The following is a 144,179-nucleotide window of genomic DNA, read 5'->3' as shown; positions in this document are numbered from 1 at the left end:
GGCAACTTCCCTTTCGCACCCTTGCGAAACTATCTCAAATTTACGCAGTTTGCACAAAATCCGTGTAACCTCGACTAGTCGAGCCAAGGCTTCGACTGGTCGAGGGACCCCCTCAACCGGTCGAGCCATCCCCTCGATCGATCGAGTGCCCGGACACTCAAATAAGTAGCACGCTAAACTTTGAGTCGAGTGGTGCTCGACGGTCGAGTGGACCCTCGACTAGTCGAGCCAGCCTCTTGACTGGTCGAGCAGCCCCAAACCATTGAAGACTTTAAAAGTCTGACAACAACCTGTACTCCCATCCACTGCCTGAGCACAATTTTGATGGCCAGGATTAAAGTAGATTATGCGATTTTACATTGGTTGTATGCCTGAGTATGATTCACCATACTCCTCCAAAGCATCATATGCTTCATTAGATTTGCAAGTTACTCGTTCATGGTAAGAAGCGGATTGGCTGGTGCACCACACACTCCTCGATATCCGAGCTATACGAATAGTTCAAAGGAGATCAAGGTTACATGGGCCTCACAGTGTTGTATTTATCATATCTACACCGTTCATCTATTTTTAGAGATCAGTTTAGAGCATTATAAAAAAAAAATGAATTATATCCAAATGTCATCTGCATCACACCACAAATAGCAGCAGAGATAATGATTTTCACCGTTAAAAAATTCATAGGGCCCACCATGACGTTTATTTTCCATCCAATCTGTTCATAATGTTACAATGACCTGAATGAAGAGGAAAAACAAATTTCATATTGATCCAAAACTTCTTTGACCCCAAAAAGGTTCTAATGGTAGACGTTCAATCCCCTACTACTTTTTTCAGTGTGGTCCACTTGATAGTTATATCTATCTTATTTTTCATCTTAAGCCCAAAGACTAGCTCGCCAAATGAATGGACGGTTTGGATGTAACACATACCTCATGATCAGACCCACAAAACTTGCTGACGTAAATACAGCAGCTGTATAGCTGGTGTAAGGTACACCAGCCAATCCGCTTCCTTCATAGCATACCTCCAAAAAAAAACCAGAATTCATTCCTTCCAACCGACGTGTGTCGGAAGTGTGAGATATCTGGGCCGTGCAAAAGTTGGGTCCCACCATAAAGATCAGGTATTTTGAAAATCAGGCCGGTTCACTCATGAGGCGGTCACACCTGTCAAGAGTGTCGGATGTCCATTTATTTCGTAGTGACCTGTCTAATCAATTGACTGGACCAACCTGATTTTGGCACCTGGTGATGTCCATGATGGGTCCACTTCTTGTGCGGCTCGAATTGCATATAAAAATGACACATTTGTCGCATGCAACTGGATGCAGGTGATTAGTTTCTGAAAATTGCAACCTCATCAACACAAACCATCCTTAAATCAGCCATGCACTTATGGCTCATGAAGTAGCCTTACGCGGTTTGATTGGTTCCGATGGAATTAAAAAAAAAAAAGGCCCACCGTCAGATGAGAGGATATCATACTCGAGGCCTTTTACGCTACAGAGTGTCATTGCTTTGATAATCCAGACCATTGATCTGTTGCATCCCAAAAATTGATGGACCGCTCAAAAAACTATCCTAAGCTTTCAATTTTGACTTATAAAACAAATGGTCAAAAAGGGAATTACAACGACAGTCTATATTCAACTGAAAAAGTTTAAAGATGGGTGGCTAGGATCTTCCAATCTGGTAGATTTGGGACGCATGTTCTGGATGACCTGTAAATGTCTTTTTCGAAAACCCGTGCACAACCAACAAAGCTTCAGATCTCATGGCTACAATTCCTCCACACTTGGTTGAAGAGATATCAATAGGCCACTACCAGCCCAACACGAGCCCAATCAGTTGAAATCCTCTACTTGAAGCAATCAAATCGTGACCGTCCATTTCACTTCTCAGTTGGGCCACTGTACAAAATAGTGGATAAAAAATGGTTTAACCATCCGTCATGTTTTCACAATGTGGCCGTCGTGGGAAGTGAAATGGCCTGATTTTTCCAAAAGATCTAAGCAGTGTGGCTGATCCGATTGAAAGCACGGATCTCACACACATGCCATATTAGCACGTGTGCATGCGTGCATGTATATGCCATGGGTAAGGCTCCACATGTGTGGGCTTAACAAAAAAAAAACACCTACTTTTAGTAGGGTTTCATGCACGTATCAACAGCTCAAAACAACTCCGAGCCAGCCTTCCAAGTCCATATGTACATACGATCCAGTGGATCAACGGCTCCCACTCATCTATTTATGGTGGGCGGGAATCTCTATGCATATTCAAAGTAGAGATTATTCATTCCTGCCCAACATCGTGTTTTTAGAGTTGATGGTCGCCATAAATGGAAGGCTGAGATTCGAAGGTACACAATCTCCGGTATACCCACGGGAGCACGCACTATTCTCCCTACCGCCGTTCCATCCCTCCACTCATTCCCAAATTCCAACATGAAACATGGAATTTTTATTTCTCAGCTCGTTATTCCATGCAAGAATACCACGTGGGTACCTTATCATAAGCATCTTTACATCGAGGAAAATTTTGATACTCTGGCAGTGAGTGATAGATGATACGCAGGCACTGAGACCTTATGCAAGTGGAATACCAGTAAGTCATTCTGAACTGCCCAAGTTTTGGGTCCCACTTTATATGCATCGCGAACAAATAATTCCACATATTTGATTATATAAACCATTGGATTGGTGGGAATCTACTGGACCACTGTCGCTCAACAGCAAGTTCTACAATTTTAGATGGTTTGAATTAAGTTAATGTGGAACTTGTATAATTTTAAAGTGCCTGCGTATAAAGTATTATAGGCTGCCAGAGTATCAATTAAATACCGTAATTACATTTTTTATTTATTAAAAAGGATTTGAATCGGAAGTGATGAGCTGGGAACGCATATATGTTCTGCCCATTTGGACATAAACCAGAAAAGAAAAAAGCAGAAAATGACAAATCAAATATATTATTTTTTTTCCTTTAAAAAAAAAGAAATGTGAAGGAACACCAACACATCTCCCATGAATGCTGTTGCTCCACAGGGACTCTTTTATTTATTTATTTAGAAATGCTCCAGTCCCTACAAATACCATTAGTTATAGTGCTCTCATTTTTATTTAGAACCTAGACGGTCCAAACCATTGATCAATATGGTTCGTCGGGTCTAATCCATATTTCAAGAGCTACTATGAAAATATCACACTGATTTAGTAAAGTTGACCATTGGGTAAATGAAATTAAAAATGGACAGTCAAGATCATTTATGCAAAAATAGGTCCAATCAACATTTTGATTTATTCATTTGTTAGGATTACTATGGTTTGCTTATAATTCTAAAGAATCACATTTGTTAACTAATAATAACCATCCATCCATGGCTTTAGATATGTATGGCTACAAAAAATAAGACAAAATTAATGATGGATTAGATCACCTTATTAGTGTATTTTATTATTTTGCATTGTGGCCTATGAAATGTGTTATGAACCTAATGGACCGTTTAGATCAATCAATTGGACTGTCCAAGTGTTATAATGCAAGTAGGGACACTATAACTTACTGTGCTCTCAAAGCATTGGAGCATTTCTTTAATTAAATAATTGAATAATTAATTATTGTTATTACATTTCTGATGGTACTATTATTTTAAGCTGTACCTTACACGTACGCCCTCTTTTATCTCTTTTACAGTGTGTCAATTTTTAGATGGTGGTGAACCAATCACCCCACGAGCGGCACACATGTATGTCAATATAGAGGGTCCAAATCTGAGGACCATCTTTGATGGAACATAAACCAAAATGGTACCGATCAGTTGCAATGAAAAGGGATCGTTAAAAATGAAACAAGCTCCAAAGGGAAAGATAAGATGGGCATTTCTCAGATCAACGGTGTGAGTTTTGAGCTATCCTTAATCTAAGATGAGGCATACGATTTGTACGGTTCAGATTTTCCTAAATGTAAGCCATACTTACAGTGAGTCTGACATTAACATTTTGAAAAATGGTGGTGAACAATGAAGGGAAATCTAAGCCTTATTAAAATTAGTATGGTAAAAGGTATTCCGGCTTTGCTTTCTACTTTTCAGTGGTATGATTGGTTCATTGACTAAAACTATGTTTATAAACTCGAGACCTGACTCGGACGGCTATAATAAAACTGGGTCAACTCAGTGAAAAAGCACAAGTTTTTGTGATGCCTTGGATTTTTTCTTTTTCTTTTTCCCAATGCAAAGATGCTTGTTTTGGCGTTTGTGGTCGACGATTGTTGCAAAGAATTAGAAACATTTCGAGCCTGTTTGGCCGTTGGGGACTTCATTTCTTGTATTTATGTTTTCTGAGAAATATTAGAATTAGCCAAACATTTCTTAGGAAATGATTTATTTATTTTTAAAATCTGTTGATAGGTAAAGTCCAAACTTTATTTTAGTTATCCAAGTATTGTATTCCTTGGATAAAAACCCGACAATGTAGAAACCAACTAAAAAGTGCGAATCAATTTTATTTTATTTTATTAAGTCTAGGAAATTGATGATATTATTAAATCTAGAAAATTGCTAAGCAAGCTGGGAAATATGAGAACAACCAAGCAACACCCCCATTAGAACATGTTTGGATAGGGGGGAAAATGATGGATGGCAAGGAAGTGGGCGGATTCCATATAATAATCATTATAATTTTTATTATTATCTATTTTCTGGTACAAGTTTTGATGTGAGTATTTACTCAAGAAAATGAGATATTTATGCACTATTGAAACAAGTTACCCAAAATGGAAATTTAAAAAATTTTGCATAATCATTACACATTTTCTTTACTTTCATTTCTTTACTGACTCTGGGGTTGTTGTTTGAACTATTATTAGTTGCCATCAAATAGAAGAAAAGCTTGTCTTTGATACCAATTGATGTAGAAAATGGCATGAAACAATGTGAATATTATTGTCTTCTGTAAGTAATTAAGGCCTTGACTCCACAAGATAGGTTATTGAATTCAAAAGGAGATATATATATATATATATATATATATATATATATATATATATATATATATATATATATATATATATATATAATAATGATCTTATTTTGCTAAATTATATTACTTATAGGAAAGACCTAAAATCCTAATTCGAAATTACCCAAAATAGCAAACAATCTCTAGAAAAGATTAAATTTGTCAAAAATAAAAAATAAAAAAAATCAAATGGACTTCACTAACACATTCACAGCATTATTAAAAACAACTTTTAAAAAAGAAAAAAAAAATTCTAAAACTTTAAAAATAAAGAGATGCGATAGTTTTTTTTAATATCAAAAGTAGTAAATTTTTCTTAAAATCCCAATATTTTTGATCCTTGAGATGATCATTTTTCGTGAAACGGACATTTGCAACCTGCTTTATAGGTTAGTTTACCTTAGAACTATCGTTGTATGAAGATTGATGGGTCAAGCATTTGTGATAATGCCTAAATCAAAAGTTACGATTGTTTTATAAAATAACACTTTAAATAATGATTTTTCTATATTTGAAATGAATCTCTTCTAACAGAACATGTCTTGAACCTAATTACGTCATGCCTTACATAGGAGTGGGCCTGTTTTAACATGTTATTTTCGCTTTCGTTTGGAGTTCTCTTGATCTAGTCATGTTAAGAATACATATGTAACACATCATGCATTACAATCCAAACACACCCTTATGAAAAATATGATTTAATTGGTTATGAAATTTTTTATTGATTAATCATGAAATATCATCATACTTGTTATAACCAAATGCACTCTCACACAACATACAAATTATCATTTTGAACCATACTTAGAAAGTGGCTAGGGTCGTCAACGGGTGAGCCTGGGGCTGGCTTCAGCTTGAATTTTGAACCATTTGGCCATTACAATTCCAAAATTTTAATTTTGTCCAGCTTGACCCAGCCCGTTGACAACCCTACTTGAAAGTTAGAAAATTGTAATTTGAAGCCTAGGCCACAATCAATATGAATTCTAAGTCAACACATTGCAATTCAATGGGAACTTGCTTCCAAATGCATCCCAAATGTCTTTCCCTTTTCCAGTTTTGTAATTGTAAAAGACAAACGAGTCTGTTTTACATAGTCGGCGCTTGCACTCCTCCAACATGCATCACACTGTACGGCCCAACATAAGGAGATGACGGACGATCTGAGCCGTTATCTTAAACAGCACTATGATGGCTGATGACTCAGATTGCATGACGTATGGATTTAGGTAGGGATATTGTCACTGCCTTTCGTTGATCTACTAAAATCATGTTCAAGGTCATACAATGATCAAACGTCAATTGCATGATAGACATGGCTATACACTGAGTTTCAGTGTATGTTTGATGAGCCTGTTGATCTGAAATGTCCAATTGCTGGACCCCAGTCTGCATCACCTTTGTTCCAGAGACTATATGGATCAGATGGTCACAATCATTCCATCAATCGACATTCTGGCCGTTTGAATGTTCAACGTTGCAGATTGATTCTTTCGTTTCAACGGTGCACATGGAGGCCACCAATTGGATAATCAAGATCATCACCACAAATCCATGATGGGTCATAGGAACTAGACCAATCAACTACCATAGATTCTGTACGTAAATCTTCTACCATCCATTGAAGGAGGACTAATTCAAAATTGGGTTCCCGCCAAAACTTACTTTAAATGGGTCCATGATGTTATAAGATTGTGGTACATGCAAGATCCCAACCATCACAGGTGGGCCCCAATTTTAAGGCCTATGCTATAACGACGGTTCGCCTTAATTTTTCAGGTTGTAGCATCCAATCTACCATACAAGTGGAATACATGCACTTCAATCAAACCGTTCAAATCATGCATGGGTCCCATTGCGATGGAGGTCAATTCACACATACACATTACATTGATGGAATGATATTTATCATCTGATCTTACGCTTGAATTTATACTGCTGACATTTATTTAGAGCCGTTCAATTGATTTCCACCAACTAGTGATCGGTGGTGTATCTTTCCTTAATAGGCCCCATAATTCCAGGGGTCCGGATTGACTTGGATGTTTAACAAGAATGGCGTGGCTGAGATCCCAATAAGTTTTAAAATGATGCCAGCCATCCAACTCCTATATTCTTTTCAACTTTCTTCCGTCTCCCGTGATTCGTGAGTGCTATCTAACCGTTCGTTCTATTTCAGGTCCAAAAGCTAAAATCCAGATGGTCCACCGTAGTGTATATATATATAATCCAACGTAGACAACAGGTGTACCCCACCAGGATGAAGGGTTAAACAGAAACCCACGTCATTTCAAAATTCAGAAGGGTCACAGGCAATGAAAATGAAAAAGATTTTAGGGGTGATTGTGCATTGCTTCCCGTGGGTGTGTCCCACCTGAGTTTTTCACATTACCTGTGAAAATTCAAAATTTAAAATTCTTTTTGAATTCCCACCAAATGGCGGTGGGACGTAAGGGGCGAACCAAAAACTAGTGCATGCTAGGCGCACTGAAGTCGGGGTTTAGAAAACTCAAGTAAAAGACAAAACTTCCTTAATCGATGAAGGATGGTATTATAAAAGAGGGGAGCATGTCCGCTGTGAAATCAATCAATGAACCAATCATGTTAGTGTAAATGCAGAAAGCTGAGAAGCCTTGCTTTTTACCACACCCCAAAGAGCCCCGATCAAATACAGGCAACCGTACCATTACTTACAGTACTTTACTATCATTCTCGCCAACATGCCACTTATTTAGAAAATCACTACCGTTAAAACTTCAAAAATCACGATGAATATCACATTTCTAGAAAATCATACTGATATTCTTGATGAAAATTGTAAACACATATATTTAGTAGAATGTCTGTTGTCTATTTATTCCAAAGTTGGGGCCCACATGATGAAAATAAAAGCTTTTGTTTTTGTTTCAAATGAACTATATGATAGGTACTACCGTTTCAATGGTAATGATTTTATAGAAAAATGGCAAAATAGCAGGAAAGATGGTGTGGTACTACAAGGTGTGGTACGTTTCCTGCATCTGATGAGGATCCCAAATGTCAATGTAAATCAATAGGTTATCATTCTCTTGAGAAATCACACACTCTTTTTTTCTGTTTTTACCCTTTAAGCAGAAGGAGAAAGGTCCTGTCATTAATAAAAGCTTTTGTAATTTCCGACCCCCACTTTTGTTAATTCCGCCCCAAAGAGGGGTAATTTAGTCTTTTTGAAAAATTCGATTGGAGTGAAGCTGACAACTTTAGGGGGTGGAAAATAACATTCGCCCACGTAATGAGAGGAGGAATGCTAACATGCAGGTGGCTTCATCGCAAGTTCTGTGCAGCTATCGCCCACCGTACACGTGGCGAACGTTTCTGTGGATCTGGAGTATTGGTCTTGTGGGTCATGGGTCCAAAATCATAGTGATTGGACAACTTAAACTATTCATTTATTTTGAGTTCTTTTAGAATTGGAGGTGCCCTCGTTTCTCCAACCGTTCCTTTTCAGACCACTGATCGGATGGTTGTCAATCCAGATAGAGCTGATTTATCAGATACATGAGCTGTCTACATGGTGGTACACCATAACAACAGTTCAGATCACTGAAGATGATTTCCACGTATACTTTGAAGAGGGAAGTGCGTGGAGTTTTTGTGCAGCTGCATGTATGTTGGCATTCCTCAAAATAAGAGATACCAATTCGGATATACATCCAAACAGGGCTTCTGGGCCACGGCATCATTTCTTAAATGGTGGTAACTGGTACACCGTCCATGTCCCGTAGAAAGTACGTCAACATAGGCCGTCCAAATTGTGCACCCCATGGTGAATGGTTACACCGATCAAACAATCCGAGCCCTCTATTCGATGGTCATCAAATGAACAAAGATAAAAGGAATGGTTAGCTCTACTTACTCAATGGCCCATATGACATTTTAAAGATCATCTGAGCAGTGTAATTCTCCAGAGTTTATTCCCTGTACAGTAGGCATATAAAGAGAACTCATACATCTACAAAATCAACATTTAAGAAGCAATTGTCATCCACACAACTTAAATCAACATGTAAGGTTCCCTGCATGCTCGCCTCATTGGGGCCCACATGTAGAGATGGTCCAATGATATCAACCATTCATATATATAGTTGAACATGGACCATTGAAAAGGGAACTTCTAATGGATGGTGTCACAATCTCAATCTCATTATTGGATTATATTCCATTATAAACTACACCCAAAAGATGGACGGTTCCAGTCATCAGAACAAGTGAGAAAATGGTGTGAAACGCACAAATTAGCAAGCTGTGAAAAAAAAAATAATAATAACAAAAAAAAGGAGGTAGAAGAGAAAATCTGCGGTGTGGTGCAGGGATGAAAGGAAAAGACAGAAAGTGCTGAGGGTCAGAAGAAAGCTGTTGGGGGCGTGGGCATTGAATGAGTAGAGAGGATTCCTCACCTCCTTCTCCTCTAAAACAAAATTCCTCTCTATACCTCTTTTCTTTTCGCCCTGTCTCTCTCCTCTTTTTTTTTTTTTTTTTTCTGATTCCTGTAAATATATATATCTTCTTCTACTTCTGTTTCTCTTCTATCTCTTGTTTTTTCCAATCTTCTACTTTTTGGGTTTTTGTTTAGATATATATATATATATATTTACTTTTATGTGGTGTTTTAAAATGGAATTTCTTTTGACTTAGATAGCAAAGGAAGAGAATTGTTGAAACATGGTAGGTCTGGTGCACTTCTTTTTAGTAGTAGCTTGAAAAAAGAAAATCTTACTTTTGTTTTTATTTTTTATTTTTTTGGTCTAGCCTTTTTTTTTTTTTTTTGGTTGCATCGGAAGAAAAAAGAGAAAAGGATTCATCATAAGGATTTCTGAAGGGAGAGATGGGTTTCATTGCAGACTGCAAGAGAAATTGCAGGAGGCAGTGACTTTAGTGGGTTTGTTTTTCATCATCATTTCTACTATTTTTTTTCTTTTTCTTTTTCAAGCTCTTGTAGCACTGGGTTTTGTATCAGAGGTGCTTAGGAGAGTGTGAAATGATATTATTATTATTATTTTTTTTTCTGTTGTCTTTTGATCCTTCTATGTCCTGCTATCTGGTGACAAGAACTTATCTGTGAGTTGTAATAATCACAACTTGTGAAGAGGGAAGAAGAAAGAAAGAAAGAAAAGGAAAAAAAATAAAAATCTGAGGCCCACCCCTTCATAGCCATCAATACCCTATCTTGATCTTAAAAATACCCATTTGGGTTCCCACCAAAACCCAAGAGTCTCACTCATCCAACCTCACCACTCCATATCTAATGATGAAAGGCTTGGTAATCCAACAACACCCAGTTGTTGAAGAGAACATGTCCAATTTGACATCTGCATCAGGCGAGGCTAGCGTTTCTTCAGGCAACAGAGCTGAAAATGGCAGCATCTACCCTCAGTCCTTCCCCTCTCCAACTCCACCTCCACCAAAGAAGAAGAGAAACCTTCCAGGAAATCCAGGTCTCCCTCCCTCTCTCTCTCTCTCTCTCTCTCTCTCTCTCTCTATCTATCTATCTATCTAATCAATGTTTCATGACCTGGGTTCATTTCATTTGGGTATGTGATTTTTCTTGGTTTTGGAACAGACCCAGATGCTGAAGTGATTGCTTTATCTCCCAAGACTCTGATGGCTACAAACCGGTTTGTTTGTGAGATCTGCAACAAGGGGTTTCAGAGAGACCAGAACCTTCAGCTACATAGGAGAGGGCACAACCTGCCATGGAAACTGAGGCAGAGAACAAGCAAGGAGGTGAGGAAGAGGGTGTACATATGCCCAGAAACTTCATGTGTGCACCATGACCCATCAAGGGCACTTGGGGACCTCACAGGCATCAAGAAGCACTTCTGTAGGAAGCATGGTGAGAAGAAGTGGAAATGTGACAAGTGCTCCAAGCGTTATGCTGTTCAATCTGATTGGAAGGCTCATTCAAAGACCTGTGGCACCAGGGAGTACAGATGTGACTGTGGAACCCTCTTCTCAAGGTATGCTAGCTTGCCCAAAACCCAAATGACCCACCCCCCCACAAAAAAAAAAAAAAAAAAAAAAAAACACATTTACAAAGAAGATCTTTCCTTTCATTTAATACAGTGGTACCTATTTCCAGCATTAAATTCTTTCCAAAGGATGTTCTATGTATAGTAAACACCTTCACATGTCCCATGTATTTGTCCCATGTAAAGAGCATGAAAAGAGAACGAGAGATGGCAACAAAATAGCAAGACTCCAATTCCATGAAGAGAATATCTTTACAAGTGCAGACCATGAGTTGGAAACATGAGTCTTTTTTTTTTTTCTTTTCTTTTCTTTTGTCTTTTTGGAGTGTTCTGATTTTTATTTCTTTTTAGCTGTAGCTCTTTCTAACATTTGTGTGGTTTTTTGTTACTTTCTTTTGCAGGAGGGATAGTTTCATCACTCACAGAGCTTTCTGTGATGCATTGGCAGAAGAGAGTGCAAGAGCAATCACAGCAAACCCTCTCACAAGCAACCCTCTTCTATCCACTCAAGCTAGCAATTCCACACCACATGGTCCCGCTACACATATAAACCTACAAGCCCAATTCCCCCACATCCTAAGAAGCACAGAAAACAGCAGCAGCAGCAGCAACATCGACCTTCAATCACTGCCATTGAAAAGAGACCAAGAACAGCATTTCAACATGAGGACAGATCTACCACCATGGCTAGCTTGTTCTCCTGTAGTGGGCGCTGGTCCTGGTCCACCTTCACAGCCACCTACTTCGTTAAATCATCTGGACCTTCCATCTTCAATCTTCTCTACAAGGTTAGAACATGAATTCTCACAGTCACAACAAGCTCCAATGGCACATGAAAATCCTCCTTCCTTCCATTCATCTGCCTCTCCACACATGTCTGCAACTGCCTTGCTGCAAAAAGCAGCTCAAATGGGTGCAACCATGAGCAAGCTTTCTTCTTCCACCTCGATGCTCAGACCCCATCAAGGTCACATGACTGCAAATGCCACTGCTAGTGCTGCTACTACACCTGGTTTTGGTCTGGGCCTGTCCTCGCATGAAGAGATGGAAAACAGCTTTGTTCAAGGACTGACTACTTTTGGAAATAAAGCTGCTGATCTTTTGGACCACACAACTACATCAGCTGCTGCAGCAGTAGCAAGTCCTTCCCTACTCCAAAACATGATGACTTCCCTTTCTTCAGCTGCTGGTTTTGAAGGGTCTTTTGAAGAGGCCTTCGGGGGGCTGTTTGGGTCAAAGAGAGAAGGAAATACATCTGAAAATCATGCAAAATCCCATCAAAGAAATGAGGAAGGAGGAAGTAATGGTGGCCAAAATGATGGTTTGACTAGAGACTTCTTGGGTCTTAGAGCCTTCTCTCATAGGGATATTCTCAACATGGCTGGTCTAGACCCTCGCATGAATTCCTCTTCATATGAGCAGGCACAAAATCAAAAGCCATGGCAAGGTTAGCTTGAATAAAACTGGTATGCAAATGGGTTCTCATCTTCCATGGACAACTCATTGATTTTGGTCATCCTTTCACATTTTTTTTGGTCCTTGTGTCTCTTTTCTTTTCTTTTATCTGTTGTGGTAATATATACATATATATATGCATACCAAAGACTAGTGTCCTTGCTTCTCTCTCCTTTTCCCCTCCCAAAGGGAGGGTTGGTAAACTTTCATATCACCATATGTGGTAGGGATCTTACATAAACTTGATATTGGTATGGTTCTTTTGATTTCTTGTTTGAATATCTTTTTCCTTGCGAAGGTATCATTGGAAAAGTGCAATGGGTTTATCCCTTCATGAGAGAATGAAGAAAATGCCAAAAGGTAAAAACCAACATTTCATTCCCTTGCATTGAATATGCTTTGATTTGATTCATCTCGAGTTAGTTTTTTGACGTTTTTTGATGCTCTGAACGAAGACCCATCTGTGTTTTTTTTTTTTTTCCCTTTCCTTGTCGGCACCTTGTCATTGGTACTTTGGACAAATGCAAGTAGAAGCATAACAGCAATAAAGAAAATGAGACATGGAAATGGGTGCATGTGAGGGGAATGGCGGGTAGGCCTTTCTGTGTCTTGTCTTCAATTTGCATATGTCAAAACGACCTCCTGCTGTTTCTTTTGGGATGGGAACTGTTTAGGGATGCCTTTTGTAACATGGCTTTTATCTTTTTCCAGTTCTTTTATGTGTGTGTGTGTGTGTGTGTGTGTATATAGGCGCACACCTGTGGTTTGTGGGTCAATAGTAAAGGTGAAAATAGAATTTGTATTTTGTCTTTTTTACCATTGTTTTTTTTTTTTTTTTTTGTATGTTTGTTTTCGAAATTTGATGAAACAGGCGCTTGGAATGAATTGGGAGTTATAATGATTTTTCTTTCTTTCTTTTTATTATTATTATTTGTATTTCCTTTCTTTATAAATTGTATTGGTGCAGCTTTAGATGGTTAGAAATGTGTTATTCACATGTTAAGGTGTGAGTATGATATGTTAAAGATATTCATAAGGTTGAAGAGTAATTTTTATATGTTTTTCTTCTCTTGCTATTCTAACAATCGTCGAAAACAAAAACTAGTAAAAAACTAAGCTTAGATACTTGTGCTCTTCCAATTTAAAAGTATTTCATTTTAAAATTCTTTTGTTGTATTATTTTTCATTTTCTTCTTTTGTTTTTAGTCCTTCCGTCCCTGGTGCTAAGAGTACAGGCACAACGCACTTTCCATATGAACTTGTTTCACATGTGGACATGAGGAACACTTGTACGGATCGTAGCCACAATCCCCACGTGTACGGTATGGTAGTCACTCATCATGTAATCCTCACCTTTAAGCTTTTAAAGGTGATTCATTAAGCTTTTAAATGACAGATGGGGGTAATTCATTGTTGATCTGAACCCTTCATTCAAATAATTAAGAGCTAGTCATTACATAAGAAATCAAGTTAATCTAGCTCCAATCATCATCCTGAAACATCTGCTATATAGATTCCAATTATTATTGCTTATGATTTCAAAATAGCACTTTAGCAATGTAATTTTTACACCATGATTTGCTCTCATTGATATTATTGAATGAACTGTCCTAAACCAACCCCACACATACCTGGTGACCCACACGTACCTTCTTCTTGAATGTTCCCATTTTATATTAACGGTTCATTCCTTCCGTACGAGTGCGGCCCATCTGATGAACATGTCTCTACCAAATGAGGATCAGCTGCCCGAGCGGCTCTGATCTTGCACTAGCACGCGTGGTCCTCGTTACCACTCCTAATTTCTACTCAACGAGGGTTTTGTAATGAGAAAGGCTGTTATACTCCGATCGAGTGTTCTGGTTTATACTCATGAACTCACAGATCGGACAATGTGGCATACACTTAGCTCAAATTGGACCGTCCAAATCGTTGGATACGTTTTTGGATGGGTAGCTGATATTCTTAGCTGGCCAATTGTGGACACATCTAATGGACGGTTAAAATTTAAAGAATGAACAGTCTGAATTCAATGTTTCAATGTCCATTGATCAGAGGTTGGATTTGCTTGATTAATATGATTTTGATGTTCTGTGTCTCGGGTAATTTGGATGCTTTTGTTTAGTTGTGCTTTATGCCACAGTGGAAAATTTCAAAGTGCATAGAGTAGCAAAAATCATGCTCTGCCAAAGTATCAGATAATTCCTGTCTCCACGGAACAGAAACAGGTGCGAAACGCTTATTATCTCCGTACATATAGCATGCATGATGAAATCTAAACCTTTCATCCACGGACCCTACCCAAGATTCACCATTCCCCAAATCACAACTCAGACTATCCTTAGCCATCTGTTGGAGAATTCTTGGTCGTTGAACCCTTGTCTCTCGTTTTGTAGTTTTCTAACTGTCCATTTATAATCTTGTCGGCGAGGGTCATTTATCCTATGTCATTTTTGGGTGTGACCCGTCAGGATTAAAACCCAGCAGATGAACGGCCGAGATCAAGTAAGGAGAAAGAGTGCTTCGTAACTAAGACCTAACATTCTTATTAATTTCTGTCTGTTGTTTGACCATGTACGTAAGTCGTGATTACATGCAAGTCCGTCTTGGAGGCTAACGTCTCCTTTCCCACCCACCTGCGGTAATTGCACGCAGACGCTACAACACCTGCCCAATACTTATGCCCCGAGGGCTTGATTGGATGTGTGGAAAGCGTTGGAAAGAAAACATAATTTCTTGGAAAGCTGATCTTCAGAAAATTGTGGAACAGGAAGCTATCTTCCATGTTTGTTTAACTTAGATTTTGCTAGAAAATTCAGAGCCTGTTTCAAATTTTATTGTTTGGTCAGATTAAAAATTTTCTTGAAAAAATTCTGGTAATTATTGGCGGATCAATACGTTACACATGGAATGCTCGAAGACGGATGATGGCATATGTGGGTGATTAAGCTTAGCTTAGTGGGGGTGCTTCACATCACATAAAGCACATTAGAGACATGTGGGCACTTGAAGGTAGATGGTGGCACATGTGCAAAGGTACATTACATATGTGGTATACTGTCATATCTATATCACATATAAGGCAATTGAAGAAGGACATTGACATATGTGGGTGCTTTGCACATGTGGGGTACAAGGAAAGGATGGATGGTGGCATATGTAATACATTTGAGGTGCTTTCTACATGTGAGGCCAAGTGAAGATGAATGGTGGGACATGTGTGAAGCAACAAAAGATAGACAACGAAAAGTTAGCATGTGCAGCATATTTGAGGGGCTTTGTACATTTAGGGGTTCAAGTGAAGATGGATGGGAGCACATGCGGGGCATTGACATGCAAGCATAGTGGCACATGTATGACACAATAAAAGATGGATGGTGGAACATTTGCATATATGCCATACGCGCTATATGTGCGGTGATTGGAGATGGATGATGGTATATGTGTTTAGTTATAGAGAAATTTATTTTTCTTCAATTATGGGAAAAATGACTTTCTTAAGTGGAGGTGGGAAAATAAATTTGTTGATTTTCCGACAAAAAGAAAAATAAAATGATGTTTTTCACACCACCATCCCTTCAATACCAACTGATAATCTTCACCTGACACCCTCTTTCAACCCGGCCTCCATTTCCCCACCCAGCCCTTACTTGAAACTCTCCATTTCTAACCCAGCATTCACCTGAAACCTTGTCCATACACCCTCTTTCAACCCCTGTTGATTCGGTTAGTCTCTCTCCCACATTACTTGGCATCAATCTCGCAACTCTTTCTCATCGTTAATCTATGTCATACGTTAATCTACACCACTCATCGGTATCTCCAGCAATGATATCTTCTCCCACATCAGTGTCAGCATTGATACATGGAGTTGTTTGCCACTAGCATCAACATCCACACTGACACACTGAGCCATCTGCCTCTCTCTCTCTCTCTCTCTCTCCTATTGCTGTTCCTAATATCTCTTAATTATTTGTTGTGGTGCAGCCAATTTCTTCCAATTTTACAACAAACACTCTCTTAAAATATGTGGATGGAACTATTTCATGTCTAGACCAACTTCTTTGTGATAAAGATGAGAATGTCACTACCTCAATTAATCTTGCCTATACATATTAGGTCAAGCAGGATACTCTTATCTTAAGCTAGATTTATGCCACCTTGACTGAAGAGGTTCTTGCACATTCTGTGGGTCTCACAACATCCTGAAAAGTCTGGATTTGTCTTTAATGACTTCATGCCATTCAGTCCATTCTTGTATAATGCAACTCAAACAACAACAAAAATGAAAACAATTGCTGATACCCTTTAGGTGGAGACTTATCCTCTTCTGTCATGTAACCTCATTACATCAATCTCTTATTCAAATTCAAACCTTCCCTGTAAATCTTCATCGTCTATATTTCGTTTATCCATTTCTATTTAAAGAGCAATACCAATGTCACCTAGTGTATCAAACGTTGAGGAAAAAAAATCTCAGTTATTTTTAGATTTTATAGATTTTCATTCCACTCAATATGACAAAAACAACAAAATGCAAGATGGGCTCTCTGATTTACACTTTTCGATTGCCCGGCTCACTTTAAAGTTAGTCAATTGATCATGCCATTAGCCATATGGTGTGACTTAATTTAGTTACACCATCCTTCTAATCAGATGCAGTTCTCATTTCGAATCAGTTTTGGAGTCGTTCTCCTGCTCCTGCTCCTGCTCCTGCATCCTATCTGAGTATACTTACTAAAATTTTGAAAGAAACGCTTACCTGCTTCCACACCCAAATCTATTGCTGCTTCACTTCATACTTCATGAAACAAGTGCCACTCATCATTTTTTGCATGACACCATCATTCATCAATAAACTGTTTTGATGAATTAATGGAGCTCTTTAAACTTCTAAAGCACTTCAGACTTTTTTTAAGCATATATATTCAGATGCACGAGTTGAGCAACTTCTATACTTGATGCATCTTTACATGTCTTCTTTCTTTGATATGCAAATCCAACGCTAGATTCTTTCCAATATCTTTTTCCATTACCATTCCCACTTAGGCATATTACTTCCCATCACTGATGTATATATTCATCACCAAACTTAGTCTCTCATTGCCTTCGATTCAGTTCTCATGATTCTAGCGTGATTGGAAGTTTTGGATCTCCTTAGGGCCTGTTTGGGTGCCACTTAAAAAATGAGATTATCTCATTCTAGTTAATCTTAATTATGGACTAGAGATCAGGATTGTTGGTTAGCAATATTTTTTTTATTTTTTATTAAAAAATCTCTACTGGTATGTTTGGTTACACCAAATGCCATGAAATTTCTTGATTAATTAGTCTAATTTGGTGGAAGATATCATGAAGTTTCATGATATTTGGTGCAATCAAATGCATCCTATAGAAAGCAATATATCTCTAATACATAATCATTATTAACAAAAATGAGGTTAACTCATTTTTAAGTGGCACCTATAAACAGACCCTTAGTATCCTCCTCATTACTGTTGTGCTCGGTAAGCTTACATGAATTAATCAACCAGTCTTCTAACTTATCTCAATTTTAGGAGATCCCCCACACGAGTGTTTTCCTCCTGTTACAAATGCAAGCTCCATAGTTCATTTAAGTGTTCTTGCCCAAGTGGTTGCAAATGGTAAGCTTTGAGGTTGTAAAATTACAGGCTGTGATACCACCTGCTAGGTCTTTACGTTAGTGAAAATTTGAAAATCCTTCACAATAAACACACAATACAAGTGAAAATACAAGGAAAAAAAAAAAATCATATAGAAGAAGAGGCTACTCCATTAATAGATGGTCGCATCCCCAAGTCATATTTTATTCACTTTTCACAACCTTCATCTAATCCCGTGAATGGCCAACCTTTCTGAGTCTATTTCAAATCCACCACTTATAATCTATAGATTTACCTAATTAATTACCTCAAAAATCAAACATCTTTTAGCTAATTCTCTACACCAAATCAAATTCTTAAAGTGAAAGCTAATACCTAGCTACTTTGTCATCGCCAATGTCAATCACTTTTGACTCCAAATTTTCTGTTTAAAAATATTTCTAAAGTTTAAATATGTGTAATAGAAGCTTTGCTCTCTTAAAAAAGGTGCATAGCCACAAATGAAGTTGATCCCACATTCCGTAAAACCCCTCGTTAATGTAATGAAAATACAATATAATGAAGGTACGTTTTTGGGTTCCAACCCGGTTTTGAATGATAGACAGTACATTTCAACACTGAGGTCGTGAGCCCGAGTGCCCATGTTAGGCGTGTGCGAAACAAAAAATTTAAAAATATAGAAGGCGCTCCTTTAACAATGCACGAATTGGGTTGAGCTGAAAAACAAACGGAGAGTTATTTGATATTCTGGCAATGTATGACACTTGATACACAGGCACTAAGAAATCGTACACATGGTGTTTATTAACTGAACTTAAACCAATTAAATTAGCTAAGTTGCAGTCCTGAAATCAGTATGGTTGAACAATCCTAACCACCTCTATTACCTTGGCAATTGTTTATTTAAATACGACCACTGGTTATTTTCATTTTTAATGGTCCAATGAATGTCCACCAATCTGACGTACATATAATCAAACAATCTTAATTTTTCATTCATGATGCATCTAAAATGGGAACTATAATTTGGAAATGGTGGTAACCAACTGATTACAAAAGGAAGATGACAAAGGTAACCATCTAATATTCCCCTGAAAATTTGGACGGCTCACTATTATATTTCTAACCATCCGTTTGATAGCCATCAGTTGGATGACTATGAATTGATCAATGATTTTAGAGATATGCTCCCCCACAATGTGGATGGTCTGCATAGCCTTCCATGAGTGCGCATGTGAAGCTTGCGAGGCAGCACAATTTTCAAAATAGACTTGGAGGTGATGATGTCTGTACTGTGTGTGTGCTCTTGGAAAAGCTATGTGAGCTCCACCAGAATGCATGTGTTTTATCCACCCTGTCAGTTCATTTTTCCAACTCATTTTAGGGCATGAGCATGACAATGAGTTGGATCCAAATTTCAGGTGGACTACACCATAGAAAACAGTGGTGATTGAATTCCGACCATTAAAAATGTCCATGGGGCAGAGGGCCTGCTGTAATATTTATTTTCCATCCAACCTCTTGATTAGGCAACATAGACTTGGATTGGATGTTGGTAAAACACGCATATAAGCCTGATTCAAAACTCTTTTAGCCTCCCGAGAAATTATTTATTAGTGGGTGTTCAATCACTTTAGGAGTGTGGTCCACATAACATTTGAATCTTACACAATTTTTAGGCTTATGTCCTAAAATGAACTGACAAAATGGATGAACGGCATGAATAAAAAACATACATCATGATAGGGTCATGAAGCTTTTCCAGCCGCACAAAATACCAAGTCGGTGCTGCGTGCTACACTAGCAATCCGAGTCCTCTCGAAGTAGCAGCGAACGGTCAATTGGGTCTAGCAACTCAAAAGTCACTTTGATTTACAAAGGCAAATATCTGCCTCAAACCATAAATAATAGATGTATTTTGATGAAGTCATATCATTCAAAGAAAACATGGGAGTAACATAGGGTTTAACCACACAAACAGTCCAAACTGAAAAGGACAAAACACACGTACAATTCCCTATTCATCAAGAAAAGAGAGAGAGAGAGAGAGAGAGCATATGACAACATGTGATTTGAAAAATAAAAGAAAAGTAAGATAAATTAATACTAAGAAAATTAAAACAAGATATTCTATGGACATGTCTTTGTTTTTATGTTGTCAGCGTCCCACTCGGTTAGGGCATCGTCATATGCCTTATGGTCCTCCATGCTCATCTACACAGAGAAAGAGAACTCTTTAAAGAGAAGTTCCCAATCCAACCGGTTGTACCACAAGTTACCGTCCACCCACTGATAACTTACAACCTGTCATGTATGTGCCACATCCAAACCGTCCAATACCCCATCCTTATTATCAGGTTCACCTTGTGTAATAATATACAGTCACTAAAAACAAAATTTAACTGTAACTCATCTGATGAATGGATGAGGTAGATCATCATGTGGGGCCAATCTATTAGAAGAGTTGGATGTCAGACACATATCACACTGAGAAGAACAGTAACTTATTATCCAACCAGCTGAACTGTTGTTAACAGGAAAAACCAAATGTTGTTTTTAACAAATGATGTGGTAGCTAAGGAAGAAGGTGTGTTGTGGAGGCAGCTATCCCGAGGTTAGGTAGCCAAATGCACGCCAACCCAGACTCGGTTTCGCTTTCTTTTTTTTCTTAGTTCACGTGCTTTTCATCTCGTGAATTTAAAAGCATAGTAAGGGCATCCCAAAAGCTGCTATGGAGAGGGATGGCTCTTTTCTTTCCTTCTTCTGTTTTTTTTTTTTTTTTTCCAAGTGCCCGTTGACATCTAACACACAAGCAAGAAAGAAAGAGAGAGATTGCTAATAGTCCCTTTATTTTTGACCTGGGGTGATGGGCCTTTTCAAGATTCTCTCTGCTCACACATACACACAACCAGCAAAAGAAAAGAAAAGAAAAACCACATCACCTATCAATATGTCATCCATAGGTTGATAGGTTGGAGGTCCCTTTCGTCATTATGAATATGAAGAAAAGGAGATATGATGAGGAGAATCTATCTCTCCTTCCATCTGAAATTTCCTGCATTTGGGTTCTCTTTCAATCAATTTGCTAATATGGGGACAGTGATTTGATAACCACCTTTTATTATTCATATAATGCTCTATTAAGGCTGTAACTATAGATGTGGATTGCATACTTGCATTGTCACTAATGATGACATCGACACTGAACCATGCTCTATGAGCCCCAAAATGATGTGTTATATTAATGCCGTCCATTCATTTTATCATTATTTAGTACATGAACTCAAAAATGAGGTAGATCTAAATCACAGGTGGAGCACACTCCACATAGAGTGGGTATTGAGCACCCACCATTGAAAACCTCTTAGTACCTACTTTAATATTTATTCGCCATCCAACCTATTGATTAGGTCATACAGATTTGCATGAAATTGGAAAACACAAATTTTATCTTAAACAAAACTTTTGTAGCCCTCACAAAGATTTTAACAATTGGTGTTCATCACCACTGTTTCCTGTGGTGTCGTCAACTTGAGATTTAGATTCCTCATTTTAGGGCATGAGCCTAAAAATGAGCCGGTGATATGAATAAACAACGTGAATAAAACACATACATTATGATGAGGCCCACAAAGAACTGTCCAGTTGGCGGGGTCACTATGCAATCCAACATACAACAATGGTCTGCACTGGACTGAAAATAGCCCTAATACTGGTGGCTGGGATCGACCAATCCAGGAGATTTTTGGAGCATACCCCGTCCGTGGCAGCCTTGAACAAGGGTCCCACATTTGAAATTGAAAATCCATGTGCATCAAGCGAAGATGTGCTGCCATGTATCATATAAGTCCTCCAATCATCTTCTCATAGTCAGAAAAGGGTCACATATATAGTTTGGACACAAAAGGAATCATTGTAATGGGGAGAAGATACTTAGCATGATCTAGACCGCTCGTTCAATAGGCCACTTGCCAAGATGACAAAGTCCAAAACCACACCCTCAGATTAGTGCTTACAAATGAACGGTTAGAAGAAAGAATTTGAGCAATAGTCCGCATTAAAAATCCTACAACCCAATGATTCCAATTTTCTAATGGTTGGACTTTTAGGTTATGCCATTGCCACCCTGTGGCCCACTAGATGAACAGTGTGATTGATGTTGCTATCAGTTGGGTGGGCCTAATTGTGGGGTATCCCTCAAAGAAGATAAAGCGAATCTCCAGATAGAGAATTTCTAGACTTGACATGAGGGAGATGTAAGAGCTACCTCACTCATTTCAGCAATCCAATATCAGCTGTACACGTGGCAAACAGATGGACCATGTCTACCAGATAATCGAAGTGTCCATAGGGCCACCTCAAGTGGAATGTTAAAGAGAAAACTTGGATACTCTAGCAGAGTGTGATGAAGATACTCACACAATTATTAATTACTTGAGAGATTACATGCCAGGCATAAAAGTTAAATTCCAGTTTAGATATTTCATGAACCAAAAAGCAAGTTTTTTTTTTTTTTTTTAAATTTAATTATGTAACTATTTGGTTGGTAGGCATTTCTTGGACGGCTCAAAATGAAAAATATCCAACGGTCCTGTTTCAACCAATCTAAATTTTATACTGTGATATGGTGAAAGTGGATTCCACCGTTTAATCACTTTAATTAATATATGCCCATTGTTTTATTTTTGAGTGTCACGTTGCCGTTGAAAACACTCGAGTTTAATGTAATGTATTATATGCCATCCATATTAGTCATACTGTCATTCCCAGCCCGATGAACTGAAAATAAAAAATTATTAGCATGATCCAGAACTTTTGTGGCCCCATGAATGTTTCAGTGGTAGATGTTCAATCCTTGTTGTTTCCTGTTGTGGCTCACTTGAGTTTTGAATCTGCTTCATTTCTAAGCCCATTACCTATTATGATATGAGAAAATGGATGGATGGTATGGATATATAATATATGCATCAAGGTGGGCCCCACAATAAGTGGGGCACCATCTTGTGTGAGGGCAGGTTCAGACCTATTCACTCCCTCATGGCATACACTCGCAGGAGACCCTACCTTACTACAGTTCCAACCCGCTCTACAGCACTAGTCAACTTTAAAAGGTAAAACCAGAGGTTTAAGACCTTATGAATAGGTTAGCTGACAAATAACATCATTATCCTTCCTATTTTCTATGGTGTGGTCCACTTCAACTTTGGATATGCCTCAATTTTGGGCTCTATGTCCTGAATGATTTAGAAAAATGGATGTACAATGTAGGTAAGACAATTACATCACTATGGCCCCACATAGTTTCCTGATTAGGCAATCTGAGTCCTTTTCGGACTATGACCCATTCATGATGGGCCCACAATTTAGATGAGATTGCAACTTAACATGCAATTTCCTAGATAGTAATAGAGCACATCACTATCATCATTATAGTCCTCTTCTGGCTATTTAGTGTTAGCCAATCATGTTTCAACCCCCAATTTTAGCCCTTATCCATAGCGATCTAAGAGCCTTTGTATCAATCCTTACTCTCATCATCTCAATCAATTACTCATGCGTCCGGCTCTCATCCTCTTTTTATGGGTTTTCAACCCAAGAATCTTTACATAATAAATAAAATTAAAAATTTTCTTTCAAGGAAAAGTGGGTATTATAATAATATCAAGTGGAGATCTTTGATACCTATGGCAGAGTGTGAAGGGTGAATAGGTAGCTAACTAGAAATTACATAGAGCCACCAACCAAATCAATGCAATCGACTCCCAAACAGACAAACCTCACAACCATCTCCCAGCGGAAGGCATCATCGAGTACGTCTCACCCGGTCTTACCCTAAATCTACATTGTATGGTGACACCAAACCACGAATCTCCCACACAAGTTCATTTTTCAAGCTTAGATAGACCATCCGCCACCAAATTACCCTCTCTCAAAGTATGGGCATTGCTGAAATTAAGGGATAATTAATGGCATGTGAAACATGGTCCCCACAAGGTACCAGATGGACCAAGGAATAAGGGTGAGAAGGCTACACAAGGCTTCTGTGCCAATGCACCTTGATCCATAGCTCAAGTGGTAGACCAAGTGAAGATACCTCGTTTCAACACTGTGGCCGTGGTATCAATTCCCTAGTGGGGTGGCAAACACTGAAAGTGTGTACTGATAGTGGGGTGTGTACTAACAAGCTAACCCAAGAAAAAAAAAAGAAGCTTCTGTGCCAATATAAGAGTCAGACTCAATAATAATATTTTGTAAGCCTAACTCACAACAAAACCTAGTCCCATCTAGAATCACATGGGCTTCGGTGACCATGTTAGAGACCCAACCATAAGAATCATTAGAAAAAAAAAAAACAAAAATGACTTTACCCAATTGGTCCCTGCACATGCTGCCCTCATCCCCCTCACCCCATTCTTCCCTCAGATTTATTTATTTAATTATTATTATTATTATTATTATTTCAGTTTAGATGTATGATGAATCAAAAATTAAGCTAATATGATAATCTGACTATTGGATTGGCCGACATTTATTGGATGGTTAAAACAAGAAATATCCAATAATCCTTTTTTTCAAAAAAAAAAAAAAAAAAAGTGTCTATAAATCAGAGGTTAGGATTTGTTCGAACAATCTGATTTTAAGATCGTGACTTAGTGAGTTTCATAGTTTCATTGGTTTAATTTGAGATAATGTATGCCACATGTATAATTTTTGATCGATGTACTGGCTTAGTATAATATAACTCTCCTAATATTAGCATTCTCTTATATTAGCTTGAGGATTGTTTGAGTAGAAGGATAACTGGTTAAGTTATAAAAATTTTAATTATTCAGTAAAAAATTAACGATTTCCAGTAAAATTATAGGAAGTGGAGAAGTTTTTAACTATGTTAAAAAGTTACCCCAAAATAACTATGTTAAAAAGTTACCCCAAAAGACCCTTTTTTGTTTGAAATATAAAACCAAAGAAGTGCTTTAACCTGTTATTCTAATGACCCCTTTCCCTCCTTTTACTGATTAGATGATTAGAATCATTCAATCAAAGTGACTTTTAAGTTGGACAATCAACCAAAGATAAATCCCACATAATTGACTGTCTAGATCAGTGATAGGACATTTTCTCTTATAGATATAGCCTGTTTCTACTAGTAATTGAGAGGATGGTCAAGATCTTCGTATCAAAGTTGTCTTTAAGAGGGATGGTGACTAAAGGTGGGCCCATGTCCACGTCAATGATTGAACCTTCTCTATTATATCTATGGACTGTCTATTCTACTAGTCAATAGTTAGATGGCCGTGACCATCCAATCATATATGGTGATTTTTGGGAGGAATTGACAATCAAAGGTGGAACCACTCATATGATGGGTGATCCAAATCTGACTGAAATTTCTCTATACAATTAATATGAACCATCCTATCTCATTGGTGATTGAATGGTTAGGATGAATGTTTTTTTTAAGAGGGATGGGCAATTAAAGGTGGGACCCGGCCCACATGATGGATGGTCTAAATCATTAATCAAACATTATTTTAATCAATGTGGAGCATTCATTTTCTTGGCCACTAATCAGGTGGTCAAGATTGTTAGACCAAGTTTTCTTTCAAGAAGGATGACAATAAAGTGGAGCCACATGATGGATGGTCTTGATCAATGGCTGGACCTTTTTTTTTAATTATAATTATTAGAAACTGTCCATTTTCCTAACCATCACGGCAATTGTATAACTCGAAACTAAACTTTCCAAATAGTGGGACCCACAATTTGGATGGGTGCAAAACTGACATTGCAGCATAGCTCACGGAAGCTGCAAGTCCTTTCAACAATGGGCTGTTTACAAGGTAGCGCTCTAATAAAAGGGTAGAGCACCATTCAGTGCATGGCAAGCAGCATTTTGATAGCAATTCAAAAAATGAAGTAAAATAAAAAGAATAAATAGAAGTGATTTTAAGGGAACGTTTATCTTGGTTTCTATTTAATTCATTTGACAAGTATATTTGGCAACCAACATACTTACCAACCAAAAAGTATAAAAACATATTTAGTTTCAAACGTCATAAATATCCCTTAAGTTTGTTTGGTCCCCCTCATATTCAACATCCATCATGTGCAGCCAACCTTTAATGTGGACCATTTATTGTGTGGCTCTACCTTTGATGTGTGATGTCCATCATACGGGGCCCACATTAGATGTGGGTCATTCATCATCATGGCCTGACCCGTAATATACACCATTCATTATGTAGGGCCCACCTTTAATGTTGGTCATCCATCAAGTAAAGTCCACCATCAATGTTAATGTCCATCATGCGGGGCCCACCTTCAATACCACCACCCATCATGTGGAGCCCACCTCTGATGTTGGCCGACCATCATGTAGGGCCCACCTTGGATATGGGCCCCTCATCATTAGGGTTGACCTTTGATGTGGACCCTCCATCATGTGGGGCCTACCTTGATGAGGACCTCCATCATGTGAGGCCCATCTTGATGTGGATCATCCATCATGTGCAACCCACCATCATTAATTGCCCATCATGTGGGCCCCACCTTCAATGTGGGTTACCCATCATGTAGGGCTCGCCCTGGATGTAGGCGATTCATCACTAATTAGGGTTGACCTTTGATGTGGACCGTCCATCATGTGAAGCCACTTCAATATGGGTCATCCATCATGTGGGGCCCAACTTCAATGTCCACTGCCCATCATGTGGAGCTCATCTTTGATGTGACCGTCCATCATGTAAGCCCTACCTTTAAGGTGGGTAGTCCATCATACTAGCCCACTTTGTATGTGGGTTTTTTTATCATTGTAGGCTAACCTTTGATGTGACCATCATATGTGAGCCCACATTAATATGGGGTCATCCATCACATGGAGCCCATCTTTTATGTGGACCATCCACGGTGTGAGCTCCACCTTCAATGTGGACAATCCACCACATGGGGCCGAGCCTCCTTTGATATGGACTGAAAGAGTCTTCTTTAACATGGACCGTGAGAGAAAAGTAAAAAAGTCACTTATTAAAATAAATAACTTTGCACGTAAGTAACTTTTATCATAATACTTATCAAACTAACTTAAGTGAAAAAAGTAACTTAATTATTTAACATTAGTTAAAAAGTAACTTATTTGGTGGCATCCAAATGGCGCCTAGATGATAAATACCTTTTCGGATTGGTGCTTTATCTTATTATGATAGTTTGATAGTTCAATTGGCTTTATGTATCAAATTTCAGCTTAGCTTCTCTTTATTGATTTATTTATTCTTAAAGTGCCTAATAATTATCTTTCTATAATTTTATTGGTTATTCAAAGAAAGAAATTAAATAAATACTAACATATGATCGACAGTACCTATCTTGATTATAGTGAAAGATGCATCCAGATTGAAAGTCACATGAGGCACACGTGTATATTGTAGGAAACCTCTTTACTAATTTTAGCATGGATGTGCACTCATGTCACATTGTTCTTTAGCCACATGTTGCACAGGATGCATCTTGTACGAAACCTCCTTACTATTTACTATTATTGGCATGGATGTGAACTCTTCCATGGATAAAGGACTCCGCGAGTCAGATCAATTCATGCAATGATAAGTTGAGTTGGGACTCATCCAATTAACGGCATGGTACAGAGGTCATGAATCCTGTTCCTGACGTGTCCCACTTTGATTGCTGTCCAACCAAGTACTATGATGATTGAATGTACCAATTATCATTTTCTAGGCTTGTGTACGGGACCATTCCCCCAAAGGCAAGAGACGTGTGACTCAGCACGTAATGCTATTTAAAAAATAAATAAAATAAATAATAATAATAATAATAATAACACTTAGACATGCCCATCTCGTCTTAAAAAAAAAAAGAAAAAGAACAAGATAAACGTATCTAGACAATATACCGCGTCAGGGAAAGAGAGTAAGAGAGCTTACATAAAAGGTGTGTTAAAACTATTTTACAATATAATGCAAAAACATTCTTTTCACCTTTTCGTAGTTTAGTCATATCGGACTTGCCTCTCTCTCTCTCTCTCTCTCCAAGAAGCATTTAAGTTTAGATTTTAAAAAGATATGAGAAGAATTTAAAATAAAGTTGAGAACAATTAGTAATTAGGTTCATTTAAAAGCACATGGCCTCTTGGTAATGTTCTGTTAAAATTTTACTTGCAAGAAGTATGAAATGGTTTAGATTTTATGTTCTCAAACTCTCTCTCTATGTATAACATACACATATCACCTTTGTGTGTAATACACACCCTCTCTTTCTTTTTGTGTGTTGCCTTCCTTCCCTCTCTCCAGGCACAACACACACAGGCCATAACCCCGTGTCCATGTAACATGTAAGTTCTCTCTGTGCCTATCTTTTTCCACTTTTGGTTTTATTCTTATGTAAGAGGGATTTCACTTCTCGCAATTGGCAGTGGCGGCACATATTAGGGTCGTGCCTCAAAAAACTAATGTCACCTGACAACAATTTATAGTATGATGCATATTCTTTTTGAGTTGATTCTTATGAAAATTGTTTATGTGGGTTTGAGATGTATAACTTCTAATGTTCTTAGGCACTTGAGATTGGACAAAATGACGTAGTTAAGGAAGAGTTGTTCTCCATGAATCTCATCGTCCCGCTTATAATCATACATGTTTTTAAGTATATTGGTGATATGATTGGAAGATCATCTTATATGAGGGGATTGGCTTGGTATTAGGATGAACAGTTTTCGCTCATTAATATCGTAGGTTTGCCTTTTTTCCTTATACCACGTGAGCACATAAGTTTACTATAGATGCTTCCTTGGATAGGACCTTTGGTCACTTACATTGATATAGTTTGCTTAAAAATATCAAAACTGAGGGACTTATTATGCCCAGACTAGAATAGGCTTACACTAGCTCTATTAAATCCCCATGATCTAAGAATGTGTAGATGAAGAAAATCTGATCGATCATGTTTTGGCTCTCCTCATGAGAATATTGCATTACCATCAAAATGGATATGGTTAGGTGTCCTCACCAAGGTTCCTCAAAATACGTATGATTATATATGGGATTCACTTGGTTTACCCAAGATATAAATAAGTGGTTGATCTTAGAGTTTAAACTGTCCATCAAGTGTCTAGAAGGCCATTTTGCACACATGAGATTTCTAATTGGTTAATTATGATTTTTCAGATGTTAACTTATACTTTTAATTGTTGTTTTGTTTTAATCGTATTTTATCGATGTTCAATTGTTGAGATTAATTTTAACCCATACCCTATGTAGCATAAGAATTACTCAGGGATAGTGATCACGGATGATAGAGGGATTTGAACAGTTGGAATACATGGATTAAGAAAGTTAACAAACATCCTTCAAAATATGATATAAATGTCAATAGGATAGTGGAATATCATATGACATCAGTTTTCCTAAAATCCTAACTTCGTTAGTGTAAGGTTTTATCAAAAAGGAGAGAGGGGAGGGCCTGGATGTCCCATCTTCACTTGTAGCAAAGAGAAACTGAAGAGAGGAAAGGAGAAGTGGGCCACGCCCACACCCTCCATCATGTCCAAGCATCATAAGTCCCATGCGTGTGATCCTTCTTCAGGCGGTTCCAATTAGAGCTGACCCGTACTAGAATTCTGACAGAAGCTCTCTATTCTCTTCATCTAGGATAGATCTAGGAGAAATTTATAATATTTGGATGGCAACTATCAACGGTGATGTACGTCAAATATATTTAAAAATATTTTTATTTTATTTTTATTTTTTGAAGAACATGGGCTGATCTAGATAAAGATCCTACAAAATTAATGAACTTGATTTTATAAAATCGTAAATCACTGTGTTTCATAATCCAAAACCAACAACACATGCTTCATAAAGCAAACCATTGTTCTATTACACCCAACCATCGATGGAACATATCACACCATCTCCCAGTTTGAAAGATCCTGGACACTAGTCTTTAGATCTGTTTTCTTCTTCTTTTTCGTTTTTCCAGTTGAACTGAGTTTGGAATATTGCTGTATCTCTTCTTAAAGACTCTATTTGCATACCACACATCCAACGGTTACAATTTTCCTCTGGGAGAGATGGTTTTGCACATGGTCCATCTACAGTGGAACACTTGTGAGAATTAAGGTAAAAAACCTGTGTAGACCATGCAAAAAACATGCCTTGAAAATACCATCACATGATGAATACTTTCTTTTTGATACTCCTGGGAATCTGATTTATGCATTATCACCTAACTCTTGTTAGGGAATCCATACCAAGACCTCAATGTTGAAACGAGGGTATCTTCGTTCAGTCTACCACTTGAGTCCTCTACTCCTCTACTTGTACAAACTAAGACTGACTCTTTATATTTGGTCAGAGAAAAATTCTGCAATAGCTATTTTCATCTGCCTTCATCTATTGCTATCCTTTCTTTCTTCTTCTTCTTCTTCTTCTTCTTCTTCTTTTTTTCCTAATAAATAATCATGAGAAATGCTCCGGTGTTCTCATTGCTAAGTTTTGGTGCTCCTAGTAGCATTGGGACAGTCCAATCCATTGATCTAGACTGCCCATTCGGTCCAACACACATTTCATGGGCCACCATGCAAACACCACACAAATGTGACAATGTTAGCCATTTGATCAATGGCTGTTAATCTGGACGGTCAAGATTTTGTTATACAAAATACCCCCAATCAACAATTTGACCCATTTAATTGTTAGGGACAGTCAGGGATTGCTTAAGGTTCTAAAAAACCACTTTTGATAGGCAATCATAACTGTCCCCTGCCCATGGCTTGGAAAAGAGATGGCTACAGAAAATACAGCCAAATCAAGGATGGATTAAATCCTCCAATCAGTGAACTGATGCAACTAGGACCACTATAACTTGGACAGCTAAAAAAATATATAGATATTATAGGACTTTTTGTGCAAAATATACTTGGTCTTCATATCTGACAAGTGGGACCCATGGTTAATTCATCTGGACCATTCCTCTGCCTGCAACTATGCATGGTCATGCCCCAAGGCATTTGAAGATTGAATAATCCTACCCTGAGCCTTCTGTTTTCAGGCCTATTTTATGTTCGTTCTAAATCGTCTATTTATAGGCCACAATGAAAAGGTTAAGACTGTCCCAGCAAGGACATTCTCACATATATCATCCGTGGATATGTCACTGGCTCCACTTGTAAGTAATGAAAGGCCCAGTATGATGTGGAAACCTTCCTTTTTATGATACTAGTTTGGATTCATTGTCAATCTTTGATACCATCTCTAATACTCCAGATTTTGTAACTCGAGTTTGGTACTCTGCTCCGAAATCCTCAGTGTTAACTTTAGGAAAAATTTCCATTCCAGGTAATCTCATTAACATTCACGAAGTAGGTATCAAAATAGAAGTAAAATAAACTATGCATTGAGTAAAAGTTTCCAATCCATCATCCCACACAAATCCAAAAGTGTTGCCCAAAGGACTAGCACAAACAAAATAATCTAAGTTAATCAAAATACCGAAGGGAAAACTATAATCTACTGATCCATATACAGCTCCTCCACTTGTTAATCTCTCACTCAAATGTGGAATCGTCCAATCTGGATTATTCCAGAAATTGCTAGTTTAAGAAGTTTGAATGGGATGATCAATCCATGGAAGAGAGATCTTAAAAAGGTCCAGTAGCACAAGGATTTCTACCTACCTCTAGTAGGCATGCAGTCCTTTCCCAAACCACCGACCCTTGCCTACCTTAAACAAGGAATTAAACTAAATATTGAAAAAAAAAAAAAAAAGATACTAAAAAAAGAGAAGAAGGAAACTTTCTTTAGGTCTCAGTTTGTTCAAATGGGTCCATGGTTCCACATGGCTTAACAGTCCATGCCATTGGTCTCATGAGCTGCAACTCCGATGGCCACGGCCCCAAAATTCCCTATCCTAGCATCCAATGTTTGGCCAATTTATAGTAGAATGTGTGCCTATTTTATGTCAATCTCTCACTCAAATAAGTATTCTTTTCTTTTTTTTTTTGAAATGTGATAATATTTCATTCAAATGGCCAAGGCCAGAAAAAACAAAAGAATAGAAACGAAAACAAAGAAAAGAAGAAAAACACTAGTACCAGCCCGATGGAAACTGAAACATAGAATTGAGACGAAAGCCCATTCTATGACAAAAGATTTGGCCCTTCTGAAGACAAACTGCTTTCTCGCTTTTGCTCTTAAAGCACAGGCCATTCCGTTCTAGCCATATGGCCCATAGACCCGCTAAGCAGCTCAACCTTCATAATCTTTTCTCTGATTTCCCAATCCTCCGTGCCATGATAGAAGAAAACTACCAATGGAAGCCGGAAGAACCCAATGTACCCCAAACAGCTTAAAGAAGGAGACCCATATCTCTCTTGCAAAAAGACAATGAATGAACAAGTAGTAAACTGATTCTGTGTTTTGACAACAGAGTAAACATATATTCAGAAGAACCATATTCCTCTTACGAAGATTGTCAATAGTTAGCATCTTGTTCCTTACAGCAGGTCAACCAAAAACTGCTACCTTCAACAGAGCACCATATTGCCAAACGTATGCTGTCGAGAAAATTCCTTCGTTTCCCCCCTCTTCTTCAGTCAAAGCCCAAAACATCGACTTAAAAGAATTTTCTCGATTTATCTTTTAACCATCTTAGCAAATCTGTACTGGACACAACTGTAACAACCTTACCCAACAGAAAAAATAATGAAGAACATTCTTGGAATTCTTCTTCATCCAAACTCCTGCATGGGAGAGTCGATAACTTCCTCACCCTGCCATGAGAAACAGCTACTAACCTTTACATTTGCTTCTGGAGCTAACCTTGCTAACCTGGGTAAAGATACTTGGGTAAAGATACACTCAAAAGTCTCGTCTCCTAACCACCTCTCTTTCCAAAACCGAATATTTTCCCCCTTTTCCCAACTCCAAACCTATTCCATCCCATACTTCACCGACTTCCAAAGGTAAGAAGCATGATACAACAAAGACGGTTTAGTCCACCATCTAGAAGCATTTACCCCGCATTTTTTTCTAGCATTACTCTCCATCTAGCACCTCCCTTTATCCCAAACTTCCACACCCATTTCCCAAGTAATGGTTAATTCATCTCCTCTAGCTTCCTCAAACCTGCTCCTCCTTGGTCTCGCGGTTTACACACCTCTTCCCATTTCATAAGATAATATTTGTGTTTCTCTTCCGAGCCTTTCCACAAGAAATCCCTCCTCCACTTATCCAAGACATTTAGAACTGATTTTGGGCACTTGAATGGCGACATAAAGTAAACAGGAAGGTTTGACATAGATGCTTGAATCGAAATCATTCTCCCACCCAAAGCAAAGATAAATATCTCGATTTCCATTTGGACATCTTCCTCTCACATCTCTCAATGACTTTGTCCCACATATGTTTAGCAAGTTTGCAAATGTATAATGGAAGATCAAGGAAAGAGGTCGGAAAGGACCCCTCATTGCAACTGAAAATAGACGCAAAGTTTTGAACTTCTCCTTTTAAGAGCCTGACCCCAAAAATCTCACTTTTGCTAATGTTTACTTTCAAATTGGAAACCACCTCAAAGCTTACTATATAGACCGAAGATGTTGCAAGTTGAACTTGTCTCCCTTACAGAACAAAAGTGTATCATCCGCATATTGAAGGTGAGAAATATGAAATTTTGAGTTGTCCACCCCAAATCCTTCCTCCAAACCTATCTCTTGTCCTTTCTCTATCATTTTGCTAAGAGCTTCCATCACCGATACAAAAAGATAAGGAAATAACGGATCACCCTGGCGAAGCCCTCGGGGAAAAAAAAAAAAACCATTCGGCGAACCATTAACCAGAATGGAGAATTTAGCAGGCTTCACACATGCTTGAATCCAGGTGCACCACTTTGACCCACACCCCAATCTCCCCAACATGTAATCGAGGGAGACTCAATCCATGTGATCATATGCCTTTTCAATATCAAGTTTACAAACTACACCTTGATCCCCTCTTCTCTTATCAACACATTCGTTTGCTATCAAGGATCCATCAATAATCTGTCTTTCGTCCACAAAAGCTCGTTGAGACGCCGAGATTATGTCCCCCAACATGAAACGGAATCTGGAAGTCAAAACCTTCCCCAATATCTTGTATGGGCTACCAATCAAACTGATAGGATGGAAGTCTTTAAGGCTTTTGGCTCCCCTTTTGGGGACCAAAGAGATGAAAGTTGCCCCTAATTCTCACGCTATGAAACCCTTTTCAAAAGAGTCACTCATAAATGAAGCACATCTTCCCTTACCAATTTCCAAAATCTCTGATAGAACACTAATGGAAAACGATCTAAACTTGGGGCTTTATCTCCACCCAAATCTGCCACAGCTTTCTTGACTTCTTCCTCTAAAAAGGGTTGCTCCAAAGCGGCCGCCACATCGGACAAGATACCTTCGAAAAGTAAGTCATCGAGCGGAGGGCGATGCCAGACATCTTTTGAAAGAAGGTTTTTGTGGTAATCGACTATAGCGCCACAGACTTTTAGACTTCCACACTAGCCGAACTCCCATCTTCTAAAAGGACTTTGATCTACCAAATGAGTCGTTGGGCAATCACGTTAGAGAAATTTCTATGTTTATGGTTGAGATCCTTGAAAATGGGGCCCACTTAGTAAACACTGAAATCTCATCTTAAAGGGGGAGTCATTTGTCACCTGTTTGGAGGCTCATCCATGAACTTAGCAACTTTTATACAAGAGGCTTGTATAGAGTGTACAAACATATCTAGGATAGCACTACATCGGTACAGTTGTGTATAGAACACTGGAATGCTCTGGAGTTATGATGGGACATCATATGCACACGCGCATGCACGCCACCCCTCGTACGCATGTACGTACGAAGGAGGGCCCCACCATCGATTTGGCTCGATGACGACGCCTAGGGAGGGCCTCCTAGTTAGAAGATGAAGTTTTGATTCAAAAGAGTGGGCTCAATAGTCAAGAAAAGCCCATCATAGGATCTTATGATCGTGGCCCATTAGTCGGATTAAGTTCATATTTTAAGTTTTGATTATTTATGTTATTTAGAATATTATGAATGCTTTAGATTTCTTTGATTAGTTTTTGTTTTGGTTTACTTCATCACCAAGTAATAGGTTGCGCACATGACGCGAGTTTTGGGGTATAGGGTTTTCCCTATAAATAAGCACCCCTTATAGTTCTTTTGATTCATCGAGTCCCATTGGTGGAAAACCTTAAAGCCAGCAAGTAAGGCGATTGTGTCCCTTAGATGAAAGACCCTAGAACCCACTGGATCCTTTGGAGTCTCCATTGTGTACAACGTATGAGTACAATTGTGTGATAAATGGAGCAGTAGTCGTATAAATGGGTCCCTAACCACGAGGTATCGGTGCGTGGGCATTAATGCAATGTGGTCATCCACTTGGGTACGGTATTGTAAGAGATGACATATATTATTTATGAGAATTCATGGAAAGTATCACATGCATAACATTTTTACAATTCTATTGCTTAAATTCATGTTCTCTTATTATCCATATTTTATTTTTTTCTCTTGTTTATAAAAATTTGATATAATCTGAACATTTTAAATTTTGAGTAAGAAATGACACTACTGGGCTGTTATGCTCACCCTACTACAAAAATGCACAGGTGCAGAGCTAGAATACTACGAGCAGGTGGGCCTCTACTATTAGTTTTTATTTTTCTAGAAAATTAGGTTTATTTTAAATTTCAATTCAGTTTTTGTTATTTAGATTTAGTTTAAATCCAAATTTCGATGTAGAAAAAGAAAACTATCAAGAGAGTTGAATTTAATAAACATTTCAGCAGTATTTTCCTTTTAGATGACTTTGAATATCTATTAAATTTGATTGAATCATGTGGATTGTAATAAATATCAATATATTAAAACTCACGAACTTGGGATTCGGGTCCCGAATACCCTATTTGGGTACCCGAATGTCAGGGCATGACAAGTCCTCATTGTGATTCGACTCATCCCTGAGTGTAACTTCTTTTCCTTTAGTATGATGCAAGCTTTCCCATTCCACTCTTTTGTGTTCTCTTTATCTTTCTTTTTTCTTTTTCATCCTAACTAGTTCTAAGCATTCAAAACTTAGCAGTGCAAATGAGAGTTGGGTTGACTCGAGTGGCATTTTAGAGTTACATGGGAGAGAATTCGAAGTTAGCAAGTATTTGACACATTAATTTAAATCAGCGCAAAAAAGAGTTGGCAAATGCAACTACCACAAATAAAACTCCAGAATATCCATTCGTTGTGCATTCTATTCAGAGATGATGTTTTATGGTACATAGATTCTATTTGATGTTTGAGAGGTGTATATGTGAATGGCAATAAATGGAAAATCTGAAACCTAAACGACCAAAGTGGACCTGATTGTTCTCATACAAACTTGCAATCCAATGTAAATATATTTCGGAACTGAAATCTCTTTAACCTGCAAAGGAGAGCATCAAAACACCAAAATCAGATAATGTAATTTCTCACAGGAAGACACATTTACTGAAATGAAGAATTCCACGCATGTGGGGCCCATTCAGTGATCCAGACTGTTGATATGACTGGCCACACCATAGATGAGAGATGCTCCAAGGTCAAGCAGAATGACAGGGATCTCATCCAATACCAGATCAACAGTTGGATCTCTAGACCATTTGCCCCACATGTATGGAATCATGGGCCTAAGTTGATGACTCCAAATATCCATTGAAAAGTAAAAACAAAAGGAAACCAGCTCACCATGGAACACATCAAGGAAATGCCAAGGCCAGTTGCCAGCATGCTTTTAAATATTTATACTGCAGTGAGTCTTTGAAAAAACAAAAAGAATATGAATCCTACGAGGTTGTTACAATCCTGCAAGGTGGGTATACAATCTAAAAATTCAGACAAAACGAAGAATAATTCATCTCTCTCACACACACTGAACATAATAAGATCATGAATTGTACCTGGAATGTCGTTAACGGAACTCATCATGATATGAATAATCTTCTTCATCGCTGAAAATTGCGCTATAAAATGTATATGGGTTCTCAATCATTTCTTTCAAGCTAAGGCGCCCATCCTTATCTGTATCAGCCTGTAGTGTATGCAACAATCTTTCAATGAGAACCAAAAATCTGCCCACCAACTCAAATAGAAATGGGAAGTAAACAGTATAAATATGGATTTCAATCCAGTTTTCTACTGTTCTACATTAACCATGAAACTCCTACATTAGCAACCATACTTATTCAGCCTTCTAATGATAGATATCAGTTTCAGACATATTTCATCGAAAAAAAAAAAAAACCTCATTTCCTATTGATACTCGACAAGCTTTTAGCAGAAGTCTCCATAGCTAGTGTTCCAGTGTGTATAGTTTCTCATCACCAATCCAATGGATTGGAAGGAGCACAATGAGATTGCACATAAATCACCATAAACTCCAGACTCTGAAGTCATGACACTTCATAACGTCATAGTCCTCTCCCTCTCCCTCCCCCTCTCCCTCTCTCCCTCTCAATTTGGGTGAGGAAGCAAAGGTCAATTATGGTGCCACAATACCACATTAGAAAATCAATTCACAGTAGTTTCATGAATACCATTGTTAGCCTATAATTCTAGCTTCCAAGTTATGGAATTTTCTTTTGGGAGGTGGTGATCTGTGTGCCATTTATCTCATAGACATGAGACACCTACTTGGATAAGGGATAACCCAAATACTCAGATTGCATGATCTCAACCCTCATGGCCAACAATGATGGTTGAGGGAAAAAAATAACTTTCCACATTTAATTGAGAAAGGGCACAAATTGAAGAGGGTTAGTATCTAAATCTGGGAGATTTCAAGAGTATCCACTATGTACAATAGGACCATTATACCAATGGTTCTGATAACTTGATCAGAACCATGGGTCCGCATACATGAAATCCTATATGTCAGCAAACTATGTGTTTGCTGATGGGCAGGATCCTATAGTTCCACGATGTTTAAGACCACCAGTTCATCACATTGAGGAAAGAGAAGAGTAAACAACCAAGCTCTGCCAGCTGGTCACACCAAATGGAGAAAAAGAGATGCGAGAAAAGTAGTTTCGCTTCAGATTCTTCTAACATTGATGTGGGTAGACCACGTTAACATTCACCAGACATAACCAGTGCACGTGCTTGTCCATCGACACCTCCAGGGGTACCTAGAAACCAAAAATCACTGGGCAGATAAAATAAACACCTGATCGATTGCCCATCTTTTTTAGCATCATTAACAGTCCAAAAAAATTTACATAGACTTTGCAAAAAATAGGATCATCAAATACATGTCCTTCATTGGACATCCAAGCGGTAGGACATCAGCTGAATGGACCAGAGTGATGAGCACATGCACAGAATGTGTGCTATTATGCTGTTAGCCTGCTATTCCCCAAAGGGTGGATTTATATCAATTTTGGACCGTGCTATTGATAGTCCAACTCTTGAATAGATCAACTCATTGAATTATTGTAAGTGTTTGATCAATCGCCTAAAGTTGGATGTGCAACATGTGTCCATTGACCATTGGAAGTTTAAGGGCATCTTTTCAATGTCACTTTTGGATTAAGTCTTATGCTGAAATACATATTGGGCAGTCCAGACAGATGAACAAGTCATGTGGTGAACGCTTACATGGTTTATTCATAGTATAATATAAAAAGGAAATGATACAAGAGTTCAGTTCATTAAGTTATCACAATTACCTGTGACATGATGTAATCTGCCTGTTGTTTTGCATAGTAATGCTCTGATGGGTGAAGTTTATCAATTACAGGTAGCAGCTCATCTGCTGACAAATACCTGAAAAGAAAAGGTGAACTTTTTATTGAAACTGTTCTTTCCTCTGAGTCTCTGACACAGACAGCAGTTCCTCTTCTGAATAATACCTGAACAGGTATTTTCATGAAAAGTAAAAGCAAGCTCATGCAGTAACTAACATGAACAGATTTTAAAAAGTCAATAAAAGATGTTTCATTGCCTACCAATCCTTGTCTCGGTCCAGATCGGTAAACAAAAGTGTAGCCGCACCCTCCATCGAATCATTAGATTGATGTGAGGAGTTGTCACTTACTTCATCATAGTCTCGTATAGAATCAAATAGTCCATGGAAAAATTCCTTTAAGTTCAGTTTCCCGTCTTTGTCAGTATCTCTTTCCCTGATGAGCAAAAAAGACAACAGTCAGCAATAGAATGGGCCAAGGTTTATGTGGAATCTACTTTTGTCCCAAGGTAGTGGGAGCCAACTACTAGTTAAAAAAATTCATACCAGAGAAATAGACAAAGGATACACCTTCCTCTTTATCAGCCACATATATTGTACTAATAGAACATCACAAATAAACCAAAAAGGAAAAAATAAAATAAAATAAAATCCACCAGGTAAAAAAGCCTATGTAGAAACACATGCTGTAGCACCTTGTCAGACATGAGATTTGTAATCCCTATGAATTATGCCACTGCATCAAATTGGGGCATAGGTCCTGAACCATGTCAAGGACTTGCCTGCGATGGACAAACATTTCTTCCGCTTGAAGTCAAAAGACTCTATAGATGGCAAAGCCAATCTGTGCATTGTAGAAAGTAAATTTACATTCAAGACAGGCATCTAAAGCATTCTTCCAAAACAAAATAGGAACCTTATTCTTGAATCTTGATATCAGAAATCCATAGTTGATGCAAGAAAGAACCCTTATGCTAAAGAACCCCCTTTGCTAGGAAAACAACTGGTTGTGGAAGAGAAGAAGAGACGAATCCTTGTCTATGGATTCCACAATTCTCCAAATCAATCCCAAGAAACAAAAAGGAAGAACAAGAAATGATAGGCTGTATTTTCAGCTAACATGAAGGTTAAAGAACCAAGATGCCTCCTCTTGTGGTTATTTCATATAAGCCACACATATGAACATGGCACACATGTGATCATGTGGGGCCCACGCTGGCACACCTATGTTTCTATACATGTGGGCATGATGTTCTGCTTCCATAAATAATAAGGTTATGTATCCCATCAGAAGCTTAAATGCTGCACAAAATGATAAGAAACCCTGATGCCAAGTGAATTGTCCAAACTGCCCTTACAGTTATTTCACAGTGAGCCATTAGTAAGGTATTTTAGTCAGCTCTAATTATTAAAAGAAACCAAAAACTAAAACAAAACAATAAGAGTAGATATATCAGCCATGCTATCACAGGGGCCACACGTGTGATTGTATGGGACTCGCTCTGGACCTCTATCAGTAACTCGTGAAGTAGGCCTGCTTTCATCAGCAACTAGTTGTCAAACTTTTGCCAAGCAATAAAGGGAAGGTCTGTTTTGAATCTTGATCAATGGCGGAACAGGAATGGTAAAGCCAACCCCAAATAGTTGGGATAAGGCTATGATGACAATGACAATGATGACCAAGCATTTTCCATCATACACTAAGAAATGGCTGTTCCATTACTTCTAGGTGACAGAGCTAAAGAAAAAATAATAATAATAATAATAAGAGAAAAACTCATTGAACCTTATTTCCTCTGTGCACAACCATTGAAGCAGCCTCTGGTTATCAGTATCAGCTGGGTGTAAGAAGCTAGAAAAACACATGCAGAAGAAATTAGTGAGCAAAACAAACATTGAGAAACATGAAAAGCTAAGAAAATGGAAAACTTACTCATTAAACTCAGTAAGATTTAGAAGACCATCCCCATCCGCATCTGAAGCATTAAAGTGATCCTCTTTCCACCAACCTATATCGTAAGTGTTATTGTCTGCCATAAAAAGTACAAACTACAATCAAATCTTCTAGAACTCACGTCAGTTGTGGCAATTTAAAGGGCATTGCTTTATTCAAACATCAAGATCACTAACATTCTGATTCCTAGAATAATTGGATGCGGATGGGACAATCTGGTTACCCTCAAACAACCTCAATTCAAAATTTAAGAGATATTTTGGCCTTTCTATATGGGAAGAAAGGAGTATGAAATGTCATCAATATCAATAAGATAACAATTAGCAAGAGGAGAGAATGGTAAGGGGTGAAATTGTTCTTATAAAGGAGGTCACCTGGTTCTATGGGGGAAAGAAGGCAACCTTGTACGTAAACAGGCAGTTATTCTATGAATATTAATACAGATACATTCAACATGCAGTCTAATGCATCAATATAAAGACTTCAAAGCCATGATTAAAGATCACATCAACTCAACGTCTTGGACTTGACATGCACCTTTATAAATCATAGTCTATTAGATGTGTTGTCGTCGTCAAAGCCTTATCCCAACTAATTGGGGTCGGATTCATGAATCCTTTTCCACCATCACACTCCATCAAGGGCCATAACTTCAGTTAGACCAGGGGTCATCAAGTATTTTCTTACCACCTCCCACCACGCCCTTTTGGACCTTCCCCTTGCCCTTCTAGAGCCTTCGACTTGCACCCTCTCCTACCAGCGCAGTTCTTGGTCTCCATTGCAGTCAATGGTAGTGCACTGGGCAACACTAGAGAGTCTGGTATTTGGTTGTTGGTGAGAGATGAGAGCAGCCCCATCTTGAGAGTAGCTTATTGTGGAAGGTGGCTCCTCGTTGGCAATCATGTTGGGGTGCAAATGGGTCAGGTTGGGTTGGCCCAAGAGTAGTCCCAGACCTGACCCATTTAGTAATAGAGTTTGTCTTTTGTCCCCAGAACCAACCCTTTAAAACATGGGTAAGTTTTGGATTGGGTCCAAATCAAAATAAGCCAACCAATTTATTTAGTGGGTCGGGTCTGGGTATAGGAGGATCCAAACCTGACCCATGAGATTATGCATCAGATCTAGAGCAGGTCTGTACAGGGTCTGTATTGGGCTATGACATCCCACAGTGATCCCTACTTTATGGATGGCTCAAATTTTACACAAGTATGCATTGGTGGATTTCTCATGAAGTACCTGTTCATACAACTAGCAGACCTAGCAATAACATTCCTCAGAAAGGCTTCCTTTCTTTTCTTTTTCCTTTTTTTTTTTTCTCTTTTTTTTTTTTTTTTTGAATTGCAACCAAATATTATTAGAAAAAGCACAAACAAACAAGAATACAACGATGGAAGGCGATGAGCTATCATCCCCTGAAATATATAGACATAAAGACAACTACGCAGAAAAGTTAAAGGCTACAGGTATACTGTCAGTCAGCCCAAAGCACCTATTGCCACAATTCCTAAAAGCTTCAAGACATGCCAAGCCACTGACCCTTCCAGTTTGCAAAGGACTTTGGCATTGAGATGTCTCTGAAATCTAGAGAAGGGAAGCCCACCCAACAATCACGAACTAGGCCATTCTAGAAATAATGAAATATACTCCTTTGACTCTCTACATTTGAAGATACAAGCATTTGTTTCTTTCCAAATACTTTATAAAATAAATGTCACCATTTCCCGCAGAATTGAACCTTGGAAGGAAAATGGACTTCTCACCCCAGACCACAATCAAATAAAAACATATTCATTATAGGACATATTTTATGCCAAAATGATTGAAAATAATTCCCCAAAAGGCCCTAGTGAATCTGCAATGAATAAAGATGTGATTAACAGATTCTTCGTCCTCCTTATATATGAAGCACATATTAGAATTGTCATATTATTCTTCTTAAGATTATCCTATAAGAATTTTATCAGCCATGGCAACACATACAAAAGCTTCGACTCTGGTCACACAGAAACTTTCCACACCCCTGCGAACGGCAATGGCTTTACAGAATATCTCATCCTAGTTTTCATAAATGTCTTCGACAAAAATCTGCTATCAACCATTTCAAAATTTTCCTATCATCTGCACATAAGTCAATTCGCACATTACATATTTTTTCAATAAGCCTCCCACAAGTGGTAATTTTGTCATTCCTAAGATTTTTGCAAAGCAACACATTTCATACCATTGTCACCCCTTAACATCATAACCATCCACCACCTTTGCTTCCTGATTTGAAGAAAGCCGAAAAAGAGAGAAGAAAGATTCCAGAAGGGGTATCTCGTCAGTCCATAGATTGCCAAAAACACATCTTATCACCTCGACCAATAAAGAACCTAGTTCCCTTGCATAATAAGCATGCCATCACGTGAGGCAAGAGATGGCATTGATCAGAGAATCCTCTTCTGAATGAGCTGATTGCTTTCCAAGCATCCAAAGCTGCTCTTCTCAAGGGTAGACACAAAAACCACTCCACTGTTAGGATCTTACCTCTTCAGGAGAAGAAAGAAGAAGGTAGAATGAACGGGCTTCAAACCATGGCTCCTGTGAAGAGCTCCAACTTCCAAGTTCCTTCATCCCCAATGCCCTGGGTTATCCACACCAGTGATGAACCCTTTCGCATTCTTAAAACCTAGAGAGAGGGGGAAGAGGCAGACATCCACTAGGCCTGGGCGTGGATCCCTTGGGTGTATATATAGAGTTTCCACAGGCTTTAGACCCATGGGCCTCCTCTCTCATACATGTAGGCCATCACCAACCACTTGCATATAAGAGGCTTTCACACAAGAACTTTACCGTTTGGCACTTCATCCATCCATATATCCTTCCATATTATCATCACCCTACCATCATGTTGGCCCAAGACCAAACATGGAACCCACTTGGTGATCTTGAAGAAGATCCACAATTGGAATAGTGACAGGCCATGACAGAAAGAAAACCGATTTACTTAAAACCATTAAATCATGACCATTTTTAATGAAAACATTTTGGACCCAAAAGACTGCATGTGAGCATAATTAACTTGGCCTGTCAATCCAAGTGTTTAATGAAGATCTTTTGGACCCAAAAGATTGCCGCCAATGTATTGCCAATATATTGCGAAGTACCACCAATGTATCGCAATATTTTTGACTATATATATTCAATATGTCGCTTGTATCGCCAATGTATCGATATCACCAAAAATCTATTTATTAAAAAACATTCCATTTCAAATTTTTATAGGTGCATGGTTGTAGGATGAAATGCATGTATGTTTGTATATGTATGCATACATGCAAGGATGGATGGATGATTGGTTGGATGTATGCATGTATGGATAGGTGGATGGATGGATGGATGGATCATGCATGTGTGTATATGCATGTGTTATTGTATGTATGCATGCATGGATGGATGGATGGATGGATCATGCATGTGTGTATATGCATGTGTTATTGTATGTATGCATGCATGGATGGATGGATGGATCATGCATGTGTGATTGTATGTATATATGTGCCTACATGCATGGATGGTTGGATGGATGGGTCTGCCATTTTCCCCATGTTTCCCTAATACTTTCCTGAGTCAGCAACACATGCTTTTTGGCCCCAACTAAAGGGAAACTTATTACGCATGCACCTTTTTTGCTATTAATTGATTCCTAGATATGCAAATGTGTGTATTTTAGCATTTGTTAAAGTATCATTGAGAAACTGCACCATTTTCCCCATGTTTCCTTGAGTCAGCGTTACATGTTTTTAGGCCTCCAATTAAAGAAAAAACAATTATGTATGGGTATTTTTTGCAATTATTAGATTCCCAAGTATGCAAATATGTGTATTTTAGCATATCCTAAATTTTCACTGAGAAATTCCAACATTTTCTTATGTTTCTCCAATCTTTCCTTCAGTCAACAGTACATTTCTGGGTATCAACAATATCAATACATATTTCTATATCCCCATCCAGCGATGCATGTAACAATATTGATACTACAAACACTGGTCCTAAGAGAAGCCAATTATATCACTGATTATCTTACGAAGAAGTCTATAGAGCTAATCCTTACATCGAGAACTTTTATCGATTGCCTTTCTGGACCGTGGCTCCTTTTCTTTTTTGTCTAAAAGAATTTTTAAGTTTTTCATTTATTTAAAAAAATAAAAAAAAAAAAAAAAATTGACAACTTTTGTCATGGTGTAAGACATGTCATATTTGACCATTTAAAAAGCTATTTTGAATGGATAACACATTGATTGCTTCTACATTGACTCGCAGCATAGGTTGGCAAAAAGGGCATATGCAAGTTGGATATTAAGAAAGTTTACGATCATGTGAAGTATGATTTTGTACACTATATGTTGGGGAAGCTGGGTTGTGGGCAAAGATGGAGGCAGTGGATCCAAGCTTGCGTTTGTTCAGGTAAGTTCTCCAAGCTAATTAATAGATCTCTAGAAGGTTTCTTTAAGGCTTTGAGGGACCTTCAACAAGGGGGTTAGACCATAAGCCTCATTAGTGGGTTCAAGGTGGAGAATGTTTGATGAGGACATCACTTTACGTACACCTTTACACACATATCAGAGGAGGAGGCAGGCTGCACTGATTTCTCTATGGCTAAGCGAGTATCCGTGATCATATTGAAGACACCATGTGCATGTAAGAGCATCTAGAAGACCCCACACTAGGAAGATGCACATGAGTTGCTTGAGGGAGTGATTTGGACCGTCAAATTCGAGGGACGTGACGATCAGGTCGTTGAATCACATAGATCACATGATTGGACCATTGATCATTGATCATTTTCATCATTATTGGACACTATTATCATTTAGGATTTAGTTTATGATTGATTTATATTTTGGACACCTTATGAGTGATTTTATTTGATTTTTCATTAGACTACGGTTATTTTAGTCAAAATTCATAAGACAGGGTTTAAATTGTAATTTTGAAAAGTTCTTGAGGCTATAAAAGAGGGGGGCGTGTGACCTCTCATTACTTGGTTTTGAGAAAAAAAAAATGAGAGAGAGAGAGAGAGAGAGAGAGAGAGCTCCTTGTTTTCTTCTTCCATCTTCATGTGATGTAAGGGTGACTTCCATGTGAATTAGAAGGAAGATTGGTGCGAAGCTTATTTTCATCAAGAGAAGTGCAAGGCTTCTTTCTGTCCCCCACACTCTTATCCCTTCATCAACAAGCAAGGTATTCTTCCACATTCTTTGATTTTCGTTCTCCTTCATCCCAAGCCATCAATATCTTCCCGATCTTCATCTCTTTTACATCAAAAGATGATCCAAACCCTAACCTTAAACCTAGAAATTCCAAATCTTCCTATTTCCCCAAATTACCAAACCCTAGTTCTTCACAACCTTCAATTGAACCCAAAACCCTAATTCTTATCATAGTACCTAAACCCCTCAAACCCTTACCCAATTTACCCCATTATCCCTAATTCCAAGTATTTCCCCAATTCTCCTAAACAATAATTTCACCCTAGGTAGTATTAGACATTCCCTTTTGGAAATAGGCTTACACCAACCATGCTATTTGGATATCCCTACATCTATTAGATCCTAGTTTCTCTTATTTAATTGTATTGTAGGATGATGCTTGGTAACCTAGGCTTGAATTATGCATGATCTCCTTTTGGAATTTTGGTATTTGTGATAATGGTAGCAAGTTTTGTGATTTTTATTAATTAATTTAATTTTCCTGGTTTATCTCACACAATATTTAAGTTCATGCATCGGTCCTACATCAATATTGAGCTTCAAATCTCTCACCTCCAGTTTGTTGATGATACCCATCACTTTTTACGAGGCACAAGAAGTCATGGTAGAAAATTTGAGGAAGATCATGAGATGCTTTGGACTAGTGTTTAGATTGAAAGTTTTTTTTTTTTAAGGATAATGATTTTATTCAAAACTATCAGGCAACAACCCAAAACAACAAAAAATACAAAGTAACAAAGATAAAGCAAATATTATAACCCCAAGGATGGATGAGCAGAGGAAACATCACAATGAAGAATAGAAGTTTTCCAATCAATTACATCCCTTTTAGACTTCCAATATACTTCTTCCCAAGGCCCCAATCTATTCCGAAAACACCGAGCATTGCATTTCCCCCAAGTATTCCAAAGGACCACAGGTAAGATCAAACGACATGAAACTCGACACTCCTTGGCCAACTACGCCTCGTGCCAAACCCAGAATAGAAGATCAACTGAAGGAGGCATCACCCAAGCATAATTAAAAGCCTCAAGGACCCGGTTCCACACTTGACCAATGAACGGACAATAGATAAATAAATGATCAATTGATTCTGCATTAACCATGCGTAGGAGGCAAATGTTGGCAAGAATCATTGCTCTCTTCTGAAGGTTGTCTAGATTGAAAGTTTATATATTAAAAAGCAAACTATAGGGGATCAGTTTGTCTAAGGAGGAGGTGGTAAAGCTAGCAGAGGTTTTCAAACACCCTATCGGGTATTTTCTATTGTCATATCTTGGTCTTCTGTTATATGTGGGTAAACAGACGAAGCACTTGTGGGAAGGTCATCGAAAGAGTAGAAGGAAAACCGTCGAGGTAGAAGAGTAGACATCTCTCTTTGGGTGGTAGGATTACGTCCATGAAAGCAACATTGTCGAGCTTGCCCCTTTACTTCATGTCCTTTTTTAGATGCTCGAAGTCTGTGCTGGTTTGGTTGAAGAAATTGTGGAGTGATTTCTTTTAGCAAGAAGCTATAGAAAACCACAAGGAAATGGGGAGAGGAGAAGCGTGCCAGCCTTGCAAGTAAAGAAGAGCAGGCATTAAGAGGCTTGAGGAGTAAACCTTACACTACTAGGTAAATGGATGTGGAGATTTAAAATGGAAGATGGGAATTTATGGAGAATCGTGATTACTTTACAGCAAGCATGGTGTCAAGATGTTTTTTATTTTTTTATTTATTCTATTATTATTATGATTATTTTTTATTTTTTTATTTTTTTATTGTTATTATTATTATTATTTTTTTTTTGGGGGGGGGGGGAGAGTTTCTCCATTGGGGATGGGGAGATGATTCATCTGCCTATGATCCTCAGACAGACGATCAGACTAAGGTCGTCAATAGGAGTTTTGAAATTTTGCTTAAATGCCTTGTGGGTGATCACGTCAGAACTTGGGATATTGTTTTGCCTATAGCCGAGTTAGCGTAAAATAGTTCCATTAATAGACAAACTTAGGAAACCTGTAGATCATATACCTATGTCTATATTCCATAGACCATCTAAGTCAGCACATGAGTTTGCATGTGACATACATGAGTTGTATAGTGAGATCAGGAAGCGAATTAACTTACGTAGTGAAAAATACAAAGCATTTGCTGATTCTCATCATAGATTTCAGGAATTCCAAGTAGGAGATTATGTCATGGTTCGTATAAGGCCTAAGCGATTCCCAAATGGGGCTATTAAAAAGTTGCAAGTGCATAGTGTAGGACCATACAAAAATACTGCAGAAATTAGGTCCTAATGCATACGTAGTAGACCTTCTACCTACCATGGGAAATAGCTTTACTTTTAATGTAGAAGTTCTAGTACGATACAAGGGTCCTGCTACTTTGACTTCTGATCCATTTTCAGACCCTCTCACCGACCCTGATCCAGTCCTTAACCTATGGCCCTTACCTAACCAATCATCCCGGCCTTTGCCACCTTACCTTCCTTGCCTGCTCGAAGTGAACAAGTTGAAGACATATTGGATGCGCAAGTGGTTTCCACTCGCCATTGGGGATTTTAGAAATTCCTCATCAAGTGGAAGCACATGCCGATTTCAAATAGCACCTGGATTACAGAGGCAGGGCTGCAGACTTGGGATCCCGACATCTTGGAGCGCTACAGGAGTTTTAGTCCACCAGAGGTGAACTCTTCTCAGCCAAGGAGAGTTAATGAGGACATCACCTTACGTACACTTTTGCATACGTACCAGAAGAGGAGGCGGGCCGCAATGCCGCACCGATCTCTCTATGGCTAGGCGACTACCCATGATCATGTTAAAGACCCCATGTGCATATGCAAGCATCTGAAAGACCCCTACACTTTGAAGATACACATGAGTTGCTTTAGGGAGTGATAACCCTAATTCCAAGTTTTTCCTAATTTCCCTAAAGCCTCAATCTCACCCTAGGTAGTATTAGACCTTCTTCTTTAAAATGGGCTTCACCCTATGTTATTTGAATGTTTCTACATCCATTAAATCCCAGTTCCCTTATTTAATGGTTTTGTATGATGGTGCTTGGCAACCTAGGCTTGAATTATGCATGATCTCCTTTTGGAATCTTGGTATTTGTAATGATGGTAGCAAGTTTTGTGATTTTCATTAATTAATTTAATTTTGTTGATTGATCTCTCATAATATTTGAGTTCATGCATTGGTCCTACATCACCATTAGTCTTACTCTTAACCCTATGAAGGATGACGAATCTGAAGAGGCACAGTCGGCTTCCACAGTGTTGAGTACGGCCCGATTTGTGAAGGAGAGTCGTTAACGTGGAATCAGGTATGCTCTGGTAGGATGCAAGACCGATCCAGTTAATAATGTTATTATTCAACCACCTAAGATTCCGGACATTTTGTCACAATTATAGGATTTGGTTCCTAATGAACTACCAAGTGAGCTTCCACCCATGCGCGACATTCAGCATGCAATTGATTTGGTACTCAGAGCACCATTACCAAATTTTCCACCCGATAGAGCATGCAGAGCTTCGTCGACAGGTGGAAGAATTGTTAACAAAGGGGTTCATTTGTGATAGCATCAGCCCGTGTGTCATGCCGGTGTTGCTGACACTAAAGAAGGATGACAACTGGTGAATGTGTGTTGACAGTCGTGCCATCAACAAGATAACAATAAAGTACCGCTTTCCCATTTTGCGCCTAGACAACATGTTGGACATATTCGCAAATGCTCCAATTTTTTTGAAGATTGATTTGCGAAGCGAGTACCACCAAATAAGAACTCGTCTTGGAAATGAATGGAAAACTGCTTTCAAGGCAAAGGATGGATCGTATGAATGGCTAGTTATGCCGTTCGCCTTGACGAATGCACCTAACACATTCATGTGGGTGATGATGCAAATTCTGCGACCATTCACTGGCAAGTTTGTCGTCATATACTTCGATAATATCCTCATCTATAGCCATTCATGAGAAGATCATCTGGACCATCTTCGCCGAGTGATAAGAGTACTATGCCATGAGAAACTCTACATCAATTTGAAGTGTGTCTTCATGAGTTCTAGTGAGGTCTTTCAGGGGTTCGTGATTTCAATAGAGGGCATGAAGGCTAATTCAAAAAAGATAAGGGCCATTGTTGAATGGTCTACTCCCATAAACATTCATGAGGTTCACAGTTTTCATGGGCTTGCAACATTTTATCGAAGGTTTGTTCGGAACTCTAGTTCCATCATGGCGCCGATTGTTGAATGTATGAAGTCTAGTCCATTTGAGTGGACTAAAGCAGCAACAAAGGCATTTCAAGAAATCAAGCAAAAAATGATAAAGGCTCTAGTTCTTAGACCTCCTTATTTCGAAAAAGTGTTTGAAGTTGCCTATGATGCATTGCAAGTAGGCATAGGAGGTGTCCTTAGCCAGGAAGGACATCTGATGGCCTTTTTTAGTGAGAAACTCAATAAGGCGCGAAAGAAGTATTCTACATACGATGTGGAGTGCTTATCTTCAAGAGTTCAGCACTCATTTCTGGTGCAAGCACCAAGTACCCAAGGTATAGCTTGCACGATGGGCACTTATTCTTCGATATGAGGTTATGTATTCCTAAGAGTTCCTTGCGAGAGCTTGTTATACGAGAGCTTCATTCAGGTGGCCTAGTTGGTCACTTTGTTATCGATAAAAACGGCAGCCCTAGTTGAGGACCGTTTCTATTGGCCAGGTTTAAAGAAAGATGTTGGGATCGTTATTCGTCAATGTCGAGCGTGTCAGCTGGGTAAATGTAGCAAGCAAAATATTGGTATTTATACACCATTACATGTGCCAGATGCTCCATGGGAAGACATCAGTATGGATTTCGTCTTGGGATTGCCTAAGACTCAACATGGCTATGACTCTATTTATATTGTGGTTGACAGGTTTTCGAAGATGGCTCAGTTTGTCCCTTGTAAGAAGACATCGAATGCCATGCACATCACCAACGTTTTCTTTAAAGAGGTGGTTCGTCTACATGGTGTTCCCAAAACTATTATATCTGATTGCGACGTCAAGTTTATGAGCTACTTCTGGCGCACCTTGTGGTCTAAGTTTGGGAACTAAGTTGAAATCCTCAAATGTTTATTATCCGCAAATAGATGGGCAGACTGAAGTTGTAAACCCTAGCCTTGGGAATCTACTTCAATGTCTGGTTGGTGATCATATCAGCTCATGGGACATCGTGTTACCACAAGCTGAGTTCGCTTATAACAATTATATGAACCGCGCTACAGGACTCTCCCTTCGAAATTGCGACCGGAAGGCGACTGCGACAACCTATCGATTTAGTCCCACTTCCTGGTGTGACTCAATCGAGGCAGGACGCTAAAGCTTTTGCACAACATGTTAAGGAGATACATGAAGAAGTTTGGCGAAAGATCACCCCTAGTAATGAAAATTACAAGGGATATGCAGATGTTCAACGACGTTCTGCACAATTCCAAGAAGGAAATAGAGTCATGCTGTGACTTAAGCCTGATCAGTTTCCAGCAAGCTCTTATACAAAGCCCCACTCCAAAAAGGCAAGTCCTTACATTTTGAAGAAGCTAGGTGATAATGCATACCAAATTGAGCTGCCACCTGAAATGAAAATCAACCCCATTTTTAATGTGGAAGACTTTACAGTTTATCTTGGACATCATGCAAACGAGAACATGGAAGAACAGGCTATCCAGATACCTGAGATACCACACCAGTTCAAAGAAATCATTGAGGACGCATTGGATGATCAGATAGTTTCCACAAGCTATGAGGGGTATCAAAAGTTTCTTGTCAAATGAAAGAGCCGACCAAGGTCCGACAGCACATGGATTTCAGCCATGGAGTGCCGTAAAGGCCGTTACGGGGTCATAAAGGCCGTTACGTAAAGGTAACGATGGCAACCGTTAGACGTTACGGGGTCGAAACGGCCGTAACAACCGTTATGGAAAAAAATAACCCGTAATTGCCGTTAATGACATGTTACATCCCCTATAAAAGCCATAATAGCCCCGTAATGGTCTATTACAAGACATATACATGGTTTTCATACTTTTTAATTAACATTACGGGGCAGATACAGGTTTTTCGGGAATTTTTTCAATAAATAAAAAAAATAAAAAAGAGAGACCGTAACGGCCATTACAGGGTCGTAACAACTGTTACGCCCCGTATCGTAAAGGTAACAGTAGTGGCCGTTATGGCCACCGTTACCGTTACGAAACACCTTGATTTCAGTAGAAGATTTCAGGTGCATCAACCCAGAACTCTATGAGGAGTACATTGCCATTAACTCGACGGAGCCAAGTTTTTTCAAGACAGGGGAATTGATGCAATCGTCCCACATCCCACACGTGCACACTCCACACGTGTGTACAAGAAAATGACCGCCTTCCTTTTTTAGCCCATCAACACTTCCCATTTCTTTCAAATCTCTAGATTAGGAAATTTGCTCTCTTTCATATCTTTATTTTAGGCAGGAAATAATTTTAAATATTTTCTTATCTAAGTATCTTCTTATTTTAGGCATTTTCTTAATTATAATGCTTTGTTATTTAGGTGTTTTCCTATTTTCGTATATTTTTAGATTACATAGCCTTTATTATATATTGTAAGGTTTGATTATAAATAGGGTCTATGGCCTATGGAATAAGACAAGCTGATTAATATTCTCTTTATGAATATATGAAGCATCGGCTCTATGGAAAGGTGTGTTAGATATGAAGCAGGAGGTTCTCAAAGGTATTGGTTTTATCGTTGCTAAGGGCGACAATATTCTCTTTTGGGAAGATATCTAGGTGGGAGCAAAAGCTCTAAAAGATGTATTTCTGAATATATATCGTCTGGCCCCGAATCTGCTTATTTCGGTAGCTGACAGTTACTACACTCATGGGAATGACATAGTGTGGAACCTCTCCTATAGAAGAAATCTCCACGACTAGGAGATTGAAGAGTTAGCAACTCTTCTCAGTCGCATTAGCAGTGGCAAGCCGGATCAGCTAGGTACAGATAGGCCGGTGTGGAGATTTGACAAATTGGGCACCCTCTCGGTCAAATCCTTCTACAACTTCATCTGTAGGAAACTCGATGTTACAGAAGAGATAATGACAGATAAAGTGTGGAAATATAAACTTCCTCCAAAGATTGCGGCATTTGGCTGGTTGGTTCGTGAAAGGAAGGTATTGACAATTGATAATTTGAGGAAAAAAGGAATGATAATCACCAATATTTGTCCATGTTGTATGGCGGATGCAGTAGACCATCTATTCATTCATTGCCCTTTCATCAATCAGATCTGGTCAATTATTTTCTCTTGGTTCGGTATGTCCTGGTCCCTTTCAGATTCAACGGGTCGGTTGCTCAAAACCTGGCATGGTGTTACCCTTGGAAAGCAAAGAACTTTGGTCTGGAGAATGGCCCTTATGGCAGTTTGGTGGTCGGTGTGGGAGTAAAGGAATGGGAGATGTTTTACGGGTGAGTCCAACTCGGTGGGGTCCATAGTGAATAGAGTTCATTATTATATATTCGAGTGGGCTTCCAATGTGGTTCATTTAAAGGATTGTAATTTGTTTTTGTACGGAGGGTAATTGATCTGCTGACTCGGCGGGTTGGTTTTCTCCTTGTAATCCTCTCTTTTAACGCAAGTTTCAGTTATCTCTCAAGGAAAAAAAAAAAAAGCTCTTTATGAAATTCTCTTATTTTCTCAATGGTAGCTGTTGAGGGAGGGGGAGTGGTCTCTAGTTCAAGACTAGAGGACCGTTGAGCTTGCTCACAGTCTTGTATTTGTGATCTCTAGCATTTGGCTAGAGGATTGTTGGGTCTTTTCTCGCAATCTCTTTCTTTTCTCATTGATTTATTTGGTTTCCCTTTCGGGTTTGCATCAACGTACCTCCATATTGAAGATATGAGATAATTACATTCACAGAGGGTTTGCCAGAGTCTAGCAGTGGTTTGTTGTAGTTATTAGCCTTTGTCTTTCTTTAGTAAATTCAGTCTATCCATCAAAACAAAAAAGAAAATATCTGTGTTTGTGTAGATCATCATCATCATTATCAGCTATGCTTTACCCCAGCTAATTGGGGTTGGCTGAAGTCCACAATCAGTTACTGTCATCTATGATAGCTTTCAGCCCCATTCATGGTTTTATCACATACACGGATTTAAAAAAGAAATGAAAACTATACAGAATTCACTAAAATCAAGTAATCGAACCAACCAAAAAGAAAAACAAATTCGAAAACACCAGAAACCACTCACCGGAGGAAGAATGCCGGGCCCATGCCGGCGGCTCATACTCCTGCAATGAAACAAACCCGTCGTGATTCTTATCATGCACCTGCATATCCCTATACGACCGATGGATCACGTCTTTCCGCGCCGTCTTCAGATGCCACTCCAACAGCTCGTTGAGGCTCACGAACCCATCGGTCGGATCCACGTCGAGGCTCGGGAAGAGAACGACAAGCCGGTTGGTGATATTGAACCGGTCCTCGTCGTTGAGGTAGTCCTCGGCGTTCATGAAATCTTCCCACTCGGGCTGGGACTCGTGTGCAGGGGCGGCATCGACGAACTCCTTGTAGTGCTCCTGGAAGTACTGGCGCTCCCATTCCTTTGCTTCGCGATGGCGCTCTATATTGGCGATGATAGGGTCGAAGGGGATCGGAGAGTGTTGGCGACGGTGGCGGTCGTCGAAGGAGGAGGACCGGAGCTTGAGGCGGCGATTGGGGCGGTGAGGTTGCTTGGGGGAGAAGAAGATAAATAGGAGAAGGAAGATTGCTATGGTTGTGTAGAGAAGGAGCGTTGAGGCATTTCCCATCGCTCTTCTTCTTCTTCTTTCTTCCTTCTCTCGTTTTTTCAGAAAGAGATCTGGCTAGAGAAGGAAAGCTGATGGTGTTCTAGGATTGCAACTCGCGTTTTATATAAACAGTACATACACGGCTTTCAGTTTTTAAAGGGGGGGCCATGTTTAAATAATCCAGACCATTGGTTTGTAGTGTCCCGACGTGGATGGGATTTAATTTTTAATTTTAACGGACATTAGTTTTTAATATATGGATTTGTGATATATATAAAGATGGTTAAGAAGATAAATACATCTACGGTCCACATTCAAGTAAAACAGGTCATAATAGTTTTTTATGTGATATTCGAATATGGAAAAAAAATTTAGAGCATGGTCCATCAACTTTTGGAATCAACAGATCAACGGTCTTGATTTGGGAAAAATGGGAAATGAAGTCACGTGTATACTCTAGAAATATGCTGCGCGCGTACCATGTTATCCTGGGGTTGGGATGGATGGAATTTGCGTCGTCCGGTTTTTACGATGTGTGCTGGTGTCTTCGATTCTGATTAGTGGGGCCTATGGACCGGTCATCCAGACCAGTATCCTGATGTGGGCCCACCTTGCATGTACCATGCTTCGAAAACTTCCTTGATGCAATGTTCAAGTTTCGATTTTCGACTAAAAAGAGAAATACGACAACGGTCCACATTCAACTGAAGAGGGCCCTAGTTTTAGCAGCTGGACTTGGAACCGATGGGATTTTGAGGTCACTCTATGGCCAGTGGAAGGTAACTGAAGAACGGTCCGGATTACTGAACCATGGTCCATTCTCAGAACTTAGAACGCGTGTATACATGCGGGCGTACATCGTAGAAGACCTCTCAAATATGGAGAGTTTGACTAAATGAGTTTGCAGTGACCTCGGACTCGATGCGAATCTAGCTTAGAGAAGAAGATGCGAATGGGAAGTAAGTTGTTGTGAGATAGGGAAACTGACACACCTCAATTTCGTTCCTCCACATTTATTACCATACACGTGGCATTGGCACATGTGTATGATGATCCGAACCAGGCATTCTGTCCATTGATTTGTCGATTTGTCAAATTTTGATTTAGTGAATGTGAGCCATTGAATCCTTTTGTCCGCCACAGATTAAAGGGTGACTTTTTATCTGTTTCCCTCAATGCTACCTATCAATGAATGTTTTCAATCCGGTCTATGTTAGAGACAGCGTACCTCACATGCCTCCATAGACAAGAGGCATCGTTCGTGGAGAAACTGAAGAGGCATGCAGTATGGATTCGTGGCACGCGTGTGAAGGATACAGCCCGTTCGTCAGATGTGGCCCACAGTGTACAAATAGAGTAACCGAAAATTTTGAGGCGTCCCACTCGGAAGGGGGCCCACATGTAAGAAAACAATGGACGGCTAGCGAAAAGTTGGCCAGTGGTATGTATTCCATGCACACCGATGGCCCATCCATTAAGTGAACAGGCCAGAAGTTTGGGCACGGAAAGCTTGCTGTGGACCCCACCTGATGGTGGACCAGATCTCGAACATGTGTTCAATGTCGGCACGTGTGCTGTGAATCACCCTTTGATTTTCTCTTGTGAATTGGATGGCCACCGAGTGTACCAAAACTAGGAGGATAGAATCACGGCTATCAGGATAATTGACGTCTGGTTTGAGCGTGGACCGTCCAACTCTCTCTTTATTTTTATTTTTTGTTCTTTCCCGTTGTTTCGTGACCACTGATCATTTCCTTATATCATCTTATCAGTTTTGGTTTTTCCTATGAGGCACCCATGTAGGGTCCACCAGATGAATGGATTGGAGTGTTCGATATTTGGATACTCAAAGCAGTCACGTCCATTTCTTCCGAAATCGAATTGGCTGTTCCCCGCCAGATGAAGTTAATGTACGGGGAAGCTAAGCAGGGCCACCACAATTTCCATGTGACATCCACACCATCCATCGTTTCACCAGTCCCAAAAATCAAGTGGGCCACACGACAGGAAACAGTGGGGATGAAACACCAACTGTTATTTATATGCCATCTAAACTGTTCACAGGGTTTCTTATCACTACAGAGATGAACTTAAAAAATAAAAATTAGCCTGATTAAAAAAATTCCGTGGCTGCTGGTAGGTTTCAATGGTGGGTGTTTTCCATTTTCCGTCATGTGGCCCACTTGAGTCATGGATCTGCCTCATTAATGGAGAAACTGATGGACCGTGTGCATGTCACCCGGACATCTGGCTTCGGGGCACAGGAAATTCGAGTCCGTTTATGCTGGACTGTTGCTTTAAACGAAGGTCCTTTCGATTTGGGGGACTCATTTACAGGATTGTTGCAACTTGTCCACCGTAACTGTGGGTCCCAGTGTACACCAATCAAGACCATCCAAATGCTAAACTGTATTGTAGATGTAGAACAGATCGAAGCTTCCACTTATGCTCATGTGGGGTGTAGCGAGGATTAATATTTGCAGCAATGCATCTACATGCCAAACACACACACGTGCCAATGTGGCATCTATGGACCAGATCGTGTCCCCGCCAAGTGGGCCAAAAACTCATGCGAGTCGACGTTTATGTGAATTTCAGATGGGCACGCATTGATGGAAGAGCGCACCTGATTCAGGAATAGAAACGTCCATTCGAGTCGGATTACATTCCAGGGATTGTTCTTCTGTCATGCCAGCCACAAAATTTTAGGGCAAGCTTGGTCGCAACAAATCAGACTGAGCAATCGTGAAATTTCATGATATTTGGTTCAACCAAACCCATCATTAATCTGAAATAGCCTTTGTCTATCAGCTGCTCCGGACTTTCAGATCCTCACTATCTGTTTTAAGGCTTCAAAAGGCAGTCATATTTGCCCAGATATTCTTCTACTCGCAGTTTATGAAAACAACAATTGCAATAAGGCAATTCATGAAGGTGGTTTGCTCAAATGCATCCATAAGCATATCAATATGTTATGTTTGGGCTTTAGTTTTGAATATGGGTCATCTTCTAATGATCCAAACCATCCATGCGACGAGTCTCACTTTTTATGGTGTAAAGGTTTTTTTTTTTTTTTTCTAAGATCTCAATTGGATTATTTCAAACCTATGGTATTTTTTGTTCTTTTGCATTGAACACGAATGACAGTCATAACCATTGTATAATCAAAGGGTTGAAATATTCAATCCGAGAGTTTTCTTTCAGGCATCCCTCATACACAGGGAGCGCTATGAAATAAACCCTTTGGGTCCTTGAAAAAAAAATTCCAGCGACTAAGAGTCCTGACATACATCATTGCTATACGTGAGGATGTATTCGAGCAAACCTCTTCATGATACAGCAATACAGGTGCAACAAACAGAGGCAACTTATAAGTGCATGTTTGGGTAGCCGGAATACCCCACCAGAGTAACACAGTTCAGATAAGACCGATCATGATTTGGGGCGCAAAAAGCAGGGAAACAACAAAATGCCAGTTCTGCTCTGTGTTGCCCAAACATCAAACTTACCAAGTGCACTCATGAGCTGGAACTGCACCCAACGCCATCAATTTATAGTCTCGCACAACAAACTGCCGTTGGAAGACTAAACTAAGAAAAGCCGACAGAGAACTCCTTAATATTAACTCAACAAGCCAATTGATTTGAGTAAAACAAGATACAACATACTTCCCATTTTCTGAAAGCCAAAATTCAATTTAATTGCCCACTTCTAAGTTTCATTTTGCTGAGACAGAATACATACACCCCCCTTAAAGTGAATCCGGATATCAGTCTCACGATTGAACTCGAAGAACAACGCAAATAACATCCCATAAGCTTAATGGAACAAAACATCAGAAGAATGGGTCCCATCTGACTCTCTTTCTTTTTCGGTAAAAGATGCAGTTTACTAGTGAAAAATGGAATATGCACTGTTGATTATTTCACTCCTGAGGGACCACAGCTTCCCACGCGGAATAATCTACTACCATTGTGGATAAATGATATTGTGAACTCCTGATCAGTCTGCAACACTCAAGATGCTGGCCCTGAACCACTGATTAAACTACCAATCCTGACATAGGTATCTACATAATCATGTTTTCAAGGGAGCCTTCTTCTCTCTGTCAGATATCCGAGCAGGCGCTGTTGAATGTGACTTGAACCGACCTCTTCCCCCACCATCTTCCTTCTCCTGCAGGGTGCACAATGAAAAGAAACATATTAAAATTTCATTGGATTCCAAGGTTGGAGCTTCTATGTAGAAAATACTCCTTTGCATTATTATCCATATATGAAAAAGCATCGGTTGAAGAGGATTGACCAACAGTTCCCAATCCATATACACATGGCCCACTTGTTCGCTGGACTGACTGATTACCAGGCCACAGTGCATACAAGGTAAGGCCATCTAGTGAATGACAAGAAAACGAGTAACCTTAGTAGGTCTCCTATTATAATCAACCATTGAGACCTGAGCCCAAGTGGTAAGCTTTGCAAAATTGAGATAATGGGCCTGGTGTGTTCCTAGCTTATCATCAAAAGCACTAGTGACAATTGATGAAAATAGGGCAGTCGAATTGTAAGGTCCTAGAGTACCCATACCTGGACTACTTGGGTTCAGGCCTTGTTGGCACCCATCAGGTCTTTGGACCTAGGTTTCTAGTTGTGCTTGGGTCAGTTCCAGGTCAAATGAGAGATTTACATGGCTGGGCCCACCTGATAGATGGATTATATATAGCGCACGTGCCACTTGGACGTGTGTGTGGCTTAGCAAACCTCATTCACTGTGAGAATAATCAATAGATTCAACATATATAATATAACTATTAAACTAACAGGAACCAACTTTGGCAACCGACCCAGACCCAACTAGAAATGGTGTTTTTTTTTTTTTTTTTGAGCGATATCTAGAAATGGTGTTTAATGGATCCAAAAATGAGAGACCTGAACCAAACACGATTTCTTAAAGGGTCCAAAAAGTTGAACCTGGACCAATTAAAATCAGGCTTGAGTCCATTAGGTACCCGCATGTCTGGGTACACGTTGTCAGGTCTAATGAAAAACAGGTTGATATACCTTCTTCTTCACTATCTGAACCACATCCTCATCATGAAGAACGTGAGAAAGTCCACAGTGCTGTGGATAGTGCCTTGCACTCGTGCCCCACACCAGCACATACTTCACCTCCTTCAACAGATTCCTGTGTATATGATTACAGAAGTCTTCTACTGAGCAGCCACCTCTGTCCTGAAATTAGATGGCACGAAAACAGGTCAGGAAACAATGGAACTCTAACAGCACATTCCAAAAGTAAACAATTTGAAGGACAGAAGAATGAGATAGCGCATGATGCCTGAGTGAAGGAAGTGAGGTTTTTTAATCAATCCAGGAATGGATGAATGGCAAAGGTGGGCCCAGCTTCCAGTAACATAAACTGTTGATATGTGGACCCATCATGGGATCGGCCAAGCCCCAATATCCTACTTATCAGATTATCCTAGCCACCCAATGAAAATTACAATCATGACCAGGGGTCCACCGTCCACGTTCAACGGTGCAATCAGACAATTAGGTTCATAGCTGCAGGATATTTTTGTAGGATCTTCCATCCACCATGGGCCGACCACAAAATCATCAGGATCACCAAAGGTGCTCCCCATACATACAGTTTGTCAGACCAAGCAAATGTTTATGGAACATTGTATATTTCTTCAAGAAGAATGTGCAACCTACCGTGGAAAGTACTACGGGATCTGAAAAATCAGGTTGCTGCCCCTGTGGCTTTGTGTATACTCTTACCAGCCCCATTTCCTCCCACATTTTTGCAAGTAGTCTGTCTAAATTCAGCTGTAATATAATTTAAAAAATAATAATAATTATAAAAAAGCAAGCGATAATGCATAACTGGAATCCTGGATACAAGTGCAGGAACAAAAAAAAAAAAAAGAAGAAGAAGAAGAAGAAGAAGAAGAAAGAAAGAAAAGAAAAAGAAAAAGAAGTGACGCCCTCATCAGAAAACAGAAAGTAGAACCTGCCTTCAAATTGCAGCTGATGACCACGGAATTCGGTTGCCGGGCTAGTTTGTCCACATCATCAATACCGATTACATCAATTTTGTTATAAACATAGATGCATTTCATGTATTTACGGTTTCCCTCAATGACATCAATAAGATCGTCAACGGTGGCATCCTCACGGAATAACACCTGAAAAAAGCCAAGCAAAGGAAGTATAGAAGTCAGATGAGTTGCAGGATCAAATGATGGAATAATAGTAAATCTGAAGAAATTCCAAAGAACACTCGCAATGCAACCATATTTCTGCAATGCTTCAGTTATTGTTCTTGTTCCTGAATTGATAAATCACTACCTCTGCATTGTGTATCTTGTACTCGTGCAGAATTTGATAGCAGAGCTTCTCATCGACATGAGTTAGAGCCATAGTACTGTTGAAAGAAATGCCTCCTGTCTTCTTCTTTTTGAAATATATCTGCATGTGAACAAGGACCCACGAAAGGTTCATGCAACTGAGATTAACTTAGGATATTGGCAGCCATGCAATGCCCTCCAAGAAACAATCTTACTTGAGGTGGTCTCTTGTTTAAACGCAAGCCCACAGCCTCCAGCTCTTTTGTTAGTATTTGACGATGGCCCTCGCTCTACAAGCATGTTAAAATGAGGCAATCATTTTATTTTTTTTTGAAAGGTACAAGGCAATCAATTAAATGGGCTGATTAAGAAAATTATATATACTACAAATACAGAAACTGAAATTCCACATCAGTTACAAGGAAATGAATGTGCCACAAAGTAGCACATATTTAGGTAACCTTCATGTAGACACATAAAACTATGACTTAAATATTGGGTGGAGATACCAATACATGAATTTTATTATTTACGGATATGCCTGACATTAGCAAAATCAGTTGGTCAAATGTCCAGACATGTCAAGGAACTAACAACATAAGAGAGCCAAACCATCAAAGCATGAGGTCAATCATAAAAGCTCTATCCAGAATGGATTTCAAATTGAGAGAGTAACAGAATAGTGGAAATCTCCTTCAAAGTTAGAGAACCAGAACAATTAACAAGATTTTTTTTTTCCCCATATGTCAGGAATGATGAAAAACAACTTTAGTTTTCAAATTTTGAAAGATATTTGATTATTTTTAGTGCACAGGTCTAAGTGCCACTTGCTCTCAGCTGCAATAAACCAGCTCATGCTGCCGCTCTTCTTGTTATAATTTAGAACTTTTAAAGGATGGGGGAAAATTGATTTCTCTCAGGGTAAACTAATCATCTCATAAAAAACCAATAATGGATTCTTCTTCAGTTCCCAATTCTAGTCACTGTGAGGATGGAATGCTGGATCATGAATATATCCTGAAGCCATGCTATACATTTTCTTTTTGGTATTTTATTTTCTAACATTCAGTTACCAATTAAACATAATGAGGATCGGCATATTCCTTTCACTAGCCTGTCAGATGCATTAGTGCCTCACTGAACACTTGACCGAAATGAATCTGTATTGGGCTAGACATGTCCTAGATTTCACCAAGCGATCAGCTCACCTCCAATGTAACACCTTAAACTTTCCAATACTCAGGTATTGGAGGTCCTCGGGGGGTCACCTTGGAAATTTTTTTGATTAAATATAAATGCGCATATAAAAGTACATCATTTACCTTTGAAATTTGAAAGTTTTACCTGTGAAAACTAGTTTCTAGGTATCCGATCCTGGAAAAAACTTCAGACAGCATTGAGGGACAAAATAAACCGTACATCATCAGTTTCAGGACCTAGATCGCAAGATCCACCATACATCGGGTCCACAACATCCCGACAGACGATCCAAGACTTGATCATGAAAATCGGATCATCTGATTTCAAAATCAACAGATAGACTACACCTAGATATCATGAAGGAGCCCTAGCATTGTGAAGTATGACTTATTAAGAAATCCAACCGTTGGATTTCAGAAATTTATGATTAAACGCAATAATGCATGATTAATCAACAAAATGTATATTGGTGTGGCCCACCTGGACACCTGATCCATCTCATTTTTTGACCCAAGGGTCAGCCAACTAGATGAACAGCTCCAATTGTTAGCAGTCCCAACAGATTTATAAATAAAATAAAATATATTAAAAATCATTCGATCAGCGGTCGGCGGGTGCTGACCAAGTTTGACCCAAAGAAGACCCGAGTCCTCTTCTTAATCTTCGTTTTAAACGGAGATCCATTTCCCACCAAGGCTGAGAACGGCCCATCTCTGAGCAGGGTGACCCATCTATGGAAGATCCAAACCATTCAGCTTGGAGGGCTCCCCAATCCAACTGATGGGTTGTTGTCCGCATGAATGCGTGCACACGAACATGCATGGGATCTTGGGCGAAAACCGTCCAGTATGTGATTTATGTTTCAACAAGCAGAAGCTCCGTTCAAACAGGGATTTCCGATTTTTAGCTCAATCCGGTAGAGTTTTCCTCCCCAAATGCCAACTATATGATCAGAAGGATCCCAACCCTTCATTCCACTCATGTGGATCGCATTGGAAGAGATGAAGTCGGCTAAAGTTACAGTGGAACAAATAGCTGTACTACAGGAGTTTCCTAAAGTTTTCCAAGATATACCCGAATTACCTCCTCGGCAGGAAGTGGACTTCAGTATTGATCTCATGCCTGGAACCGCACCAATATCCTTGCCTCAGTATCGAATGGCTCCTTGCAAGATAGAAGAATTTAGGAAGCAAATAGATGAACTCATGGAACAAGGATTTATCCGGCCTAGGGTCTCCCTGTGGGGCGCGCCAGTTCTCTTAGTCAAGAAGAAGGATGGATCAATGCAGCTGTGTATCGATTGTAAAAGATTGAACAAGGTGACGGTGAAGAACAAGTATCCTTTGTCCCATAATCATAACCTCTTCGATCAGCTCAAGGGTGCACGGTAATTTTCTAAGATTGATTTGAGGTCCGGGCATCATCAATTGAGAGCAAGGGATGAGGACAATCCAAAAACAGCCTTTAGGACTAGTTACAGGCACTATGAACTCCTAGTCATGCAGTTTGGACTTACAAATGCCCCGACTGTATTTATGGATCTCATTAATCGAATGTTCATACAGTACTTAGAAAGGTTCGTCATTGTTTTCATTGATGACATCCTAATTTATTCGAAAAGCCAGAAGGACGATGAGGAACACTTGAGGACAGCTTTAAATACATTAAAGGGAAATCAGTTTTATGCTAAGTTGTCCAAGTGTGATTTTTGGAAGGAAGAAGTGAAGTTCTTGGGATATGTTGTGAACTGTGAGGGCATTACAATTGATCCCTCCAAGGTGGAAGCAATTGTTAAGTGGGAGCAGCCCACCACAATTAGAGAAATCAGAAGTTTCTTGGGTATGGTTGGGTATTACAGATGCCACATTAAAGAATTCTCGAGGATTGTTGGACCGTTAACACAGTTGACAAAGAAGAACATCCGGTTTGTTTAAAACGATGACGCGGAAAAGGCTTTTCAAGAGCTTAAGACGAAGCTGACATTGCCCCTTGTGCTCTCTTCCTGAGGAAGGAGCAAAGTACGTAGTTTATTGTGATGGATCGCATACTTGTCTATGCCTATATATGATTGTCATGCACTGATATTGATTTGTGGCAAAAAAAAAATAATATTTAAGTGAAAAACAGGGAAATTGATGAAATCCTTTTTTATTTCATTTTTATATTGGAAAATGTGTTTTCACTATTAATTAATGTGAAATTTTTATATATTGATGAGTGTTGGCCGATCTATTAATTGGCTACAAATTTTATATATTTAGTTTATATTGATTTTTTTCACAACACATGGTTAGGCCCCTATAAAATGGAAACTTATTATGTATAGTTGTTTTTTTACAATATTTTCATTCCACTATATGCAAACATGTATCTTTTAACATCTCCTGAAGTTTCGCTAAATTTTTTTACCTTTCTTCCCAATTTCCCTCAAACAACGATATTCTTCTGATCGATACCACTACATGTTTCCGTATCTTTCCATGTCCCCTATCATCGATACATGTAAGGATACAAAACTCTAAATGTTGGTCACATTTATGTGAAGATATGAAAAATTGTGATTAAGGGGCAGTAGTAGTCCACCTGTACAAACCTGACGTGGAGGGCATCAGGCCCACCAAAATGGGGATACAGGATCAATCTATGTCCAATTTTATCTTCCTCTCAGCCCCCTTTCAGTCCCTTCTGCCCTAATCAAAATTTCGCTCCTCTTTTATTGACAACAAGCAATATTCCCTTCCTTACTAGCGCTGTCTCTGATCTTTGCTGCACATGACTGAACCATCACAGTATGCTTTCCATCACTTTACACCATATATAATTATTCTTAGGCTATTTCAGATGACTTCATCCTTTATTCTGTCCTTCCCAGTCTTCACATCCATCTCAGCATCCCCATCATTGGAACAATCAATCTTTGCTTCTGTTGCCTTCTTACTACCCAATAATCTGCCTCATATGGCATAGTTGGTCAATAGTTGTCATAAAAAAATTTCCTTGAATTTTATAGGCATGTGCCGATCATACAACACTTCAATGGCACATCTCCACTTCAACCACCCAGATCCAATTCTACTGAAAAGATCAACATTAGTCTCCTCATCCTTCTGAATGATAGAGCCAAGGCAACACCACCATGACATGCCCACACCATTGCCACAGCTGGGTAACATAGGGTAGTATCAAGTTTCAACCATATTCAACAAAAGATAGAATACCGGATCTTTTAAGATGTGCAATGTTTTGAATAACTGGTATAATACAGAAGTATAGATTTCCCAAAAGAGTTAAAAATATTGAATTTGTGCCTTGTAAACAGTTGTAAACAAGCTGCAAAATCCTGCACATTGAGGAAGGCATCAGAAGCAAAAGAATCTCCGAACCTACATGAAGTGAGGCACATCAATTACATGGTTTATGTTGGACTAACCAAAAAAATACAAAAGATGGAACAAATACATGGCAGTGGCACGCATATCAAATGATGTTGGAAGATCCCTTTACATAGTTTGAACCTCTAGCTAAAACAAAAACAAGACACTATCTTCTGGAAGCATGCAAATGTAAAGCAAAAGAGGCTTGCCCTAGAAGTAATCCAAGTTCGGCTTGTGCTAACAGAATTCTGTTGTTGAGGAATAGAAAACTTACTTTTGAAGCATCAAGAACCATCAATACAATGTCCGAAGATTTAGAAACTGCAATGACCTGAGAGATAAACTTAATATCAGATCCCATTTTTAAGCTCTTGAAACTCAAGCCCATAAAGAAAAAGGAAAAAAAAAAAGGATAACAACTCACTGAAATAAAGTGCAGGAAAAGAAGCATCTCAGTTAACTATGTCAAGAAACTTAAAAATAACCACATGTAAATAATGAACATAAGGAATAATTGCTTGTGATCATATCGGCATGCCTTTAATATGTACTCCATTGCATCAATCCAAGATGCAGCATGTGAACAACAAGGGCTCATTTGGAAGCTTGTAAATGAGGGTAAATTGGAAATGAAATTGGAGGGAAATGAATCAGGAGTAAATGACTAACTCGGTTGTGTTTGGATGGGAAATATTCCGTTTGGATGGAAGTAAATGGGAGGAATTAGAATGCACTGGAAATTTTCAATACATTGACAGGAACATATGTGATATCCCAAATCAGCTTTAATATTCCAAATTAGTGTACGTATGTGATATTTGATATAATGATTGTAATAAGCCCATTAAAAATGAGGAAAATGAGGAAATTAGCCGAAAATGAGGAAATTTCAAACCTTGGGTGGGCCACAAACATAAGGATCACAAACAAGCGACTTGCCAATGTTTTTGAACCATCCATTTAGATGGCCAACCATTGGACAGTTTCAATCATTCCATTGGTGTGATTTTAGTGATGTGGCCGATAGTTGGATTGTTTCGTAGTATCATCAGTGGGCCATGTGTACAGCAGACGTGTGTAGAGACACATTTGGTTACCCATGCAACTCTCCAAGGGGGCCAAAAAAGGCATACCATCCCATTTGACACATCTCCCATTTTCCCTAATTTCTAATAGGAAGTCTACAATTCATCTGGAAATGAAAATGTAATGACCAACACATAGTTTCTGCTTCATCTGTGGAACTTGCGGGGAAGGAAGGGTGTTGGTGTTAAACCAACTCCTGCTCCTATTGATCACTCTAATATAGTTGGTAGCCTTTTAGGCCATGTTTGGACACCAAACATTGCATGCCAAACAATGGAAAGGAAAGGGGTTTTCCTTATATGTGACAATTTTATGTTGTTTGGATCGCAAAGAAAATGGTCATTACACTTTTCCATAATTTGATTTCTTGGCACAAGAAACTAGGTGACTGTTGTGAGAAGAATATGAGGTTTTCACTTGCTATCTACCTAAAAAAAGACTCTAAAATTGTAATCCATGCTTCAATAGTTCTCATGGAAATCACCATTGGATAATTTATTATTATTTCTTTCTTTTCCATTGGATGACACATATCCAAACATGCCCTTAGGGTATTGCATGGAAATCCCACTTGTACATAATTTGAGGAACCATACCAATTCCTGCAGGAGTCTTCAAGGAAGAGTTCCATCTTCATCTGAAAGAATAACCAAAAAACTAGGCGTGGTTGATTTCCAGAATTGATTCAAATCATTGTTAAGTGGCTAAGTGATCATTCATAGATGAATGATAACTATTACTCATGGGAACTCGCAGCCACACATCATCCACCGTGAAAATAAAAAATAAAAAATATATATATAAACATGATCATTGCTAGATAAACAGAAACAATTGAAAACACATCCTAGAAACAGAGAAGAATGTTCGGATGCTTACCTGCCTACCACGTCCCTTGCCTTCGGAAGCACCCTCAATGATTCCAGGAAGGTCGAGAAGCTGAATTTTTGTGTCATTGTAGTGGATAATCCCAGGAATGCAAGTAAGGGTGGTGAACTCATATGAAGCAGCTTCTGAGTGTGTTCCTGTTAATAGAGTCAGAAGCGTGGACTTCCCCACACTGACAGCACAAGAGATGCTAAGTTAGTGGAAAAGCAGTATGTCACTAGAATTGATAAAAGTGATAAGCTTGCTTAGCATTATACAAAATGCATCATGCAATTGATCATAGAAGTCACCAACTCACCATAAGATGAAAGGAGTTTCAGGTGAAAATTATTCACTGGATAATTCAAACTTCTGTCACCGACATATCAAATAAATTGAATATGGTATTTTACTATTTTACTCTCTGGATGAATTATGTTCCCAAAGTAGGAATGTGTTAACTCTTAAGGACTTACCCATGGAAAAAATGAGGATACATTCAACCAAAAACTGCTTCAAATGAGATCGTTGCTTTCCTAGGACAAGTGACCGAGTACTTGACCAAGTCTCAAATTGATTCCGAGTGGCACCTATCCACCCCATGTTTGAGTTTCAAGTCTTTAAACTTGAGTGAGACTCGACCAACAGCTATTGCAAGTCTAATCAAATCAATCATGCCTCATTGATAAGCCATGTCATAAATTACTATATTTCTGTATGTGGCAGTAAATTGCAATGCTAATATGGGGGAAGAATTAAATTTGAAGATTTTGTATTTAATATTCACCAATCAGGAAGCTTCTAACTGTGCTTCTCATGGACCATAGTTTTTGTTTTCAATAAACAGGACCCTCCATAGTTTTTGTTTTCAATAAACAGGACCCTCCACAAACCCAGCATTCTCTTGAGAGTTAAGGCATTGACTGAACCACCTTCCTCTATGAGATGCCCCTGCAATGAATCTCTGAAAATTTTTAAAGCTTTTAGCAGAGCAATTGCCTTTGCTTAGTCAGAACCCTTGTGCTAATTAATACCTTGAAACCCACAACATAGAAGATCAAAATTCCTAGGCTTCCAAAAGTCATCACCTTCGGTCCACCTTTCCTTCTTGTTTCCTACTGAACACCTTGACACAAACTGGACTGGAGAATACAAAAATAAAATCACCTGTATCATTTTCACCACTTAAAACAACCCAATTCCGGCATAGTTCACATTGCCAATGTGAACTTCATCAAAATTTGGTTTGACAGAACCAGAAACAGTCACTGCCCATTATACTTCTGTTTCTTCTTCCACAGATCTTGCCCTACTCCAAAAATGGCAACGCCTTCCAATTCCTAACAACTCGCACATTCACTCCCCAAAACTCTTCCATTCCAGCCCAAGAAATGATGTGATAATCAGTTCTAACATGTAAAGTAATGTGTCTCCATAGCCACATCACTAAAGAGTTTCTCATTTCTTTCTTTACTCCAAAGAATAATGTGAGCAAGGCTTCTCCAGAGAATATCACCTTTTCACTGAAAAGGGCTGCTCATCCATCCATCCAAATAAATATTCAATGGAACTCATGAAAAACCCCCACAATTCCAATGAACTTCAGGAAGAGATAAAATTTGCGTTGCAACAAAAAAAAAATGGATGGAAAGACAATCAACCGATTCTTCATCTTCCTGCACATTTATTTGTCAGCAAAAGCTCCCCATGCTCAGGGTGACCGCAAGTCAAAATCCCGGTTGCCCATGCCACCCAACAGCATTCTTCCACAATTGGAGGGATGGGCAGATGGGGCACCTGAACTCTACAGTGAAGGATCCAAAATGATTCAAGGACACAGAAAAACTGATTTTTTTGAAGATGGTAGGATAATCCGACAACCAATACTTATCAATGTCATTCCATGCTACACCTCGACTCTGCCCAAACGATTACCATTTCCTCATCTTTAATATTCTTCTAAACAATGTACTCCAAACTTCTTAGCAGAGTAGAAGAACAAAAAACTCCAAACTCATGGAGTTTTATGCCTCGGGAAGAAAACTATTTCCTCATCTTTAATATTCTTCTAACAATGTATTCCTGATCAGGACATCAGAGCACCATTTAGAGTCTACCAAAGGAGGAAGAGATCATCATCAGTTTCCCTCTAGACGGATGACCACTACGTGGGTCTGGGTAGGCCGAGTGGACCATTTTGAAGACCCCAGATGCATTTGATGCATCTTCGAAGACCCTACACTATGAAGATGCATGTGGGCTGCATTCTTGAGGAGTTTGGACCATTGGATTGAGAGAAGGTGTCGTTGAATCAAGTAGACCTCTCAATCGGACGGTCAGATCATTATGATATTTGATCACTTTGATCATAGTATTAGGATATTTATTTTATTGGTTAGGTTTCATGTTTCATTAGTTATTTATATTTGAGTTGTATTTAATTTTAATTTTGAGCAAGTCAGACATAAGTGGAAGAAATTTGATCTGAGAGTATTTTGGTCAAAACCCAAAATTGAGTCTTATTTAAAGACAAGGAATGGCCAGCCAATTCGGATTTTTTCTTCTTGGAAGTGTCTCTCTCTCTCTCTCTCTCTCTCTCTCTCTCTCTCTCTCTCTCTCTCTCTCTCTCTCTCTCCTCCTTTTCCTTCAAACCCTTCTTCCTTTTCCTCCTCTCTTAGCCTCATCCACCAATCCAACCCATCTTTTGTACGCCCCCTTATACCATCCCTCTTCTCTTACTTCTTCGATCCATATTTCTCTTTTCACAAACCGTAAATCCCTAAAGCTTATTCATAAACTCTAACCCTAATTCCTATTTTCCCCATACATACATACATACATACATACATATATATATATATATATATAACCCTAAACCCAAAATCCCCAATTCCCAAAGGCCCTAAATTCCCAAATCTCAAATCTTTCCTTCCAACCTAATCTTAGAACCTCTAAGTTAGCCCCTTGAGTGTGGATTGTACCTATGCTAAGTTGGAAGTTCTATCCTTCCATTGGGACTGGTTTCAATTGATTTATATGATTTCATAGCATGGGGGCATGTGATTTAGGTTAAATTGGATTTTATTTCCTATTGTTTACACGTAATCATGTTGTAGGTTAACATATTTTGTTACTTGAATTACTTTATGGACTATTTGGTAATCTCCACGTTGCATGCTAGCATTAAATCATGTGTTCTACATCAAATTTGGTATCAAAGCCTATAGGTTTAGCATAGGCTATTTTTGTCACATCTAAGTTAGAGTTGCATTTAGGCTGGAATTTCGCATTCTAGAGTTTTAGTTTCTTTTGTTCACATATAGAGTGTATTCCATATCATCATGCCCCATAGCATTACACTCCATTGTCCCTAACTTAGAGTGTCAGGTTTAGACTATTTCGGCACCCCTAGTTTATGCCAACTCGTTCTGGGTGTGGTTTTGGTCTACATCTCACCATGAACTTAGAACAGATTGACGAGGCTCTTAATGCTATCAATAATTGTCTTGCGGCCATTCAGGCTCACAATAGAACCACCACCACTCAACTGACTGCGACCAATGCGCACATCAATCAACTAGAAGCCTCCCTCCAGGTTAATCCCAACATTAAGGAAGATGTCCAATCTTAAGTCGGGGGTCAAGTTGAAGGACGTGGTTGCAGTCGTAGCCAATGTGTTGGCCGTGGTGGAGCGCATGTGCAAGCACATCGTGAGGGGCATCATGACCAACATGACCCAGATGCACATGTCATGAAGAGCGTAAAAGTAAAAGCTCCCAGTTTCTCCTTTCATAAACCCTAACCCTAATTCCTATTGTCTCCAACTTCAAAAAAAAAACCCTAAACCCAAAATCCCAAATTCCCATGGACCCCCAAATCTCAAATCTTCCCTTCCAACCCTAGTCTTAGAACTTACAAGTCAGCCCCTTGAATGTGGATGGTGCCGATGCTAAGTTGGAAGTTCTATCCTTCCATTGGGACTAGTTTTAATTGATTTATATGATTTCATAGCATGCGGGTATATGATTTAAGTTAAATCAAATTTTATTTCCTATTGTTTACTCTTGATCATGTGGTAGGTTAACATTTTTTGTTACTTAAATTACTTTATGGACTCTTTGGTAATCTCTACGTTGCATGCTAGCATTAAATCATGTGTTCCGCATCAAATTTGGTATTAGAGTTAGCATTGGCTATTTTTGTCGCATCTAAGTTAGAGTTGCATTTAGGTTGAAATTTCGCGTTCTAGGGTTTTAGTTTCTTTTGTTCACATATAGCGTGCATTCCATATCATCATGCCACATAGCGTTACACTCCATTGTCCCTAACTTAAGTGTCAGGTCTAGGTTATTTCGGCACCCCTAGTTTATGCCAACTCGTTCTGGGCGTGGTTTTGGTATACATCCCATCGTGAACTTAGGATAGATTAATGAGGCTCTTAATGCTATCAATAATTGTCTTACGGCCACTGAGGCACTTAATAGGAGCACCGCCACTCAACTGACCATGAAAAACATGCGCGTCAATCAGCTAGAAGCCTCCCTCCAGGCGAACCCCAATATTAGGGAAGATGTCCGATCTCAAGACTAGGGTCAAGTTGAAGGACGTGGCCAAGTTGTTGGCCGTGGTGGAGAGCATGTGCAACCAAATCGTGAGGAGCGTCATGACCATCATGACCCATATGCGCATGTCATGAAGAGTGTGAAAGTAGAAGCTCCCGGTTTTGATGGTCGCTTGGACACCACGGCATTCATTGACTCGATGGCGAACATGGACCATTATTTTGAGTGGTATGACATATCCGCCGTGTACGGTTTGCCAAAATGAAGTTGGTGGGTCAGGACAAATTATTTTGGACCAACACGAACCGGAAAATGGAGAGGTCTAGAAATGCTCCAGTCACACACTGGGTAGAGATGAAAAAAAAAAATTCTTAAGGAGAAGTATGTCCCCCTCTCATATCGTCAAAAGCTCTTAGATCAGTAGCAATCTTTTCACTAGGAAACACTGCCCATGTCAAATTACATCGCTAAATTTGATGAATACATAATGCGATGTAATATTGAGGAGGACTCGATGATTACTCTCGCGTTTTAAAACGCGCCTCTAAATCGACATTTAACAAGAAATCCTGTCTCGCAACATCGGCACCCTGGAACAAATGTACAAGCGGTGAACCAGTGCAATGTTTCAATTGCTAAGGATTCAGTCATTGTGCGCATCAGTGTCCCTCGAAAGAGATGAGCATGGCGATAATAAGACGAAGTATATCAGCCTAAACAAATTTTATTTCCTATTGTTTCCTCTTAATCATGTGGTAGGTTAATTATCTTTTGTTACTTGAATTCCTTTATGGACTCTTTTGGTAATCTCTACATTGCATGCTAGCATTAAATCATGTGTTATACATCAATTCCATGCTACACCTCCAAACTCCAGAGGCACGTCTCCATTTCTTCCACCCAACTTGAATTCTATGGCCAACACCCTTCTCAATCCATCCACTCTCATGAATTATTGACCCAAGGTATCAAAAGTGGTAATTTTGGGAACCTTCTTGATCAACAATCTTAACAAATTCCTCGTTTTCACTCATATTATTACTAAAATTGCACTCCATATACTCTGTTTTTTGACTAATTTTTCTTTCTTTTGAATGGTCAAATACACACTCTCACGCCCACACACACCACATGGGTTCTCAAACCCATGACCTCAGAGTTGAAACACAGTGTCTACCACTGAGCCATAAATCTAGCTGTGTTTACTCCATCAATCAAAACTATGCCATCTACATACAACATATACCATGGGATCTCTTCCAGCAAATGCCTTGTTAACTTGTCCATAAGCGAAAAGCTACGGGCTCAATGCCAACCCCTGGTGCAAGCCTACATTAATTGGTAACTCACTTGTCTCACCACTAGCGGTCCTCACATTTGTTACCGCTCCCTCATACATATCCTTAACCACGTCAATATATCCTTTTGAAACTCCTGTCTTTCCCAACACAGACCAAATTAACTCCAAATAGCAAAGACAGCATACAGCAGCTAAAGTGGAATATCTGGTTGCCCAGAAACTGGGACAGAATTTGAGCAAAACTTCCATTATGTCCATAAAATGTAATGGTTTTTTTTCTGAGTGAGAAAGATATATAAGTAGGCAGAAAGATGATATCTACTTAAATCGTATCATATGGCTAACTACTAAGAACAAACAAACCTTGGAAATCCAATTAGTGCGACGCGACCATGGCCAAATTTTGTAACTTCAAACCCCTCTCCAGCTCCACTGGTACCCTGTTTCATAATTTAAGGGAGTGAAACCTACTGCAGTTAACAGTAAACATATGAACCAAAACATAAAGGGGGAAAATTGTGGATGATATGTAGGAAACACTGACAAACAAGAAATTTGACTGGTAATTTCATAAAGCCATCGGTATTTTCATAGTTATGCCAGATAAATCGACCATATCAGTACTTAATGCAAGAACATCAAACTAATGTCATACAAATGCAATTAGTTCTATTACATCATTTAAATGCCTCTGAGAACTACTGCATTGACAGCATTACAAGGAAACAAGTAGTTGAACACAAGACCAAAATGAAATTTGCATACCTTTGGAGGCTCCAACAATTGTGTCCTCAACTTGGCTATCTTTGCCTTAAGTTGTCCCAGATGGTATTCTGTCGATTCAGTGAAATAGATCATATGTATAACTATCAATACCTTGGAACATCACAAAGAAATTTACTACAAAATTCAACTGCAAATTATTGGACTACAGATACAACATCAAAATAATTGACAACGAGACCCCAGGAAGTTTGGAAATAATGATTTCAATTGGATGTCTTTGGCAAGCATACTGAAAAGACATAGGAAACATATTTTAATGAAACAACTGAAAGTAGAATCAGCTACCTCACAGAGAAGAGCCAAAATTTTATCTTCCTGAGTAAAGCCAAAGAAAAAAAATCCCTCAGTCAAGGGAAGACAATCATCGGATTATGGTTTGTTAAAATTCAACACAAAATACCTATTCAAGCTCAACAAAATATAGACACAAGCACACATATCACATTGCCTAGGCCCCCTGATTGCCTGGCACCTAGGCAGTCACCTACTCACCTTAGAAACCAAGATGATCAATAAATAAACATGGAGACCATAAATATCGTTATTTTCTATAGAAAATTTAACCCCGCCAGTGGAAATTTTGTGCTTTCATTGCTGGTTGAAAGCCCGGATAAAGGAGGGTTGCATCAAGACGTGTTGAACCACCCAGGTGAAGTGAGAAATGGGCAAAGTTGGCTAAGGTGTTTCTTGCATGCGACACACTACATCAAACACCCTGGTACAAATGGGTGAGGGTTGGCTAGGGCGTCCTCTACAAGCGACGCACAGCCATGGCACCTGGTTGCAGTGAGAAGTATGCAAGGGTTGGCTAGGGCGTCCTCTATAACCCTTGCCTGTTTCTTGCATGCAACACACTACATCAAACACCCTGGTACAAATGGGCAAGGGTTGGCTAGGGCGTCCTCTAGAAGCGACGCACAGCCATGGCGCCTGGTTGCAGTGAGAAGTAGGCAAGGGTTCTTGTGTCATTTTGGAATAGTGCAGGTAAAGAAGATAGTCCATGAGAAAGGATTTGTCTTGCCACATAGAATACAAGAACATTGACAAGTAAGAATATGGAGTTAGTAGATAAAATGAAACTAAGGAGAGTTAATTGTTGTGGATCTTTACATTAAGCGATAAAAAAGAGGGAGTGAAATTAATAGGCATGAAAAAACAAGGTGGTAGAATTTAAAAGGAAGGAAAACTGTGTTATTTAAATTGATGAAAGAAGGAAAATCAAATGTTGAGAAAGAAATTAATGTTATTTGAAATGAGATGGTTGAGTGCATTAAGAAAGTCCCAAAAGAAGTATTAGGAGTATATAGAGGGAAAAGCCACTAACACAAGGGAACTTGGTGGAATGATAAGGTTCAAAAGCCTATTAGAGAGAGAAGATTATGTTTAAAGACCCGACAAGAACTAGAAATGAGGAAAATTTTGAAGAAATACAGAAATGCCAAAAACAATACTCAAAAAGTAGTCAGGGCTGTTAGGCTAAACATAAGACATGTAATGATGTGCCAAGGTGTTTGATAACAGTAACGGTAGCCATAACTGCCACCGTAGTTACTGTTACGATACAGGTCGTAACAGCCATCGCGGCCATTTTTTTTAAAAAAAATGTATCAGCCCCATAGCGACCCCCTTAAAATAAATAAATAAATAAAGATGATGATATTTCATTCAAAAGGCTGCAGCCAAAAATACCCCCATAGTGGCCGTTACGGGCAAAGTAGTCAATATTGGCCACCATCTATACCAATACAATATAAGCTGTAACAGCTGTTACAGCTATTTTTGTGCGCGCGCGCGCGCACACACACACACACACACCAAAAAAAAAAAAAAAAAACTGTAACGGCACTGTAACGTGCGGTTACAGGCCATTTTCTGTAATGGGTCGTTATGGCCCTGTAATGCGCAACGCTACACACCATCACCACTACCATTACATAACAGGTCGTTACGGCCTTGTAACACAACGGTACAAACTGTTATTGTTACTTATTGATACCTTGGTAACGGGCCATTCTTTCCATAACAGTCATTACAGCCATGTAATGCATAACAGTTCCCACCATTACCATTACATAATCGCTGTAACATAACTGTTTTTTGAATACCTTGTGATGTGCACAATAGATTGGAGATAAGAAGGTGAGAAAGATGTCTTCAAACTTAAAAAGATGCGACAAAGGGCAGGGACCTAGATCATGTTAGATGCATTAAGGAAGATGACCAGAGAGTACTATTAAAGGACAATGAGATCAATAAAAGATGGAGAAGCTATTTCTATAACTTATTAAATAACCACCACTCTAAGAGATTAGGAACATAAGAAACTATAAACTCAAATGGGGCCAGATATAGTAGATTGTTGTCGGAATTGGGCATCTGGAATGTGAAAGATGAAGACAAGCAAGGCCCTAGGACCAAATGCTATACCAGTAGAGGATTGGAAGTGCACAGAAGATACAGGTTTTTTCTTCTTTATTTTGAAAGTAAGCTACGCTCAAACCTAAGACCTCAATGTTGAAACACACCTATACTACTGAGCTACAAACTATGAATTCCATTTATTTTACTTGACAAAGTTATTCAACAAGATTATAAGATCGAAGAAAATGCCGAACGAACGGATGAAAAATACTATGGTACCTATTTATAAGAATAGAGTGGCATTGTTCACTCCCCAAGTATAGGGTTATGATGTAGTAATAAACTCGGTGAGACCGAGGTCGAATCCCAAGGGACTGATACCTGTACGTTATCTGAAACTCACTAGAACTAGAACTAGATTAAGATAAAATCTAAATCAGGTGGATTTGAGGAATAATAATGAAATAGTAAACTAAAATACGTAGATTCAAAGGAAGGAAACTAGGGATTTAGAGGATCCACTTGTAGAAATCAGAGAGATCTTATGCCTGTATCAAGAATCAGGGAAATTAAACTGAACTTACTTGATCTAGTTTTCAAGAGATGAAAGGTATATGAATTAGAATGGATTCCATCACCAAACCATGCCCAGGAGACAAAGTAAACAACAGAATTAAACTAATTACCAACCAATCAACATGCTATGAAAGTTAGGAAGGGTACCGTCATCCGACCATGCCCAGGAGACGATGGTGAACAACAGGGCTTCCTGACGTCATAAGCATCAAAAGGAGGAAGAAATACTCAAAGCCACCGCAGATCTATTGTAATTACAGTCACAACAAACCATAAAAAAAACTGAAAGTATTAATTGAACTAAAATCAACATCAGTCAGTCTAAACAAGAGGCACAAGCAAAGTCTCTTCCATCAGACTACAAGCTTCACCTCTTAGCCTAGCTAAGAGGTTCAGCCAGACATGGACGGCTAAATCTCTTAAAAATAAAATAAACAACTAAAAATAATAGGAAAGGAAAAAAAACAAAACTCTCTCTCGCTGCTCCACGCTTCACGTCCCAGCTTCCCTTCCAATTCGCCTCGTGTCTTCACCTGTCCCTCTCCTCTTTTATAGATCTAGAGTCAGTGAACCGACTCCGTTATGCTCCACCGTTCGCAGCAGACTCCTCGCGGAACTCTGCTTCTACGCATGAAAACGCATAGTTTTGTTGCGTTTGGAACAAGTGCAAGATGAAAAGTGAAGCCAGTCCGGTCGATCCGACCACCTAGGAGGAGTTTAGACCCCAGAATCTGCAACTTGAATGGTCTGGATCATCAAATAGATCGACGGAGATGGGCCACCACTGTCCGGAATGTCCGAAATTTTCGGACGTGCGTAACATACGCACAAGAGCTGCGCTGAGCTCTCGGTGGCACCCACTTTGGCTATCTTTCAAGAAATCCACACCGTCCACCGGATTACTTAAGAAAAACCATTCAGACCTGATCGATTTTGGGTTAAAACCATGGTGGCCCACAGTTTATTTTGTTACACAGTCTATTCTGCGTTTTGGAATATCAACAGCCACCTGCACTTCATTCCGCGATTCCTACACCTAGGCCATGTTTATAGGGCCCTTTTACCCCTAATGGACGATCCCGATTATCTGGATCATGGACCATTGTGGCCCACAAATTCCGTCCGCAGGCTCTGTTCTTGCGCAAACAGAGAGAAAACGGACTTCTTCCGCTGTGCTGCTGGCGGGGCCCATGATTAAATTCAGTTAGGAAATCCACACCGTCCATTGAAATCATGACGACAAATCAGTAGGGGATGACTAGTTTCTGTTTGTATTCAGTGTGGCCCACGTGATTGATCATACGACCGTCTAACCTTTGTTTGGACGATTGGAAATCGTTCCTCACTTCCTTCTTGAAATCTGTCACCTAAGCCATGGTAACATGGACCATGGGAATCTGATGGATGGTCCAAATTTATCATCTGGAAAGCGAGTGGGGCCCACTGATGAAAAACGGACAGACAGTGTCCATCCGCTGTTGCTGCGGAAGAAGAAGACGGGTCAGCCTGTCTTTGACTGGGCTGACCATCCGGTGCACGGCCGGTGCGTGTACACTATGTACACGCACTGTTCATGTAGGGTCCACTGTGATGTTCGTGAGACATCTGCTCCATCCATTTGCTGGGTCACTCCATTTAAGGCGTTGAGAACAAAATTGAAGCATTTTCAGATACCAGGCGGGCCCCAAATCACTAATTTATGGGCTGATCTGTCCGTTGGGCCACTTCCAGAGGGATCCAATAGCTGAAATTTGACGTGTACGGTTAGTTTTTGGTCCTCGAGCCATATATAAAGTTTTGAGCCGAACAGATGATGGAAACCCAGTGATCTTGCATTCTGGCTGACTTTCTGGCCGCTTGAGTTTCAGTTTCTCAATTTTCGCGGATCCCTGGCGTGTAATTCCGTCGATCTTGGTCCCCTGGAGTTCGTCCCTTGCCTTTAGTGTCATCAGAGCGTTAAATCCATGCTTTAAGCTCCCTTTTCAGTCCATGCTCGTAAATACACTCTGCATCACAAACATGATTAAAGCGGGCCATTAAACGGTATCATGTTCGTAAATCCAAGCAATAACTGGGGTCTAATATGCAATATTTGACCCTCAATAGGCATACAGAGTTGCATTAACTATTGTGGGATTAAACTTGTGAATCGAATCAAGAAATTTTGGGAGTGTTTAAGCAAAAAGATGAAGGCGTGAGACAAATCTATAAGTAAATCAGGTCGGATTCATGTCAGGAAGGTTAACCATTGAGATTATTTTCCTACTTAAACAATTGATGGAGAAATATGGGGAACATAAGTTTTTTGTTTTTTTTTTTTTAATGATGTCAGGGTGTCCCTGCCCCATTTTAAGGCAAGAGTAGTCCCTGCGGATGCATGCAATCACCCGCAAACCACATGCATCGGGTAATCCTGGGGAGGGGAATCAAACTCGTGTCTGTGGGGAGCAAATTCACGATGCTAGCCATTCGCCCAAACCCTGTGCGGGTATGGGGAACGTAAGAATAGTCTCCACATTGTCTTTATTGACTTGGAGAAAGCATATGATAGGATCTTTTGAAAGATAATTTGGTGGGCGTTGGGGAAAGAGACTAAGAGAGGAGTCTCAAGAGGATATTTGACATGATTAAGGATATGTATGCAGAAGAGCTAACAAACGTGAGGACCACCATAAAGCATGTATTCTTTTGCATTGGTTTGACAAGTTAATAAGGCATTTTTAGAAAGCGGTCCCGTGGTGTATGTCGTTTGCAAGTGAAATAAATTTTATTGACAAAACAAGAGAGGGAGTAACCACAAAGTTAGAAAAAAGAAGGGATGCATTATCTACAGGTTTTAAAACTAGTTGAACTAAAACATGGTATGTGGAATGCAATTTTAGTAATAATAGGAGTGGAAACAAGGAACTAGTTAAGACTATTGACCAAGAAGTATCCCAAAATGACCATTTTCAATATCTTGGGCTGGTAATTGTTGACACATGAATTTTGGGAATTAGCCAAAGCAGGCCCCCATACATCTGATGGCACTATTGTGCCGCACCAACTCAGCTCTAGTAGCTTTGCGCCGAATGATGACATCATCACATCGAAATGAAGAAGCAGGAAATCAAAGAAAAGATAAGCGCAACCAACTACCAAGGCAAGCGCAGAGACCCATGCCTCCAGGTGTTGTGAAGATCAGGCCCACAACCCTACAAATATCCCCAACACTCATTAGAAAAGGGGTACGAAAAAGGAGGAGAGAAGAACATAGGACGATGAAGAGAAGGACCGAGAAGAACTCGAACTTCAGAAACTTTAGGCACAGACACTCACTTGTGAGCTTCACTTGCCTAAACCTCTTGCCCCCTTCATTGGGATGGCCCTGCGCCCTGAGCTAGGGACTCCAATCAAGGGAGAGGCTTTACGCCACGCACTGGGCCATCACAATGCAAGTCTTGATGCCAAGCACCACACACTATCAAATTGAGCTCTATGCGTAGGTGTAGCCCCACCAACAATATTTGCACATAAGCGTAGAGTTCTTCTTTAGCACACAAGACAGCTACGGGTGCAAACAGCCCACAAGATGGTTGCGGGCACAAACAGCCCACGAAGAGCCTCTCATACAACCATGCCCCAAATCAGGCGCATACCCTCCCTAAACGGTTAGCGCTGGGGGTAGAGGACCTCAGCATATGGTGAGAGCTAGAGAGTCATCTCCTCTTCACCCTTGAGATGGGAGCCCCAAGACCATTATCGAGACAACCACTTGTGTACACCAAGGCCATCACAACCCTCTTCATTCCAAGCACTTTGAAGATGAAGAACCAAAGACCAAAACATGTCTTAGGCCACGCCACAGGACTCCTTGATGAGAACATCCAAGCACCATACCAGAGGAGGAGGGCTAAGCCAGTCTCCTTATGGTTAGACGGCCATTACATGGGGCCTACTTGGCCCAATTCACATTCCTAGCCACGTTAAAGACCCCACACGCATGTTCATGCATCTTTAAAAACCCTACATTGGGAAGATGCACGTTGGCCACATATAAGAGCTTGATGGACACATCGGACCGTTGGATTGGGTGAACATGATGATCGGACCATTGGATCATCATCATCGGACATCTTGATCGTAGACCCCCATGGGCCACAAAATAGTTTAGTGGTTTAGATTGTTTACATGCTTCATTATTTTTGGTATACCTTATATTTGTGTTGAGATTATGGAGTTAGGAACAACTTTTAATTTAGTAAGCATCTTTATGTTGAGAATCTTATCTGAAAGCGTCTTTTTGTAAAAGGTCTTTTCTGATACTATAAAAGAGAAAGATGGGTGTGTGAAGCCCTAATGCCATTATTTTGAAAAAAAAAAAAGTTTTCTGTTTTCTCTTCTTCATGTGATTTGAATAATATTCCATGTTATTTGGATCTTGGGTATGGTGTAATTCCATTCCCCATTCAACGGAGGTGCGAGGCTTCCGTCTACAGTCTATCTTCCTTCTCTCTTCCTTTCTATCCAAAAGAGGTATTTTCCCAAAAACTTCAATTATCTTCTTCCTTTCCTATCCAAAACCATCCAAATCATCATTTTCTTCAACTTTTCATCATCCAACTTCAACCCCAACCAAAATTGACCATTGAGGACCCAAAAACCCTAGCCAACGACCCACACGTGCGAGCCCCTAGGCTGACCGTATAGACAACCGATCAATCCTTTGATTTCCCCTTGATTCCCCCATCAAAACTCATTGATTCCTCATACATAACCCTGCCCTAAACCTTAGATCCCCAATTTCCTATTTTCCCCAATTTCTAAAAACTCTAATTCCAAAATTCTCAATTCAAATGAACCCTAATTTTCTAAATTTCAGATTTTCTCATTCGTAACCCTAATCATAAAACCTACAAATTTGTCCCTTGAGTGTGGAACGTGCCTATACTAAATTGGAAGTTCTATCCTTCCATCGGGCCTAGTTTTAATTGATTTATGTGATTTATTACCATGCGGGCATGTGATTTTAGTTAAATCATATTTTATTTCCTATTGTTTAATCTTAATTACTTGGTGGGTTAGCATCTTTTATTAATTAAATCATGTGTCCTGTATCAAATTTGGTATCAGATCCACATAGGTTGAGCGTAGGATTTTTGAGTTGAGCTTAGGTTAGAGTCACATCTAGGGTATAACTTACATCTAGGGTTATTAGAGCCTACATTGGATATAAAATCTAGGATCGTATAGCAGATTTTTGTTTCTATTTTAGAGTGTTCCATTGCTGATTTTTCAGCTAGCATTTTCCACTTATACAATTGCAAAATTTTCAGCTAGTAATCTCAGGTTATCAACTTGCTGAATTTTCAGTTCATAATTTTCATATTACACTCTTGCTGAATTTTCAGCTTGGTACTCTCAAATTGTCATTCTGCTGAATTTTCAAGATAGTATTTCAGCGTGCTGAATTTTCATATTAGTGTCTCTAGTGTGTCCAATTTGATCTCTAGGTTGGTTTTGTCTTTGTCACAACATTACCCTAGGATCTAGGTGTAAGAGTTACTTTTGTATGCCCACTCGTTCTGGATATAGTTTTGGCCTACATCCTAGTATAAATACAGAATAAATTGCGGATGCCCTTAACACTATCAACAACCGTCTAACGGCCATTGAAGCGCACAATAGGACCACTGCAACTCAATTGACCGTGACCAATGCGCGCGTCAATTATCTTGAAGCATTCCTTCGGGCGAACCCCGCCACTGGGAAAGATGTCCAATCACAAGTTGGAGATCAAATTGAAGGAATTGAGACTGTGCCACTTGCAATTATTAGCCACGCCATAAGCGAAATTGTAGAAACTGATGATTGACGCAAGAATTCAATTTTCCACACTTACACCTAATGTGGTAGCAAAAACTGCAAGGTGATCATTGATAATGACAGTGGCATCAATGTGGTCTGTGCTAGCACCGTAGGCTGCTTAGGTATGCTTGTCGTTCCTCACCCTCAGTCCTATCGAGTCTCATGGGTTGATGCGTCTTCGATTCTGATTTCTCAGTGTTGTCCCATCCCCATCTAGTTTGGTTCTTATGTGGACACGTTGTTGTGTGATATTTTGCCTATGGATATAGGCCACATGGCAGGCCTTACTTGTATAACATGGACGCAACACTACTCGATCGCTCGAATACGTGTTCGTTTCTATACGAAGGCAAAAGGATTGTCTTGAAGCCTCTCCCGCCCAAAAGCACTCCGAAAAAGGAAGAAGTCAAGAAACGCGATCCTAAAGATGTGACGAAACTCCAGCTTGAGTCTCTTCCTATAGTTAATGCCAAAGAGTCTAAAAGAGAGACTAAAACTGAGTTAACGTTGTATGCCCACATGGCAAGTGAGGTCACACCTAAGGTTATTATGGAGATGCTACCTGAGGTTACAGCCGAGGGTAGTGTAGAGTTACCATTTGAGGTGAGTCCGGTATTGGAGAAGTCCAGTGTTGTTATTTCAGAAGACATACCGGATGAGTTTACACCTGTGCAGGACATTCGCGCATTGACTCTACCAAACCTTCATCAAGATCAAATAAGTCCCGGGGAGGAAGTGAATTTGGAAAGACAAGTAGATGAGCCTAGGACCCCTATAGATTGCATACCCATGTCAGTGTTCCACAGGCCTTCAGAGTATGCACATGCGTCTACACGACATATGCATGACTTGCATGTGGAGATTAGAAAAAGAATGAATATAAGTAATGAAACATACGAAAAGGTTGCTGACTCACACCATAGGTTTAAAGAGTTTGTTGTGGGTGATGAAGTCGTTATTAGAATACGACCAAAAAGGTTTCCTAAAAATTACAAGCCCGTAGCGTTGGACCATATAAAATCTTGAAAAGACCGAGTTCAAATGCTTACTTGATAGATCTTCCACCTAGCATGGGTATCAGTTCCCCATTTAATGTGGAATATCTTATACCGTTTCATAGACCTTCCCCTAACCATCACATGAACTTTAATGATTATGCCCCTGACGTGTCCCATTACCCATGGCCATTACCTGACCCTTCTTCTCAACCTTTACCACCCATACCATCCATACCTACGAGAAGAAATGAGAGATGGATGATACCTAAGACGAAGAAGCAGTTTCCACACGACATGGAGATTACTAGGAGTACCTTGTCAAGTGGAAGGGCAGACCAAAGTTAGACAGTACATGGATCACAGAGATAGAGCTTCAGCGACGAGACCCGGATCTCCTCGAGCATCACTGCATCTTTATTTCGCCAGAGGTAAAATCTCCTCAGTCGAGGGGAATTGATGAGAACATCTGATCACCATACCAGAGGAGGGATAAGCCAATCTCCTTGTGGTTAGACGGTCATTACATGGAACCCACTTGGCCCGATTCACATTCTTAGCCACGTTGAAGACCCCACGTGCATGTTCATGCATCTTTGAAGACCTTACATTAGGAAGATGCACGTGGGCTACATATAGGAGCTTGATGGACACATCGAACCATTGAATTGGGTGAACACGATGATCGGACCGTTGGATCATCATCATCGGACATCTTGATCGTGGATCCCCATAGGCCACAAAATAGTTTAGTTGTTTAGATTGTTTACATGCTTCATTATTTTTGGTATACCTTATATATTTTTTTAGATTAAGGAGTTAAAGAAAGATGGGTGTATGAAGCCTTAATGCCATTATTTTGAGGGGGGAAAAAATTGTGTTTTCTCTTCTTCATGTGATTTGAAGAATACTTCATGTAATTTGGAGTTTAGGTGTGGTGTGATTCCATTCCCCATTCAACGGAGGTGCGAGGCTTCTATCTATCATCTTCCTTCTCTCTTCCTTTCTATCCAAAAGAGGTATTTTTCTAAAAACTTTATCTCTCTTCTTCCATTCCTAGCCAAAACCATTCAAATCATCCTTTTCCTCTGCTTTTCATCATCCAACTTCAACCCCAACCGAAATTAACCATTAAGGACCCAAAAACCCAAGCTAACGACCCACATGTGCGAGCCCCTAAGCTGATCGTATGGACAACTGCTCAATCCTTTGATTTCTCCTTGCTTCCCCCATCAAAACCCCTTAATTCCTCCTCCATAACCCTGCCCTAAACCCTAGATCCCCAATTTCTAAAAACCCTAATTCCAAAATTCTCAATTCCCATGAACCCTATTTTTCCAAATTTCAGATTTTCCCCTTCCTAACCCTAATCATAAAACCTGCAAATCTTATCCCTTGCATGTGAAACGTGCTTATGCTAAATTGAAAGTTTTATCCTTCCATCGAGCCTAATTTTAATTGATTTATGTGATTTCTTACTATGCAGGCATGTGATTTAAGTTAAATCTGATTTTATTTCCTATTGTTTACTCTTGATTACTTGGTGGGTTAGCATCTTTTGTTAATTGAATTACTTTATGGACTCTTTCATAATCTCCACATTGCATGTTAGCATTAAATCATGTGTCCTGCATCACTCCTACTCCGGTTCATTAATGAAACCCACTCAGCCTAACTTTCTTTGGGCGCACAATGTGGAAACATCCACATTTGCGAATAGACCGAGTTTGGAATACTCAACAACCTCTCAAGGACAGCAATGACTCCTCATTACAATCAAGAAGCTCCGAAACCCTTTAACTGCAAATTATCCATTCTCACACTTTGTTGGCTAATCGTTTATATGATGCCATTGCCTCTCACAGTCAACCTATGATGCTAACCATGGCTATATGAGACACCTAACGCCCAATGGCTAACAAAAAGGTCAAAACACCATTCCCAATCAAACAAATACAACTAAACCTAGCAAATACATTTTGTCACAAACAATAATTCATGTGTGGAGAGATTGAGAAGGATCATGCTCATCGATATTATCTCTATCTCTAGCTACCAACATTATCAACGTTGCTAAGCTAGAGATAGAGATAATATCGAGGATATTTCGATAATATCGGAGATACTCCAAACAATTGTTGGAATAAGGCTTAGATGATGATATGCTATATAAAATCACATGTAATTAAATGCGTAGAGAGAGAGGGAGACTTTATTTGCACATTGGTCCTACTACAAGTGTGAGTGTAACTATGTATACAAAATTTAGACATTTATGTAGGCCAAGCATCAAATAAATGACCATGAGCTGATTTTACACTGAATCATCAGATAAAAGATAATCCCCTCCTTGACTTCAGCAAAATTTGAAATCTAATATTATCCCCAAATATTGTGAAAGGAACTGTATCGTGTGCATTAGGGTTCTCTATCTAAATTCCTTCAAGGATTTTTTTTTATGATGATGGGGTGTCCCTGCCCCCTTTTGAGGTGAGACTAATCCATGTGGATGCACATAATCACCCACAAACCACGTGCATCGGGTAAAGTGCAGGGAGGAGAATCGAACCCGCGTCTATGGGGAGCAAACCCACGACACTAGCCATTCATCCAAACCCCGGGTGGGTAAATTCCTTCAAGGATTGTTTTTCCTCATATTTTTGCTCTTGAAAGCAATTTAATGATTGCCATAGCTTTGAGAATTTTTTTGATAGAGAGAATAGAAAAAATTTCAACGAAAAAATGTTACTAATGGAAGGGGTAAAAAAAAAAGAGAAAGGAATTAAAATAGAGGCAACTAGAATTCTACAAAAAGAGCCTTTAGAAACTCGTCCCTTTGCAGGTGTTGGAACCTTCATTTCCTCTCTAGGAACATGGCAAGAAGTTACATTTAGAGTTGAAGCCAAAGCTTCAATCTCGTTGATGATTTGCAAGTTCAAAGATAAGGCAAGTATTTGGGGGGAATAAAAGTATTACAAGATGCACCATCATGCACTAGAAGTGAAGAAAAGAGAAGCCTTAGGATAAATATGCATCATGCAAGCATGCATTTCTTAGCTATTTTGCAAGAGAATTAAGATTTCCACCTACAATTGATTGTATACTTGGAACAAAGACTAATGGCCTGTTTGGATGTATCATGTATTAATGTACTCCAAAATGAAGATCATGTAGAATGAGGCACAACCCACGTGCATTCTTGAGATGTGGAACGATTTGGAGCATCCTCAAAAAAGCACATGGTGGGATAAGGAAAACACTCCTCTCCAAAATAAAAATGGCCAGAACAAAAATGGTTTGGACCCATTTTCATTAGATTCACATTTTGGATGGTGGAAGCATGGGTCCACCAAGACATCTAGGTTCCACCAAAACAGCCATAAGCAACACCAAGGAGAATGCAAAGAATAACCTGTAGCTTTATTTTTCTGTGTCCGTGCCATTTCAGCTTCAATTTCTTTAATCTTCTCTATGATACCCATCTTTCTTTGTTATATCTGTTAGCAAGAAAGAAAAAAGGCTTCCTGTCACATACATCATTGGAATCAAGGTAAAAATCAAGTTTGGAGGCTGTAGATGTCTTGCAATAAAGAGGACAAACAGAATTGAGAAAAGTGGTTTCTGTCAAGACCAAACCTAGACATGGATTCATAAAATTCAATGGAAAGGTAGGGACAAACAGTGAAAAATGTGAGCAAGAAAAATCTCCAAATAAATTTGATTATATGTGGAATATATTGTCTTGAACAGGTTGTAATACCAAGCTACTAACCTTTAGCTGATTTTTCAAGTTAAAATTTGGTATATGCATATTGAAGCTGCTTATAAACCTAACACTCCTTTCAGGAAACTTAACATGAGGACAGCGCAGCACGCGACTTGAAATCCTGGCTCCCGTGCTCATGGGGTGGGCCCCAGTTGCCGATGGACCCTCCACAAACCATACAGATTGAATGATCCTAACCACACCCAATTGAGCATTTTCCATTCGATGCTCACTATTGCCAGTGATTCTTCATACTGCACATCACTAGGTCACTGACCAAGTTGTCCAATCAGCAGGAGCAGTGGGACCTACCCAATGAATGGTTTGGATCATTGACCATAGTGTTAACTAAGTGCCCAACTTGAGTGCAGTGCCACAAACGATTAAATCGATGCCCCTGTGCTAAAGATAGAGACCTGGTCATGCTTGGCTCTATGGTCTTCTAGTAGTCTGCGACTCAACAAGCCCACACGTTCTCTGGTCCGTTACACTCATCTCCAAAGAGATAATAAGCCTACTCTGACTTCATTTTCTACTCTTCGCCATCTCTCAAAATAACAAGAACAGTTCCACATGACAATTTCCATGAAAATACAATACAGTCTCTCTCCCTAGCACGAATAAATACTGCTAATGAAATGTTACACACTCGTCATACTAAAATTTCTGCAAAATTCCAACTTCAAGAAGAGGAAGCAACAATAAATCAAATGGAGTGGTAAGCTGAAATCGGATTTCATGTTTGAAAATCGTGCTTGGAAGCATATCATTTGAAACACACTCATCAGGTTCAAAAAAAAAAAAAAATTTAAAAAATTTAGAATAACACCACCGTATGATATTGGAATTGGGCATGGATGGAATCATCTAACAAATCAGTTACCTGAAAACAAATCCGATGGCTATAATGAATTAGCGCAGATGACACGAATCCTGATTAACATTATAAAAATGTATATTAGAAGATCGGAGGAGAAGAGATGAGAACTGGAATTCAGTGTATAAATGTTCCTATCTAAGATTTATAAAGACGGCGAGAGAAACCCCAACCAGAGAATGGAGGAAGGATTGCATGCAAGAGGTGGCGTATTGCGCACCTCCATGGAAAATATTTAGGGTTTTATGCCTACCTTCACTAGTTAGAGACGAAGATGGTTGGAAGACGAGCCTTTGGAAGTCCTCTCTCTGTGTCTGTTTCTCGTGAAGGAGAGGAAAGAGAAAAGTAGGCACAGGCGGCTCCGGTTCGACTGACGGGATGACGTTTCTGCTATTATACGCAGGGGAGATTAATCAGCCAGGCACGCGTGACAGCGATCACGCCATCGCACGTGCTTACTGCGAAATCCGAGCTGCTCTTCAAGTGGAGTTTAACGTGTAGATTGAATGTGGCGTGCTGGTTCTGTGATCTGATATTTAGTTAATCTTTTTAGCAATCCATTTCTTATGTACGCTTCTGGTCCACTTAGATGAGGGGTCCAGCGTCGTCTTCAGAAAGGTAATCTGCCTGATGGATTCCACCTGATAAGCGGCTTGGATCTCTCACCTTAGAACCTGAGTTGGCAAGCGCACCTCCGTAAGTGCCCTCATAGTATGAATTTTCTCGTGACTTTAGTTCCTGGCTTCTACTTAGAATCTAGGACGCGGATTGCTGTGGGAAAGCCTTTCGCACCAACTTCTTGCGACGTTATCTAGGTGGGCCCACCGTGATGTTTGTGAGAAATCCACTCCGTTCATCTGTTTCTCCCTGTCATGTTAGTAAACGGAATAAAAAATGAGGCAGATCTAAAACTCAAGTGGGCTGCACGACAAGAAGATGCACCCCGGCTTCACCAAGACAATACAGCCCTTACCATAGCCCAACTTGATATATGTATTCTATATCCAAGCCGTCCATCAGTTTTTCCAAATGATTTTATTGCATATCCAAAAAAAATGTAGAAGATCTAAATCCCAGGTGACCATCCTCTATGAAACCGTGGTGATTGAACACTACTATTATAAACCTCCCAGGCACCACTTATTGTTTCGGTGATGTTTTTTTGCCAACCTGTTGATAAGGCCACATAAACCGACAGGTCATCTAAAGCTTGATGAAGGCATAGAACAAATATCATCCTGATCAAAAACATGTGTGGCCCATTAATGGTCAATTTCCACTGTTTCCTATGGTGTGGTCCAGTTGAAAATTGGATCTGCTTCATTTTTGGGTTCCTACTAAAGTGATCAGGCAAAGAGGATGAATGGCATGGATATTGTATACATACGTCAATGTGGTCCCCACATAAGAGTTGCACCTAATCCACTCCTAAGTAAGGGAACACATTGCGCATTGCCTATTGACTAGAAGCCCATCATGATCTCTGTGTCTCATCAAGCCATCCATCTGTTTTTCAAGATCATTTTGAGTGGACCACACCACAGCAAAACTACATTCATTCATGTAGGTGTGACCTTATAAACAAGTTGAATGACAAATCAACATCACTCTGTGTGGGCCCTAGGAAGGTTTCAATGGTGGACGTCATTGTCCCCACTGTGTGGTGTGGTCTACTTGAGCTTTGGATATGCTTCAGTGTCGTGCCCTAAAATAAGTTAGTAAAACAGGTAGACCATGTGTATAAGACAGATGCATCACAATGGGTTCCACAGTGTTTACTCAGTATGCAATCCACGTCCTTAGATTAGACGAAGGTTCATCAATGGGCCAGGCCCAGCCAGTACAAGGTCTGCCCAAGTCCAGTCACAAAATGCTCTCAACACAAACAGGCCTGAGCCCAGCCCTGGCTTGTACGAGCCAAAAACAATCACACCCGAACCTTGCTTGTTACGATCATATAGACCCCGAGCAAAGTTGCCACTTTTGTGCAAGATATGAGCTGTTCGATATGCATACCCCAACATGAATGATATATTACAAAAATGTCCTTAAAACTGTTAGGATTAAAAAAAAAAAAACAAAAGGATCAATGGGACATTTTAGATAGACCACAATTACAAGGTAAAACAGGGTAAAAGCACAAGAATGAAGAGGGCCAATTGCTTGAACTATAAGTGGAGTTTCGAGCGAAACTCAACCAACTAAAAGTAAAAATTTTGTGGGCCCCAATACTTCCTATGGTGTGGTCCACTTAGCTTTGGATCTACTTTATTTTTGAGCTCATGTCCTAAAATGATCTGTCAGAATAAATGACTGGCATGGATTAAACACTTACATCATGGTGGGCCATAGAGTTTTGCCACGTAAACATGTCAAGGACTTCATGCAAATCCAATAATCCTTTACCTATTAAATCTTGAAGAAATGCCAAAGTAAATCATTTTACTTATTTATATTAAATTACAAGTAATTACGCGGAGCCAAACAGAGCAAAAAGGGTACTTACAACACGCAGAGAAACTACAGGGAAAGAAGGCATTGGCTTTAGGCAGGCACCCAATAACAGGGCCTACCTGCAATAGACATTGAGTGTGTAAATTTTGGGATCGTAAATGGGTTTTTTGCAGGAAAATCTTCACCACAGGTTGCCAAGCAGCTACACCCTTCAAAACACCAAAATGCCATTATCAATATCATTAATTCAAATGCCTTTTTCATATATAGTGGGTTGTTTTTATGGCTGGATTTGTTTGTGTGATGGAAGTTATACTGGCCCCAAAGTACATAAAACGGCAGCAGATAGTCTAGCCGTATACACTCAACAACAAGGATTGAAAACCAACATAGGGTAAGGAGTAGTTCACCACTGACGCCTGGTATTATCGATTTGTATGAGGAGGTTTTTTGATGGATATAGCAGACATGGCCTGTGTTTCATGAGCCAAACTGATACATCTATGATTACTGGTTTTCAGACCATACTTAAAACCCTGTGCAATGTGCAATGACCAAAAGAGTACCATTCAGATCCTCCAAAAGGAGGGCAACAGTTTTGTACTCAACAAGCGAAAGTCCATCAGGTTGACAGTTCAGATACTCTCAAAAAAAGGACAAAGGCTCACCTTCAACAACCAAACATCTATCGTTAGAATCCTGTATGAAAGACACAGCGGCTATACTACAAGCAAAGACAGTTCCCACTAGGGACTGCCGATATTTGGATAGTCCCTCGGAACAGCTAAACCACTCATCGGTAACAAATCGGTTTAATCTTTTGTTTTTCTTATGTCTAAGTTGAGGCTCATCTCATAAATGATTTGGATCAGTGAAATATGACCCTACATCCAAAGGCTAAGTCTCAACATGTATTATATCAATTCTTCATTGAAATACGACCTCGGAGGCATTATATGCATCATGTATAGTAATGATGTACTATCAATGAAAAAGCATTTTGTGTGCGCGGCAAACATAAGACTCATAAAATAAAATAAAATTTCCATTGCATGAAATAAATATCTGTCATTTTGATTGTGAGTTTCACGTTGTCAAGCACACATGGTATTTTTTCATTAACAAAACGTCATTATTGTGCGTCTAAAGTTCCAACATATTCTTATAACAAACTTCTAGCTCTGGAGTGTGCTAAAGAATTATGGTGCATGCCACTAGAAAAGAATGTTTGTCATCCCCACATGCAACTCTACATGCAGCCATAGGCAGTAAATTGGCACGTGTTGTACATGTAAGCCATGTCTTATGCATGACCCACCAAATAGATCATTTGGGTAGAAAGACTATCCATTGTATTAAGTGTGGCCTACCTGACACATAAAGTCTCAAAAAACTGTTGATCGAGTGCCTTTAATCTTAGTGTAGAAAAGACCTATCTTGGTTTGACCAGTGTCTTGTTCAGTCCAACTGAATTACAGATGGATTTTTTGGTTGCACATTGTCTACTTTTGCACGTTTTCAGTTTGACCAAATGTGTGCGAGTCCGTTCAACTCAGTTCAACCGACGGACTGCATAAGTGCGGGTTTTATTCCTAATCTTATACGGGCTTATATGGGAGTGTATAAATATGACTCCAGTCTCGATTAGGATAAGAAAAACAAGAGAGCTTCAGAGCCAAAGGGTTTCAAAGGGATAGCTAAGGTTTCTACTATAAGTTGTTCCATCTCTTGTAACCTTCTTCCGATTATAGTGGATTGATCATAGCTTTGTGTCATGGTTTTTCCACAAGGGTTTTCCACGTAAAATTCGTGTGTTCTCTGTGTGTGTGCTTGGATTTTTATTTTTTCTATTGCTTGTTCAATTCATATATAAGGTTGCTTCCATGCCCAACAAAAACCTCGTCTTTTGGCCAAAGAATCTAAATGGTGGATCCCATATAGCACATGGACCCGATTTCCGTAACAAGATGTGTGTGTGTGTGTGTTGGGGGCCGGTGGACCCCACTAAGGTTGTGATTGACGTAAAATCGTGTAGGGGTGATACGCTTCAACTGTGTTACACGCATAGTGTTTTGTTTGGACTAGGAATGCTAAATTTGTGTGGAGTCTAAGGTAAAGGAGTTTCAATGGGTTTCAAACTCCTCACCCTCAACAATTATAAAAACAAGGCTGGGTCCCAATCCTACACACGGTTTGAAGCTCCTCATCCCATCCCGGTACTTCTCTAAAAGGTGTAAGGTGCGGAAGACTGTGGCATTAGGTTTACAGTGATGGCATCCCAAACCGGTACGAACTTCAGTTTAGATATCTTGATCCTCATCTCCAATGCACTGTTTGATCCTTTCAATTCTGCATTTAGACTTTACAGAAAGAAGATACCCTTTCAGGGGTGTCGTTAAAGTGTAAATCACTTCCAATAACACAATATAGCTTGAATCATAGGACAAAAGACCATTATAATAGCAATTTTTGGAAACAGATGTCAACAGCCCTTCTCAAGAAGAGGAATTATATGATGTGTGATCCCTCATCTTTTCATATCATACACAAGCTTCCAATTCTAACAAATGGGACCCACTGGTTTGGGTATTCAGAAGTACATTTGGCCTGTCAACGCACCCTTGATCAATGATTGAGAATGCTATCTGAGATTGGAAGATCTCAACAACCAACATTAGTTTTCAGTTGAAATAATTGGTGCACACTTCAAAAACCTGAAACTCAAGTGTGACTCAATAATCAAGTTGAGTTGATTCAAAGACAAGACTCCACTGAATCTTTACTTTTCTTGAATCAATGTGTAACGATTAGACCTATTTGGTAGCCAGTCGTGAAAAATACTTGATTCTGCTCTGTGGTCTTCCGCGACTCCCAACAAAAATTACTTTATCACTTCAGCTTAATAAGTAGAAATTAACCAAGTAACTTATCTAAGTAACTTACGTAAGGGGGCATTTGGATTGTAAGTTACCTAAGATGAGCTACTTATACTACAAAGTAGCTTATCTTGGTTTCTACTTACTAAGCTGATAAGAATGTTTGGTAAACAATATACTTATCAGCTTCTCCTCCCTTTCGTCTCTCCCAATGCCTCTCTTCAGCAATATATGAAAAGTAGAAAAGCTATAAAAAAGTAATTGAAGTGATTAAGTACTTTTAAGTAAAAAACTTACTTATAACTAACCATAAACCAAACTTATTTATCTAAAATAAGTTACTTATTTTCTGCTGTAAGTGGAAATAGCAACTTATTTGCTGGTATCCTAACAGGCCCTTAGGAGCGTTTGGATCATGAGTTGCTTAAGATAAGTTACTTATGCCACAAGTAACTTATCTTAGTTTCTACTTATTAAGAAGATATATGTTTGGTAAAATACATACTTATCAGCTTCTCCTCTCTTTCGTCTCTCTTATGCCTCTCTTCAGCAACTTAAGAAAAGTAGAAAAGCTTTAACAAAAAAAAAAAAACTGAAGTGATTAAGTACTTTCAAGTAAAAAACTTACTTATAACTAATCATAAACCATACTTATTTGGAATAAGTTACCTATCTACTGCTGTAAGTAGAAAAAGTAACTTATTTGGTGGTTTCCAAACGGGCACTTAGTGACTAGACTGGTAACTTGTCTGAATCACTAGAAAACTTGCTGAGCAGCAGGACTTGGTTTTGAATCAGACAGACTTGTCCAGTCGGCCCCCTGACTAGGTCAACTTGCCATGACTCAAACCAAGTTACTTGCTGTGTGAATAGTTTTCTAATAATAAAATAAAATAAAATAAATAATAAATAATAAAAATAAAAATTGAAAGTGGACTCGAACCAAGACTCAGTTTGAGTTGACCAGGCTCGTTGAGTTGGCTTGCCGACAAGGTAGACTCGGCATGAATCAAACCAAGTAACTCTCTGAGTTGCTTTCTAATTGAGAGAGAGAGAGAGAGAGAGAGAGAGAGAGAGAGAGAGTGGACTTGATTTTGACTTGGCCAAACTTATCGAGTTGGTTTGCTACGTGATGTGACTCAAATCAACTCACTCATTGATTCAGTTGTTGTTTGGTAAAAAAAGAAAGAAAAGGAGGGAGAGATGAAGCAAGTGATATCTACCAAGAGTGGTAGTTTTAGCTGTTTGATTATTACTTATAAGTTTTGAAATATTTAATATTACTTTAAATCATCTTTAACTTAAGAATTAAATTTCAAGTCGAGCAGACTAGCTAGATATCGAGTTTTCCATTTTTGAATTATGGTTCGTCTAGCTAAGATATGTCTAAATAGGCTTGTATGGATAGACGATTATGATATATGGGCTATTATTTGTCAAATACCTTGAACATGCATACAACATGTTTATAAATTAATACTAACACATATAGCACATGTCAGTTACTTGAAGATGCATGTTGGCATCTGTGGATTGCTGGAACACGCAGGGCAAATGTAGAACATGTGGCATATGCAATGTGGGCCTTGGCATCTATATAACACTTGAGTAGGGCCCTTGAAGGTGGGGTTTGGAATGTGTAAGGTGCTTGAAAATGGGAGGACTTGCTTATAGCACATTAACACATATGACTAATCTGGCACATGTGCCATACATTGTGTGTAAAGAAAAAAAAATCAAGATTTACACCATAATGGCTATATTTTGGATAGCTTTTTTATTTTTATTTTTCTTTTACTAGACTTGATGCCCTTGTCTAAGTAATAGTGTTTAACAAACCATGGATAGTACCACTGCAGACATGGCAATTTGAATAGAACTTTTTATATAACCAAATGACCTCTTAAGCGATAGTTTAAGTGTTTGTTCAACAGATGAGACCCAGTTGGTGTCCAATCGACAGTGATAATGAAGCATCCTCACTTGCAATTCCACAAGAATGGCAAATGAATGAGAGCTGTCCACGTGGAACGATCCCCATACACATGAGTCCAACAGCATGATTTGCTGAGAATCCCTTCTCTGGTGGATTTTGGTAGAAAATATCCCCAAGAAAACTTCTATTCCAATCAGCAGAATCTCTTTGAAACAGTCTCTCCTTATCAGGTAAGTTCTAAATCACAGCTTCAATGCTACAAAACCTGACGACTGATGATAATTAAGATCTTGATTTTCTAAGCATGTTTTGTTTTGAATACATCAAAGGAGATTGGGTCATCCCAAGTTCACCTCTCACTCTGGAGTGGATCAGTTAGGCCCCACTGTGCATATGCCCACTTTCCACATGCACACGCAGCCTGTCTGATGAGTGGACCAGCCTGATGTTTGGCACGGGCCATCTTTATGATGACTCCCAGGTGTGAATCTAGAGGTGTGCATGGGCTTTAACAGACACGCTCCTTTGTCTAGTTTTCTAGCTAATCAATGTTTATTCATCAAGGGAGTGGAAGCATTTTACTAATGCATCTCGCTATTGGTGAAAAAGATAATGCCGAGCAGGGTGATCCTAACCCTTTGAATGCGGGCCATTTTGTTACAAAACATTTATCCTTTTACCAGCCATAGATCAATTAGCATTATCAAATCGAAATGCTTCTTTGAAATCATAAGCAAAAAGGTGGAGCCTATTGAACAGATGTTTCAAGATTATTATTGGATCCATTATGTTTCTTTGCTTGAGCCTGACTGTCCATTTTTCATGCTGTTGATTAGATTGTTAGGATGATCTGTTGTGCATACCTTTTGCACCATGGGTCGCCTCTACTGGTATGAACAAATAAACGGTTCAGTTCGATGATTGACCATCCCACATGTCAATTAAAGGCTTTAGAATGTTGTTGCCCCATAAAAGGGACATCACCACCTCTCTTCCTTATGAATATAGGTATTCGTCACTAATTAAGGTTGGTATTTGGTTGCACCAAATATCATGAAAGTTCATGAAATTTTGCACTAAATTAGACTGATTAATCACCAATATCTTGAAATTCCATTCATGATATTTCGGGCAACCAAACGCACCATTTAGACCTGTTTGGGAGCTTGAAAAGTATTCGGGTGAAAAATAATTTTCAAGAAAATGACATTTTCCCGTGATTGGGACTTCACATTTCAGTTGATTTTTTTTTTTTTTTTCCAAGATCGTATTTTCATAGAAAAAGTTGTAAAAAAGTTTTCCCAAGCAGGACTAAGGTTGTAAGATAATCCATCCACATTGCAGATCTGGATGACAAGAAAATGCCACTCTCCTTTTCCAAACTCCCAAACAGGCATAAGGTTGTAATATAATCCTATATGATTAATGTTTTGCTTTGTAAATTATATTGTTTTATGATGTTTAATAACTTTCTATCACGGAATGATGGAGGTGGCTGCTACAACCTTCTTTGTCCTGGTTTTGTGCAAGCTAGTAAGAAGATCTTACTTAGTGGTGCACTATCCCCATTATCTACTTATGGTGGGACCCAGTACAGGATTCGACTTCTGGTGTACAAGGTGAAACAGGCCCATCTTCATCAAACTATTACTATCAAATAATAACATTTTAGCATTTTAAATCTTATGAAAAGGCAATCGTCCTGTGTATGATGATAATTGGATACATCTTACTATTAGAATAACCCTAAAACTAAAACTAAAGAGGGCATGACATCTGTACATGTGAATGGTTTGAGATGTGATCATCCATCTAGAGTACCCGTTTGCAAGGAGCATCATGGATGGTCATGTTCAAAAATTTCCCCTGACCAAACAGGTCTCAATCGGCTGATCAATGCTAGAAATGAAACAAGAAATCACTAAAACTAAAATGAGCAATAAGTGTATTAAAAGGACAAAGGCCTGCAACCAAATCTGGACACTTTTAGGTCATGTTTGCAAACAAGGAATCCAAGAAAAAAAAAAAAAAAACAACCTATCCAATGATAATTTCTATGTGAACTATAAAATATGGATTCCAATTTTGAGCTCTTGTTTGGATAGCAAGTGGGAATTTTGTATTTTTTTCACAATAGTCACTTTCTCGTGCCAAGAATTCAAATTATGAAAAATTGTAATAATTGTTGGGTACAATCCACCCTTTTCTTTACTATCCAAACCATAATTCAAAAACTCGGTGACTCGACTCAAAACTCAACCGAGTCAACTCGATTCCACTTGAAAAATTGAGCTGTCCCTATGAAACTCACTAAGGAATCTGAGTCACTCGGTTGAGTCAAGAGACTTCTATTTTTGGAGTGATTTTGCACTCATGGCCTTAACCAAGCTACTCAGCAATATTACCAACAGACCAAGCAGTAGCTTGTTCTAAGAACTTTAGATTTTTATATTCATGCTATTTTAAAAGTCTATTATTAGTGTGATTAAATTCTTATTTTAATTATTAAATATTGAGTTGAGTTGAGTCATCCCTTCACATCAGCCTGACCCAACTGGATATCGATTTGAGTAGTGCCTTCAAGTCAACCCGAGCCAGCTGGATATCAAGTCAAGTGTTTGATTTTTTAAACTATGATCCAGACACAAACCAATCTTCACAGCAAAGTAAAACCCTTTTCCTTTACCTTTTCCATTGTTTGGCATGGAATCCATGGTTTCCAGACATCGCCTTGTGTTGCTGCAGATCATGCACCGAAGCCAACACCATAAGCATTGGCGCCAATGGATGCTTACAATCAATAAATCCAGTTTTACTAGCATTAAATTATTTGTAGTGATGATGTACATGCCAATCATTCTAATTCATTACCAGACTTAGCAATTGCAACTAACCTCTATATGATTTAACATGTGTAAGAGGACCCAAAGAGTGGGAATTGGTGGCTGCAGATGAACGAGATTCAGGTCGGATATTGGCCCGGTTCCTTGTTCGAAGCTTTAGCTCACAGTGCCAACACCATTGCATGAGGAGGTGCAGTTTATAACTCTGTGGGACCATCTTACACAGCCACTCAGATGGGGAATGGTCATTTCCCAAGTGAAGGTTTTAGGAAATCAAGTTACATCTCCATGATTCAAATCTTGGATCAGAACAACACCCGTAAAAACCCTCCAGTGGTTGAGATATACACAACCAACCCCAACTGCCATGATGTAAATCTTGGTGGAGATGGGACCTCTTTGGGGTATCATTTCTATCATGGGGGGCCTGGTACTGGTTCCAACAATTTCATGTGAGAAACTATAGCTCATAACTCATCACTATCCAAATAAAGCATTTTAAGCTATGTAAGCAATCAGTATCACCGGTAAGATATTATTGGATTGAATTCAAGTGGTTTTTTTTTTGTTTTTTTTGCCTTCCATCTTAATAGCCCATCTGGATGTAACTCGAACCATGAACTGTTTGGATATTGCTGCAGCTATGCACTTGGGATAAACCAAAACAATGTTAGCCATGTGCATGCTGATTTCATCTTGAGAATGCAACTGTAATTATCTCACTTTTGAGAGTGCACAAAATACAACTGAACATTGCAACAGTTTGCCGGTATGTCCAGAACACATTCTAAACCAACAAAACCCTCTCATCCATCTAAAATAATGAAACCCTCTCATCCATCCACATAGTGATGTGAAACATGAACAAGGTGAAAAACATATTCTAAAATAACAAAACCCTATCATCCATCTACATAGTGATGTGGAACATGAACAAGGTGATTAGGATTGTTGATCTAGTGGACCATCATCAGATGGATCGTAGATCAAAATTCACTATCTTGATCATCGAGAGTGGAATACATTTAGGGCCAATTTGGATCCTTGTATTGGACAACGCAAGCATTTTAAACTCTCTTTTTCTTTTCTTTTTTTACCCAATCCAGTTCGAAATGCATGAACTACAAGGATCCAAACAGGCCCTTGGTTCATATACAAAAAATAGAGAAGGCAAAGCCTGTGGAATTTTTATTACTGCCAGAGTCATTCTTTCAATTAGACTTTTCTTACTGCCAGGGTCATTACTTCAATTAGACGTGGTCAAATTTTAAGAATCCCACCCATGCCACCAAGCCAAATCACACGAGTCAATTTGTATAGCAGCCTGCACAGATTTGGTTTCTCGGAATTTAAACCTCACGTGTAACAAATTCACAAGCATTGGAAACAAAAACAGGCCTTGATGAATTTCAGTTAGAAAATTACAAACACCCTCCCATAATCAGTGTGGGAGGGATGCGAATCCACCAGAGCTTTAGTTCTCTCAAAAATCTGAAACAACCATAACCCACTAGAACTATGGGTCAAAATGCTGCAAAGACAAACTGAAGCAACATGGCCCTTGTTCAAAGTAGTCATGGAGTTTTATTCAGGTCCATAACAACCTTAACATCATCCAAATTATGCAATTGCATTCGAAATCCCCGGACCATGATGATCTGCATGCTCTCTATTCCTTATTCCAGTTGCAAGAGCAGCGCGACATTATTGACAACCAAATTCATGGTAAACCTTCCATGTGTGCATGCCAACTGCGAAAATCTTTTGATGGGTCTCTGCAAAGTCATTGGATTTCAATCATCATGGCCACATTTTGCCACCCTCCAGCCCTGCCAATGATTTGAGAGTCACACCATGCTCACTCACGCTGCCTCTTGAAACACCTCCCTGCCAGAACTGCCCGTTCTTGCCTGTGCTTAGAGGTCCTGAACAAGAGTGCCTCCGGAAAGATCCTGATTCCTGCCTCGTGATTCGTGCTGTCATACTGAATATCTCTGATGTTGATATTGCTCTCTCTGCCTCAAGGCCTGAGTCATAATCAGCTGTTAAGAAGGACCGAGTTTCCGGCGGCTGACTCGAAGCATTACTAACCCTGGTATCAATGTCCTGAGCTGAGGATAAGTCCTCTTGGCTAAAACTACCTGATGCACCTCTCTTCTCATCGTTCTCATTGCACACTAGCTTTAAGGCCTGTACTACCTCACCCATAAATGGCCGGTGCGAGACTTCCGGCTGAACACACATTGAAGCAATAGCCGCTACTTTGGCCACACTGTCGAATGGGAAATTAGATCCTAGAGATGGGTCAATGATCATCTCCAACCCCTCCTTGCTCGTGAGGAGTGGTCGGGCCCATGTAACCAGATTCTCTTGACCAGGAGGACGCAACATATCCACAGGTTTCCTTCCCGTTAAAAGCTCAAGAAGTACAACACCATAGCTGTAAACATCACTCTTCACAAGAAGATGGCCTGTCATTGCATACTCGGGTGCCACATAACTGCAAAACAAGAAGAGATCAACACACGTTGTTTAAGCTCTACATAAGTTTTAGAGGTTATATGATGCTTGGCCGAAGGTTTTTTGTTTTTACCCCAACGACTGTACACTGAGTTCCACCTGCAATCACAACTGCTAAATTGGTAGTCCACATAATAGATGGACAATGCACAGAATTTTCCTAAATTGAGTTTTCACTTTCCAAACAGTGGCCTACTTCTCGATAGGCTACAATCAACCAGAGAGGATCACCAGATTGGACAGATAAGACTACCCAGTGTGAGAGAATTTGGGGTGTGACCATGATGGCACATCAGATGAACTGCCTCGATAAAAGATAGGTGAATCCTATATGTTGGGGCATAACCCATTCAACATGGGACACACACCATGAAGAGAAAAGTGGGCCCTTCTGTATGTTGGAGTACGACACATTCAAGATGGTGGCCACCAGATGAACTGCCTGGCAGAGCATTGGATATTTGCTCTAGAAGTTTATATGAAAAGCAAGATGAGATTCATGTTTGGAGCATTATAGATGGAATAACTTCATACCCAAAAGTTCCCATAACACGTGTTGAGATGTGCTCGTTTCCACCGTCCAATGCCGATCTAGCCAATCCGAAATCGGACACTTTCGGAGTGAAATCATGTTCCAACAAGATGTTGCTGGACTTGAAATCCCGATGGATAACACGTGGACTAGAATCCTCATGCAGATAGGCCAAACCTCGAGCTGAACCAAGTGCAATCTTCATACGGGCACCCCAATCAAGCGGAGCAGTTTCCTTGTCAACTCCTGAGCATTGATCACATTCAAAACCATTTCTTAAAAGGATCAAATAACTCATGGCCTTTTAGTATAGGCCATGATGAGAAAGAAAAAAAAAAGAAGAAGAAGAAGAAGAAGAAGAAATCAACTACCTAATGAGAAACTACATGGTCCTGAGCATCAGCAATAATTTGCCGTTGCACAGGATGTAGTACATGCAGGACCTATGGCTTGGAGATCTAGATCGTTGACCTGACAGGCCCCAGCATGGAAAGCAATGTCCCCAAAAAAATGCCACATTGGAAGGTCCTAAGCTTTTCAATCTCGGCCAACTGTCTGTTCAATATGGAGCATTTCTTGTTTCTTGATCAACGATAGTAAAGTTAGGATATTCCAATCTAGGAGATTCTTGGAGCATCCCCATCCACAGCGAGCAGATCAACAGCCAGGCTCAGAGAACCATGGCCACCACATGTATGGAATTCTATGCATCAGAATTATTTGCTGAGGCTCAGGACCCCATACTTGTCTTAATTAGCAATCTATACTAAGTCCACACAACAGCTAAAATGTGATAAGGTTTGTTTTCGGTACCGTGCAAGTGAGATTCCACACTGCCATTGGGAATAAGTTCATAGACCAGGCATCGGCTATGCTCTTCTGTGCATATACCAATCAACTTGACCAAGTTCCTATGATGCAAACGGCTAAGCATCTCAACCTCAGCCAAAAATTCTCGGCTACCTTGCTGATCATCTCTCTTGAGAACCTTGACAGCCACCTTTGTTCCATCTTCAAGCACACCGCTGTAAACACGCCCGAAACCACCTTCTCCAAGCACTGTTGAAATGTTGAAGCTATCCGTAGCTTTCTCAATCTCACCCGCACTGAATGTTTTAGCTGACCCAGTATATGTTGCTATGCTAGAGCTGAAGGACAGTGATGTGGAACTAGCCCAGCTGCCAAGCACCATAGATCCGGCCCCTCCTGACATGCCAAAATGGGAGAAAAGGTCACACATGTAACTAAAAGAGAAGGTATATGATGTTTGATCGAGCTTTCATTCCACCCAATAAGCTATACATGTGCGGCCCACCTCTTGGTGAATCCAAATCATTTATATGGCAAGCACCTCGTGCAGGGAGATGGCCAGAAATCTCCGCCATCAGTTGATCTTAAAGTTCAACTGGACCACTTTTAAATGTGAACCATAGGTTGTAAGCATTCATTTTGATGGTATGAATGGGATCATCTGCAAGAGGAGAATAAGGCATGGCCCATCCCATAATGGGTCCCAACAGATCAACAGCTTAAGTTACCAAAGGTGGGGCTAATGTCGTCATGTGCGATCGCATATGCCATTTTTTTTTTCCAGAAGGCACATGCCAACATATGCAATCCAGGATAGTATGCGATGGCATACCTTTTTTTTTCAGAAGGCATATACCAACATATGCGATCCAGGATAGTATGCGATGGCATACGTTTTTGTGCAACAAGTATGCAATGGCATACTCCATTTGCGATCGCATATAGGTCCCAATGGTAAAAAAAAATGACCGTTGAATCCATGTATCCAAACATCATATACGTGTATGGTAGCCCATGTTAGTATGTTTATTTTTTCATATATTAAATTTAGAAGTCAATAAATTGAAACTTGTAACTTTGTAAGTTGTGCTCTTTTTTTGTAAATTGTAAATTGTATTTGTAAATTAAGTTGTAGCTTGTTATAAGTTGTTCAAGTTATCAAGTCATCATTTATCAATAAAATTTCTATATTCGAAGTTTTTAATAATTAATTCTCTCTTAATGAAACTTGTTGTTTGTTTTGTTAAATTTTATATAAATATAATATAAGTAATTAAATATATAACTTAATTTATAGATGGTCCAATAGTCTCAAACACTCAAACTACAATGAAATAGGTAAAAGAACCCAATCCAACCACTTGCAGTAATTAGGCATAGTTTTTCCTAATTTTTTAGATTTTTTTCAAAATTTTTTTTTATAATTTTTTCCCTTTTTTTACATATTAAAAATAAATAAGCTAGAGCTATATGCAATCGCATATGCTAGCATGCGAACAGCATATGCTGGTTGCATACAATGGCATATGCGATTTGACAACATTGGGTGGGGCCCCAACCTAGACAAGTCAAAAGCATTGTTTGCAAGGAATAATGTTTACCTGATGGCTTGGTAGGAGGTATTGAAGCACGCATGGTTGGTGCAGGCTGACAAGCATGACTACCACGCTTCCATAGCAAAAGCCACAAAGCTACAATACTTAAAACCAAAGCTATAGCAGATGATAGAACTATGATAACAATTAGGCTGCCACCAAGTTTTTCTCTCCGTTTCTTCACATCAACACCTAGAGGCTGTATCCTCCTTGAGTTATTGTCATTAGCAAGTTGCCCACCATCTACGTTGATGCTGGCAGGTGCCGAAGGTGGTGAAGGAGGAAGGCCTGTGAGAAAAGATAGTTTTAAAACAGTCTGCTGATCTGCCTTTCAAGCATATAGGACCTTGCCAATGGGATTCCCAAGTGAGATTGTAAGGAGGTCTAGCATGCCATTCATCAGGTTAGGCCAGCAGGCAACATGCACAGGCCCAGACATCAAGCTGGTCCACTCATCAGGTGGGCAACAAGCATATGAGAAAAGAGAGACAGCAGTCCATATTCAATCTACTTGTCCAGCTCAACTGACAAGTGGACCATCCTTATTTTTAGGCTAGCACATGTTCAATGTAGGCAGCCCCACCTGATGAATTGCACAGAGGCAAATCTGCAACCCTGCCCCATTGTATTTCTCAAATATAAACATAACTGAAGAAAAAGAAGGCCCACTACCTGGATATCGAACATATAAAACATCATAGTCACCAAAGAAGTTAGTCTTTATGACAACTTGTTTGTGCCAGAATTTCTCGTACGTCAAAAAAGCCGTAGTGTTATCGAATCTATCTCTGAGCGGTACCAGATCAATGAGGACAATGGTCTTGTCCTGATCCTGGCTGGCAGCATTTGCTCCCATGATGCGGACCTGGCTTTGTTTCATGAAAATTCCAGTTGCAATTTCTTGGGCTAGCTCTGAAACCAAAGGGAAGAATGTGTAAAGTGCGACATTCAGATGCAGTCCAACTTGAATCGGCCAAACACAGCCACAAGGTGATCCAGGAAGGGTGTTCGTTAATGGCTCCACGCATGCCACTGATGTACAATCTGCAAGTTGGACAAAATCAAACTTTCAATTTACAAATATTGATATTTGGTTTGAAGCACAAGCCTGCACAGAGTGCTCTCTGTGCTGTCCACTTGGGATTAAGGAATCTGGACTTGCCAAACCAAGTCAACTCAGTTCAGTTGTTTCAGCAAGTCTCGGACATTTTTCACAGTAAGTTTCAGGCAATATGATTATTCCCAGCCAAGAGTGAGTCAGACTCCAGAAACGTGATTAATTTCCTTGGGATTCACATAGATTACATTACGAAGGCAGAATAAGAAGAGACAGTGAGAGGGTCCTGAATATGTACCTTGATTAGGAGGTGGAGGTGGTAATGCTCGAATTGGTGATGGCAATGGCATCCTCGGCTTCTTTGGGAATGGAGCGGAAGGAGAAACAGTCGGGGGGTGAATAGGCCCTTGCCCTATACCAGGTCATAACCATAAGCAACTTTCAACACCATAAATGAAACAACCATGGTGAAGAAATAGCAACAGACGGAAAGGTAATTTTTCCCATACTTTCAGCTGGGCCAGATGGAACTGCTAGTGATGGCAAAGGTGCAGGAGCTCCCTGGTTCACTGTTGGAGGAAAGGGTGATGGTATAGGAGAGAGAGAAGGGCCTGATGTGAAGCAACCAAGTCAAAACTTAAAGCAACGATATCTTGTTTGAGGCCCCCTGCCAAAGCTAATGAAAGAGTAGGATTTCCAATCCCTCCTGATTTCAATGTGGCAATGTGTACAAGATCTAGGCCATTCAGCAGGGAGGTTCACTGTGTGCTTGACATGATTCAGCAAGTGGGCCATGCATGTACAACAAACATGAACTTCTTCTAATGTTTTATAACTGTCAATTTTCCCTCTCCTGATTTCAATGTGGCAATGGGTACAAGATCTAGGCCATTCAGCAGGGAGGTTCACTGTGTGCTTGACGTGATTCATCAAGTGGGCCATGCATGTACAACAAACATGAACTTCTTCTAATGTTTTCTAACGGTCAATTTTTCCATATAAATGTGGTCACTTGATGACCAAATGGCCTGATCTTCAGGCCACAGAAAATACACATTGGAGCCAACATGACGAACAGCTCAGATCATGCACATATTTGCCAAGTTGTGCATGACGAGGAGATCAAAATGTGCAATTGCAGAAATAGCATTTGCATCTCATCTGGTTTGAAGCAGTGCCACCATTCGCAGTGAATTGTGAATTATTCAAGTACCTTGATTTAGGGCTGGAGGACCATGTGGCCTTTGTCGACTCCTCTTAGGGTGTACCATTGGAGGATGTGAAGGAGCTGGAGAGACTACTGGACCTTTAACAAAAATGAAGAAAGGGAGAAGCATTAGATGAGCCAAATACATGCATTCATATCGCCTGTCACATTTGGTTTGATTGACACACTTTCAGCCAAAACCCAACCTTGGTGGTATGATGGTGGAGGAAACAAACGTGTGGCTGCAGGTGGAGGGCTAATGACTTTTTTCCTTGCATGATATTTATGAGATGAGATCGGAGCTGCAGGTGCAGGTGCAGGACTTAGAACCCTCTTCCTTATAGGAGGCTTGGGAAATGGGTTAGACAGGGGAGAAGCATCATCTGGGGGCTTTGGGGCTTCATGCGGTGTTGGATTTATAACAGGAGATGAACCTGCAGGCAAGATCAACATTCGTTGGCGTAGAACTTGCACTTTTAATCCATGCATTTACAACTTGAAAGCTCAATATGCAAAAAAACCTTTCGTTGGAGAATGACTTGCAGGAGATAAATGGTTGAATATCTCCCTTGGAGGTGCAGCAACCAGCCTTCCATGCCTTCTACCATGAAGAATCGGGGGAAAGATTGATACAGGAGAAGCAGAGGGTTCTGTAGATCATACGAAGACCAGGTCAGGATCAATCATATTCCATTGTTTCTCTCATATGGCGAATAAGACGGCATTAGAATCAGAGGAAGACTTCATGATTCCAATTGAAATAATTTGAATGCTTGGATTGAAATAACAACAACAACAACAACAACAATAATGACATAAGGAGCACCTGACGTAGTAATTGGAGCAATCCTTGAACCACTTGGATGTGTGGCTGGAGGCACTAGTGGCAATTCCTGCGGGGTTGGAGATTGACTCGGTACTGTAATGAAAACACGGTCAAAACCGCATCAAAATCAATTTCAACTTGCAATCAAGACCAATCATATTCCATTGCTTCTCCAGCTGGTGAAATGAGAGGAAGATTTCATGGTTCCATTTGAAATACATTTGAGTGCTTAGATTTTTATTTTTATTTTATGCCAAAAGGAGCACCTGATCTAATGGCTGGAGCAACCCTCGAAAGGCTTGGACGTGTAGCAGGTGGCACTAGTGGCTCCTTGGGCTGCATTGGAGATTGACTTGGCACTGTAATAAAAAAACAGTGAAAACTGTATCAGAATCAACTTCAACCTTCAAGTGATACTAAAAAGAACCAACGGAGCATTACCATATGGTGCTTTCCCATCATACCCGCCCTCAAGCATTCATTCTCTAGTACATACTATTTTTTCCTATAATTATTTTATAGTAAATGATATTTAGAGGGATCAATTGGATGAAACAAGAATTCATGGTTCCATTTGAAGTACACTCGAGTGCTTAGATTTTTATTTTTATTTTATGACAAAAGGAGCACCTAATCTAATGCTTGGAGCTACCCTCGAAATGTTTGGATGTGTAGCTGGTGGCACTAGTGGTTCCTTGGGCTGCATTGGAGAATGAGATTGACTTGGCACTGTAATGAAAAAAATGGTGAAAACCATATCAGAATCAACTTCAACCTTCAAGTGATGCTAAAATGAACCATCAGTGCATTACCATTTGGTGGCTTGGTGCTTTACCATCATACACGCCCTCTAGCATTCATTTTCTAGTATATGCTATTTTTTCCTATAATTATTTTCTAGCAAATGGTTCCATTTGAAATACATTCAAGTGCTTAGATTTTTATTTTTATTTTATGCCAAAAGGAGCACCTGATTTACTGGTTGGAGCTACCCTCGAAATGCTTGGATGTGTAGCTGGTGGCACTAGTGGTTCCTTGGGCTGCATTGGAGATTGCCTTGGCACTGCAATGAAAAATTGTTGAAAACCATATCAGAATCAACTTCAACCTTCGAGTGATGCTAAAACAAACCAACAGTGCATTACCATTTGGTGCTTTCCCATCACATCCACCCTCGAACATTCATTTTCTAGTATATGCTATTTTCCTATAATTATTTCCTAGTAAATGATATTTAGAGGGATCAATTGGAAACCAAATATCATCCTGAAAATTCAGCATAACAGAGACATATTTGCAGGGAGTAAGTGGTAATGTCGATGCGCAAATAGCTTGGACAAAGCTATGATGTGATGATAATTATGACAATGATGATGATGAAATGCTAATATTGAGAGAGATAACCTGCCCCATCAACTGCGTGGGGTGTCTGATTCCCCGTGGATGGGGCCACCCCCCTTGATTGCTTATGTTCCTTGCTTTTATGATGAGATGGAGCATTCTGGGGTGCGGACGCTACTGGATCTTGCACTCCTGGCGGTGCAGGTGCCAACTTCGGTGGCAACATCATTGGAAGAGGTGAAACTGATACTGGATTGCAAGCAGTAATCCTCATCAAATGATGATGAGTGCAAATACATTTTGGTAGGATAGTGATTTAATAAAGGTCACCTTTAGGTAAAGCTAGTGGACCTGGTGGACTTGTTCTTGGCGATTTTCCATGGTATTCAAAAGTGGGTGTTCTATCTTCGGTAGGACGAGGCGCAGGAAATGTCGGTTGTGAGGAATTAGCATAGCCTGCAAGAGAACCAAATAATTACATATCCATAACAAAACTATAAGAAACTAGAAGTACCTGAACAATCGTAAAGAGTAACCTTTTTCTATGGGTCCATGTGGTGCAAGCATAGAAGGGGCAATCAATCTTGAGAGATGAACTTCCATATCTATGCTCTTAGACGGAGCCCCCAAGGTTATCGGTAGCACAATCCTATAAGCAAATGGTGGCACGTATAATGATTTTGATTGCAATTTTCTAAGCAGATATGCAGCAGATCCTGCAAAACCATATTAGTATAACTATGTAAGATTCACAGAGCTTTACCTGGTTACACCTATGGCAGTATAACTTCCAGGTGTATTTGTATTAACTGCTTTTTCATGACATTTTCTGTCCACAGTAACTATCTAATGCCACAATTCATGGGGCATGTTATCTGTACAATAAGATATGGAATGAACCATGTGCTTATGCAAGGAGATAAGCGACCTTGGTCAAGTGAATCAAATTCCTCATTGAATATACAATTGTAGTTAGAGCAAGTTCATTCATACTACATAAATGGAAGGAATGCCACGCACTGATCTCCTCAGAAAGACATTAGCATTCCATAAATATCTCAAGTAGATAACAGTACATGTGGGTGCTCACGGTTCCAAGGCTGACAAGATGCATTACCGTGAAATTGTGGTTGAGATAAATGATGAGAGAGAGAGAGAGAGAGAGAGAGAGAGAGAGAGAGTTCTTATTCTTATTTCTCCAGTGATTTGCGGCAAAAAGGGGGATGGGGGAAGGAGGATGTAAACCCATTCAATAGGGGTTCTGTTTTCCAGGCCGCTCGAGAAAACAAGCACGCTTGGGAAGCCCCACCAAACACAATTTGGAGGTAACCCCAAAATGGAACCTAAGTCAAGCCATGTTTAGCTTTTGGTGGCACCAGGCAGATTGGGAAAAGGCAAGGAACCCTTGCATCAATGTGTAGAAAGGGCATGAGCAAGGTCTGAAGAAGATTGCATTTGATGCACAAGCCTATACAATGCTAAAAGAATTGTTGAAATTCTGTACTCCAAACAGCTTGGGTGAACAAGCTTTGAAATACCCCCAATTCAATATACAAACATCAAACAACTTACAGAAAATATCTCATATAGGCATGCAGCAATTTACATCCATGCAATAAACTGATTTCACTCATGAAATACATCTTAAATCACATAAGTATAAAAACTCCATAGTCCCTATCATGCTAATTGAGATGAAAGAGAGAGAAACCAAAAGTAAGAGAGTCTAAGCTCCACTTAAGATAATGAATGGAATTTTCTTCAAGGTTCTGCCACACAACAGAATTCTTGTAATGAAGATACCACCAGAACTGACTTCCCAACAAAGTGATCTCCATACATCGGATCCCATCCAAAGCATTACCGACTATTATTGAAACAATAACGATCCCAATTCATTGAGAAGAACCCAGATCCTAATTCCTTCTCCAAACAGGGAAACACAACAATTCCATACATACGAATACATCTGAAAGAAAAACATCCACCAATATAATCGCACATATACGCATTCTCAGTGAAAGAAAACATGAAAATCACATCAATTCAAGTAATGTCCATCAAATAACTAAAATGGGGTCTAAATCAAAATAGTCCTAAACCCAAAGAAAGGGCATAAAAAAAATAAATCCTACACCCATATTACAAACTCAGCTCACTTCATTACCTTCAGATCCATGGAATTCAGAACCAATTGCGATGCAGAAAAGCACCATTGCGAGAACCAATCGCCGCCCCATTTCTCATCCGAGATCGAACAGCCCATAAATCTCTAATACTTCATTCTGGAAACTGAAGCTTCCACACCCAAATACTCACTCAACAGAAAGGAAATCGGGAAACCGAAACAACCCATCAGAAATGAGAGATGGGTGAACTTAAAGGAAGGAAAACAAGCAAAACCCATGTGTACAGACTCAAGCTAGATTAAAGAATTACACACAAACAGTACAGAAAAAGCAATGAAAAGGTAGTTTTAACAAAGCCCAAATGGGTATTGGGTGGAAAAATCTAATAAGTGGTTTCTTTTTCAGGAGCTCTGGAAATTGCAAGCATTTGAGATTGAGATTGCCATGCAAGGAACCGTTTCCTTCGACTGTAATGAGTTAATAAATAGAGAGAGAGAGAGAGAGAGAGAGAGAGAGGCTCTTTTAAAAGAGCAGTTGCATGTGTGAGAGATAGGAATGATTTGGTTTGGTAGGGAGATGGATAGTGACTCGGGGAGAGGAACAGCCGAGTTATATGCTCCTCTGCCCGAGGACTGTAGAGGAACACAGTTCTTTAATACTCTGGCAGAGTGCAATGCTCCGTACGCATGCACGTGGGTATTACACATGTGGCATTCATTAACTTCAGATCCAACAGTGGAAATAACGAGATCCGCTGTTGATAGTGCATAGCCCGATAATTAAAATTATGGGATGATCCTGACCTCAGATCAATGTCACTTATCTTTTTAATTTGGACCATCGATTATTAGATGTCCAGCAATTGGCCAGCTGAGATTATATGTCTGGTGGGACTTTTGAGTTGTAAACCAACCCAGTGGGACTTTTGAATTTGAGGCATACGATGCCACGTGTATAACTTTTGTGTGCGTGCATACTGAGTACTGTACTTTGCCAGAGTATCTGAGTATTTCTCAATGCAGTATGCCAGTATCCTCGATGGGCCCACGTTAGGTGATCCAGATCTATGGATGATCCTAGAGTGGATACAGTGAAGCAGTGAGCTATTTTTGATAAGATGATATAAACCCTTACCCGATTATCTGCAAACCCACGATTGAGAAGAAAAGAACAACCGACCTTCGTCCAAAGTCAACTGAAAACAGGCCAAAACTTCAATGGCTGAGATGGGTTTGTACACATGCGTTCCAATACAGATTAAGCTACCGTGCGCTTCGAATTGTGTAGGCTAACAGTGATGTTTATGTGGAATCCAAACCGTTCATCTGGTAGGGCCCATCATATTAAGCCCAGATCTCAAAATTCATTCTAATTCATTTCTCAGGTGGGCCACACCAAAGGAAACAATGGAGGACATTGGTGAGGGTGACACCTACCGTAGAAACTTCCAGATGAAATATGATGACAGCCGTGTTTTGTGTAAACCACCCCAGCTATTCATCAGTTGAGAACACCAGGACAAAGGACCACACCTAAAACCAGGTCATTCAATAGCTCCTGTGGGCCAGACCATGTGAATTTATTTATTTATTTATTTATTACACACGCACACACACCCCCACACATTCACGCTGCAGTTGAATTTCACCACCTATGGGTACTCGAACCCTTGACTGGGTGTTGAAACTCCTGAGACTACCAGCGGAGGATTTGTATTTCCGAGAAATGATTATAAATTACTCCCTGTGGTGTGTCCCACCTAAAATTCGGGAGGAGAATGAATCTCTGGATCCATGGTGAACATGAGATGGTCCACCAGATTAGCGGTTTGGATTCCATATACTCATTATGAGTGGACCCCAAACGGTAGTCTAAGATCTTTTCGAACAAACGTGAATTCAGCCCGAGAAATCATACGTAACTCACGGTCTAAACTACTGAAGCATGGACCACACTCAGGAGACAATCGACAAATGTGCATATCCTCTGGCCGAGGACCACATAATTCCCGGGGAAGATTCTTCAAAATGTTATAGTGGTTGAGATGGACACCTCTCATTGAAGATTTTGGTTAGTTTAAGATGGTGAGATTGACTACTTTCTCTGGTTCTTGTTTGCACTAAGACAGTGGGAATATGGTATGGTCTAATAGCATAATTTATTTTCAATTTCAAACACTTCTTGCAACTCGAGTTCACAGAGATTACATTAAACAAAATTGTTATTTAGAGGATGAGTGAATGCATTTTAAGTTTAAAGTTGTAATCAACTTACATCTGAAAAGTGAATTATTTACAAGTAAATGATTTTTTATATTAAATAATATATGAAATATTTATATATTAAAAAGTGGATATGTACACCAGGTAAAGCTTCTAGCAGTAAATTCTTTTAAAATTTTCAAATCATGTAAAATAATTCGATATAAAATGGACTATTGTGGTGAACCAATTTTGATAAAGCCTCAAACCTACCTTTAAACTAAACTAAGCATTGTGTAGGCCTGAGTCCTTTCATACCAATAAATTACTAAAATACTAACAAATTAATAATGATAAATTAAATAAACAATATTAAAAAAAAAAAAAACCTCTACAAAGTATTCATAATGTAATGTCTTCTCCCATCATATATATGTTTAAGCTCATGTTGCATTTTAAGAAAGAGTCCGACTAAATTTGGCCATTTTATAGGATAATTGGAAGCCTTATAATCATGTCACTAGAGATGGCTCCTTTCGCACATGTTCCACCAATTCTAATACCCTCTTAGCATATTTGTAGATTCTCTCGCAAAGTAGTTCATTTTTTGCATCACACCACACATGAGAAGTTACATTTTCCTTCTTCGTTAGCCTTAGACATAAGGTTCCCACATGTGGAGGACCACTTCCCCTGAATTATTAGAGTTGCGTATAGGTTTCTTTCAAAAACTCATTATCCAATGGGGCAAATCCTTTAAAGAGTAGTTGGGATATCAGTATGTCATTCATTAAGCGATGTTATTGGGTATCATCCTCTATAGTTTCACCAGCAGTGTGTAATATATTTTTCATATTCTTTATTTCTTGAGCCTTGGGGTTTGAGGGTGGAAAATGTACCAAAGTCCTCTAATTGCCAATAATTTTGGGTGGTGAGAGAGCTCAATGTTTATCAATTAATGTACCAAAGTCCTCCAACCGTCATCTTAGAAATTACATATGTAGCATATGATAAGTTAAATTAAACTATTAAGCTTATGGTATAATTAGTTTAGATGCATCATGAACCATAAATTAAGCTTATTTCATTAATTATCTATATGCTTTATAGAGATTTATTGAATGGATAGAAATGAAAGAAAAAAATCCAATGATCCCATTTTCACAAGTATCCATGATAAAACGACAGTGGGGTGCACAATCTAGTTGGTTTTAGTTGAGTTAATGTATGCCACGTACAATTTCTGAGTGCATGCATGACATGTTAGCATTTCAAGGATTAGGAAGGCTATATCAAGCGTCATATCATATCAAGAGTCTCATTAATTTACGCATACAAAAAGGCCATTCTAAAAATCAAGTGGGCCACATGACTGAAAACGACAATCATTATAAAAAAATATTGCTTATCTGTGGGGCCCACTTGGACTATATATGCCATTCAATGTGGTCATATTATAGGTTTGACTAGATCGATTAGACTTTGTGAATGCTTTCTGTGTGAGGGTTCATGCACATGCCCCTGCCAGGCATGAGAATTTGATTGAATTAGACTCGCTTTTCTTTCCTTGGTTGTACAATATGTCAAGGGTATGATTTGGATACATGTGGTAAGCTTTAAGTTTTTGAAGTCGTCACTAGCTAACAAAGATATTAAATATACAATCAGCTATAAACCATAGAATCGATTACGAATCTAGAGAATCAAGGCATTCTTCAATTCGAGTGACTCTTACAGTTGATTTGCAACTATAGATTTTTGGATAAGGGCTCCGTGGCAAAAGAGAAAGGGAGTTAGGTACCATTTTCTACCTGCACAATATATTGTCTCTACTCTATAATGTATTATGTTTTTTAAGAGGATTTGGCAAATTTTCAGTATACGTATCTAGCCATGCTTTGGATAATCTACAAGAAGTATGACATATAAAAAAAGTAAAGGAATTCTTAGCCTTACTTTACAAAGCTGGATGGCTTTAGGTAGGCAATAATGAGCAAAAAATATATTTAACAAAATGCAATTTTAGCCTTGCAACGTAAGGTTTAGAACCCTAGGTAGGCAAATTTTTTAAAGAGACTTGGGTTATATGGGTGCTATGAATGTATGGAGTGAAATGAGTTTGGAGTTTGACTGAGATGTGAGAAATAAAATGAAAGATCAAATACCCTTTTCTACATAAAATGGATGATCGGATATTCTTGATTCCAACCTAATGTTAAGCCTTGCTGGATTCTTAGGTGGATTTTCTTTTGAAGGCTAAACTTTGGAGATAGGCAAGGCCTTCGATCTAGGATCTCCCAAGTCTTCGAAGAATAAGACCCTCCTCTTTGTTCTTCTGTCGGATCATCCTTATACCTCTCAATCCCTCTATGTGTCTACATCCTCCCATTGAATTACAATATGGGGGCTAAATTTATAGATTGAGGCTGCTAGCTCTTAAAGATCTTACGGCATGATATGTCCCTACTTTGAGATTTTGATGTATGGGAAGCTAAGACAAATCCTAGTGAGGTAGAAAGTATGTCAGGTGGTCATTGGTGTGCAGTGGGCTAACAATCTACTTCATCTATCTTACATAATTTTTTGCCATGCACAAGGGGTCTTAGGCCTTCAGAGTGATAGGTTTCCTCAATGCCCCTTACTAGGTTGGTTCATGATTGGCTAATTGAAATTGTTGGCTGCCTTTGGGGGACATCAGGGTTCTATCATCCTTTTTCTTTTAGATTTCTGACATTTCCTAGGCTGACCAAGTTTAGTTTTATTGAAGAGGTGCATGGTTAAGGTTTTTAAAGGGGCGATTTACCGGTTGTGGTTTGGTTTTCTAGTTTCTGGATCTGTTGATCGGATCTGTTGGTCGTTTTCATGATGCGTTGAGGACCTGCCCATTGACTGGTTTAGACTTTTTAACATTCTCAAGTTCTCAAGAGGAGGTTTTTATCAAAATCTGATTAGAGTTTGAAGAGTAACTTCATTCTCATTTTTGGGTGAGTGTCTAAAGTCTCTTTTAAAAAAGAAGGTCATTCCCATGATCAAGTGGACCACATCACAAGCCACAGTTGGGATAAGAACACTCACCATTAAAAAATTATGATTATTTATGGGCCCACTATGAACTATATATATATATATATATATATATATATATATATATATATATATATATATATATATATATATATATATATATATATATATATATATAATCCAGCCAAATGGTTCATCTGACCATGATGATCGGGAAATGCCAGGTCATTACAATAGTCAGGTGGGCCACACCATAAAGAAAAATTGGGATAAGTACACCCACCATTCAAACTGTTGAAATTATTGGTGTGGCCCACCGAATTTTGAGATCGACTTGACTTTTAAGGCCCGAGGATGGAAAAATGGGGACCTAAAAATAGATGGATTTGATGGTATACACAAATCACAATAGGCCCTACAAACATTTCCTGTGCACCATATTTTTGCACAATAGTAAAGTACCATTTCTTTTCCTCTTCCAATCAAAAAAGGGGTCAAACCCTTCCAACATCGCTTCTAAGAGGAAAAAATAGAAAAAAAAAAAATAATGAAAAATACATGCAATCTGTGGGTATAGTAGTCTCCTACAGTGCATGAAGGCTTTTCTAGCTACCGGAGGCATAGTGTATATATATATATATATATATATATATATATATAGAGAGAGAGAGAGAGAGAGAGAGAGAGAGAGAGAGAGAGAGAGAGAGAGAGAGAGAGAGAGTTGCACATCTCTTTAAACAAAGTTTTGGTAAATTCGACCATTAGGTTGTAATGACATTATAGGTAATGTCAAAAACAACCCTTTGTCAGATCTTAAAAATGTTATCTTTCCTATAAAGTCTTTCCGATTTTAAAGAGATTATAGTAGATTTCAGGCATCCAAACACCTCTTGTAAATTGATTTCCTTTAAACTATTTAGAACTAAAGGACTTTACAGGTATATAAATGGCCCCTTATTGGACAACCTTTTTTTATAAAGACCATTTTTCTTTTATTGAATAGAAGTAATACTGTCTATATTAATTTAAATAGTACTTGATTCATGGATCATTTCAACCATTCCAATGTATATGATTAATTTTTATGTGAACTAGACGGTTGAACTCTTAAAGGGCTAATATTATTTTTTTGGTTTGTATGAGAGTTATTGTCTTTGAACCTAGAGGATTATGCCCATCACTATTTGCAGGTCCAATGTCCCACCTAAAGCAAGAAACATCTAAAAGCATATTTGACGGTGTGGATTATTTTGTCATTTCTTCTTATTTGGACCTTTAAATGGAGATCATTGTGATGTTGAGACCATGAACTCACACACCTTTGGATTAAATTTTAGCCCCAACTCTATATAAGACTAGTAATTCACAAGGCATAACTATCTACCTAAATCACATGTATAAACTTGCAACTCACTTTTAGAATATCAAACATGTTCAAATGATGTGAAATTTTTTATTGAAAGCTTATTAAATCAACTTTCAAATGCTCTCAAGATCATATAATTCCAACACTACATATGCAAGTTATAGTTACTTCTTAAGGATGTGTATGATTACAAAGAAATATTTTTGTCATCTTTAATAGTTGAAACAAATGATTATAATTAAAAATTAGAATGTAGAATAAAGGGTCTTAGTTGACTAGGGTTAGAAGTTCGTATGAATATTACAATTGGATAGTGGATTGAAATTATATGTTATTTTTTGTGAAATGAAAAAAAGAAAAAAGAAAATGGTCTTTTGATCCCTTAATAAAGAGAGGGCTATGTGTCTATTAATCATTTGAGAGAGACACCCTTATTTACAACTATATTTGTGATAATATCAATGTTGGTACACATCCTCACTTGTTGTTTCAGTTGCATTCTCTCTTCATTGATTTACTCTTTTCAATTTACCTAATGAGCCTGATAACCGTCAATTTTGTCATCGATTTGTTTGTCAAATTTGAGAATTTACCGTCAATTGTTGATTTTAATCTTTAATCTTCCTCGTTATCACCGATCATGTGTAGATTGCCTTAATGATGCTTCCTGAGATGCAACGTGTGGAAGAGAAAAAAATTCAGATTGAAATGTTTTCGTGAATAAAGTGACAACCCACCTGAATGTGTTTTGTCCTCTCATGAAAAACCAAATTGAAGGTAATTTAAATAGCACTGGTATTATCAACATGAAGAGGAATTAGGGTAAGAAGAGTAATGCTAAAATTTAAAAGAAGTTCATGAAGCCAAATAATCTTATTACAGACGGAAGATATAACGCGATATCCAGCTTTTATACTGGACTTGGAGACAGTTATTTACTTATTAAACTTTTAAACAATAAGTGATGTGCTAAGAAACATATAATAATTCATTATAGATCGTCAGCTGAGAGCACAACCTACCCAATCAGCATCAGAATATGCGACAAGCTCAAGAGCAGATGTCGAGAGAAATAACAGGGAACAATCTATGGTGCCTCACAGATATTGAAGTATTTGTAAGACAATAATCACATGCAAGGTACAAGTCTGAGCAATGAACTAACTAATCACCTGGACAACATAAGCAATGTCGGGTCTTATCATTGTGAGATAAACAAGACTGCTGATGAGACGACAAAATAGGGTAGGCTGCTCTAATATATCACTATCTTGTTTGCCATATTGAATATTCAACTCTATTAGTATCTCGATTGTCCGTAAATAAAAAAAGGTTTGCAAGATTAATAAGATCCTAGGTATATTTTCGTTGACTGATGAGTATATTTTGATTGGTACAAGAGACTCCTAACCTATAAAGTATGTAATATTTTTTAGATCTTTCATGCGAAAGGACAAGTGAAGAACATGATGAAGTCCTATTATGCTAACTTTATCACTACCAGTGAAAAGTAAATCATCAACATAAACTAATAGGATTACAATACAATGAGAGAAAGACCGTGTAAAGATTGAGGGATCATGGTCACACTGTGTAAATCTAGTCATAATCAAAACTTCAAAAAAATGTTGAAACCAAGCATGAGGAGCTTGCTTTGGTCCATATAATGCTTTGTGAAGCCTGCAAACCAAATTTTTTAGACTAGTAAAATCGGGTGGTTGGGCTATGTATACTTGTAAGTCCTTAGGAAGAAATGCATTTTTGATGTTCATATGGCAAATAGGTGAATCATGGGTAACCGTAACAATAAGAAGTGTTTGGATAGTCTTCATTTTTGCAACTGGAGTAAATGTTTTCTCATACTCAATATCATACACTTATATGTAGCATTGCACAATAAGACATGCCTTGTACCAATCAAGGGATCCATCCAATTTGAACTTAATCGAGTATACCTATTTATTTTCAATCACTTGCTAATAAGGAGAATGAGGAACCATATCCCACATATGATTATCTGTAAGAGCTTGTAATTCTGTTGTCATGGAATTCGTCTAACATCGGTGTGTAGAATTCTGAGAATAAGATGTGGGAACAAAGATAAACTCGAGAATAGAAAACATAGAACAAATGAGTCTGTCATGAGGGGGTGATGAACGACTAGAGTGACGTACCTTCAGAATGAATGGATCAGCCGCAGGTTGAGTAGCAGGAGGGGATGGATGAGGGAGCACTAATATTTCTTCTCATCGATAGAACTGTAAATATGTTGTTGATGGTAGCAAGATATCTTGAGCAAATCATGAACAAATAGGAGTTGCACGATAGATCTTGAATGGATCTAGAGTGGGATTGGGTTATAGTGTTTGTCGGATCTACCTGATTTACGATAACGATATGGTGTTTTTTATTAGGGTGGCGCGATGGATAGGGTGACAATAGGGTTCTGGAGTTGTTGTTGGTCGGCAATGACGAAGATGATGATGGACAGTGCTCCTAGTGATGATGGATCTGTACCAGCTATAGATCGGGAGATGGTGCTAGTGATGCCGAATTTAATGGAGGTGTGGCTGCGACGGGTGATGTCAAGAATAGGATAATGATTTGCAGATGGATTCTGGGGTGGACAGTAATGGGGTTGTGGATCTACAATTTGTGAAGCAATAAGGTTGCGAGTAATTTGCAGGTGGGTTGGGATGGACTGTAATAGTGTTGCATATTTCCAATTTGTGAAGTAATGGGGTAGCAAATGGTGACGGTATGTTGGTGATATGTTAAGTAATGGGGCTACAGTTTGCAGAAGACAAAGGGGTTTAATGAGGTTTTGTGGTGGCAGTGTGCAGTGCCTGCGATTTACAGGAATTGGGTTTTACCAAAGACGAAGGGTTTTGATGAGGTTCAACAGGAACGTCTGAACAAGGCAGCAATAAGAATGGATGTTGTTGGATCGAATTCAACAGAGATGAATTCGATGATCATATTCGGGCACAAGTGAATATGGTGTGCAATGTTTGATTTGGGAATCACAACCAACGCAATGAAATATGCGACAACCGGCAGTAACAAGCGACGACCATGGGAGGACCTTCACAGCGATGGGCTTAATGATCAATTGGCCCAGATGGATCTCTCTGATACCATGATAACACAAGAAACTCTAAAGATGTTAGAGAGTTTTGCCCATATTTCTATTTTGATTTAGCCATAATAGAGCATATTTATAAAGATGTTCAACCTATGAATCTTGCTATACATAGAAGAAAACTAAATTACAATCTATATTTATGAAAATTGTTGGAGTTCTAGCTCTTATTTCGCACTACTATGATGTAAACCCGAGCCACAACAAGCCCGGATCAACCCTAGATATTAAAAATTCAAATCTAACACAAATATCAAATTGTGAGCTTTATTAAAGCACATTCAACAAAGATAGAATAATCATAATAAAATAGAATAATCAAACAATCAATAAGCAACCACGAACAAAAAACATTTTACATGGAAATATCTTTCGGGGAAAAAAAAAACCACGGCACAAAGGGACAAAGATCCAATATAATTAAAACCTTAGAGTTTATACAACTCACCTTCCTCAATTACAGACGAAATCGATCTCCCTTTGTAATGCACACCTAGGAAAAACCTTAGCCCATTGAGAAAATTCATTCCCAAACCCTTACAAGTGTTTAAAAACATTCTCATATCGCAAACTATTGCCCTTAAAGAGAAAATACTCGCATTCACCAAGCCCTAATTGTGATTGAACTTAAATACCCTGATTTGTGCTAATATGTATAACCTGTTCGGTCGAACCGAACCAAGCTGGCTCGTGCTTTTTGGTTAGACCAAAAACGTGCAAATCTTCATAGCGTGCAAACTAAGAAACCACCCAATTTTTAGTCGGACCGAAAAAGACTTCGGTCGAACTGAAACATGGCTTCTCTGCATAAAAGATTGGTAGAATCCAAGGCATCCTGCACAATAGAAAGTAATAATAACATGTTATCAGCCCATCTATGATGTGGCGCAAGTTTTAGACCTCTTGGATCATGGTATATGTAGGACGTGGATTGCTTGCAACTAGGGTTGTAAGAACTTCTTGTAGCTCCTATGTGGCCCAATGAAATTGCTTCTGTATTGGGCTGTGAGTTCACTCAAGAGAATCTTTGTTATTCTCTATGGGGATCATATTTGATAGGCACACGTGATGTTCTTTCATTGAGCCGGGTAGTGTCTCGAGAAAGATTTTTACATCCCTTAGCTGCAAGCAGTTTGCATCTATACATGTATGCCACATGTGTATGATGTTCCTTTGGAGGATCCACTCCATCTGCCATGTAGTTCTTGGTGCAGTGTAATGATCTTTTTCGCAAAACATTATTTTTTTGATTTCCATTTGCACATACAACTCTATTATATATAATGCTCAAGTCTTGAGTGTTTTTACCTAAGCAATTAGTTTTTGGAACCTTGAATATTTTAAGGAAATGGTAAAACATTTTAATCAAGTGCCTTTTGAATTCATGAAAATGAAAGAAAAAAATAAACATTATTTCCCATGAAATTAACTTTTCTTTATTTTAAGCTTTTCTTTATGGAATTTGTGGGAAATATCTTTTCTCGGTTGTTTTTAAAAGAAAATAATTATTTATTTTCTCACCTACTCTATTGAGAAAAAAGTTTTCTTATATGGGCATAAAAATGAACTTTTCAATGGTTAAAATCAAAATACACAAGCATTCATCTTCAATTGCTTCACATATGCCAAATGAGCCATTATTCATATTTAGTTATGACTTACAGAATATGCCACATATGCCACCATCATCTCCTCTAGTGCCTACGTGCACTAATGTGCCACATGTATCAACAATCATTTCCTTTAGTGCTACTCCTACGAAGCACTGCACATGCACTAATGTATCAGATGTGACACCATCTATTTTTAATCACTCCAAATATGCAACATGTGCCAATGGGGTCAAAGTGCACCGGTTCGCCATCTAGTTTCAAGTGCCACGTGTTAAATGTGCCACTGCTTATCTTATGCCACTGTACAGCTCCAACGCCATTTGTGTCTAGTCATTTAGTTTCAAGCATCAACGTATGCCATGTACTCCACGTAGTTATGGATCATCTACAGGCAGCCTACATATCCTACATATACAATCAGGCACATGTCCGTCTCTCTACTAACAAAATTGGAGATAGATTCAAAGTTATCAGTAAAATCTTATTAAAACATGAATAAAAATAATAATATTTCCTCTTCCACAGCTGCCTCGATCCAAGTAGGCCCGAAAATTATTTTACAAAATTAAAATATGCGACTGGCGTTGGTCGCCCGACTCAGATATCAACTGGACACGGATTGCCTGCCGACGCTGCTACTAGCCACTGGCGACTGGACAGTGCTATGTGGGCCCCTGTGATTTATGTGTTTTATCTATGGCGTCGTTTATTTTATTAATATCATTTTTAGGCGTGAGCTCAAAAATGAGTCACACCATAGGAAACAATGTTAATTGAACACCCACCATTGAAAAAAATCAGGAAGCTACAAAAGTTTTGAATGAATATGATATTTGTGTTTTCCCTTAATCCAAATATGTGTGACCTAATCAACAGGTTGGATGGAAAATAAACGTTTCAGTGGGCCTAATTAGGAATTTTTTAGTGGTGGAGAATCACCACTTTCCATGTGGTGTAGTCCACCGGAGAGTTGTATCTGTCTCATCCATACAATCTTCGGGGCCACTGTGATATTTGTGCCTTACGTACACATTATCCATCCATTTTTAAAGATCATTTGAAGCCATGATACCAAAAATCAATTAGATTCAAATATTAGGTGGACCATACCATATAAAACAGATGTGATTGGATCTCTGCCATTAAAAACTTCTTAGGGGTCATCGGAATGTTTATTTTTTATTATTTATTTATTTTTTTAAACACACGCACACACACCACCAGACACTTAATCGGATTCAGTATCCACCAAAGCCGCGTCCGCAATCCACATCCATATCACCGGCAAAAGCGGCTTTTATTTTTCCCTCAATGGCCGCCTCTGAAAAACTAGGGCACCGCTTCGGTGGGTCCCTGACTGTGGGGCCTACCTTGATGTATTCTCCTTACATCCGTTTAAAAAAACCATTTTGGAATATGGTTCCAAAACTGACGAAGATCCAAATTTAAGGTGTACCACACTATAGGAAATGGTGATAATTTATTATTAAAAACTTCTTGTAAGTTAGGGAAAGTTTTGAATGAAGCTCATATTATGTCTTTTTAATCTTATCAACAGAACTTTCCGGTAGCCCCATAAAGTTTTAATGGTGGGTATTCTAATATTACTAATGTTTACTGTGCGTGGTACACCTGAAATTTGGATCTGTCATAAACTAAAATTAACTGTTAAAACAGATGGACGGCGTGGATGTAACGCACATACATTACGGTGCTGAAGCCGCCCCAAAAGCTAGAGCCGATCTCTCTGTCTTCACTGTCTTCCACGTCCCACATGCACACCTTTACTAATCCCACAACCGTCTAAGGGATAGCACAGCTACACGCAAACATCTGCAATGCCACTCACCGCTGTGAGATCCAAGCCATCCCTTGGGTGGGTCCCCGTTTCGACGCCCTTGGCAAAAATAGGCTCGTCCACTGGTCTTGCAGGTCACAATGGTAGAAACAGGAGGATGGTTTTGACGCAACTTAGCCATGTATCTTTTAGCCACCCATGTGTTTGTAAACTGTCAGCCACCTAATGATTTGCCTGGCCTAATTTTCTGGCAAGGGAATCCAGTGAGACTCTCCTGATGGACGGTTTGGATTGCATGTCAGTGGACCAAGTTAGAGGTGAAATGGCGTGTACAATGACAGTCGTACACACGCGTGTGAGATTAGCCAACCCTTCCAAATATAAGCCTCAGCTGCTGAGGACCCACAGGCTACGTGCTCACACAGCAGGCCCTCCCCAATTAAAATAGTTTTTTTAAGACATCCTTGTCATGTAAATAGTGGACCCCACCATGAAGATGACCTGTATAAAAAATCAGGCCATTCATTCATGGGAGCTGCACCCCATCACCCATCCTTTGAGTTTGGTGGTGTGTCGTGCCTGATGAATGGATGGTCGTGATTCCTATGCCATTGATCCTCATGGTGGGGTCCACGACTCACATGGATCGGATGTTGTACATGAGTGGCGCTTTAGAGGGAGAAAAAAAAATGCTGCATGCTAAATCAGCATTAGCCGGACTAGGTGGTCAGTCTAAAAAAGAAAGAGGGGCGTATGTTGGTTTTGTACATGCTTGAAATGGGCAAGATTTCCAATAGATTCGGATCCCACAGGCAGCGTCGGTAGGCGAAGCAGGAAAGAAACAACTGCAAGGGTACAATGGTAGGTAGGCAGGTAGAGCTGATGGGCCCACCTGCCTGATTGTTATGGTGGATTTCCTGTATATATGTATTTTTAAAAGGACGGTTCAATGGTCCCCCTACCTTTTAATGGTTTGGTGCCTTGGATTGCACCGTTGGCTACTTCGCATTGTAACTTTTTGCAGGACGCCATCTGGCTAGTGACTAGGGGTGCACATGGAACTGGTAGAACCATGGAACCGGACTGAAATCGTTCCAACGGTCCGGTTCGATCTAGTTCTAAATTGCACCGGTTCCACATTTTCAAGAACCATTAGATACGGATCGGTTCCGGTTTAAGGCCATGTAGAACCGAACCAAACCGTGAACCGAACCCTTGATCCAAACTATTGATCCGAACCATGGCTCTAACTGTGGATCCGAACCGTAGATTCGAACATTAGATCTGAACCGCTGATCCGAATAGGTCAGTGAGTCAGCTCGACCCGTCAGTGCACCTCTTTCTTCTCTCCCTCACACACACACACACACACTCTCTCTCTCTCTCTCTCTCTCTCTCTCTCTCTCTCTCACCATCTCTTTTTAATTAAATATATAACAACATTTCATGGGAATTTTGTAGATGTATGTTCGATATACATGCGAAGGGGAAGCTATTGACTTCTTTAATGGCGGATTCCTGAACATTTGAAAAATTGGAAATTCTTCTTATTCTTACATCAATGGACAACTTAGCACAACTGGAAGCCTTGTGCGAAAGGCTTTACAACTCGCAAGATTCAGCTGAAAGAGCACTTTGAAATGCTTTTCTGTGGACACTGATTTCATCTCACAATGTCAATACATTCTGGACAATGCATTGACTCCTTATGCATTGATGTTGGCAAGTTCAAGCTTTTTGAAACAACCTGATTTTTAGGCCAGAACTGTGGAACCGATCCGGAACCGAACCGTTTTTCATGGTCCGGTTCCGGTTCAGTTCTAGGGTACTAACGGTCTGGTTTCGGTTCCGAAAATCGTAGAACCGTTAGGAATGGTTCGGTTCCGGTTTCACCCGGTTTCGGTTTCACTCCAGAATTAGACCGAACCGACCCGTGTGCACCCCTACTAGTGACCCCAACACCAGCCAGCTAGCAGGTGTTAAAACACTGTGGGCCCGAGCATGGTGTATCTGTTTTATCCACGCCATACTTCCATTTTTCCTGATCATTTTAGGAGATGAGCCCAAAAATGAGGCAGATCCAAATGTTAGATGGACCACACCACAGGAAATAGTGGTGATTGAATTCTTACCATTGAATTTTTTTGGATAAGGGTGATATTTCGGTCTTCCCTTCGTACAGGTTCGTGTGACCTTATCAATGGGTTGGATGGCAAAGAAACATTACAGTGGGGCCTATTAAGCTTCTAACAGTGGACATTTAGTCAACATGGTTTTCCTGTGGTGCAGTCCACCTGAGATTTGGATGTCTTATTTTTGGGGTGTGCGATAAAATGAGCTGAAAAAAAATGGATGGACAGCATGGATAAAACAAATACATTATGGCAAGGCCCAAAGCTTTGACACCAGCTAGCTGATTGGTGCTAGGTTCACCATCCCAATGCCCCCATTGGACCTAGCTACAAACAGACGGTCCGGTTAGGGATCTATGGAGCCCACTGTCATGTATATGTTTTATCCATGCCGTCCATCCAATTTGAAAGATGGTTCTAGGCAAATACATCTAACTTGACAATACATTACCATAATTTGAGGAGATTGGTCACCTACTCAGTCACTCGCAGAATATTTATAATGATCAGGTGATAGTCGGAGGGTGAGATTCTTCCTTTGAAGATGGGTTACACCTTGCCTTTCGTAAGAAAGTACTTTTCAATATACTAGTACAATCAAACCAAAAAAAAAAAAAAATACTTACAATCAATCACGAAAGAGTAACTACAATAATGCTTCTTTCGAAAGAACTGCTTGCATTAGATAATGATCAAGTCCAATGTATGAGAATAAACTTCGAGAACAACTAAGATATTACCGCTACTAGATTATCAATGCTTTCAAGACTGAGCTAAGATATAGATTTGATTTGTTTGTGTTGATTTGATTATGTGTGTTTTGCTTCTCTAATCTTCTTAATATCTATAGTTTTCTTATGTAGTTATTCTTCAAACGTTTCTCTTCTTTATTGGATGGTTATGGCAATTGAGGCGTCATTATTTAGATCCTTCTCTTGTTACATTTCTCTTTTTGACTATTCCTCTTATCTCAGCTAAGCTCTATTACTCTCTGTCATGGCTTGCTATTCGACCACGTTCCACTTCTGGATGTCTTGGCCGCACTACTTTATCAATCATTTGATGACGTGCAACATTAAATCAATGTCAGTTATGATTATGCGAAAAGTGGTCCAAGTATCTCATAAATCCACTCATACACCAATCTCTCGTGTAATGCCACATGTCACTCCTTAGTAGCTTTTCCTGGAATGACTAGAAATAGGGTACAACAGGTTGGTGTCGCCAATGTGACATGTATTCAGTTCGCATGTGCGGATGTAGGATCCTAGGCCGGAATTAACTTGAGGGTCGTTTTGCTTCACGAGTTGCCTCTTTCGAGAGCTTTTACGCTGCCGTTTGATTGATTATGTTTGACTAAAGTCTCCAATAGCCAATTTTTCCACTTTTACAGTCAATTATACCTTATAGAAATATTAGGGTAGGGATCCAAAAATTTCCTTCCCTAAAATGACTATTTGATTCTGCGATTAGAGATTCTAAGCAAGGAACTGCATTACAAAGAAGGAAGGTCTAAGGCACCCGCTCTGCCCGTACAGATGTACGTTCTCTAAGATGATTTAATACGGCCTACATAAGACGTGTGATGGGTTTAATAAGTGGGTCCGTTGCAACTTGTTGCAATGCCCCGGTTTCCAGAACCCAAGTATAGGACTCATTTCCAGAAACTCGAGTGTTAACGATCAACTAATATACAATAGTACAAAATCAGAGTACAATAACATAACCAAGCGTAGATAATATCATGAAACCAAATATTAAGATTTTGGTCCACCTAGTTGGGGACCTTAATTATAAAATTCATAAGTTCCAGTGCATCAAAACAAACTATAAGGGAAATACTATATCTACTAATTGAGTCCATAATATCCAACCACCTCCTGCTACGGCTCTTCTTCATAGTATCCATCCTCTGATCCGGCCACCACGACCTCAAGGCCCGCACTGCAATCACCTCTATGTATACCTGCATACTCTGTACGATTGAATATTCAATGAATGAGCAGCCAGCTCAGTGTGAATTCCCCTTAAGAATACACACCGCCGCCTTAGCTAAGCATAGTTAAAAATAATAAGACATTCAAAATAGTACATGATGTAGTTTTATTTAAATGCATGGATGCGTTAATGCACATCGACCTAGGGATGCTCATCTAGTCGGACTTGGTAACTTGGGCTTGTCACCCATGCATAAGACCAGTCATCAACGTAGCACATCACATGCATACATCATGTATAACATAATGACTAAGCCATTGTACATTACGTACGTAGGTCGATAGTCGATGGTTTGGAAGCTAGTGAAATGATACCCCACTAAGCCTAAGGGCATGTGCTACAACATCCAGAATTAGCCACCCGTCATTGTCAGTATGTCATGAATGTATGATTAGTCAAACCTTTATTATTCCAATTACAACTAACCAATTTAAATAAACTCAAAGGTCACTAAGAGGGGCTCGTCACCTAGCGTAGGCCGACAACTCGGGTATAGTGTCCCATGACCACCATCCCCGGCCCATGAGATTTTCCCATCTTATGATGTTTAATGGATGTCCGACGACCAGTGGCTAATCAAATTCAATAAGTACAGATTATCATCACATGGGTATAAGTCATTAAAGCCACACAGGGCAAACATCAAAATATGGGACAGATATTAAACCGCAGCGGTAAAAGGGTATTCGAAACATTAAATCGAGACAGTAAGGGGTCAGGCAAGGTTAAATCAAAGCAGTTAAATGGGTTATTTCTAAGCCACTCAAGCCGTATGACATATGTATGGTAAATCCCACATTAAAGTTCCATGTCCCATATAACCTCCAAATCAAGGGTTTATTTCTTACCACACTCCATCTCATTACATCCTAAGTATGAGTCACATACACAAGGGGATTACCCACTAGTAAGTGTTGTGAATATAGATCCATAAGTGACTTACAACAATTCATGTGGAAATATATAGTTATAGTATGACAGACATATGTTAAGCATAATAATGACAATTGGTCATGATGTGAACTATCGATTAAATTGAGAGTTATCATGCAAGTAACTATCGCATGCAATCATGGTTCACAACTATCAACTATAAATCATATATAAATCATGTATTAAGAATTCATAACTAGTGTAAGAGGCCGCATGCTACGAGATAATAATTATGATTATAATAAGGACTATTACTTAAACTAATTTGGAAATGGAAAGCTTAAAGGGAACAAGTCATCACCTAACCTTGTAGCTTGATCGAAGTTTCATGACAGGCTACCTTGCCTCTAGGCTATCCTTTGTCCTAAGGGGTTGTCATAATGAAGTTTGGCCCAACCATGCTCTCTTTGTCGTATCTGATTTGGTGGGGAGTCGGGATGGAGGTCCTGTAGCCAGGATGGAGTTAGCAATCATACTCATTTAGGACTCTACATCCCTTGATTTGATTAGTCTTACCCATTGTGTAAATCTACTATGTTTTGGATTGATAATTCTAAGTAGTAGGTCAACTAGACCTTGCACTGAAATAGAGGACTAGTTGGGTTAGTTTTGACTTGAGTCGATTTATCCGAAGTGGCTTAGTTGAGGCCATCTCTATTGTGAGAAGGATTGCATGAGCGGGAATGGCTTGGACCCCTCATTTATCAGTCACACAAGGACTGGAATGGAAAGAACTAAGTTAGTTGGGGACCCCATTGCCGATTCACAACTCTAATGGGCCCAGTGGCCTATCTACTGGGCCCAGTACTTGTGGCCCACTGAAATCAGTTTAGATCCAACCCAGAACTTGTGGCCGGGTCCAGCTTGGATTCGGCCCAGTAACTGCGGCCCATTTCCTTACCCTAGGGGCGGCCCATTGCTGTAGCTGGGTCAGTCTAGCCCGGCCCAATTACTGCGGCCCACTAACCTTTGCTCAGATGCGGCCCACACTCGGTCAGCGGCTAGTTGTTGCGGCCCACTGAGCTTTGCTCAGGTAAGGTCCACACTCAGTTAGCGACTAGCTCGCCATAGAGAGGGATACCGAGTCACTGACTCGGCCATTGGACGATTGGTCCCACTCAGCTATGACTAGTGCTGAGTCGCTGGGTTAAAATGACATCTACACAAACTCAGTTTAAACTCAACAAGCTTTGTTACCTGCTAGCACACGATAGGATCTTGGTTTATCGCCGGCAATTTGGAGAGAAGAGAAGATTACAAGAAGGCCCACGGCCTATGCTAGAGAGTCGATAGCCCTGGCTCAGTCCAGTCGGTTGAGCATGTGAATGGACTGGAGTCTAGCCATTGATCCCTCCTCCTCTCTTTTTCTCTCTCATTCTCTTACTCTAGCGGTGGTGCTACAGGTCTATACTGACCCAACTCAGTCTAAGTTAAACGACTGAGTTGGTGCAGTGCGGCACCGAGTTCGTACCCACCCTGCACTCGATCACTCTCTGTCTTTTCCTCTATTCTCTCCCGTTTTCTCTCTGAATTCCTTGGTGAGAATCCCAAGACGGACGCCCTCCTTATATAGTCGTGGAGTATGCTCTAACGTGCCATCCAACGACTGTGAATAGGTGATCGAACTCACGTACGATCCTTGGGTTTCACATGCATGGGACCCATCCATCACCAAGGATGTGTTCTTACTGCCAGGGCTCACCCGAAAAGAAAACTTTTATTCATTATGGGGCCCACCCCATCACAATGGGTCGTTCGACCTAATGGGGAAGATGACGGGACGATCATGACAGATTTTTATCTGTGGAGTATTAAGATGATTTGGTCCGTTTGGATGGCTCGGATGAGACCTCTGATCACCGCAAGGGCCACTAATTTGGCCATTCATCAGCGTTTCGTGCACCTCGCGAGATTTCTCGCGCCTCCAAGGTTTTCTCACGAGATGGGAGGTTCCTTTGAGAGAGTCGTTGCAGCCCTACAACGAATGGCGGAAATTACTCCTCGCGCCCTGGTGAAAGGTTTGGATCGTGCCAGAAATGGTAATATTCCTCATAACTTTCCACTTCTCAACCGGTTGCCTGCCCATTTTGGACAATGAAAGGAGAGCGCGAATCAAAGCTCTGAAGGACAACTGGGATGGAGGGAGAAGGGCAGACGTGGATCGCCCTCGTGGCAATCCCCCGATGCTTTCTATTTTTGGAAAAAAGGACCCTACCGCACGTTGTCATCTGTCCCTTGCTCGTGTACATGCACGTTTTCAAGGGTTCAGTTGGCTAATGTGGACTTGGTCATCCGGAGCTCTCCTACTCGATGGACGGTCCTGATCTACCAGACGGTGGCCCGAAGTGGGCCACATGTCATCCAAACGAACGCTGTCCATTTTACACGGGCGAACAGAGAGAAGTTCTCTCCTTTTTTTTTGGATTTCCACAGGTCAGCGCCCGTTTGACCGCTTGGGCAGTCCGGTGCATGTCACGTGTGCTAACTATAGTGCACGCACACTCCCATGTGGGCCCATCGTGATGGACTCGTGCAATCTGCACTGTCCATTCGTCTAGGTGGTCCCATTTGAGGGGTTTGACCAATGATCAGAACGATCCAAAACTTGGGTGGCCTATAAGTCATGATCGGGGTGCTTATAAATGGATTTCTACTGATCTGAGGGTTAGATTCCCCCGAGCCCAGGTATTAACGGCCCAAAGGGTCCTAGAGTTATGGGTATGTCCAGGCCCAACCATTTTGACTGTTGGGCAGACCTGGAACCACGTTTTTTTTTTCCATGAGTTATTGCCATTGGTGTACACCTAGACACCTAGCTATCTGTGAATCTTATTCATAGGGTCCACTTCTGATCCGAGCCATCGGTGTGGGTTGTCTATTCTAATCCAGGTACGTCTGCTTTTTTGAGCAAATGGTGGTTGGACTCAATGGTCGGGGTAAGGAGATTTGATTGTTGGAATAATCCATGGGATCAGTGGATGTTTTGAGCAGTCCTGATGAGTGGTTGAAGTCCATTCTTACCATCTTGGTTTATATTAGAAATGTTTATTAATTAGCAATTACACTAACAATGGTTTTGATGGTAACCCCGGTGTACCAGAGGTGCGGGGTGTTACACTTGTGTGGGGAAATGTCATTTCTCTTTTTCATTCTTTTTTTCTTCATTTTTTTTTTCATGGGAGGGGACTATTTCGCCACTAGGACCATTGCCACCTCCATGAGACTGCTCCAGCAAGTTTCCTGTCTGCATCCAGTGTCATTCTAACGAGCTTTTAAAGATTTTTTGCCACTCTCTGACATACAAGATATGCCAGCCAAAGGTCGGTTTATGTTAAGATAATAGTGACTTTTGTATGTTGTTTTTATGTTCGTTAGTGGATATCATCGTGAAAGTTCGTGAAAGGGAGAATGGTGTGGTGGTTCCTTTTATAATAATTATTTTTATTAGTATAAATGATGAGAGTTTGTGGAATGGATAAATTTTATAATGGAAGAATTTTATAAGGAAAGAATATTGTAATAGATGAATTTTGAAATAACAAAATATTATAATGAATGAATGTGATAAATGTTGTAATGGATGAATTTGTAGTGGAAGAATGTTGAAATGAACGGTCATAGCTGTCATAACTCCCCATGGGTTGTAGATCCCATGAAAATAATCATAACTCCCCCATTACAGGTCTGATTTGGGTGATTTTATACTCGTTGAAAAAATAATTTGATAAACTTTCAAATGATTTTTGAATCACCTCATTTAGACACCATTTGGTTGCCCAAAAGTAGGCCCAAAGTTCATTATGACATTTATCATCAAATGAGATATTCAAATAGATGAACTTTAGGCCTACTTTTAGGTAATCAAATGATATCTAAATGATATGATTCTAAAACTATTTGAAATTTCATCAAATTATCTTTCCAACAAGTATAAAATCACCCAAATCAGACATGTAACGAGGGGAGTTATGACCCTTTTTATAGGATTGCTTACAGTGAGTATTGGTGACCCACAATAATTTTGGACTAACTTTTAGGTAATAAAATGGTGTATAAATGAGTGATTTTAAATGCATTTGAAATTTCATCAATTTAACTTTTCAAAGAGCATAAGATCCCTCAAATCGGACATGTAATGGGGGAGTTATGGTCATTTTCGTCGGATCAACAATCCATAATGCATATCAATGATTCACAGTCCTTGATGAACTTTTGGCCCACTTTCATGCAATCAAATGATATTTAAATGAGGTAATTATAAATCCACTTTGAATTTTATCAAATTGCATTTCTAATAAATAAAAGATCTCCTAAATTGGATATGTAACGAGGGAGTTATGACCATTTTCGTCTGAATGATGATCCATAGTGTGCATTAGCGATCCATGGTGCGTATCAACGATCCATAGTGAGGACCGCACGATATTAACTGTGGATCACCAATATTTACTATGAATCGCCTATATTCAGTGATGATCGTCGTTATTCACTGTGGATCACCGATACTTACAGCGAATCGCTGATATACATTGTGGATTGTCGATTTGATGAAAATGACTATAATTCCCTCCTTACATGTCCAATTTGGGTGATCTTGTACTCGTTGAAAATGTAATTTGATGAAATTTTTAATGGATTTAGAATCATCGCATTTGGACACCATTTGATTGCCCAAAAGTGATGCCCAAAGTTATTATGGACGTCGATACTTACTATGGATCACCAATCCCACAAAAACGAACGTAACTCTTTCGCTGCATATTTGATTCGGTTGATATTGTACTTGTTGGAAATGTAATTTGATAAACTTTCAAATGGTTTTGCAATTACCTCATTTGGATATAATTTTTCATTATAGTATTAATCCATTCTAACATTCATCATATTCTTCCATTCCAAAATTGATCCATTATAACTGTAAGCCCCATATCCTAGACCATACCGTTCCGAACACTTCCGCGGTCTTCACGGTCGAATTCCAGCAACCTTTGACCCTTAATCAGTATTTGCGCGCGACCCTGAGTCACACACCGTCAACCCGAGTTAACTCAACCCAAGACTTGTACCCTAGAGACCGCGCCGTTGCCACGGTTCCGATGCATCGTCTCGCGCACCGAGGCGATACCCAGGCCAGGAGATGTGGGCCCACGTTCGGTTTTAGGAAAACGCCGCGCGTACGAATTCCGAGAGAATCTCTACAACTTGTCACATCCATCAACCCATCAACCAATCACCTCAACCAAGTACACCATCACCTTACACCCTTCCCCAAGCAACCCCTAAAGTTAAAAAGGTTCTTACACACCCATACTTTTCTTACACCATCTACCATAAAAGTCTAAAAGTCTCTTACACATCCATCACCACCACATTCATCACCCATCTCTCTCTCTCTCTTTACAACCCTCACTCTCTCATTTTTCAAACTCATTTCCAAGCAACCAAAATACCATACGTCCAAGCCCTTTCTAAACTCCAAGAGAACTTTTTGTGTGGCCCACTTCCTACCCTCTCATCTCCCATCTCAACCATCTAAATTTCATCTCCTCCATTAGGATCGAAGCTAAGGAGCAAAGGAAGCCTAGGGAGCAAGAAGGAACGGTGGGTGATTTTGAATCTCCACTTATTTATTTTGTTTTGTGATTTAAGGGCCTACTTGTGGTGGGACCCACCTTGATGTAGGCTTTATATCAAAGAGGGGCCCATAGTGGCGGGGCCCCTCCATCTTTGCCGATGTCTCTCTCTCTTCTTTTTTTTCTCTCTTTCTTTCTATGATTATGGCCCACCTATAATGTGTGTATTTTATCCATGCCATCTAAATAAGTGGGCCACCTTGATCCTTTTTGGGGGCCTGCATGACCGGGAGGTCACACAGGCCTGGATGTGGGAGAAACACAAATATCAGGTTGTTTCAAAACAGGTGGGCCATGTGGGACCCAACTTGATGAGGTATACATCCACACCATCCGTCTAAGGGTGCTGGACGTAATTGACAGTGGGGGTGCTAATAGTGAAGTATGGATTGACAGTGGGTGTGCTAACAGTGGAGGTGTATTGAAGGTGGGTGTGTGCTGACGGTGGGGTCCATGGGACTCATCCACGCCCTCCACCCCACGTGTGTGGGCCACACCATGGTGTATATGTTCTATCTAAACCGTCCATTGCCCCTGGACGGTGGGACCCACGTCCAAGTGAGGCCCTCTTGTTATCCATGCCCAGATCATACTTCCAGTGGTAGGCTGAGTAAAAGATACCTCGTTTCACCCTGGGGCCCAGAACCATAGCTTAGTGGTAAGCAGGGTGGAAGGTACCTCGTTTCAACGCTGAGGTCTTAGATTCCCTAGTAGGGTGGCTAACAGTGTAGTGTGAGTGACGGTGGGGTCCATGGGACCCACCCATGCCGTCCATTCATGTGGTGGGCCACACCGTGCTGCGTGTGGTGTCCACCGTCCTTGGACAGTGGGACCCACCCCCTCATGTGGGGCCCTCCCTGATATATGTGACCGTTCAGGCCCTAGACGGCCTGGACGTCAGATATCATATATATATACATGTTGTGGTGGGCCCTACGTGGGACCCACCTCTATTTTGTTTTAAAGAAAAAGAAAAGGAAAAAAAAAAGAGGTAGCAAGGCTGCACGTACAGTAGCTCTTTTAAGCCAGCAAGCTCTGTAGGTCCACGTGATGTACGTGTACTTTCAAGTTGTCCATATGGTGAGACCCACCTGGTGATTAACGTCAGCAAGTTCCATGGGTCCCACGTGATGAATATCTACATCCCAACCGTCCTGATGGTGGGACCTATTGTTGGATAGTGTTTGGATGGTGCTGATGCACTTGGACAAGTTTGGAAGGTGCTGATTTATATGGAAAATGTTTGGGTAGTGCTGGTCCTCATTGATAGGTCATGAGCCCCATGGATTTATAGTGTACAATGTACATATGTTACACCTACCACTACTGAAATAATTTTGGTATGGTCCAACCCACTTGAGAACCATTGGTACGGCCCATCCATGAGGCCCATCATGATGCATGTGGCCCATGGGTGGGGCCCACCTATTTGTATTGATAGGCCCAAATTCGTAGCCCATTTGGTGCATACAAGGCCCAAGTAGTGTGGCCCATTTGTTGTATATGAGGCCCACATGAGAGGCCCATCGGTGCGACTTATTTGATTACATGAGGCCCATTTGTGCTCTAAATGGGCCCACTTGATTTGATTCAGCCCATTTGAATCGGCTCATTCGAATCGGCCCATTTGATCGGCCCATCCAATCGGCCCGGTGCAATGTATGTGAAGCCCATGAGCGGGGCCCAATGTGATGTATATGTGGTCGTTGCATTGTGTATGAATTCTTTATGTAGGTCACTCCTTGGGAGCAATGTTAGTTAGATGTCCACATTGATGGGCAATGATGGTTAGATGTCCTCATTGTGACCTTCCCTTAGGCCTTGTTAGGCCCATTCTCTGCGTGGGTTAACCCAAATAAGTGGGCCCTATTCGCCGTATGTGATTGATCAATTCCAATTATTGATTCCGATTATCGGTTTCGATTTTTGAGTATGTGTCAACATAGCATCATGATACATGTTCATACGCATCATCTGCATGCTTGTGATGAGATGAGTGATTGATCATAGCATATGCCATTGGGTAGATTGTTATGGACTCCCTGGTAAGGGGAGTTACCTACATGAGCGCGCGATATGCGCAGGATTACTGCATGACTGAATAATGTGATTCATGCATTTCGCATTGTGTGACATGGTTACTGTACGCCCTAGCGACATCAGGGTCATAGCCTCCACAGGCATATCTGGTTGGCAAGATTGGATACCGAAAATCTTATTTTACATGGGGTGTTATAGATATCCCTAGGTAAAAATTCCTAAACTCTTATGGTACCAGGAGGTTGCTCCAACGTCTAAACCGAGTGGGTGCATGAGTGCCGAGTGCCGATTACCAGAAGGCCGCGCTTTCCACTGTATCGTGGTCAGTTGGAAGGGGGTGCGGCCTTACCCGTTCGAGAGGAGGGGGCAAAGCTAGGTTGAGTTTGACCAACTCGAGGAATGGGTCCGCTATCGACGAGCCGAGCCCGATATTGGCAGACGGATAGTGAGGTCTCTTCTACTCATCTTATTGCGCGCAATGGGGCGGCAATCTGGTTTGAAGTGTACTAGACCCCAGTAATATTCCAGAGTTGAGCTGTATTGATATGCGAACTTAGATGATGATTCGTATGCTTGATTTGCATCTCGCATCGCATGGCCTTGGTACGGCCGACATTATTCATACCTTGCATCGCATAACCTTGGTACGACTAACAGTATTCATGGATTCATTAGCATGTTCCGCATTACTCCGATACTGTATAAATGTATTACTACCTTACGCACACACTTTCACCACCCTCTAAGCTTTCTATAAGCTTATGCACGACCGTTGCGTGCAGGTGACTTTGGACCGCAATAGCGCTGAGGCAGGAGTGCATAGCAGATCATCTTGGAGCTTTTATCCATTATCATTGTATTTCCCTTTATACTTATTATACTTGTAAAGTTTTTGATAATAGTGGAAATGTGATAGAGTTTTTGGTTGTTGTTTGTGGGTTATGCCTTTGGTTATACTTATTATAAACTAAACTGACGTTGAAAATCCTCCTCGTAGCATCCCAGGATCGGAACCTGACGAATGGACACTGGGAGCTGAGAATGGAGTACTACGGAGGCTGTCGGCGCCGGATTCGGCGATTGAGAATTTTGTGAGCTTCGTTTCCGAGTTTGGGACGAGACAACAAAATTCTTCAATTGGAAAAATTCATTCATTACAATAATTTTCCATACCCTCTCTTTCACAAACTCTCATTATTCACACTTAACTAAATAAAAAAATAATTACGAAGAGAACTGATACACCTTTCTCTCTTTCACAAAATCCCACCATTGATATTCATTAAAAAAAACAAACACAACACATAAAAGAATTCACATTTGATCATCATAACGTTTTAAAAAAAAAAAAAAAACTATCTGTTTTTGCGCTCGGAGCTTCACCAAAGCTTTATCAGAAGTTAGACGGAGTTTTTCGTTATCTTCAAGGAGTGTAGTGTTCATCCGTAGAACTACTAACTGGCGAAAAGGCTTCAATTCTCCCTATGATCCCCACATGTGAAAAGAAACGAAGAAGAAAGAAGTAACTACTAAAAGGCCTTCCCATGTAAGGGTATTACCTTTTAAACCCATATGAGACCCTATGTGGGGCCCATTGATTTTTCTTGAAGTAAATCTAATCCATCCATATGAAATTGGTTTTAATTTTATACCATTTTCCAATCTTTCAAAATTTGTAGAAAAAACTCACTGTGGGTGACAGATAACGCCATTTTTAACAAAAAAAAATTATCACAGTTGTTTAATAGAAGTAAAGGAATGGAATCAAATGAGGGTGACCTCGATTATTAATTCAACGAGGCCCACGATTATTCTCAACAGGACTTTTTGACTTACGTGAAAAACTATCAATCATGTGATAGGACGGCTAACGGATAGCATTTTCATCCTAAAAATGCTAAAAAATGGCTAAAGAACTAAAATAATAAAGACTTCGTATGTTAATGTCAGGTCATCACATTGTGATGTCTCCGTATGTTAATGACTTTGCATGCTTCCAATTGAAGCTCTGCCATAGCATGGCCATCCATTCACATGTGTGGTGGCGCTGTAAATATAGCACACGTGTGGCCCAATCAAGACCGTTGCGGGGCAATCGGATTTTATTGAATCCTCTGCCTTCTTATTACTGGACTTCTTTTTGTTAGATTGGTTGACTTGAATACACTGTAACCGTCCATCTAATGAGCTGGCACCAATCGGACAGTTCAGATCCACGTAAGTATAGTTTGCTGGCCAAACCATTTAATATTAACTGTATATTTGATGGGAACCAATCACATGCTTAACATGCGTGATTGTTCGTATATGACCCATTTGCACTGGGTCCCACAACGTGGACAGTTTGGATTCAGGTAAATGAATATTAGTATACGACAGCTGAATGCGCGTGCACCGGTAGTCGTACTCTGCTAGAGCATCAAGTAATTCTCTTCTTATGGTTGGTGAGTTCTGGTGAAAGGCTCACACCAGATGCTTCCCAACCTCACAAGGCTCAACGGGGTTACCATTAATTGAAATAGTGGGCCCGGGATTGATTGGACATCCACGATCACCTGACGGATGGCGTCCGACCGCCTGGTCCTCCCAAAAATGTGTGGCCCTGATCTTTGGACAGGCTTGGTAGTTTCCAATCTTTTGGACAGGCTTTGTGTTAGCCTAAATCCGGTAGTTACGAATCAATAAAGTGGTTAACCATGTTTTATAGCGGGGGAGGTTCACATACGAATGTTATAGCTTGTGTGGGTCCCACAGTGATGTGGGAGTGCAGATAGGGGACGTTGGGAAGGGTCGGATGGAATGTGGGTCCACCATAATCCATTCATCCGGTGCGACTCTCCGGGACTAAGGGACACCACCAAAACACGTTATAAAAAAAATATGGGTTTTATGGGAGTGATTGTACATTGCTACCTAAGGTGTGTCCCACCTGAATTTTATATGATAAGGATTCTTTGGATCTACTAAGAACAGGCGGAGGCCTACCACATTGACGGTTTGGATTCCACGTAAACATCATTGGTGGGCCCCACACAACTCAAGGAAACGGTATGCGATCATTCCCCTTTATAGCTATGTTATTGGGAAGGGGGGGGCGGGGGGCGCACGTCTCCACTGTAGAAAAACAGAATCAATTCAAATGTCCACGTGGCATTTGAATTTTAGACTTTTTGGAGGCCAAACAACGATTAGGTGAAGTCACGTGGATTGAATTGAAAAGTGAACAGTGCAGAATAACTGTGATTATATAAAATTTAGAGAAGGTAATAATGATAATTTTGGAGAGACAATCTCTTTGTCCTTTTGGAAACAATCCTTGTCTTTTACTTCAGACGTGTTCATGGTTAGGAAGTGTGCGGTGTAAAGGTTAGCGGTGGGCCCACACATATCATGTGACTCCTGTTTCTTACCGTGCACTCCTTTCCCTTTTGAGCTGTGATTTAGCGACGGCTCCACTTAACTGGGCCAGGTAGGTGTAGTGATTTGTATGTACACACGTGTTAGAAATTTGGGCCGTTAATCTAGAATGCGCTGTCAGCCTGTCATATCATCAACGGAGTGACGTTTGCCATCCAACCTGTTGGTAAGGTCACACAGACCTGGAAGAAGGGAGGAAACAAATATGAGCTCCATACAAAACTTTTGTCCCCCACGAGAAGTTTTTAATGGCCAATGACCACTGTTTCCTCGAGTGTGGTCCACCTGATATTTGGATCTGCTTTATTTGTTGAATCATAACTAAAATGAGCTGGAAAAATGGATGAACGGCATGGATATACTACCCATACATCAAGGTGGGCCCACACGGTCAGGGCTGCACCATGTTGGGTGGGGCCGGCAGCACCTGATCCGCTCCCCCTTCCCAAATTTTACTCCAATTGGACAATCTCAAACGTAGGATTGTACGAATATTTGGAGAAGAAATGGATGGTAAGGAGCTTTTGCTGACTTCTTTTATAACCACTCCACCAGGGGTGGTTAGGATTGTCAGTTTGGAGAGGATTTTGGGGTATGGACCATCCAAGATATAACCTACCGGAGAGCATGTTCATGTCTGATGGGTCCTTTACCATGTGTAGAAAAAGTAAGTCACTGAGAAGTTAAGCAAAAGAAAGCCATGAATACCATAGTCTACCCCAAAGATGGTTGTTTTCTCTAATAAAAGGAACCATCTCTCTCTCTCTCTCTCTCTCTCTCTCTCTCACTCAAAAGGAGAGATCGGGACCATTAGAGAAGGGAAGTACTCGTTTCTTTTAACCATGTGCACAGGAGCATTTTATTCTCGTTTCATTCCTCTATTTATAATGGCTTTTCTATACATCCGTTGCACTGCATACTTTTATCAATGGTGGTGAAAGAAAGATGTGCCGTCGATGGATATTCCATGCACATGGATGCTCTGCCAAGACCAGCCTCCCTTACAAGAAACCTTTATCATACCCTACATTCATTGCATTATGATTGATATCAGGCCTTTAAGCTAACCAATACGAGAGTGCCACATCACATATTCAGCACCAATAAGATCACCCACGTGGCACATGTATGCTTTTTCCTTCCCACAGTATTGGCATATAAAAAGAAAAAGAAGAAAAACACCAGGTCGGGTATAGGCCCGCAGGTCCCCAAGCCCAACCAGATAAGGGCTGGGTATGGCGTAGGTCATTAGCCCGTACTATTGAGGTCTGGGTTGGTTTCCCCCTCATTGGATGATAGGTTGCCGTCCACTCGGCAAATAACTTCCAACCTATTATGTGTGCGTAACATCCACCCTTCTAATAGGTTGCCCCACCATGAGTATCGACTTCTTAAAAATCAGCCCACCCACTCATCAGGTGGTCCACACTATAGAAAATAACGTGTCCAAATCTGATGAGTGTATTGAGGCTGATAATTGCTGATGTAGAGCGGGTTGCAAACCTATTCTTGACATAATGAGACCAAAAAAAGTTCCAACAGAAGCGGACGTTTACCGTTAAATCCAAGCCCAATTTTACATAAGTAACAGGCCCAAGTATGTTTACATTGAAGAAATTCACAAAGACAAGGATAAATTGTTGTTTGAAGTTTGGACAATAAATCAACTATAACTTTTGATTTAGGTATCATATCGATGTTTATGTAGCAGGTCATCTAGGGTCAACGGACCCCATAGTGGGCTACATCTGTTTGTTTCACAAGAAAACAAATTACTCTAATTGAAAAGTGTGATTATAGAAATTTTTTATTATTTTTAATAATTTTTATTTTCCCATATCTCTTTAATTTTAGAGTTTTTGGATTTTCCCTTTTTTTAAGAAATTACTCCTTTTTGTCTTCTTTTTTTTTTTTTTTTTTTTTTTAAATTTAAATTTACACACTCACACCACACGCACACCGTGGGATTTCACCACCGTGGGTACTCGAACCCTTGACCCGGTGTTGAAACTCCAGGGAGTCTACCACCCGTGTAAGAGTAAGGACCCTCCCACTAATATTAATTTAGATGTTTCTATTTTTGGTAAAATTTACTATTTTGGATAATATCTACTCTTACCAAGTTAGAATTTCTACTAGGATTTGAGTCTTTCGTATAAATGATGTAATTAAGTATTTTAGATAGATTATTAAATAATACAATTTTTAAAAAAAATAAAATTTCTTGGATTCAAGAGCTACCTTGTGAATTCAAGATTTTACTTACTTGAAAAAAAATGATGATCTTCTTCTCATTACTTCATGCCTTTCTTTGCATTTTACATAAAGTGATCTTCATGTTAGGGCCAACCTATTGGACAGGTTAGATGCCACAGTTGAGAGAAGGATTCTGCCACAATAATTTTTGGGGCCCACCATGGTCTGCATATGCAATCCAATCCACTGATCTGATGCAACTTACTAGGATGAAGGGACACTTCAAAATTAGGCCTGTCCAAACCTAACGAGTTTAGAGGTTTTATGCATGATTTACCTTGTTCACCTGAATTTCTATGATATTCAGGCCAATAACAGGGATACAATTGATGAATGGAGTGGATATTAAGGCACATCATGGTGAGCCACATGGATGCTGGATGTAAAAGAAACTCATGGGCCCAACCCGCCCAGCTTATTTAGTATTGTGGTATGTGTTTAGTTAGCGGGCCCTGACCAACCGAAGCTGATTGCTGGCCTGGGCCTGGGTTCATCCGATAGTATGATACAAAAGGCCATTATTTGAAAATGTATAAAAAGTGTATTTTCAATGAAATGCATAGAGCCTGCCTCATGGTTTAGGCAGTCACTGGGCCAGACCATGGACTGTATACACTAGACCTTTCAAATAGCTTGTGACCACCAATACAATATTTGTATTGTCGTGGGCTATGCTGGGGTCGTTCTCCCTAACATCCATCATGACCGTTAACTTGCTGCTCAACCTTGATCTAAGATTGTAAATGAGTTATCAGGATCATATTGCTTTTCCCCTTTTATCCAGGCATCTTGTTGCCCAATCAACAACAAAGAATAAGGAGTGCACAGCGATTTTTCAGCCATTGGATGGAAACTAGGGCTGCAAGTCGGGTGGGTTCAACCCGATCCACCTGACATTAGGTTGGGCTCGGGCAGAATGTATCAGGTTCAGTTTCGGGCTTGGACTATAAAATGCCAACCCGATAAAACTTGGGTCGGGCTTGGGTTCAGGTTTCGGGTTGCCCAACCCAACCCAAATACGATGGATATAAGTGAGTCTGTGTTGAAGGCACGGGAAACTCCAATGCCTTCGGGTTTCACTGGTCCATGTCATTTCTGATGACTCAAGCTATCAAGATACACCATATTTCTTCTCCCAAATAGAACTCGTGCTACACAACACGACTTTTAAAGAACTAGTCCTATATTTTACCCTGCTTGTTTAGAAAAATGGACTTTCTTTTTACCATAAATAACTACACATAATTAATAGAATTGTAAGTACAAAAAATAAGACTTGTATTGAAAATATAATAGTCTAATGTAATAACAAAAATATTATCCACCCGACCAACCCGACTGAGCCCGCTTGGGTTGAGAAATCCCAACCCAACTACTTGGGCTTGGGTTGGATTAGGTTAGGGTTAAGGTATAGGAACCTTGGGTTGGGCTAGAGTTGAACACCAACTCGACCCAATCCAACCCGCCCAACTTTCAGCCCTAATGGAAACTCCCTGCACTAAACAACCAATGTCATGCAGATGGCCTTTGCCATTCTCGTAATAAATACACTGGCTGTCCCTCGTATACTTAGATGAATTCGCAATGCCTGTGCATAGATCAACATGATTGGCACATGAGTAGGGCTGTACACGAGCAGAGTTAGCTCGGTAGGTCGCTCGACTCGACTCGAAAAAGCTCAATTC

The 144,179-nt window shown here is 39.7% G+C and overlaps 4 protein-coding genes and 1 long non-coding RNA gene across 23 annotated transcripts; 2 read left to right on the top strand and 3 right to left on the bottom strand.

The window, feature by feature from the left end:
* Window positions 1-9,621: 9,621 nt before the first annotated feature.
* LOC131218117 (protein indeterminate-domain 7-like) lies at window positions 9,622-15,963 on the top strand. Of its 5 annotated transcripts, none has more exons than XR_009157573.1 (5): window positions 9,622-10,497; window positions 10,623-11,019; window positions 11,433-12,497; window positions 12,785-12,846; window positions 15,377-15,963. XR_009157573.1 is itself a non-coding variant. In XM_058212805.1 (4 exons), exons 1-3 carry the CDS (start codon window positions 10,308-10,310, stop codon window positions 12,481-12,483), a joined length of 1,638 nt encoding a protein of 545 aa, XP_058068788.1. In that variant the 5' UTR covers window positions 9,622-10,307; the 3' UTR covers window positions 12,484-12,497; window positions 12,785-12,879. The 5 variants fall into 5 exon arrangements, 2 of the variants coding, with proteins under 2 accessions (XP_058068788.1, XP_058068782.1); XR_009157575.1 differs by lacking the exon at window positions 15,377-15,963 and adding an exon at window positions 13,358-13,543; XR_009157574.1 differs by lacking the exon at window positions 15,377-15,963 and adding an exon at window positions 13,018-13,260.
* A 20,399-nt stretch (window positions 15,964-36,362) lies between these two features.
* On the bottom strand, window positions 36,363-54,989 carry LOC131218094 (uncharacterized). Of its 4 annotated transcripts, none has more exons than XM_058212795.1 (8): window positions 54,329-54,989; window positions 40,809-40,884; window positions 40,662-40,727; window positions 39,138-39,311; window positions 38,859-38,955; window positions 37,092-37,222; window positions 36,880-36,996; window positions 36,363-36,577 (listed from the first exon to the last, which is right to left on the bottom strand). In XM_058212795.1, exons 1-6 carry the CDS (start codon window positions 54,885-54,887, stop codon window positions 37,103-37,105), a joined length of 1,092 nt encoding a protein of 363 aa, XP_058068778.1. In that variant the 5' UTR covers window positions 54,888-54,989; the 3' UTR covers window positions 36,363-36,577; window positions 36,880-36,996; window positions 37,092-37,102. The 4 variants fall into 4 exon arrangements, with proteins under 4 accessions (XP_058068778.1, XP_058068764.1, XP_058068760.1 ...); XM_058212781.1 differs by having other exon boundaries at window positions 36,880-37,016; window positions 40,809-40,905; window positions 54,329-54,988; XM_058212777.1 differs by having other exon boundaries at window positions 40,809-40,905; window positions 54,329-54,988.
* A 3,570-nt stretch (window positions 54,990-58,559) lies between these two features.
* Window positions 58,560-89,214, bottom strand: LOC131218078 (developmentally-regulated G-protein 2). 2 transcript variants are annotated; one of them, XM_058212763.1, is made up of 13 exons: window positions 89,069-89,214; window positions 88,822-88,871; window positions 87,585-87,669; window positions 74,373-74,440; window positions 73,971-74,047; window positions 67,758-67,938; window positions 66,067-66,123; window positions 61,434-61,508; window positions 61,220-61,339; window positions 60,886-61,056; window positions 60,584-60,697; window positions 59,927-60,097; window positions 58,560-59,042 (listed from the first exon to the last, which is right to left on the bottom strand). In XM_058212763.1, the coding sequence occupies exons 3-13, from the start codon at window positions 87,652-87,654 to the stop codon at window positions 58,944-58,946; spliced, it is 1,203 nt and encodes a 400-aa protein (XP_058068746.1). In that variant the 5' UTR covers window positions 87,655-87,669; window positions 88,822-88,871; window positions 89,069-89,214; the 3' UTR covers window positions 58,560-58,943. The 2 variants fall into 2 exon arrangements, with proteins under 2 accessions (XP_058068746.1, XP_058068752.1); XM_058212769.1 differs by lacking the exon at window positions 88,822-88,871 and having other exon boundaries at window positions 89,069-89,202.
* Window positions 89,215-93,391: 4,177 nt separating this feature from the next.
* LOC131219945 (uncharacterized) lies at window positions 93,392-99,675 on the top strand. The gene is made up of 3 exons (XR_009158522.1): window positions 93,392-93,555; window positions 96,080-96,311; window positions 99,003-99,675. It is a non-coding gene; the product is annotated as an uncharacterized LOC131219945 (long non-coding RNA).
* Window positions 99,676-100,304: 629 nt separating this feature from the next.
* LOC131218012 (receptor-like serine/threonine-protein kinase ALE2) lies at window positions 100,305-111,457 on the bottom strand. Of its 11 annotated transcripts, none has more exons than XM_058212703.1 (18): window positions 110,980-111,457; window positions 109,349-109,528; window positions 109,143-109,268; window positions 108,876-109,055; window positions 108,442-108,534; window positions 108,102-108,200; window positions 107,738-107,830; window positions 107,472-107,564; window positions 107,167-107,295; window positions 106,852-107,079; window positions 106,652-106,744; window positions 105,948-106,049; window positions 105,737-105,850; window positions 105,054-105,425; window positions 104,388-104,669; window positions 102,790-103,182; window positions 101,979-102,222; window positions 100,305-101,424 (listed from the first exon to the last, which is right to left on the bottom strand). In XM_058212703.1, the coding sequence occupies exons 1-18, from the start codon at window positions 111,050-111,052 to the stop codon at window positions 100,725-100,727; spliced, it is 3,594 nt and encodes a 1,197-aa protein (XP_058068686.1). In that variant the 5' UTR covers window positions 111,053-111,457; the 3' UTR covers window positions 100,305-100,724. The 11 variants fall into 11 exon arrangements, with proteins under 11 accessions (XP_058068686.1, XP_058068683.1, XP_058068691.1 ...); XM_058212700.1 differs by having other exon boundaries at window positions 108,876-109,061; window positions 110,980-111,456; XM_058212708.1 differs by lacking the exon at window positions 107,738-107,830 and having other exon boundaries at window positions 108,876-109,061; window positions 110,980-111,456.
* Between the last annotated feature and the right edge of the window lie 32,722 nt (window positions 111,458-144,179).

This window comes from Magnolia sinica, chromosome 1 (assembly GCF_029962835.1).
Source record: "Magnolia sinica isolate HGM2019 chromosome 1, MsV1, whole genome shotgun sequence".
NCBI lineage: Eukaryota > Viridiplantae > Streptophyta > Magnoliopsida > Magnoliales > Magnoliaceae > Magnolia > Magnolia sinica.
Note: the sequence above shows the minus strand (reverse complement) of the source record. Positions and strands in the feature narration are given on the sequence as shown.

What these genes read in the sequence shown, in the direction of transcription:
- LOC131218117 (XM_058212805.1), top strand. Translation starts at nt 10,308, where the DNA reads ATGATGAAAGGCTTGGTAATCCAACAACACCCAGTTGTTGAAGAGAAC. An exon ending in AAACCTTCCAGGAAATCCAG is followed by an intron (nt 10,498 to 10,622) that starts GTCTCCCTCCCT and finishes GTTTTGGAACAG; the next exon opens with ACCCAGATGCTGAAGTGATT. An exon ending in TGTGGAACCCTCTTCTCAAG is followed by an intron (nt 11,020 to 11,432) that starts GTATGCTAGCTT and finishes TTTCTTTTGCAG; the next exon opens with GAGGGATAGTTTCATCACTC.
- LOC131218094 (XM_058212781.1), bottom strand. Translation starts at nt 54,887, where the DNA reads ATGGGAAATGCCTCAACGCTCCTTCTCTACACAACCATAGCAATCTTC. An exon ending in GGCCCGGCATTCTTCCTCCG is followed by an intron (nt 40,906 to 54,328) that starts GTGAGTGGTTTC and finishes TTTTTATGGCAG; the next exon opens with ACAATAACACTTACGATATA. An exon ending in CAGATTACATCATGTCACAG is followed by an intron (nt 37,223 to 38,858) that starts GTAATTGTGATA and finishes CATACACTACAG; the next exon opens with GCTGATACAGATAAGGATGG.
- LOC131218012 (XM_058212700.1), bottom strand. Translation starts at nt 111,052, where the DNA reads ATGGGGCGGCGATTGGTTCTCGCAATGGTGCTTTTCTGCATCGCAATT. An exon ending in ACATGGACCCATAGAAAAAG is followed by an intron (nt 109,269 to 109,348) that starts GTTACTCTTTAC and finishes GTTCTCTTGCAG; the next exon opens with GCTATGCTAATTCCTCACAA. An exon ending in TGCTCCAATTACTACGTCAG is followed by an intron (nt 107,296 to 107,471) that starts GTGCTCCTTATG and finishes TATGATCTACAG; the next exon opens with AACCCTCTGCTTCTCCTGTA.
- LOC131218078 (XM_058212763.1), bottom strand. Translation starts at nt 87,654, where the DNA reads ATGGGTATCATAGAGAAGATTAAAGAAATTGAAGCTGAAATGGCACGG. An exon ending in TGGTTCTTGATGCTTCAAAA is followed by an intron (nt 61,509 to 66,066) that starts GTAAGTTTTCTA and finishes ACATGCTTGTAG; the next exon opens with AGCGAGGGCCATCGTCAAAT. An exon ending in TTCAGATAGTGAAGAAGAAG is followed by an intron (nt 59,043 to 59,926) that starts GTATATCAACCT and finishes TGCACCCTGCAG; the next exon opens with GAGAAGGAAGATGGTGGGGG.